Below are 144,179 nucleotides of genomic sequence, written 5' to 3' on the forward strand. Positions count from 1 at the left end.
TGGGAAAAAGGGAAATAATCAAGAATGGCCTTTCCAGGATGGAATTCCCACAGCAGCTTCTGTTTGGGGCAAATATTGGAATATTGACTCTTGAATTTGTCATTTATCCTGCCAATTAATGATAAGCACAGACTCACTGATTTGAGGAGCAATTAGTTCATCTAATTGGTGGGAAATTGGAAGGCATGTTTCTTAAAGCTATAGAAGAGACTGTCTCATATCTGGATTTGTTTTGATTATTATATAAACTAAGTCATAGTGAGATTTCTTGGACTTTATAACTATGGATTAAAAATTAACAACCAGTCTCTGGCCCATATCTTCCCTCTAACCTGTGTTTTGCATCTTGTTCCAAGAGCCATGTCCCTGCCAAGCATACCAGACACGGCATCTGCAGCAAGGATTGGAGAGGAGCGTTTTGCCCTGAATTTGAAGGTGTTATTTTTCCCATGGTTTGATTTGCCTGGCATTCTTTACCGGGCATTTTTTTTTTTCCTTTTCCTTTGCAAGGAAAGGGCGAAATGAGGAGCGTTGGTTGCTGACGAAGTTGAGAGGGCGCTGAGGCTGGCTGGCTTTATTACTTTTGGCAGATGCATGGTGTGATGTGGTTTTATTTCCTATTTGCAGAGCCCTTCAAGAAATCTGGGCTCGGTTCTCCAGTGAGTCCTCCTTGTCAGCTTATATATATCCAAAAAAGAGAGAATGCAAGTCCCAAAGAAGGAAAAGAATTTTAAGAAGCAGTTTCTTAAAGAGAACGGAGGACCCCATGGAAAAACAGTGGAATCAGAAGGGATAGAGCAGAAGATGATTGCTGGCACGTAAAAATGTCCTTTCTTTCCAGTTTAGAAATTATAGAATTTGCATGCATCATGCCTCTCTCACAGGCCAATGTGTGGATGATAGTGATAACAACAGCATCAAATACAAATGGCCTGTGTGTGGTATGTCCTGGTTTATAAATGGATGTTTGCACATGCTGTTTCAGAAGGAATGAAGGAATGAAACCCAAAGGCAACTTTTTGAGGATTCGTATTAAAACCCCTGGAGCTAGGGCTGCAGGATGATGGGCCAGTGTAGCATAGAGGCGGCGACACTGGACCTGGCATTGGGTGACTGCCTTTGGCTCAGCTCAGGCATTAAAGCCTGGAATAAGGCATAGGCCCCACCCAGGCCTGTTGTCCTCATCCTATATAATAAAAGGCTAATATGCAAATTGTCCCCTCGGGAGTTCGACTGACTGGGTGTTTGACCACTTGCTATGACATGCACTGACCACCAGGGGATGGTGCGGAACGAAGGAAGGCCCTGGCCAGCAGCCGGCAGTTGGGGGAAGGAAGGCCCCGATTGGCCCTGATCACCAGTCAGGCCTAGGGACCCTACCCGTGCATGAATTTTGTGCACTGGGCCTCTAGTCTTTAATAAGATAAAATGATACTAGATGATATCTAAGCATGCTCCAGGCACTAATATTCTAGTTCTATGACTCATTCCCCTGGATGGGGAGAAAGGTCCATCCTAAATAAGTGCCCTCTGGATGGCAGAAGGTGACTCTGCTCTTTGAGGACATCCCTCACGGTGGCAGCAGTTTATTGGGGGAGTCTACAAAGCCATTATCTTGTCAAGTATGCAGCTAGCTGAAAAAATACTGCTTTCATCACCACCATTTTGATTTTGAGATGGGAAATCCTCCCTGATGAGATTTATACAGGAGCATGTAGGGCACATGTTGTGTAACTGCACAGCAGTGTAACTAACAAAACAGGAGTTGCTTATGGCTGCCGTAAGGCACGTCTTCCTGAACAGCTTCCACCTGCACATAAATATCTGTTATGTTACTTAAAGAGAAGTTTCTGCATGGGCAGGCGAGTGCAGGAAAATGAAGGGCGTGTGTGCAGACAGCAAAGGACAAGCTAGCTGTGCTTCAGTAGTGATTTGGGGTGTGAGAGTGTATGTGTGAGTGTGAAAGAGAGAGAGTGTGTGAGAGTATATGTGAGTGTTTGTTAGTGTGTGAGTGTGTGAGAGCATGTGTGAATGTGTGAGAGTATATATGAGTATGTGTGTTAGTGTGAGTATATCTGAGAATGTGAGTGTGTGTGAATTAGGGATGGAAAGAACAAGTGTTGTACATTCAGAGTTAAAAAATAAAAAGATTAGAATGTTGATTCTTTAACTCAGGATATAGGATTCTTCCACACATTTGTGCCTTTTACACACACCTTTAAAGGATTTCTTAAAACCAATGAGAGCAACTGAAAGTAGCATGAGAAAAAGAGGGAAATATACAGTGAGAATATTTCTTTAGTAGAGTGATTTTCAACTGGTGTGCCACAAGAATGTTTAAAACATGCCATACCTGACTATTCAGTCAGGGGCACGGACCTCTCCTTCCTTAGAGTGCCAAATAAAAAAAATGACAACAGCCAACACAGCCATCTTATGTGAATGAGTCAAAATTATAGCAATGTTTTTGTCAGATTGGCAAAAAAATGTATTTTTTGGCATGCCACAGAATATTAGTAATTAGTTTATGTGTCCATGAGATGAGAAAGGTTGAAAATTGCTGCTTTAGTAAAATATCAGCTCCTGGGTTTTGGTTTCTACATATAGTATTTCTCCTTAGTTTCAAGAACAAAATTGTAGCATGTCATTGGGAGCTGTATCTTTCCCCCTATGTCTACTATGTGCTTTTCTAAAAGTAGCTTTTTATTATTCATTTTAAGGATTCTGTTCCAGAAGCAAACATTTTAAAAATAAACTTTTATTTTGGAGTAGTTTTAGAATGAAAGAAAAGTTGTCAACAGAGCGTGCCTACATATCCTCCTCCCTTTCCCTTGTGTTACTACCCACGTTGCCACGGCACCGTGGGCAAAACTAGAAATCGATCTTGCTAGATTTCTGTGAACTAAACTCCAGACGTGTATAGATTTCACCTGGTTTTCCACGCACGTCCTTTTCCTGTTTCAGAACGCCACATTGTACTTAGCCTGCCATGTTTCACAGAGGCAAACAGAAGGGTCTGGGGAAATGCCTGTAAGAGGAGTGGCCTTTTACCTGGATTTCCACACTGTCCTAGAGGCAGCGTTGCAGAGTGATCAGCGGGGCTTCGCTTTTCTGACCGGGCACTAGGTGACCCCAGGCTGGCTTTGGCTGCTCCTCCTTGATAATGCCATTTACTGATCCCTATCAAGGCGTCCATCAAGCTGTGTGCAGTCTCACTTACACATAATGGGAGTCATTCAGCATCAGAGCGACATCGGGGCAGAGGAGAAAGGCTGCCCATTCAGCCAAGGTAGTCCTTTCATAAGGGTTTGGTGGTATTGGGTGAGAGTCTTGGGGCCTTTATTTATAAGTAGACCTAAAACGGTAAGCCACGTGAAGCAGGGGATTGTTTCTGTTTGGGCCACTACGGTCTTCCTAGGTCCCCCTGGTGCCCGCCCCAAAGTGGGCTCTCCATAGACATTGGTTGAATGAACCAATGCGTGAGGAGGTGAGAAGCTGCAGGGCTGCAGGACACCGGCGGACACAGAGCACACCAGATTTGGCGGAGGAAGGGCCTTTGGCCCTCTCCGTCCCCACCCAGGTGGCCTTGGCCGTGAAGAGGAAGGAATCCTCCCCAGTGGGGGGCAGTTGGGAGCTCTTCAGCTGTTCTCAGCTGGAAGGCTCACTTCACTACATCACACCTGGCTATATTTCAAAGATTAATGAACGGCGTCTTGTCAGGTTTAATATATTGCGCTTGGGGAGTTTACTTTGACGATGTAATCATAAATTCCCTGAGCTGCGAATTACACCTTAAGGACCTAAATGAAGTTCTAGTGAGAACCGAAGAAACAGGAATCACCGTAAAATGTAAAAAGTGCCAGTTTTGAGAGAAAACTGTAAATTTTCTAGGACATTAGGTTTCAAAAGAAGGATTACACACAGACTAAACAAAGTAGAAGTCATAAAAATTTAAAGACACCACAAAACATAACAAAAATAAGATCCTTTTTAGTTATGACAGAATTCTAAAAGGAAACTTATACCAAATTATGCCACCCAAGCAGAGCCATTAATTAACCTAATGAGAAAATATGTTCCATTTCCATGGCCAGAGCATGTCAGGAAGCCTTTGACATTTTAAAATCGGAAAGAAAAAAAGGAAGGCCATTGCACCATTCTAAAAAAGTTTTAAATATTAACTTATCAGTGAAGGAAATCTGAGGTACTTTTGATAGTATCCTCCGCGGCCCCCTTAGGGAGATTTTTGCAACTGTTGCATAAATAAAATGTGGATTACAAAAGCAGGATTGAGAAAAAGAAGTTGGAATCAGGGAACAGTCAGGAAACTAAGGCTCAGAATCTTAAGTGGAAGCTTAGCCACTGGCCTTTGGGCAGAACATCACAAGATGAACTTGAGCAATGCAGGGAGATAAAGCAATGACCTCCCTTCAACCCTGTCCCCCCAAACCTACGCTGACCTGAATAAAGACTAAAGCAAAGCCTGGGGATATAAAAGTATGTATTCTCAAACAAAACAATAGCAACAAGCATTCCAAAAGCCAACCCTCTTTCTGGTTTTCAGTAATTCTATTGGTTCCACGATGAGTGTTGCTTACATGAAAACCACAGTTGTTTCCTGTCTGGATGGGCGATCTTCTATCCTCCTTCTTCCTGAGCCCCTTCAATGCCCCACTTTATGAGTGCAGGTGAGACCTGGGCAGTGCCCAGATGCTCTTTTTTCCATCTGAGAAATGGAGACAATAATATTTCCCATATATTTCCCAGAAGCGGTTTCAAGGATTTGTGAGGTCATCTGAGCAGAGTGCTTTGAGGTCTTCATATGAAAAGGGCTGTAGGAGTCTAACATATTATTAGTCAGCGTTATTCCATTGCTGCGCAGTCTCGTGCTCACATAGTTACAGTCAAGAAGGTATTAGTCAGGGGTTTATGTATTTCTCCCCAAGATTACTCTTAAAACTGAAATTGCAAAGTGGTCCCAGTTGTGAAAGTGGAAACCAGAGTAGGTACGAAGCCTGTAGGCCTGAATCACAGGCGTCCCGGTGGTGTGTTGTGGCCTGGAGAGGCTCCAGGTCCCACCTTCTCTGGTGACCTGTGGGGTAACATGCCCTTTTGCACTTTCAGAGGTGATAGACAGTTAACAGGGGCCTGGCAGCCCTGGAAATTTTGCCTCAAGGTCTGAGGTCAGAGATGTTTTTCCAGCCTGTGCTGGGAAGGCAGTCTAATTATTACTCGCCTGTTGGTCCTGCTGGTCACGTTAGGAGGTTATCCATTTGGTTCACTCTGTGTGAGTAGAAGGACTGACTCTTGAGACCACTGTTTGTCAATCTGAGATATCACTGAGCTGTCTCTTTGCCTCCCTTCACGGGTAACCATAAGGCCACTGGAAATGTTCAAAGATATACCTAGACTCCAAGAACTCAGGGCTTCTTGACCTGGAGTCCATACCGGAGCATTAAGAGCCTGGCTTTCAGAATTTTTGACTTGTCCAAAAATCATATTATTGAACAAGAAAATTGTTAAATGAGGGCTGAAGGGATTAATCTTTTTAAATGTGAAAAAATGCTGAGGATTTTTATGTGGAAGTTGCGTCTTGATGATGAGGATGAAACATTTTTAAATGAATTTAAATCCTAAACTTTTTTTTCCAATTTTTTTATTAAGGTATTATATGTGTACATATCTTACCATTGCCCCCCCCCACCCCACTCCCATATATGCCCTCACCCCCCAGAGTTTTGCGTCCATTGGTTATGCTTATATGCATGCATACAAGTCCTTTGGTTGATCTCTTATCTTCCCCACCTCTCCCTAACCTTCCTGCTGTAATTTGACAGACTGTTTGATGCTTTACTGCCTCTGTATCTATCTTTTTGTTCAACAGTTTATAATTCTAAACTTTAGATTTGTGTTAAATACATCAAACTTATTGACTCTAGAGTTGTTGATTATTAGATCTAAGTTTAGAGACAGTGGCTAAAATTCTTTAGTTCATCTGACTGAATCTTAATGCTCAAACTTCAGGGTAAACAAGAATTCCCCGAGGGCCCATGAAAACACTGAATGCTGAGCCTCATCGCTGGCATTTCTGGTCTGGGTGGGGCCTGAGGATTTTCATTTTTAACAAGTTCCCAGGTGATGTTAATGCTGCTGGTCTGGGGATTGTGCTAGAAACATGGGCTGTAAAATCTGGGTTCTAAACTAGACTTTTACCACCCTAAATATGGTCCCAGACCAGGGCATCAACATCATGTGAAAGCCTATTGGAAATGCAGAGTCTGGGGCCCCGCTCCAGACCCATTGTATCTAAATCTTCCTTGGATAAAGTGCCCAGGTAATTAGTGTGGACATTAATGTCTGAGAAGCACTGTGCTCGAGGCCCCTGTATGTTTGTGTTTGTCCAGTAGCCTGCGATTGCTCTGGATTCTTGGGATGGGAAGCTCTGAGTCATGTGACCTTCACTTTGAATACAGCTCTGATTGAACATGACCAAACTTTTCTTGAGAATCAGCTTTAACACAAGATAGCCTAGGATTCTACTCAACTCTCACTCATGTCTCAGCAAAGAGTGGATTGAGACCTATACAAATTGCCAATGAACAAAATCAAGAGGCTTAGGCACATGGACTTGCTTTTTACCCACAGGAGCCAACGTTACAAGGAGGGTCTCTGGTACTTCTGTCATTATGGATAGGGTGACTCCTTTTGAGCCAGAATGCTATGAGCCAGACAGAAGCTTGTGGGTGTCCACCTTCTAGCCCCATTGTCCAATTCTATAGAGCGAACACGTCCATGCTGCTCTTGGCAGGGCTGGCTGCCGCGCTCCCTGTGTGAAGGCAGGTGTTCCACATCAAATAACACTGACCTGGACCTGAGCAACACAGAGAAAAATGTAAATGAAACTAAACAGTTATGATAAGAACCAGTTGGCCACCCAGTCCACCCTGCCCCAACTCATCCCACCCCCCTCCACCTCCCTTCTTTGCTCACTGAGCTGAAATGCCTGGGAGTATCTTTAGAATTTCAAATGCCCTTTACAAAACCAGACTCCACAAACTTGGGAAACAAGGGCAGATTTATTGAAGGCCTGGGCACAAAGGACTTTGCCCAGAACAACCTATCAGGATATACAGTTAAGGACAGGTTTACAGATTACAATTTACTAAATGTGCAAGATTTGGCTACAAAATCAAACATTTGGTGCATCTTTCATGGTTTTTTGCGTTGTTCTAGCAAGTCATTCATTCAACAAGTGTATCCACAGTGGTAGGATCTGTGGGGAAATTAAAAAATGAAATTTCTTATAGGGGACATAACTGTGAAGATTAAAAAAAGGAGTACAAAGTTGAGAGAGTTCAGGACCAGACGTCTTAGTCAGCAGGAAACTCTGTAAAGAATAGAGTGTCAATCTGTGAGCTGGAGAAGTCATGGTCTACAACAGTATGAGCAGAAACTGGTGATTGGGATTGTTGGCATGCTTTCACTTGATGTCACTCAATTTCACTCATTCGTGGGATTAATGATCATACACCAACGCCTGGAGGGAGAACCTCGAAACCAAGGTAGCTGGAGAAATGAGGATGGACTGGTGGTAGTGGCTATAAAGCACACAAGGCCTTTCCAATGCACCTAAAATGAACCCCCCAACTCTTTATCAGTGCACACAAGGCCTTACATAATTGTCTTCTGCCTACATCTCCAACCTCATTCTTCCCTTTGCTTCCAATACTCCCGCTAGTCTGGCCTCCATGACCATGACCAGTCATTACTGCCCTCCAGGTCTTGGTTTTTGCTTCTGTTTGGGATGCCTCTTTCCAAACTCTCCCCCTCCTCCTCCTGAGAGGGGAGTTCTGTGGTCTCTCTGTTTAAAGGAACTCTCACTCCCAGTTTCTCTCTATGCCATCATTCTGTTCATTTCCCTCTTAACTGTTCGATTTATCAATTACTATGCAATGAACCACTCTAAAAATTAGTGGTTAAAAGCAATTATTTTATTATATCTCTAAGTTTCTTTTGGACAGAAATTGAGGAAAGGCTCAGTTGGGTGGTTTCTGCTTGGAGTCTCTCAGGCGACTACAGTCAGGAGGTGACTGAAGCTAGAACAGCATGGGGCCAGAGCAGTGGACCTGGCTAGACACCAGTGTCTTTCATGTAGACTCATGGTCTCTTCAGGAAGACCAGTTTTAGCTTCTTCTCAGCATAGTGACCTTGGGGGAGTCCAACTGCTTGTATGGTAGCTGAAGCCATAAATTCCTGTGAGCAAAGTGGAAGTTTCATAACCTTCTATGACAGTGACCTTGAAAGTCACTCAGCATCATTTCGAGTTTTTAATGGCTCTGATTCAAGGGTGGGGGAAGAAGACCCTACATCTTGATGGAGGATGACTCTAGGAAAGCATGTGGGAGGGGAGATCTTGTTGCACGCAACCTTGAAAAATACAGTCTGCCATAATACCATTTATTACCGTGTGTAATTATAGTGTTTATTGTTAATGTCTCAATTATATCTCTCTCCTTAGAATGTATGTTCTCTGAGGGCTGGAGCCTTGCCTGTCTTGATTATTCCTGTACCACTAGCCTAAAGGGATGTGTAATCGTTGTTTAACTGAGTGTTGAATGAATGCCCAAATACCAGGACAAGTTGATTCTTCAACTCAATTCTTTCATGAAACTAAAACACATCATTTGTGTAATGGTCTTTCCCCTTTGACCCACCTGCTTTCTAAAGGATGCACCAATAACTACACAGCAGCAGTAAGAAGTCTCCCCTACTTGTTCCTTTTAAGTTGACACTTCTCCAATGCTGTTTAGTTCTTGTTTGAAACAGACATCCTGAGGCTCTGCCTGTGTTCCTTGGCCTTCTTGTCCCAGGAGCCCATGACCCAGACCTAATTCTTATAGATGCAACCTTTGCTCGTTGGGTACCTTCCTTCCTCTAGACTTTTTCTGCTCTATCTAGTTTTACTAGCACTCTAAGTCCTCTAGTATAGGGCAGTCGGTACTCAAGGGCATTTTCTCTACAGATAACTAATTGAATGATTATTGGATCACATTTTACTTGATCATATAGTGAGACATTTGGCCACTGATTACCTTTCCATATAATTTTCCACATCTCAATAAGGAACTATTTGCTGGTCATTTTTTTGGCTCCCTTTAAGTTTTTTTCTTTAAGGAGCTCAACTCTCTATTACCTATACCTCAAGTGTTTTGTTAAATTGCTTAGAAAGTCATTTGGGGACAAATGGAATTGAGGTTGAATAGGTCCAAAGTTTTTCAAGTAGATTTTTTTGTGGGATCTCATGAGCGCATTTTAGAGATGCTGTATGTGAAATGCACTTAGAGAGTCTCTAGAGGAAGTGTAATGAGTGTCTTCACATGGTGGTTTTCAGATGAGGGTTCCTTACAAATATTAGCATTGGTGTTTTTCTTTTATAACAAAGATATAAGCAAATTGGACTATAAAGTAAGATTAGCAGTGTGAAGTTATAACCTTGAAAAGCACCATATTCCTGTTTTGCTTCTGTAGCAACATTCAGGTGGTATTTTTTTCATTAGGGAATTCAACTTTATAGAACATTAACCAGAGACATTATGTTTGGAGCGGTTATGACAAGGCCATACCGTCACAAGCCCAGGTTATCTGCCTGCTAATAACCTTTTCTGAATCTGGTTTTGAATTTCGTTGCAGCTGCTTCTACCTCTAGTGAAGTAGTTCCTAAACACAATAACAAAAAGAAGAGCAGGAATCTTGAACTGCAGTTGAATAGCAGGCCGACCAAAGAGGTTGAAATCAGGAGCTAGTGACACGAGGTGGTGGTGGAAGATACTGTTTGCTGGCCCAGTGCTCCAGTAGGCCTGGAGATGAGATATGGGAATAACAGGGATCTTAATAGTGCTCAGGTGACAAGTAATGATGCATTTATTTAAGGGACTAAGTCAAAGTCTCACCTGGAACCTTTATTTTAACACAAGATCTCACCCTTTCCTCTTGGCCCAGGCCCCAAGCACAGGTCTTAAGTAAATAACCAAAGTGGATTGGATGGAACAAAAAAATTTGCTTGCCTGATAAGTACTTTTAAACACCAGCAGTGTTATCTTTAATATCTGCACATTGTTTCTCCTCCCACGTTCTCAGCATTTGGAGAATGAAGAACCTGCTCTATATACACCCCACAGGGTACAGACTAGTCTTCAGTAACGACTTAATAATTGATTGGTGGATTATTGTAAGTGTTCTTTCTTAACGTGATCGTGTGATGAAATCAGTGTTTCCTGCTCCCAATATCAGGTTTATTGTATAAATAAAAAGAGAGAATGTATACAGGAAGAAAACCTCCAAACTTCCTCTTCTTTCCCTCCTTCCTCCTCTTTCTTCTCTTTTTTTCTCTCTCTCTTCTCCTCTTTCTTTCTCACTCTCTCTTTCTCCATTTTCCCTCCCTCCTCCTACCTTCCTTCTTTGATTTTTCTCTCATTATGGAGGTGAAGGGTTGGGTTTATTTTATTTTTGTTTTTTTCTCTAACTCTGGTAGTCAAACTTTCTCCCTTTACATTTGTGGTAAGTATAGCACATTGATATGAATGCTTTTTGGAAATCTAATACTGTAGAGGAAATCAATTAGGGGAAGCACATTAATATGAGATCCCAGGTCAAAACAAATGGAAGTGAAATACTTTAAAACAAGCTCCTAAGAAACCAACAGAAACAATTAAAGTTATTTCTTACAATGAAACAAGGAAGTATAGCGGCCAGTCTTCACATAAATCCATGGTGGAAGGGGAGTTGAAAGTAGGAAAAAGTGTGAGTTCAGGCCCTGAATGATAGCACAGTGCCTTATGAGATGAATGCAATAGACCCTCTACATGACTGTTGTGCTTGAGATGCAGCTCGCCTCGAAAAGCCCTGTGGACTCGGTTTTTACCAAAGTTGGTAACAAAGCAAGTCCAGCTAGATAATGAGCAAACTTACCAACAAAGCATGACTGCATTGTGAATTAAACTCATCATCAGAAATAAATGTTTGAAAACAAGATGAGGATAAATATTATCATGAACTTGGCAGTCTCATTGTGGGAGGCAACACAAATACCTAGAAATTTGAAGTAATTAAGTCATTTTAATTTGTATTTTTTTAAAAACGAATAGACAAATTTAAATAAACTCCAAGTCCCCCTTCTCCTTTTCTTCTTACCAGAAATAACCAATGTTATCTATTTTGCCAAAGAGATTCTGGGACAGTTTGGACCATCAGACTTCTAATACATTGTATTCATATCCATGAAACACTATTTTTTAAAATATATTTTTTTATTGATTTTAGAAAGGAAGGGAGAGGGAGAGATAGAAACATCAATGATGACAGAGAATCATTGATCGTCTGCCTCCTGCATACCCCCTACTGGGGACGGAGCCCGGAACCTGGGCATGTGCCCTCACCTCCTGGTTCATAGATCGACATTCAACCATTGAGCCATACCAGCTGGGCCATGAAACACTATTTTGAAAGCACTTTACTGTGGTATCTCCTCTGATGTTGGCAAAAAATGTGGCAGTTATCCTTATATCCAGTTTACCAAATATGAAATAAGCTTAGATGACAATTTCAAATGTTAGCCTTCTAATTGACTTTCAAATATGACATTGGAAAGACTACTGATCAGTGACCATAAGATTCTGACTCAGTTTCCATTGTTGGTCTGGCAATCCCATCCCCATGCCATTATCTAGTCCAAATTGTCTAGGGGAATGACCTATGAACACAGATTAATTTAGATGGTTATCATTAATCTATAGATATTCTATATTGTTCGAATAGCACATGACCTTAAATTACAGTCTGAAGTCAAGTGAATATGAGAATGCCCATACTGACCCTTTTACCGTCTCATTCTCTTGCTCTCTTTGAAGCCATCCTTAACGTTCAGGTGTATTTCAGCTTCAGTCTGCATTTAGGGCATTCCTCTTGCACATGTCCATAGAAGAAAGAAGACAACATTTAGTTTAATCCTGCAATTCCTTACTCTAATAATTTATAGGTTAACTTTTGAAAGAGTTGGAATAATAGGTCAAATTTCCTAAAATTTTGCTACTCAAAGTGGGTCTGTGGGGCAGGAAGATTGAAATGACCTGGGAACTGATTAGAAATGCAGACACTTAGGCTCTGCTTCATATCTGTGGATCATACACTGCTTTCCACAGGACCCCCAGGTAACTGTTAAAGTGCCAGAGGGACTGGATCAAAAGACGTGCTAGTGACCAGTGCTAGTGACTAGGGCTGGGGGTTGGGGACCTGGCTCAGACATAGCATCGGAGGTTAACAAATGAGCACAGCCCTGGTTGGTGTTGCTCAATGGTTAGAGCACCTGCCCAAGTCCTGAAGGTTGCAGATTCGATTCCCAATCAAGGGCAAGTACTTGGATTGCAGGTTTGATCCCTGGCCCTGGTCAGGCACTTGTGGGAGGCAACCAATTGATGTGTCTCTTTCACATCGATGTCTCTCTCTCTCTCTCTCTCTCTCTCTCTCTCCTCTCTCCTCTCTCTCTCTCTCTCCCTTTCCATCTCCCTCTCTCCCTTCTACTTCTCTGAAAAACAATGGAAGAAATATCCTCACATGAGGATTAAAAAAAGAAGAAATGAGCACAGTCTTTTAGAGGTTTGGTGGGTGATGCCTGCTGTTCAAGGTTTGGGGCACTAGAGGGGGGCATTGGGCTGCACAGCTAAGTGAGCCAAGCCTCTCTCCAGGAAGCAAATGGACATCTTAAAATGGTGCATTATTAAACTTTGTTTGGATCTCTCATGCTAGATTGACTCTAGTTACCAAGTAATGACTGATATTTATTTAGCAAGAACTGTGTGCCAAGCACTGTGCCAGACCCTTTACATGAATGGCCGCATTGAATCCTCAGAGCTGCTATTATTGCCTTCTGTTACAGATGGAGAAACTGGGCTCTGGGAGGTCAGGAAATATGTTTATGGCCACACAGCTGAGTAGTGACTGGAAGTGATGGAGGATGGATGGTTGGGGGCTCTGGCTGAGCCTGTGCTCTGCACCTCCACACGACACAGCCTTCTCTCAGCTTCCCTCCGGGGCAGGCCCAGTGAAATAAACAGCTGTGACTGTTAAACAATTAACATGGGAGAACAAAGAAGGAAGGTGACATGCTGCACATTCCTAACGCACATTCTCTGGGAGGTGGGAGAGCAGAGCGGGCACGTGCATGGGCTGGAGAGTTATCCTGTCCAGTGCGGGAGCCATTCGCCAGGTGTGGCTACAGGGCACCTGCAGTGTGGCTGCTGTGACTTCGAACTGAATGCTTAATACACTAATTCTAATGAGTTTCTCTTTAAAACTGATACTTGAGTCAGTTCTTGGAGGCTTTTAAGAATGTCTGGAACGCCTTGGGTATGTGAATCTACTTTTTCAACTGTCAAGTGTTTTGGTAACAAATTTCCTGGCTGCATTAAGATATGCTGTAAGTGTAGAATATACACTGGGTTTCAAAGACTTAGTATTAAAAAAGAACATAAAGTATTTCGTTAATGATTTATATATTGATTACATGTTGAAATGATCATATTCTGGGTACCTGGAGTCATATAAAATATATTATTAAAATTACCTCCACCTGTTTCTTTTTACTCTTTCAATGTGGCTACTAGAAAATTAAAAATGATACATGTGGCTCACGTAATATTTCAGTGGGACTGTGCTGTTCCAGAGCCAGGTTGTCGGCTTCAAGTCCCCACTCTACCACTTAGCAGCTGTGGGAACTCTGTGTCCCCCGCCCTCCCCCGCATTTCTTCCTTTGTAAAATGGTACAGTAGTACCTGCCTCACATGGTCGTTGAGAAGGTTAAATGAGTTAGTGTTTGTAAAGTGCTCATTGGATGGCAATTCTCCGCTGGTCTTTTGTGTTTCTGCACATCTTGTAAGCAGAATGCCTTTCTGCTGAACTGTTTTTTCAAGGATGCTTGTATAGCAAACAGCCTTTGAAGACAGAGGTAGCGTCTCCCTCTAATACAAAGGTCAGGCAGGTCTGCCTACTGTCCATTATAAAAGATTGGGTATCCTAACCTCAAAGTTCCTCTTTTGTAACTCACCCACTGCATGTGCAAGTATCACCTGGTCCTTTCTTTGGGAATTGGGGCTCAGAGAACTAGTTACTGGTTATGGCTATTGCTGTGAGGAATAAAATCCTCTGACCCAGGGTCTTGTGTCCTCTGCCAGCATCCTTGAGCTCATGGCAGGCTAACTTGTTAGCTAATAATTACAGTGAAATCTTAGACCCGTCACAGTTTTTTCCAGCACTTAGAAGAGGTGCCTAGCACAAAGCCCCCTATGAGTGTTAGGTTATATTACTGTGACCCCCACTTATTTCCACTGGGTTTAGCTGAATCACTACTGTCTTATGCCTTTTGTGTCCACTTCTCTTTAGGAAGAGATCTTTTCCTCACTCTGTCTTTAGCCCTCTGACATCCCCCTTAGCTGTACCTTCTTGCTTATGATTACTTCAGGTGGCATGTGGTAAAATGGTTCGGCAGCCAAATGGACTTCATTTTCTCTCTTTAAATGGTATTTGTGATTGCTCCAAAGTCTTCTCTTCCAGGAGAACGTTGTAGCACGACATAGAAAGGCACATAGTGGCACTCTCCTGCCCCTGGTTCCTTGTCTGTACTTTCTCCAAGACAGAGGAGGGTTTGGCACATGGTGAGTGCCAGCCACCATCACTTCTGTCCACCAGCACCTCCCTCTGTGCGGTGGTTCTGCTGCACTTGTTCACACTCAGAGTTGTGTGCACACGTGATCACAGTGCAGTTTCCACACATGCGTGGTCGATTTCAACTGTCCTATAAAACTATACCTGGGGTTAGGCACTTTATTGGTTTTGGTGAAAGGCCAATGTGAAAAATTTCAGAGCAAAGAGTATGTTTAGTATACTATTTGGAATAAGCTACAGGATCAAAGCAAAGTTAGAGGGCATGGGAAGCATTTCACTGTGAGTTATCTATGAGGGATTGTCAGGCACACACATCACCGAAACATCTTAACTGGACTCTCTGAATTGCCTTTAGCGCTGATTTATGAAGAAGCCAATATAAAAAGATACCCTTGTTTTTATGTAAACAACTTATATAAAAAAGCGTTCAGTTCCTCAGACACACCAGCCACCTCTCAAGTGCTCCATGGCCTTGTGTGGCCAGTGGCTACCGTGCTGGGCAGTGCAAAGACAGGGTGTTTCCATCATCGCAGACAGGTCTATGGGCAGCCCTGTTCGAAAACAATATGTAAATGTTTGAACCAGATAGGCAGTATTGTTCTGTGGTGAATAGCACTCAAAGTTGCTTCCAAGGCATTTTGATATAATTCTCAATGCATTTACAACTTTAAGTTACGTGACTATATCTTGGTGTTAAGATAAAGGTATAAAATTTTATTTCTGAAAGTTCAGTATAGCACAGAAGTTCATTTTCTTTTTTTTCAAGGTTTATATCTTTTAAAAATATATTTATTCATAGTGATATTTTTCTTTTAAACTTATTTTCTCTTGGTAGAGAAACTGAACAACTCAGTTTCTGTTATTACTACACACAATTTTGGCAGAATTTACACAGCCTAAAACAAACATATATTTTATTTTATGGTACATATTGCTTTAGCAACCCAGTTTATTTTGAACAGATAGATGGATTCCAACATCCATGAAAATATTGTCCTTGTTTGGTGATTATGATGCTGTTGCTGAAAATAAAAACAGCAGCTGTAGTAACAGCAGCAAGTAGCCTCATGACGATGACGGAGCACCATGCACAAGGAGTTACTCTGTGTTGTGTACATTCCACTCAACTGAGCACAAGCCTGGAATGAGGATATAGGACACATCACTGTTTGCTTTGGGGGCTGAAAGTCATGTGTCCATCAAGTCTTTTCCATGTTCCTATTCTGCCCTTGAAGTTAGCACGGTCTATAAACCATGCTCTAGATCCTGTTCTTTAACAATTGGTCCAGGTACCAGCAGCATGAGCCTCACCTGGGAGTGTATCAGCGACATGGAACCTCAGCCCCGCTCCAGACCTACGGAATCAGGGTCTGTATGTTAGCAGAGTCTCCAGGTGACAGATGACAGGAGGCACACCGAAGTTGGAGAAGCACCACTTTAGACAATAAAAATGAGGCCTCTTTGGTTTCTGGGCATGGCATTATGGGTTGAATTGTGTCTCCCTCCCTCCCCAAATTCATATTTTGGGGTCCTAAGCCCCAGCACCTCAGAAGGTTCCTTATTTTGAGATGAGGTCTTTACAGAGGTATCAAATTAAAATGAGGTCATTAGGGTGAGCCCAAATCTAGCATGACTGGTGTCCTTATAAAAAGGGATATTTTAAAGAGACTGTGTGAAGTCACGGAAAAGACAGATATCTATAGGTCAAGAAGAGAGGCCTGGAACAGGTCCTTCCCTTATCACCTTCAGAAGGAACCAACTCTGTGGACGCCTGGATGTCAGCCTTCTAGCCTCCAGCGTTAGGAGACAATCAAGTTCTGTTGTTTAAGCCACCCAGCTGGTGGTGGTACTGTTAGGGCTGCCACAGCAGACGCATGCTTACACTTTCTTCTCTATCATGAATTGTCTGCCTTTTAGATAATGTTTCCCAGGAGCTTATGCCCTGTATCTGCCCAGAATATGGTATCTATCTGTCAGGGTGCCTACAATAGTGGTCTTGGGAACACAGATCATGGAAGGGATAATTATGTTTCTGACTGTTGCAAAACTAGGCACTAAGGACCCTGAAGGGAGTGGTGGCCTTCTTGCAACAGTGCACTTCTCCAGCACAAAGGAAACCCACGATAGATCAGAAAGTGTTTCAGAAATGTAGAATGAGAGCTTTAGGAGACATTAAAGGGTTCAAAAACTGCCGTATGACCCAGCGATTCCACTTCTGGGTATACTCGTATATCTGGAGAAATCCAAAATGCTAAATCAAAAAAATATATATGCACCCTTATGTTCATTGCAGCGTTATTTGCACTAGCCAAGATATGGAAGCAACCCAAGTGCCCATCAATAGATAAGTGAGTAAAAGGTGGTGGTACATTTAATTTATACAATTAAGTATTACACAGCCATAAAAAAGAATGAAATCTCACCATTTGCACCAGCATGGACAGACCTAGAGGATATTATGCTAAGTGAAATAAGCCAGACAGATAAAGACACTTATATGTGCAATCTAAAAAACAAAATAAAAGAAAAAACAAACAGAACAAAATAGAAACAGACTCATAGATACAGAGAATAGACTGATGCTTGCCAGAGGGGTGTTGAGGGACTGGGTGAAAGAGGTGAAGGGATTAAGAAGTTCAACTTGGTAATTACAAATAGTCAGAGGGATGTAAAATAGAGCATAGGGAATATGGTCAATAATATTGTTAATAACTATGTATGGTGCCAGATGAGTACTTGAAATATGGGGAGATCACTTTGTAGAGTATATGATTGTCTAACACCTGAAACTAATAGAAAATAATATTAAATGTCAACTGCAATTGAAAAAAAAAAAGAATGATAGTATGTGGATGGGAGGATCAGAAAAAGACCCAAAGAACAAACACATCAGAGAAAGTAACAAAGAACCACAGAGGGTGGAGGAGAAGAGGCTGGGAGACTAGAGAAAAATGACTAAGACTGTCTTTTCTCATTGTTTAGCCACCACACATTAATGCAAAGGGGTAGTTAACGGGCTCCTGTCTGAGATTTGCAATTTCAGATTTGCAATACAGATGTATCCTGGGATTAGGAGTATCTAATAACAATACCTGTTAGAGCGGGCAGGAACCTCAGTCTCAATTTATATATAAGGAAACTGAGTACCAGTGCAGTGAAGACTTACCCAATGTCACCTGGTTAATTACTTGGAGACACAAGGCCAGGAGCCACATCTGACAGTCCTGGCCCAGGATTCTGCAAGTACACCTGGCCCACGTGGCTTTGGTAACTGCAGATCACAGAACAGGGTATCTATGATCATCTAAATTGCTTTACATGAAGCACATGGATTTTGCATCAAGTAGTTTTAATTATAAGGCTATAAATATATGAAAGGGATCTGACGACATCTTATTAAATTGCAAGAGTGAGCTCACGTAGTTTCTGCTGTGGGCACAGTCCCAAGAAGAATGAATTTTATAGTCAGGAGCCATCCGGGCTTCTCCCTCCCTCTTCCTGCCTTCTCCTGTCCCCCTCTTAAATTCTGTTTGTTTGTTTTAACCATAAAAAATATTGTATAGAAATCAAACATACATTAAGTTATGAAAATGCAGAAGAAATATTTCATCCAAGTTGTTTTTCTTCCTTTTATTCTGTCATTTATTTGAATGATGGTAGGATTTAATCTCCAGAGAAAACTCTTTGGAACTCCAGTAGAAAAACAACTATTTTTTTCTGATCAGATACTAAGTGTGGCTGCTACTTTAAGTTGTATTTCCATAAGAAACAGTACATTATTCTAAAAAATTCCTTTTAAAAAGTGCGTGTAAAGAAGCAAGTTCATTGAACTCTCCCACATTAGCTATCAGACTCCTGGACAAACTGGAAGCTGATAGTTTTAATAACACAAATGTGAGTATGAAAATTCTTAGGGACAACTGTGGGAATAATGGCCTCTTCCACAGGGAGCCACTTAAGCAATTTAAGGGTTACATATCAGGTTCAGAGGTGGGGTCCTTCTGACTACATCTTGCTGTGATCATGTTGGCATTCAAGGCAATGGTTTTCTCTCCTGTTCTCCTGGAGACGATCTCCATGTCCCTTTGTAATTCTACCATGTTATCTCCCTTTTCATCTGTGTCTTATTATATATATGTAGCTGAATCAATCTAAAGGAGGAAAACAGAAACCGCTTTAAATGTTTGCAATGCAGGGAATGTAATGCAGGGAACTGATGACACTGGTGAGGGCAGAGCTAAGTCCATCAAGGGACACTGAAGAAACCCAGGTCAGCAGCAGCCAGAGACTACTTCTGTCCCTAAGCTGTGACATACACCTTGTCATTATTTTCTTTTTCTTTTTAAATATCCTCGGGTGAGGATTTTTTTTGAAAATATATTTTATTGATTTTTTACAGAGAGGAAGGGAGAGGGATAGAGAGTTAGAAACATCGATGAGAGAGAAACATCGATCAGCTGCCTCCTGCACACTCCCCACTGGGGATGTGCCCGCAACCAAGGTACATGCCCTTGACCGGAATCGAACCTGGGCCCTTTCAGTCCGCAGGCCGACGCTCTATCCACTGAGCCAAACCGGTTTTGGCTTGTCATTATTTTCTTTATGGCAAGTATGCAGGAGCTGCTCTGAGTCTGCCAGGGATTCTAAAAGCAGGAGATATGCCCTCTGGAGATTTATAATCTGGTTGGAGAGGCCAGATATGCACAGGAAACTGAGAGCGTGGTTAAGGGCTAACTGGCTGGGACAGATTCTAAGACCTGGGAGGGCAGAGCCTCAGGGAGGTCTCTGGTGTTTCCTGAGCCACTGTGGAGTGAATTAAAGGACGCTTCTCATGGTGTCACATCGCCTAACTTAAAGCTTCTGGAGTCACTTGAGCGAAGGGACTCTGTGAATAAGCTTGTAACACATTTTATTCTCTTAGAAATAGTCATCTATTGTAGAAAAATAGCTTCTCCTCTTGGCGAGTCAGAGCTGTTTTTATTCAGGGAGAAAGGAGACCTAGATGAAAGTATTTGGCTCTCCTAAAGAATATTAGCAGAATTAATATTCATGTTCAAAAGAGCATATCTGAGCTTATAGAAATACTCTTGGTGGGGCTAACTGGAAGCTAAGTGGCAAGGTCAACAACATTTTGGGGTATCTGCCATCCCCCTTTTTTGTGCTCCTCCCCTTCCTACATGCTTCTTCCCTTCAGGTTGGGCAGTCAGGGCTCTCAACTGCTCTTCTACACTCTTCACTTATTAATTTTTTCTTACTTCAAGATCAGATTGAAGTCCCTTACAACTTAGAGTAAAATGAAGTCAATATAATATCCATGGCTGCCTAATCTATCCATACAGTGAAACTGACCCTTAACATTAACATATATTTGGGGGAGTAACATTTTAAAATTAGAATATGAAAAATGACAAAAGGCAAGAATATTCTGAAGAAGTAGTTTGGGTATAGAATATAAAAAATGATGTTCATATAGTCAGTATGAATATTTAGGAAAACTTTTAAATACTAAAATAAAAAAGAATTTTAAAATAGCACATGTATATCAGGTCATAAGATAAAGTTTAATACATTTGATCACGTTAAAGGGCACAAAACACAGTCAGTCTAACCAAATTTCAGGCATGCATTTACATAAATATATTAAATTAAGAAAAGAAATTATACACTTAAACATCCTTTTCACCTAAAAAAAATCATTAAATCCACAGATCAACAATAAAAACCAATTCTCTGCATTTACCACTTCAAGATACAATTGTTCTATTTTAAAGATAACACAAATACACTTGTTAGAATTTATATGCATTATACATATATTATATATTACATAGATAGTGTGTATACATATGTAGTGTTTGTACAGATAGATAAATATATATACATGGGTGTGTGCACATGTACAGATACACACAGATGTACTTTAGGCCATCTGTACTATTATTGCTTGATTCTAGTGCTGAGCTGAATTGGAGTTGGTTGGGTGTGATTAGTGTCTTTTGCTTCAAACATGTTCATTATTCCCATTGGGCTCACAATCCCCCACTATCGATGTCCTTGTCTTTCTGTATCACATAATCACACTAGGCACTTCAATAAATATTTGCTGAATTAATGAATGGCTGGTTGACTGAATAATAGGTTAGTTAAAAAATCAAATTAATTCAAATTTCGAGGGATTATCTGAGCCAATGACTTTGCATGTTACTTTTCAGAAGAACATTTATAGAAATCGCAACTACTACATATATTAACTCTGCTGCCTCAAACCTGTACCTGCTTTTATACTTGTTCACACAGCCTTCTGCCTCTTATTAACAGAAATTCCAGCAAGGATTGGTTCTGGTAGCTTCTGTGTGTGAGATTACAGACGAATTGTTGCTCTAATTGTCAACAACCTGAAGGAAAATAAACAACTAGGAAAACTAAAATGTATTAGAAGGATGATAAAGTTCTTTAAAATTCTTTAAAACTGCACAAAATCAATCACAGATAAAGCCCCGAAAGACAAGGGAGTTTCTTTTCAAATTTGTCTTATGCTTAGTAAGGATAATAATTCAGTATTTTTTTTTCATTTTAATTAGATGGGTTTCTTTTAAATAAGTAGTCTTCTTTCACATATCCTAGGCAATCAAGCTCCAAAAATTCCAATATACCTCAGTGTCATGTATCCTATTACTACATAGTTCTTGGTGAAATGCATGTCCAAAAATGTCCTATAAGTGTGATGAGATATGGGAAATATCTGATACCTGATAAGGTAATCAACTTGATTTCTCAATAATAATATTACAAAGAGACTGTATTAATGTGTTAAATCATATTAGACTCTACTGTAAATGAAATCTTACTTTATTCTAGAAAAGTCATGCCTCAGATTTTAAGAATATGAGGTAAAGAAATATCCGACATATCTTTTGGGCATAGACTATACCAAACCTGATTATACATTGTTCATCTGAATGGAAACTATTGGCTAGCTATTTCTTAGTTCAAAAGGAAATGTACAAGAATAAGTTTTTAACTGTGAAGACAAAGTTTATTTTATAACTTGGTCTTCACAATTAAAAACTAGCTATTATGAATTTCCCATCACCGTTAATGTTCTGTTCTATCTTATGTGCTAAAATAAAATGTCTTTTGAACTTCAAAGATTATAGCCAATTGAGATAACTCACCAAACTTTTAAGTGAATTTGCTTATATATGGATATATGTATTTTGATTTTAAGTAAATACTTCATCTACATATGCAAAAACATCCTGACTGAAACATGTCTGACTTTGAGATGTATGTGAGATATAACTTTAGAATTCATATTGATATTTTTGGGGAGTTTTTGGTAAGCCACTATGTAGTCTGGCAAAAAAAAAAAAAAAAAAAAAAGCAATAACAGGTTTTAAGCCTACTTTTGTGTTGATACAAAGGATCCATTGCTTATTTTTTATTTTCCAACCAATTTATATATGAGCTATATAAAAAAAAGCGAAGTGAATGATGGATCTATCTTGGGTTTGTATTTAATGAAGAATTTAAGAAAAGTGCTAATCTTATAACTGAAGAAATCTCCTCATGGCAGCTGGAGAAACTGCCACTGTGATTGACAGGAAACCGGCACTCCACCACTCCCTCCCGCTTTCATGAACACATCTTACTGCCCTGGACACCTATTTTAAGGCAACTTCCAAAACTTATGAGGAGATATTTAAGAGAAAGGAGTGTTGAAGTTGGCTAGGACTAGTGTTTGACAGGTTCTATGATCATGTTTTCAATATTTTTAATATTGAAATGCTTCTATTATTAGGTTTCCCTCCTTCTTTGACATCCTATGAAGTATTGGAGGTCTGACTAATTCGTGTTGGTGTGATGAAGAGAAAGAAGGTAAGAAAACAAACATATATTTCCCTTGGCTATTCTAAAGAGGAACTTTGCAGCTATTGCCAGCGTTCCCGATAATAGGCTCACTGACTTCCTGGGGGTAGTATAGAAAAACACACGTTTTCTGGGCATGGGACTGTCAGAGTTCTCTGTAAATTCAGGTCTTAACTGGGGTGGGAAAAGGAGACTGCCAGAGTTGGCGCCCGCTGCTCCAAAGTTTTCTTTAAACCAGTGGTCGCCAGCCTTTCAGACCTCAAGGTCCATCGATTGGCGACCCGCTGGATAGACGTTATTGGTTGTTGCCTGAATAGGAAATGGCTGCTGACTTTCCTTACTGTCAGCTGAAGCTCCCTCCTGGGAATATTTTTGTGTCTTTCCTGCAGCTGTGATGGAACACCAGCTGAACTGGAGCATCTGGGCTGGTAGTCATTTCTGCTTTTGGTCACTTCTTTCAATGATTGTAATAGGTCAGTCTTATATGTTTATATTTATCTGTTGTTCTTTATGGTACAGAGTCTGAGCAAATGTGACATCAGGAGACAGTATTTCTCAGAAAAATAAATAAATAAAAGATAATAACCAGCAAAATGAGTAGCAGCCTATCCCAGGACAACTTCATTATGGGTGTATTGGGGACGTCTGTTGAGAGAGAGAGAGAGAGAGAGAGAGAGAGAGAGAGAGAGAGAGAGAGAGCACGAGAGAGAGAAGGGAGAGGTTAAAAGTTAGAAAGCTATATGGGGAAGGGACAAAAGGAAAGAGAGGAGAGAGAGGAGAGAGAAATAATTATCATAGGTAACATTCTGTAGAGATGCTCAGAAACTTTATTAATCAGCCAACTACAGCGGCCTGTGGTATACCATATTTTTCCTCTTACAAGTTTGGACTTGGTTTTTCTTTTATGTTTTAAAGCTAAGAAAGTTAGACTAATAAAAGTTTAAATTAATGTATACTTTAGAAGACTCTAGTTGTAGCATCTAATCTCATAACTTACACCTAGCAGGCTTTGTTGTATAGTACATGATTCAGGGATAAAAACAATATTAAAAAGAAATACAGGGTGTCCCCCCAAAATGTATACATATTTTAGCAGCTGATAGCTCAATTTTGAAAATTTTAATAAATAATGCCTTCATAATTATTCAGAGTGTGGGGATACATTTCTTTGGGACACCCTATATATTAAAAATTGTTAGTACATTATTATGTAATTACTTTCAAAGAAATAAATACAGAAGAAGTGCCTGTTCTGAAGTATGTAAACGAAAAAGAGTTTTCTATTTAGGTTGTGGGCATATATTGTATGTGTAGGTTTCTTTGTTCTTTCTTTACAAGATAGTCCATTAATCTGAGAAAATATCTGAGTATTCTTTGTGATAAAATAAAAAATATATTTTACAAAAGCCACACTGAAAATTCAAAGAAAAGTGCTTTTTATCATCACTCAGATTTCTGAAATTATCCCTTCTTTTTCACTTTAATAATATGCCAATTTCATCTTCTCATTACATTATATAACTGGCAAGAAAACAAAATTCTATTAACTAGGACAAGAGTGTGGTAGAAGCAGTGGCAGGAAGTTTCTTTCCAATTCTTTCTCGTCTACCATAGCAGCGTTTCATATTAAACTGACACCCACATATTACGCTCCAGAACAGATAAAGGCATAACAATATATATTTTTCTATTTCACTATTTCATCTTGATCTCACACACCTGCATTCACAAGGACATTTCTTCCATTCTGACTGTGCTTTATGAACCGAGTTGGTGGAGATGCTGCCATTTGTGGGAAGAAACAATAACTTTTCCTTAGCTCCCACTTTTTAAACAATTCCTATTTGTCTCTCATTATGAATCATTTAAGACAATTCTCCAGTCACATATTTTAAAAATCTACTTGAAATAATACTTCAAAAAATGTTTGAAATGACCACTGAGTTTAAAATATGTAGCCATCCTTGTCCAGCTCATGTTGCTTAGTGGTTGAGCATCTACCCATGAACCAAGAGGTCCCTGATTCGATTCCTGGTCAGGGCACATGTCCGGGTTGCGGGCTCAGTCCCCAGTGAGGGGCAAGTAGGAGACAGCTGATCTATGCCTCTCATCTATGTTTCTATCTATCTATCTCCTCCATTCCTCTCAAAAATCAACAAAAAATACTTAAAAAATAAAATCAAACCTGTAGGCATCCATTACCATTGCTATTTATGTCTCTCCTAAGAACAGAAAGAAATGACTCCAATGAGTTTCCTTTCTTTGCTTGGGTATGATGTCCACAGATCTTGTTACCTTCTTTTTAGAAGATTGTGGTCTTTCATTCTAATGACTCACAATAGAAAAAGCAATGACACCTGGGGTCTATATGTTTTACTAAGTCATCTTCCACTTAGGAAAGGATTGTATAAAAAACTGGGGTCTGCTCAATTTAATATAGATATTTTTAAATAGGAGAACTAATGACAATATAACACCTTATCTATGGGAAATATTATTTTGGAAGAGATGGAAAGATTCAGGATGTGAGAAGAAACACTGGATTTTCCACATTTTACTGAATATATAGCAGTATTCTTATTGTTTTCAGTGAAACTATGACCGGGAGAATGTGTAATAAAACTGCACAATCTGACAGATTTAGACAGCTGGCTCCCTCACAAAAAGTTCACATTTTGTTAATGTCACCACATTGAATAAGGGACGATTAGATGGTAAGGTCCATTTACAAAAAATGGTTGTCAGGACATTTTTTTTTTTAATTGTAAAACTTTCTGTGATGGAATTCAGTAAAAGGGCTATGAAGAGAAAGCAATGGAGACAAAAGACTGCTATTAACCTACAGATGCAGGCTACTGCAGGGTTCATTGCAAGATTTGTCACACTGTTGGGCCAATGAAGTCTTAGTGTGACTAGAAGGGACCACCCCTTTTCTGGGGTAAGAGGGCAATTTGGTCTCCATGCTCATTTAATTCTGAGACTTCTTTGAATAGACTGTCAATTGAATCTAAATTGTGCAAAATTATGCATGCACTTTTTAATGCAGGCCATTGTTCCCTAAGCACTGAACCAAGATTTCTCAACCCATTTCCATTTGGCATGAGGTCACTTGAAACTTAAGTAATCATATATGGAAGACAAGAGCAGTGTGCTTAACCAATCTTTCCACGTTGTGGTTTCTGTATACATGCTCACTGTGCTTCCATTGCAACTCTTCCCGCTTTAAATCAATAGAGAAAAATACTAGTTACAAGATTTTATTCTTTTTCATTGAGGTTCCTATTCCTGAAAGGAAGGAGCAGGTTTGGAAAGTCAGCCTGCGCTGCATAATCTATACTACTATCCAATTTAGATTCTGCAGGAACAGCTGTTTGCTGGAGGGCAGCCTATCGTGGGTGTGCGTGTGTCACGGGTAGGTGTTTTTTTCAGTAGTGCAAAGAGGCCTTATAATTTTGTTATAATCCAGACATGGAGAGCTGGCCTTGAAACCATTAAGAAAAATGTCTATCAGACTTTTTGCAGTTGTGAGTGAGAACATAGCATTTCTTTGAAAACCTGAATAGAACATTTACAGAAATTTATTCATACATTAACCAAAGAGGAATTTCATTGAGATCTGGAGGAACATATACATGAAAAGTCATATTTGGCAAGAATTATTATATGAAAAATTTGTACAAGTGACAGCTTACATAGCCAGGATTTGTTTAAAAGCAAGTGAGCTCTTCTCCAGTGAGGTTTGGTTGATGTGCAATCTGTTACGCTCTAATCACATACACTGACAGTCTTGCTACGGTGAAAAGCACTTTACAAATGTTTAATGCTGGCATTTTATAAGGATTGGCTGTTTTCTTGCTTTTTCATCCGTCGTTAAGGATTACATGTTGGCACAGGGATACATTGCTAGATTAGATCCACAGCACATTTAAGACTGTTTGCTTTCTGACTCCCCTTCTTTCCAATTAAGATGGTGAAAAATGTAACTTTAGTATTTTACAGGACAGGGTAAAGGTGTTTCATCTAGGTGATGTCTATATTATAAAAATAAGATAAAAAATATAAATATGTAACACAAACCCAGTGCCTATTGTTAAATAAAATATACAATAAAAGCAGGCCTTTTAGGAAGATTGGTTTTAGAATATGCTGTTATGATTTAATTATAAAACACTTGAGAACAATCTTGATATTAAGCTAGAGTAACCAGATTTCTCTGCCAATAAAAAGGTAAGTGCATAACATTCTGTAATTGGATACAATGATAGAAATGAAGATTACAATTTTAAATCAAGTTGCCCATTTAGAAATTCATCAGGGAGTTCTGAAACATTCTCACATTATAGTCCTTTAATATAAAAATATTGCCTTTTTTATTAGATCCATCAGATTGCACAGTAATGGTTCAAAACTCCATTATAGTTGACTTTAGTTATTACAGACAGAAAATTCCGGGGAAGTCAAATAATCTCTTCTGGTAATATAAAAATCCCGTTATCAATTTACAATGGAATTTCTGTGTAAATTACTCCACACAAGGAAATATATATTTTTAAAACCCATCTGTTATGCAACCACACATATAGGGGTTGTGAGTGTGTGTGTGTGTGTACGTGCGTATGTGAACAAACGTGCCAACATACACACACAGAATCTGCACATTTCTGGAAACTATTTTTAAATTAATAAAAGAAAATGAAATCACAGGAGTGTGTAGCAGGATAGCAGTCTTTCTTTTTAATGACAGGATGAAAAATAAATGCCCATTGGAAAGGAATAGTCAAACAGTCCCAGAAACTATACAATGTAACTTGTTAGATCCAGCAAATAAGATGTCATGTCAATGATCTGATCAAGAATACCTGCCCTGGTCACTCTGCGGATGTTTCTGTCCACTTGTTCACACTGAGGACCAAGGTATCCTTTTTTACAGAGGCACTTGTTGGGTCTAACACAGACACCTCCATGACGACAGGCTGGCTCACATTTCGCTGGGAGGAAAAGAAAAGAGCAATACAATCACACTCACGTCGTGTATGTCAGACACAGCACAAAGAGTCAATGAGTAAGGGAAGGGAGGGAGAGGAGGCGGAAGCGAGTCACAAAATAATCCAAAAGATAATAAAGACAAGAAGGGAAGAATGCTTTCAAACACACAGTTATCTGGGGACCAGACCTCGGCAGAGAATGGGAGACATCGCCAGAGAAGCATAGATCATGGGAAACAATTTTAATCCCTTGCAAAATGGACTCTTTAAAACAAGGATTTCAGTTCTTTGCAAGTCTCGGCCCCACTAGGGCATTTCCATGTAATGCTATGTTCCTACTCCCCCAGGGAGGACCTCAATGTGGGAAGGGCCTGGCCCACGAGAGAGGCCATGGCTTGAGTATCTCCAAACAGCATGAAGGGATGGTCAGGTATCAGTCCTGGTTTTGATGGAGCAGTGAGCACTTGGACTTCCTAGGACCCCTCCTCATTGCTCCTTCGAGGTACCCAGCATATGCTGCCTCCCAGCACACATGGAAGGCCCTTCCCGGGTCAGTGCAGTTGGCCAGTGAAAGATGTTCTTAGCAATCCTTTTCAGGGCTACTCTACAGCACAGAATCTCTCCATAAAAGGACTGTTAGCACTACAGTATTGGTGGGAATGTAAAGATTTACTGCTAAAATGAGATGGAGAGAGAAAACTGGGTATATAACTTCATTGCCTTTTGCTGATAGGATAAATCTGGGAGGTACAGCCCTGTTGGCAGAATCAAATTCCTTGAATACATTTCCTTATACTTTCAGGGGTCAGGGTCATTTTAACCTTTGCAATGCATTAATAAAAAAGGGGTCTGTGGTTGACACATGGAAAAGGGAGAACAAAAAGGAAATAGACTGTTCTCTCTTTTAAATTTGTGGGAGATGAGTAAACTATGTGAGTATAGGAATAAAATTCTTGCTTGGGTCACAAATATCACAAATGGTTTAATTTTATGAAATGGTTCTGGTTTACCTTATATGTTTAAATTATTTAAATTGATTTACTGGAAAGATTAAAGTACTTTATTGAAATAAAACTTAATGTTAGCTCAAAGAATATCTATTTTCATTTATATCACATATTATTATTATTAATACCTATTATGGTATATGTTTAATGTCACCCATATTCAAAATAATTTGTTTGCCGTCAGTTTAAACATACTGTTGCTAGAAGGCACTCAATAAATACTTGTGATCTAATAGTTTGAGAAGTTAGGCAAAATGCAAAGTAAGGTATAAAACAGAATGGACACAATATAGAAGAGGCAGATAGAATATATATTGTCAGGAATCAGAGGGAGCAGAGGGGAGATATAGTTTCAGAAATTAGAATATTCGTGCATTTGAACACTGATAGTATAGTAACCATAGTATTAATCAATCATGAAATGTTATTAGTGCTGAAACAATTTAAGCTTAAAATGTAGGCTATATATGTAACTTTAAGTATTGGCTACTTTTTGTCATATAATATACAAAGTAGACAAGTTATAGTTGTGATTTTTCTGAAAAAATACATGTTTAGGGTAAAGAAAAGAATTAACATTTATGAATTAAGAATGGGGCTTTTAATTTTCATTGGCAAGAGATATTTTAATACTTAAAATAGCAGAGGTTAAAACTTCTATTGGATGTAATATATATATATATATATGCTGGTTGTTGAAAATGCATTTTTTATCCTTATGCCAATCTTTCCCCCAGTTTTATTGAGAAATAATTGACAGACACCACTGTATAAGTTTAAAGTGTACAGCATGATGCTTTGATTTGCATAGATTGTGAAATGACTACCACACTAGGTTTAGTTATCACCAATCATCTGATGTAGACACAAAGAAAAGAAAGGGAAAAAATATTTATCCTGAAAATGCATTTTCAACATAATATATCTTAAACTCAGTATCTAAAGTTACGTAATCTTACTTCACACCAAGTAGGATTTGAACATCCTGGCATGTAACTGAGGAAATCCCTAGTTAAAGGATAGAGGAACCCTGGAATAAACCTCCTTTGCTCGCTCTCTCTCTCTGAGCATCTGCATACCTAGTTGATGGTTCACAAGGGAGTGGCCAAAAGGATTTAAAAATCTCATATATGCCTCTAGGTAATTGCGTTTCCCCCTTTTATTTAATAATGCCCACAGAAGAACCCTGTTTTTAGTGCACCATAGCCAGAAAGCAAGCAGTTAAGCTCGAGAGGCATTTATGGGGCGTCTGGAAAATGCTGACCCTGGGAGAGGGGCTCTGCAAACGCGCAGTCCTTGGCTGGTGGGAAGTCTCAAACCCAGGACTGGGAGCCTACAGAGATGATCTGTTTTTAATCTTTACTTTTGGAAAGGATGCAATTATTTAAAAGCCTTTTATGTTTATGACTGACTTATATATGGGAAATGTTTACATTGGGAAAACGGGAAAGCCTTCATTTGCTAGTTCAGGAGCAGAGTGAGCATTAATATTATTGGAAATGACTGAACGTTGAACACTCCATAATTCAAGAAGAAACAACCTGGTGTTAAGTTCTTGAGTTCCTGAGGACTGTCCCCTGCCCAGTCTTCCACTGGGACAATGGCAGTACTGACCGATTCTGCAGAAGTCGCCCTCCCATCCTGGGGTGCAGCAGCACGCCCCCGTGGGGGTGCAGTAGCCGTTCCGACAGAGCCGGGAGCATTCGGAAGTCAGCATCTGGGCTGGTTGGACCACTGCTCGGCACTCCTCGGGCACTAGAGGTCTGAAACAAAAGACCGAAATTGGTTGAAAATCAATACTGGAATGAAATCTAGTGATTTTGTAGCTCACAAAGTGTATCTCTTGCTTTCTAAGCAGACCCTTCTTTTAAGTGACTCTGAAAGATTGACAACTTTTTTTTTTTTTTTGACAACTTTCTAGGAATAGAAAATATACACCAGAGAGGAAACAAACTAGCCAGTTTGAACTAAAGAGGACATTAGCAAACACTGTAAGAAACTTCATCATGATCAAAATTCATTGATTAAAATATAATTATGCTACAGCAATATTTTACATTTGCTGGCCAAGACTTCCTAGCAATTACAACTTTAACAACATAGATGTACAGACATCAAAAAATCTTTTTTCCAGATCTACAAAAATTTTTTGTAGTATCTGAGATATGTTTCACTTGTTATTGGAATATTTAGCATTATCACAAGGCTGAGGGTATTCAGCAAAATAAATGCTTGTAACCTAAAAAGCTTGGGAATCCATTTTTGTTTCAATTTTACATTTATTTTGAGATACATTTTTAGGCTGACTTTTTTGGAAAGGATATTGCACTGTGTATGTGTAGGAGTGTGTGTCCTACTGACTCAAATTTCAAGTCTTTATGCAAAGAATTATATATATGTGTATTATATATACTATATATTTATGAATGTGTAGATATACATTTTAAAATGTTTAATTTTATCCTGCTATGAAGGAAACAAATGCTATTGGTAGCAAAGAGAAACATCTTATCTGCTGAGTAAAAAGTCATAGATTTTCTTTTAATTGCTCTATAACTGCCATCGTTTAGAGAGGGATCAAGATGCCTTCTGAAGATTTTTATGGTTCTCGCTGCTTTTGAAAGAAGAGGCTTTCAAGCTGAGTCAGGCTGGAACCATGATCACAATTAACTACTCACTGTCTAATAATCTTTGGGGAAAGACATGTGGTGGTACACTTCTCATCAGGAACTGTTACCTGTGCCCCAGTGTGATGAGAAAGCTCTTTTTGGTTAAGGAATGTAAATAAACACGCCATCACCAGTCAAATGGCCATCATCAGGACAGCCAAAGCGGTGGGACTCCTTCAGTAGCATATCAAAGAAAGTGATAATTATAGGTCACAACCACCACAAGAGGTAATGAGGTAGCTTTCTGAGAGAAGCAAATAATTAGACCCTTTAGATTCCCCATTCGTTCCTGAGATAGGTTGTCTTGTTATGCCCCTGTGGGCACTGTGAACAGCAATAATAATTTGGAGGCTGACCTCAGGCTGTTTATACAATGACTCAAAATCATATTAAAAATATATAGTGACTTCTTTAGCTCTTCTCTCCACTAAAAGTCCCAATCTGAGTTGAAACTACTGTGCTTTACAACTAACATGACAATTCAGAAAAACCCCTTAGTTCTATTCAACCGCTTATTTAAATCTAGAAATGGTCAATTTCTAGAAAGGTCCCTAAGGCATTCCGTGGACTGAGCATATTTTTACTCAGAAAACATTAACGGATATTGTCCATGTGTTTCCCAAGGGTGTCTTTTGGGGACTAAGGGCAGGGCTGGATAAGGTGGAGAAAATATGAAAGGATTATGCCAAGGAAAGTGAGAGCATGATCTCTGACTTTTTCTTACTGTGGTTGACTCGTTCAAATCTGCTCTCTGTCTTCCTCAACTAAAATTCTTACTCTGTGAGACAATGGCGGTGTCTTTGACCATCAGTAGAGCCATTTGTTTAGTAGCCAGGAAGTTCTTCTGAGCCATAGGCCACGATCATTTACCAGGTGGCACTCAGTAAGCAGTGTTGTTCAAATTTTACTGGTAACTAGAATTCTGTTATCCAGTTCCACTTGTTATTCACTTGTTCACCCTTTTTCTGATGCATTCAAAAACAGAGACCCAGAAGTAGAATGTATCAAAAATATATTATATGTTATATGTCATGCAAAACATGGAGGCACACAGCTCATGTACTACTCGACAGTAGGGCTTATGCCTGAGCAGCTGAGTCTAAAGAGAAGACACCATTTAGATCAAGAATGTAAGTGGCTCTGGTTAAAGGACAACAATCAGAAGATGCTGCCTGTTTGAGGCAGGGTGCAGGGGAATTGATTCCCATGGGAATTTGCCGAGGAAAGGAAGGCAGACAGGAGAATAGGGGTCCAGTTCTGAAGTGCAGTTTTTCAGGGTGGGCATCTGACCCTTGTTTCCACACTGACCCTCCAATTAGATGCTTTGACTATTTTTCACCATATATGCATACATGTGGATATAGAGCTTATGGGCAGAATTCTAAGTTGTTTTTCTGCCTAAGATTTAGTAAATACTTCTCTACCTATGGATGAAAATATTTCATATTTGGGCTTGCTTACTTTAGCTTATATAAGATGGTGTGGTTGTCATATATATAAATATTATGATTCCCTTTTTTTATTTAAATACCTGGGAAAATCATCTTTTTCTTCTTTTATAAAGTTGACAACTAACATTCCTCACTTGGCATGTCCAATAAATCTTCTCTTTTAAACTGTTAGTCCATTGGGAATACCTTAACTCAAAATTACATAAAACATACCCGTTTCTTACAGAACTTCACTTCTCTTAAGGAATAGATTATCCTCTCCTTTTCCCTTCCCAATTGGAATAAAGCTTTGAGGACAAAAACTACATATTCAAACCACTTCAAGTCCAGTCATTACTCGGGCAAATATTGTGCTCTTCCTGGGGATAAGATATAAACAAAACAGAATCCTGATCCTCATGGACAAACCATGGGGAAGACAGACATGCAAACACAGACTAAATCAGTGTGATCTTTGTTGCGATATAGACATAAATGAATTAACACAGGAATACAGAGGAGACAGTAATTAGCTTAGGATTGAGGGATGTTATAGAAAGATGACATTTAAGCCACCAAAGTATTTTATCTCCTTCAACTACTTATATTCATAGGTGCTAGGAAAATACCATATAGGCATTCAAAGAATGTTTGTTAAATTGAACTGAATGCATATAGTAGAAACTTTCTCAAATACTTTTTCTGATATGTAAACTCCATGAAGATAAATTCCCAAATTTCGATGTTACACTTTTTGATTCATTTGTTAATATCGATAAAAACAAGTCATTTAAGCAACAGATTTTTAAAACCCAACTAAAATAGATTAGTGAAAAAATGATGATAATATGCAGTTTTTTCTTTAAAAATTACACCTTCCTCTAGAAAACATCTTTTTACAAATGTATGTGGCTGTTTTATGCAAGATTAAATCTGCCTTTATCTCAAGTACTACAATGTCTGGTGATACATTGCCTTGCAATAGAAGTATAAGGTATTCAGAAGGTTTAGTCATCTACCACCATTCCAGGCAAGGGAGAAATGTGGGAATTCCAAGAAATGCTTTTACGAGTTTTGACTCTTAACAAATGAGTGTCATCTTGAAGAATAAGTTCTTCTCTGTTCATATTCTCCATTTTATGTCCTTTTAACAAATGCCATTTATAAGTGGTAATTCAATCAAGTTTTCATAGCAATCTATATAATTACTCTAGGAACTGGTATTCTAACATTTAAATTTGGTAATTTAAGAAAGACTATACTACACAGTACAAAGCAGAAAATTCCTTTGAATGCTGTGGTCATGGATCATGTCTCCAGGAAATAAGATATACATATAAGAAGAATTATATAACCATTTAAAAATAACATGGTCATTTAGATATTTCTTTCCATAAATTATCATATAATGTTTTCTATTTATTTTGAAATTTGTGATGGCTCCACATAGCATTGTATGGATTCCATAAGTATAGTTTATTCAAAAACATAAGCAAATCTTGGTAAAGTATGAATAAAATTCCAGTTATGCTTAGGCTCTTACCATAGATTATGTATGCAGGCTTATCCATTCAATAGAAATTTTGACTTTGCTCTCACCCCATTTTTTGGTACTATATCTTTAAAATTTCAGATGCTGTCTTACAGCTTAGAAAGGATTTGTTGGTTAAAAATATATTGTGCATCACAACATAAAATGTAGTACATTTAAGAGTGAACTATACCCTGGCAGATATATCCATTTTTTAGTTATTGGATATGTAAAAAAAAAATAGCGATAGCCAAACTGTGGGACATACTTCCTTGTCTTTTAGGTTTCAAATCCGCCATGCTGAATGGATTTTTATAGGGCATATACTTGTTCATGACCTCTAGTGTTAAGAAATTCTGTCATGTTTGAAAACTAGTCCCTAGCGGAGCCTGTGTCCCTGTTAATAGCTGAAAGGTCAATGGAGCTGCTAAACAGTTTGTATTACTGTCAGGGTGGCCATGAAAACACCGCCTGCAGCAAGAGACTTGGCAGCTGGGTCAACAGGCACTGTGGGGATTTATCAACCTAGGGGGGCCACTTGCATAAAACTTTGACTGATGAATTGGGACTAGACTGGCTTATTGGGCTAAAGCCTCTCTATTATGCATGCCTTTCTTTGGGATGGCAGAGCGGCCGGCCGGCTCCCTGAGACATATGCAGAGGATAAACAGAACCGATTTCCTCTTATGAAGTGATTTTTTTTTTTTTTAAAAAGCACTCTTGAGCATCCAGTATAATAAGGAGTAGGATGAAGATATTTTAAGAAAATAAACAAAGGGCAGTAAGTGGGGCCGTGGAGGGGAGCGGTAGGGAGGCGGCAAGAGGAACAGGTTTCGATATTGGTCACACAGGAGTCTGAGGTACAGCATTTCTGTAAAATGACCTCTCAAGCCTGGAATTTGCATTGTTCATTTATAGACCCCTTAAGGGAACGGTCTGCGGGACTTGGTTGAGTAACAGATAAGCAGTATGTTAAAATACAGCACGACTGGGTACATGGTCATTAAATCAACATTAAGAATGATTTTGTTATATAAATTCCTGGAGAAAGAACCCCAGAAATGTTTCAAAATTAAAAAAAAAAAAGTCATTTGCTCTTAGTTCATCTGAAACAAAAATGAAAGAACCTTTGTCAAAAGTGCAAAAAAACCCCACCACCACACAACAACAAAACACACACATAATAAAGCTTGGAAAATGCATAACTCCTTTTGGAATTCTCTAGTTTCTATCCCCCAGGAGCACTGTTTGACCCTGAAAAGATTTCATTAAGAGCAAAGCATCCAAGGCATGTCTTGGATATTTGAAAACTAGGTATGAAGAGCTCTTTACAGCTCCATGGACACCTTTACCCTAACTTTGGAACTAACACAAGCTTAAATGTTCAGAGATTACCTGAAAATAATCCTTCAGTGCACGGAATGAATACCAGTAATACTCAGAGTTTAATATTTTAAATCTAGCATTTAATGACCTCCATAGCACTCTGCAGAAAGGGTGGAGGGCAGCGTGAACTCAGGACCATATCAAAGGTGAAGGGACACACCATGGGATCCCACTTAGCCCAGGGCCCACACGAAGGAAGCGTCAGAGACAAGACCAGTGGACTCCCTGTCCTATCAGGCTAGGCCTGCTGACACTCTCAGCCAGTCCCAGGGGGCACTACTGTGTGAAACTCGAATTGTGGCTCAGGTCTTGTGCTCACTGGGTTGGGATCTTTTCTGGAACTGCTGGCTGAAAGAGCTCCCAGATAGGGCATGCAGAACCCATACTACAGACTTTGGGGGACCCAGTGCGTGGGCCCAGCAAGCTGGGTGATTGGTGTGGACTTGATCCTAATGCAACCCCACCACGAGATGTAATGCTCCACTCGGAGGATACTAACACAGAGGCAAAATGTTCTGCTTTTTCCTTAAATGACTCCAGAGTTCTAGCGAAGCCTTAGAGAAACCTGGTTGTGTTCTCACTAAAGTTTCTTTCATGATAAATAATGGCATTTGATATATTTTTTTAATCCTCACCCAAGGATATTTTCCCATTGATTTTTAGAGAGAGTGGAAGGAAGGGGGAGAGACAGAGAGAGAGAAACATTTATGTGAGAGACACATCAATTGCTTGCCTCCTGCACATGCCCTGACCAGGGCCGGGGATTGAGCCTGCAACAAAGGGCTGTGTCCTTGACTGGAATCGAACCCGGGACCCTTCAGTCCGTAGGCTGACACTCTATCCACTGAGCCAAACCAGCTAGGGCAGCATTTGATTTTTAAAAGAGGTTATCTTACCATCCTCTTCTGAGAAGGCCGCCCACTGTAAATGATTTTGCACTTATGTAAATGTCTGTGTAACATACAGCCTCAGACCACATTGTCCTTAGGGAAGTTTGCCTTAAGAATATTACAAATGGTTTGTAAACTCCCTCATCTTTCTTGAATGTGAGTGAGTGTGTGTGTGTGTGTCTGTGTGTGTAGGGAAAAATAGAAACAAACAAATCCTATGGTAAGAAAGTAACTTCTGTGACATCTAATATAGAATATAAAATTTTTATAATTTGTTATTCCTCTCTTCCAGGGCCAGAAGTCAATTCATGTTTGAAAGATATTCTGAAAACATTACAAATCTGGGACTCCTCCACAAGAATAGAGTTAACCTAAGATTTTAATTTGAGATGGATTTTGGATATGACAAAAAATGTCTATATATTGTTTTTTCAGTTGATGAGGTTCTTTCTTTCTCCCTCAAAAGTTTTAGAAAAACACTTTTGCTTTGAAGCAGATACTCTGAACACTGCAAGGCCAGTAATTAGCTTGTGTTTGCAAAATAATCCCGCTCACATACACGAAAGTGTCTACTTATATAGAAATTCAATTCATCTAGGCCGAAATACTGTAATAATAAACGTTGGCATCCAAATCAAAACAGAATGAGGCTCCCAACAAATGTTTATGAAAACATTTGTTTTCTTACAGTCAGTTTGATTTTGAAATGTATGCCTCTGCCTGTGTACAAGGACCGTGTCTTTGGGGCTCTGTTACTCCCCCAACCTTCTGAAAACCAAACACACATCTTAACCCTGGCCCCACACATGACACGACTCACCAGAAACAGGCACCATAATGAGAAGTCAGGCCTTTCAGGTATGTCACTCGGAGACCACCCTATGAGAGGGGGCCCTCAGATCACAAAGCCAAGGTCCCTCATGGCAACCCTGGTAATTAGACACTAATAATGGGTTGAAGGTGTAAAATTCACCTCCGTGCACCACCAACAGACTAAACAATCCAGATGAAGAGAGAAAGATTTTCCGGAGGAGGAGGAGGAGGAGGGAGAATTCATTATACCACTACCAGGAAGCTTGCAAAAGCAGACCAACTTTGACAAACGTAATGGAATAACAATGGCTATTTTGAAACGCATGGTGAGTGTTAGATCTGAGTGAAACCCCCAGGCCTCATTATGAATCATTAGAATGCTGGTATTTTATGAATTAACATGAGTTTGAATTCCGTTCTTCATAGTGCCAACTTCAACAGTTACCGTGTGTGGTGTCTGACATTTTTTTCATTCATTACTTTGCTTTTCACAAAGAGAACATTGGCTTCCCACTCAAGGAGGAAAAGACCCCCCGCAGGGCACAGCCGGTCCTTGTCTTCCTGTGAAAGCACACGTGTTCCTTACGTAGCGAAGGGATGCTGTGGCTGTGGGACCGATGCCTAGATGTGATACTTCGGACAGACAGTTTAGAAGTGAGTGTTCTTCTTTTTGTTCTGAAGTACCTCAGGAAAGACAGTGTTTTGTGGTAAACGGGCAAGAATCTGCATTTTTGTTAGTGACTTTTTCAGAAAAACATACACAATTTACAACTTGGGAAATATTTTTAAAATAGAGCTAAATTACTGCTTTTAGTAAACTTTTCAGGTGATTAGAACTTATTCTTCTAAGAGACTTGAAGCCCAGGAATTTAAGTTTGTAAATGGGCTTATGGAGATAAGTTAGTAGAGAACTAATCTGAAGCTCATCACATGGGCGAGCGGGGCTCCCATGACTACTGGTGTCCAACAATGGTCGTGTTTGTGAGGATACTTAGGTTCTGCAATAGTTGTTTCCGAACTTGTGACTAATTTCTATTTGACAGTATATAATTTTAGCAGCTTCTGATAGTCCAACTTTATCCATGAAGTTAACGACTGACTAATTATGATTCAAGATAATTTGAACGCCGTGTGTGTGTGTGTGTGTGTGTGTGTGTGTGTGTGTGTGTGTTGTGATGGGTGGGTGGAGAGTAGCAGGGCAGGAATAAATATACTCTTCAAAGGATTAAAACATTCAAGTCTCCTTTTTGCTGAGGTAAATAACAAAACACGTTTTTAGTTTTCGTTTGTTTAGTCACAGAAGCCTGCGTGCAAGCTGTGAACTTCCAGGGAGTTTTGAAACGAGGCTCAGATGTTGAACTGCCAAAATAGCTTACCCTGATTACCTATCAGAAATCACAGTGAGCAGCTGCAACGTCTGCCAGCACGTTTCTAGTTTTCTCAAGAGACAAGGCGGGTTCATTGTTTTTCCCAGGAGAGCCGAAGCCACTTCCTCATACATCTGGGTCTTCCTCACGTTTAACTGAGGACTCATTCCACAAACATAATGCTGCCCCCATGCAACAAGAACGACCTGAATGTGTGATAGCAATAGGCTTTTGAGTTTCAGCATAGTCCAGCCTAGCTCTCACAGACTGGGGCCGAGGGTCCTCTCAGGACAACCGTGGCACGGGGACAGGGCAGACGCAGTCATCTTTCTCAGTTGTTCATTGTAATTTGTCTGTCACTAACTTGAATGCACTAAAATAATGTGGAGAAGAGTATTTCTTGACTCAAAGGAATACAAAAAGAAATCTCACCTTTTGGGATCTATAATTTTGTAGAGTTTTCCATTGTGAGTCTGGGTCATACTTTTGCTACTTGATAGAATGTAAATTTCCCCTATGTAGAGAGAAATACAATAAATTATTTCACAGTACATGTATTTATACATGTGTATGTGTGTGTGCTCCCGTGCATGCCCACACACCCACCCTTACACACACACACACACACACCCTCAGGAAGATCACCTGCCTAAAATCTATGAGAGTCTCACACGTCTGCCTTCACATCGCACCCAGATTCCGCCCACTTCTCTCTGCATTCCATTGTTACTTCCGTGCAAGCAGGTATTAATTTCTCACCCTGATTATGGCAACAGCCTCCTAACTGATCACCCTGCTTCTATCCTTGTCCTTCCGTGTCTTCTCTCAACATACCAGCCACAGTGATTCTTGTAAGGTAAGTTAGATCCCATGAGTTGGATCACACTCTTGTTTCGATAGCCTCCAATGGCTTCTGATCTCTCTCAGAGCAAAGCCAAGTTCTGACAGTGGCCTGTGCTGTCTCCCTTCGCCCCTTATTGTTCTGCCTCATTTGCAATGCTTTGCCCCTTATTCACTCCTTCCTAGCTTCACTGGCCTCTGGGCTTTGACCACACAAGGCAGGTTCCTGTCCCAGGCTCCTGCCTCAGGTTCCTGCCTTTCAGTAGATCCTCAGTGGGTTCACTCCCCCTCCCTCCTTTAAGTCTGTGCTTAAACATCATCTTTCTTGACTATACTATTTAAAATTGCACTTGTCCCAACCCCCAGCAATCTGTATCCATCTTCACAACTAGATTTTTCTCCTAAGCACTTATTACCCATTGACATACAGTATATACTTTTAAAATTTACTTTTATTGTCCTCCTTTGGAATATGAATTTCATGACAACAGTTTAGATTTTTTAAATCTGCTGCTGTATCCACAACACCTAGAACAGAGCTTTGCACAGAATATATTTTTAGAATGAGTGCTGAATGGCAAGTTTTATGTTGATTTATTCTGCCCAAGACTGAAAGGTTTGATTACCCTGTTGTCACTGTTAATTGATAATTTGAGGCTAGATGGAATTGGGGTACTTGCATCTTTTTAATGTTTAGCTTTTTAAACAATATAAATAAAAATTTGGAAAGACAGAAGGAGAGAGACCCTGAAGCTCAATCCCAACTCTGCCTCCCTAACTTGTGATGCTAGGCTATGTTCATGATGGTGAAATAAACAGACAGCAAACCCTGTCAGGAGAGAACCACTCTTGTTTATTACCAGTACATCCATGTAATTCAGTGTTCATTCAGAGTGGATAACACAAATAGGGCGTTAGAAGCTATACTTATGATTACATGTTTATAAGGCTTTAACACTTATATTTGGTTCTCATTCATGAAATAGTTCTTGATTTACTCTATACTTCTCTATTCCCCTCTATTTATTGCGTATTAAGAAAACCCTACTGCTTTCTTACTTCTGAAATGGATGTGACATGGTTTACGCTTAAAATTTACATACAACAGAAAAACTAAAAATGAAGTTAAAAAGCAAAGGAATGTAAGTAAAAAAATTAACATTTATCTTTCAAGTTCTTTAGATAGTTTACCTCATTTGATTCTTCCTACAAACCCATCCTGATTTTATAGTTTAAAAAACCCGCACATAGGCCTGGCCGGTGTGGCTCAGTGTTTGAGCATCTACCTATGAACCAGGAGGTCAAGGTTTGATTCCTTGTCAGGGCACATGCCTAAGTTGTGGGTTGATCCCCAGTGTGGGGCATGCAGGAGGCAGCCAATCAATTATTCTCTCTCATCATTGATGTTTCTATCTCTCTCTCCCTCTCCCTTACTCTCTGAAATCAACAAATATTATTTAAAAAAACTACATAGGAAAAACAAACTTTTAATACTTTTTCCCCCCCAAATATTCCAAAACTTACTCATTTCCTTAAATGGTTCTTAATTAAGTCCAGTTTCACATTAAATCAATATTCAGTGAAAGTATATTTTTAATTATAGAATATACATGACATTATAGCTTTGGAGAAGGAAGGATTGTGTATGTTTTATTTGTTGGTTCTGCTCCCAACATAGTATTAAGTGTAGACAGACACTTGGATATTTTAACCAGTGATGCTGCTGCTAATAGGATGACTGAGGGTGAATCATTTGTAGCAAGGTCTGGGGAAATCTAAATGATTCAGTCATAGCATCTAAATATTCATCTCTAACTCTGGCACAAGCAAGTTAATCCTAATTTGTATTTTCAAATAAGAGTTGGCCAATGAAATGTAAATTACATTACAGATAATTTAAGAGAAAAAGGGTATCTTTCTGGGTCCTATAAGTGGGGAAGGAGAATATTAAGGGAAAATTAATTGTAAAATGCTTCCAATGCTGGAACAAGAAAAGGACAGATTAGATTTCTCTTCTTTGAATCATTATATTCCTGTGGCTCTGAAATATGTGTTATGTGTTTGAGGAATCTTGTCTGAGTTCCTTGTTAACCTACTGTAAGTAAATGGCGTGGAATGATTTCTGACTAATCCTTCATTTGATGCAGGAAAACCAAATCTGTACTTTTAGAGAAAATATTCTGATTTCGATGGGAAACACAACTCTTTCTTAACACTGAGAAATTCATCTCTGATGTTAAAGGGGCATAGTTGTCATTTTTCTTTAAAGGGAAGTATTATGAAAGTGACATTTATCTCTAAAATTTAAAATTAGTGGCATTTCCACTTTTTGATCACATTCCAACTTTAACTTCTTTTTGCAGACATAATGAAAATACTAGAGGCCCGGTGCATGAAATACATGCACTGGGGGGCGGGGGGTCCCCTCAGCCCAGCCTGTACCCTCTTGCAGTCTGGGACCCCTCTGGGGATGTCTGCCCTGCCGGTGGACATCCCTCTCACGGTCTGGGACCCCTCGCTCTTTACTGCCTGCTTGCTCACTGCTGCTTACCATTCGGCTCGCTGCTCCTTCCTTAGCGCTGCCGTGGAGGCGGGAGAGGCTCCCACCACCACCACTGCGCTCACCAGCCATGAGCCAGGCTTCTGGCTGAGTGGCGCTCCCCCTGTGGGAGCACACTGACCACCAGGGGGCAGCTCCTGCATTGAGCACCTGCTCCCTGGTGGTCAGCGCACATCATAGCGACCTGTCGTTCTGGTCGTTCCACCAAAACTGTTGCTTAGGCTTTTATTATAGATACCAACAAATAAATTGTATGTTATTCCATAGATCATCAACAAGAAGATAATTTCTATTCTGTTGCAAAGCAGATCTATAAACTCAGATTATTTTGCACAAATTTTACGTCCCAGTGGACACAAAATAAAAATTAGGAAATAGAGGATAAGTGAAATTTGGATTGCAACAAATATTTAAATTATTCCAAGAGGCATGGATAAATGGGAAGGTTTTCAGATAGAGAATCTAAGCAAATGACTCAGATGCATCAAAAATATCAGTAGACATTTAAAATTACCCTCTCTTTGGGACTCAAAAGTTCTCCTTTTGTTCCTGCCTCCCATTTTCCTGCTTTGGTGACTTTCTTATTTCTGGGGTGGAAATAAGATGTAAAGGCCCCCCACAGAAAGGTTATTGAAGGAACCCAACAAATAACTGGACCCTCTGAAATCTCTCCAGGAGGTCATCTTTGCTCTAGGTTACATTTCCAACCCAGGAGGATGAGAGGGTGGTGTTTATTCTCCCGAGCAGAACAAAACCTCCAGGCAAAGGAATGAGAAGGGAACTTAATAGAAAAGTTTGTGCGGTACCTAATTCATCTTCTCCAAATCCCAATATGTGACCTGAGAAGTAGCCTCGACAGGAACCGCCATTGCCGAGACAGAGCGGTTTTTCTTGCCATTGCTTGGTCACGGGGCTTTGCTGAAGAGTTAAGAAATTCCTGCAACACAAACATACCACAAACCTACAGTAAAAACACATCATTGCTTAAAAAAAACACAAGCATTTGTCTAAACTAAAACTCAATAAATAATTGTTGTGCCATAGGCCTGGCTTCTAAAGGGAACAATATTATAGCCCATAATGTGTGTGAATGCTATGAAATTCCCAGGTGGGGAGAAAGTACTTAAAGTTAGGATTTTGTTCCCCCAGGGCACTAAATGTACCTGAGTCTGAGAAAAGCCCGCCCCTTCATCCAGAGAATGATACTTCCTCTCCAGGACTAGACTCCATGCTGAGCTATCAATCAGAGAGAGGGGCAGGGGGAGATAAGGTGGTCAGTACACTTTTCTAGTCCTGTAGTGACCAAGCATATCAGCTCTGCCATGTGCCTGAATGCCAGGGGCCTGGGAAACAAGATTCTGAATTTGGGTTTCATCACAGAATTTCTTATAATTATCCACAATGTGACCTTAACTTTAGACCAAAATTTAATTTTGGAGTATTCCTACCACTTGAGACTAATTAACTTGCCCAAAGTCCTGAAAATCAAAAGCAAAAGCAAAAATTCTCGGCCTTCCAAGATTATCTTTAAAATATTTATAAACTCATATAAAACCATAGTTTTCAAATTACTCATTATCATGGCAAATTTATGGTAAGGATGAAGGGAAGAGCCTACATAATCTCAAAAGTCCTGAGGACTTCTCTGCACTAAAGAAAATTACTATTATTTTTTATAATTGATGAAGATACAACATCAAGATATGGTTTATTTTAAACCTGTTGCTACAATCATTTTATTATATTATTCCAAGATTTAATGTTTGTGGTGTTGTACACAAAGAAAATTATTTTATGAACTTGATCAAGTCTGTTTAAAAAGCATCTCTTAGGTAGTTCTTCAAACCACCATACAATAGTGGGACTAAACATAAATAATATCTGTGTGTGTCCCAGAGCTGACCCCCAAAGGGAGACACGCACTTGAATACTTTATGGCAGTCTGCCCCCTAATCAATGTATATGTCATTCAATATGTCAAATTGTGGGATCAGGACGCCTACCCATCACGGTCTCCAAACACGTAGCTTCCATACAGCCTTTCCGACTGGCAGCCTCGGTAAACAAACCCGCCAACCAAAGGACCACTGCTAAATAGCTTGAATTCTAAAAGTGATGGCTCACTTTCTGGAAAGAAATGTACACAGCATTAGATCAGATGAAACATATTTTCATAAAGCAAAAGTGATGTAGGCCCAGCCACGATTATTCCAGTCATTTACTAGAACCCTGAAGTGTGTGCCATCATGCACGAGGTGGAGCCTTGCTCTAGATATTTAGTGAAAATAGTTACTCCTGCTGCTTAACTGGTGTACATTTTAAGGGCTTCCACGTCCAGCTTAATGAAATGGGAATGCTCCGACGTGCTTGCTGTTGTTATAACTGCCAAGACTTAGAAAGTCTGTAATGCAATTAGAATCTGGATATTTTGGAAATCACAGTTACTTACTTTAGAACCAAAATACTTAAAAATAATACTGAATTTTTTAATATTGAATTTTTTGTAGAAATGCTTCAGCATATATTTAGTAAATGGAGCTAGACGTTATATAAGCTGTTTGAAAGTTCACACTTTAATGAAAATAAAAGTATAGTGCATAAAATGTCTTTAAAACCACATTTGCACATTTCAAATATTGTCACTTAGTCAAGTAATATCTTCATTTAAAATATTTTAATAGTTTTGTTGATGGAGTTGTGTGGTTAACAAAGCCAAACGCAGTCATTCCTTTTGAATCATGTGTATGGACATGACCTCACTCTTTTCACACATGTCACTATACACTGGAATACACATATGCTAATTGCAGTGGAAAAGATCTGAAGTCAGTTACAAATCAATCTGAAAATTACTTATTACTCATTAAGTACATTAGGTGCTTAATATAAATAAGTCACTATCAGCAGGCAGTATTTTAGGCACAAACTTTTGTGGAAAGACAGTAATTTTAAAGTCCTCCCTCCTCCCCATGTGATTATGATGAATATGATATTATAAGACGTAGAAAAGATAGATTTTAAATAACCAGTACTCTGAGATGTAGACTATTTGGAAGGCAGCTATGCTCACCACTATACCACCAACACCTTGATGTAGACTATTTGAATGACTGAGGACATAAACTCTGGAGTCAGGCTGCTGAACTCTGGGGTTCAAATCCAGGCCCTGCCACTTTATGTTGTGTGATATTTAATCTTTCTGTGTCTCACTTTCCTCATCTGTACAATGTGGCCTAGTGCCTATCACATAGGGTTGTTCTGTGAATGAAATGAGTAAAGTTTATGAAGTGCTTACTACCAGGGCTGGCATGTAGTAAGCACTGTGGCTGTGGTTACTTGTTGTTGTTTTCAGTTTTATTGAGGAATAATTGACAAATAAAATTGTAAGATATTTATTTATTTTTGTTTTGTTAATCCTCACCTCAGGATATTTTTCCATTTATTTTCAGAGAGAGTGGGAGGGAGAGAGACAGAGAGATCGAAACATAGATGTGAGAGAGACACATCGATTGGTTGCCTTCGCACATGTCCCGACCAGGGCCGGGCATCGAGTTACATGCCCTGGACTGGAATTGAACCCGGGGCCCTTCAGTTTGCAGGCCGACGCTCTTTCCACTGAACCAAACTGGCTAGGTCATAAATTGTAAGATATTTAAAGTGTACATCGTGGTGATTTGATATATGTATACATTGGGAAAAGATTCAGTGGATGTGTTTTTAATACATAAACGTAGGGCTGCCAATATTGTAACCATTTTCAGCTGAACCCCAAATAATGTGCTTGTAGAATTTAGCTTAATCTACAAATATAGCTGGAATTCCATCAAGCTAGTGACTCATTAGGTTTTTTTTTCCCAAACCACATTAGTCTTTGGTTTGGCTTTTGTAAGATGCACACACACACACATACATGAATACCTGGAAAAAAAATAAAGTAAAATAACTGAATACCACATGAACTAACACAGCTGCTTCATTCTTGGTACTGAATAAATATCTGTATTTAATGAGTAAATAGAAGAAGCAATCAATTTAATAATCTACTGTGTTTCTTAAATCATAATATTTGATATGTTGCTTCCTCCAAAAGGAATAAATACTAAAACATTGAAAGATGTTAAGTATCTTTGACTTCATATTATACAATTTTATATTTTATATGTATCTCTAAATAACTCTAGTAGTCACGTTATTAAAAATAATGTCTAAACATCCCATTTCCATGACATGTCTTTGCAAGGCTATTACCTTGTTTTCCCTAAAATAAACACATTTAAAAAATTACATTCTTATTTGAAACACTTATAATTTTCCTAATTGCTAAGACTAGCATGCTGGTTATTGAAAAATTCCTTACACTTAACACTTGTTTTTTGCTCTGTATATAAGATGTTAAGACAAGTTCCCCTTGTATATTACATAAATAGAAGTTATTCATCTTGATTCTCAGATGAGCAAAATATAAACTGCTAACTTTTGAAGGTCCATTACATTTTTTTGGATTTACCCAGCACCATTTAATCTGTGGGAAAGGTAATTACCCCAATGGAACCCTGGGGGCTTATAAGAGTTCCTGGACCTTTAAAAAGTGAGCAATTTACTCCTTCGCCACTGTTAGGCCAGTGTTTTCATGCTTTCCCAGTGCTCATTCTGCAGAAATCCTTTTCTCTTCAATTAATATACTAAAATAAGATAAAACCAAACTAAACCAAAACCAACAAATGATGTTGTACTCACCATAATCTTTCCCCTTTATTATCTGTAAGATTCTGGCTGATGACCTGTTCTTTCCATTGGAGTCTGAACACAGTATTGTTAAATTGATGTTGATGTCAGTGGGATGTCGATCCACGGCACATCTGTGTAACAAAAGGGGACACCCATGAATTCCTACCTGTGTCTTCCAAGCTCAGACTGGAGAGTTCTGACACAGAGGTATTTGTGGGCTGGCAGACCCTTTGGACTATTTGGTTTGGATCCGCTAGAAGAGGCTGAAGGAAACATCCTGATGTGTGTGTGTATCTGCTGAAGCTTAATGATCTCTAGAGAAGAGTTTTTAATTTCTCTGGGTATCTCCCTACACTGTGAATGTGCACACTGACTTCAAACACTTGCTAGTCTGTTATTAAGGAACTAGAGGCCCAGTGCATGAAATTTGTGCACAGGGGCGGGGTGTGTGTGTGTGTTCCTCAGCCCAGCCTGCACCCTCTCCAATCTGGGGCCCCTTGAGGGATGTCCAACGGGTGGTCGGACATCCCTCTCACAATCCAGGACTGCTGGCTCCCAACTGCTCGCCTGCCTCTGCCTGATTGCCCCTAACTGTCCTCCCCTGCAGGCCTGGTCACCCCCAACTGCCCTCCCCTGCTGGCCCGGTCACCCCTAACTGCCCTCCCGTGCTGGCCTGGTCACCCCTAACTGCCCTCCCCTGCAGGCCTGCCCCCCCTCAATTGCCCTCCCCTGCAGGCCTGGTTACCCCCCCCCCAACTGCCCTCCCCTGCAGGCCTGGGTTCCCAACTGCCCTCCCTTGCTGGCCTGGTCTCCCCCAACTGCCCTCCTCTGCCAGCCTGGTCACCCCCAACTGCCCTCCTCTGCTGGCCTGGTCACCCCTAATAGCCCACAACTGCCCTCCCCTATAGGCCATCTTGTGGCGGCCATCTTGTGTCCACATGGGGGCAGCCATCTTTGACCACATGGGTCAAAGCCATCTTTGACACATCTTGTGTCTTGGAGTGACAGTCAATTTGCATATTACTCTTTTATTAGATAGGATATCACATGTACAATAAACTGGTAAAGTATAAGAATCAGCAACAGCCCACTTTGGCGACACACAATGTAAAATTAGTTGTTGTGTTAGTTTTGTGTGTCTTCCATGGAACCCCTACATTCTAAAACTCAGGCTGCTCTAACAAAGGAAAGTGTGCACTCCAATTTAGGGAACACAATAAAACTGGTCCCACAACCATTGAGGTCTTTTAATGGACTGTAGTCTTCATGTTCTGGGCCAGAATTTTTCTGTGACTTAAGTCACTGACTATAAATGCCACGAGGACAGGAGCCACTTCCACCTTCATCTCTGTATTACCTAGTTCCAACCTGGGGATATTTGTTCAATGGTTAAGTCAATGAGGAATTAGGCATGAGGAGTTTGGGTTGAGGGAAGAATAAAGTTGAATACTATAATTTTGAAGTTCCTACAAATGTGGAAGATGGTGTTGCATTGTTTTTAGGTTTCCCAAACTTTGTCATTATTGACACTTTGGTGGGTGGTGGTAATGGTGGTGGTGGTGGGCGGGGTGCTGTCCTGAGTATTGTAGGACCTTTAGCAGCATCTCTGGCCTCTACCTGCTACATGTCAGTAGCATGATCCCTTCCTCCCAAGTTGTGAAAACCCAAAATGTTTCTAGACATTGCCAAATCATCCTCTAAAAATCACTGTTTTAGGCAAAAATATATAGGTATACACATTAATGACTTAAAAACAAAACCCTTTGGGAAATTAATAAATTAATAAATAAAACAATCTGAGAGTAGGCTCTGGGTCTTGGGCAACATGTTGCAATTATTTGAACAACAGCAAAACAAAAACTGTTGCCTCCAAATGCTCCCATCCATATTAGGGAAACTATAAGCCTGACCTGCCAGAGATGGGTTAGCTGTTCTGTGGCAACAGTCTCTTAATTGTCCTCTTTAATTCAAGGACTCACAGAATACAATGCCTGGCAGGGATCATGACATCCACATGCTGTGACGGAAGGTGGAACTAAATCCACACAGGGTGAGAAAATTTTCCTATATTGCTTTTCTTTTTCAGATGAAACTATGACATAACAACAAAAAGGTTTGCCCTGTTTCTGGTAAGAAAGAGCAAATCTGGAAGAAAAGGCCAGGGGTCCCAATAGTTTCGTTGCTGGGGGCCATGAGGCTTTTACTCTGGCTGAATACTACCTCCACTGAGAACCACTTGACCCTTCGAACCTTTAGTTTCTTATGTAAAAAAGAGTCTGAGAGTGAAGCTTCTCTGTCTGATACTGTAAAGGCAGATACATGTTGTTATACATTTGTCCAAACCCATACAAGGTGCGACACCGAGTGAACCCTAATGTAAACTGTGGACTTGGAGTGATCATGATGAGTCGATGCAGGCTCCTTCGCTGTCACCAATGGATCACTCTGGTGGGGTCAGCAATAGCGGGGAGGCTCTGCATGTGTAGAAGCAGGGGTATATGGGAGATCTCTCTACATTCCAATCAATTTTGTTGTGAACTTACTAGTAAAACTGCTCAAAAAAAAAAGTTTAAAGTCTTCAAAAAAGGGGGAGAGGGGCTTGATGCCAGCTACCTCGGAGCACCCCTGAGAGGCATAAGGAGATAAGGAGCATAAGATACTTAGCTCAGTATTCTGCACCCAGGTGCTTCATAAAAGTCAGCTTAATGTCTAGCCAATAATAATTATTTAGTTTCCTTTCTGCTTTATTAAATGTTCCAACATAACCTTGGAGGGAGGCATGAGTGTGTCTCCAGCCCTCTGCCGCGGGGGGTGGGGGCTCCACAGCACAGGCGTCCTGCCCTACGTCAGGCCTGTAAAGTGCCTCCCACTGTGTTTTTACACTGAGGGTCCAGGACCCCCGGGAAGGTTGCACGAAAGCGCCGGCGGGACTGCGGTGACTCAGGCTGCTGGACTTCAAAGTGCTGCTCTGTGGTGGTATCTGCGAGAGCTGAGCTACAGGAATGGAATGTGACAGTTTCCTCCACATCCTGAACCCACCTTAAGTATTCCCTGTCGCCCAGATTTTAAGATCTGCTGAGATGCCAAAAAGGAAATGAACTGTAGACGTGGACTTTGATGGAGGGGAGATGAAGGGCATGAGGGATTATAAAACTAAAAAGTTCGAAAACTGCTCACCTTGCACACAGTGAACACTCAATAAACATTAAATAGCAATAATACTTTAGCCAATAAAGGAGTCAACGTGGCCCGATAGCCCTTGGTATGACCAGCAGATCACGGATTGGGTGAAGCTTTCATCACAGAATTACTTTAGGAGACTTCATAGCTTTTTAAAAGTGTGCCCCAAGCTTCTCACTCTACATTCTTCTTAGGGTTCCTTTCTTTACGGTTCATTCTAGTAAGTGGTCAGTATTTCATTTAGCATTCCTTTAGTATTTGTAATTTTTTTCAAGGAAAAGAATGCTAATGTTTAGTCCATTCCTTATAAGTTGGTACTGTATTAAGTGAAGCTATGAAAATAAGAACTATAATTTATTTAACATCTACCATGTGTGTCAGACCCTGTTTCATGACTTACTTGTAGCTGCATGCTTTTAATCATTGCAGCATCCTTGCAAGGTAGCGCTTACCACCCCCATTTAATATGTAAGGAAAGCATCGTTTAGACGGATTTCAGGAGACAAAAGGTTTATTATCTCTCTGATTATTCAGGTGGAGTTTGAATCATGACACTGGCCCACCGTGCTTCTCTAATAATAGCCCTCCAAAACTTGAAGGCGATTTTTCTGCATGAAATTGTCCTTTTTCATGTCTAATCTGCCTCCTAAACCTGCTTCGTGCATTAATAGAGGAGAGTGCTAACGACTGGCTCGGAGAGTGAGCCTGTGTGATTTCGGCGGCACAGCCCTGAGCACCACTCCTGCTGCTCTGGGTCTGGACCCATCTGTCTGTCTGTCTTTTCTCCGTTCCCGAGTCCCAGCCTGGCGTTCACGCAGGCCAGCAGCCGGCGGGTGCTCTCACCTGCCTGGATCGTGGAGGCCGTGGGCAAACACTTCGGGGGGCTGGTTGGTGCTGTTGAAGTGCGGGTTGCTCCTGGGGATGGAATAAGGCACGTTGCACATGTCTGTGTCCACGTCCAGCCGGAGGACAGAACCTGTGAAGTCACTGGGAAGTAGGAGGACGACATGAGTGCTTTCGTTTTTATTACATGTTTCACCAAAACCAAATGCAGAGAGGTTGCTCTACAGATCATGCCCCTGTCTGAGACCAAATCATTCCAGTTCCCAATTCCATACGGCGGGAAATAAGGCGAGGGGCCGTCTGCTTTCAGACAAGAGGCCACAGACTGCACCCTCAGGCGGGGGCTGCTGTTTGCGTCTGTCCTCTTATGTTTTTGCTGACCCATCTATCTTGTGTTCTGCAGGAAACTCCACGGAGTATGTGGGTCCATTCTGCGGAGTGGTGGGAGCAGTGTGGACAGGCAGAGGGGAGGCGCTGTTTGCGTCTCCGGGCTGCGAGCGATATTAGTTCTCTGCCTTCTCACTCTGCTTCGTGCATTGATAGAAGAGAATGCTAAATACTGGCTTGGGGAAGGATGTCAACAGAGCCTTAAGTTGTGTTAGGTCATCAAAGTGCAGCGACTTTCAGAAATATCACATCCACATGCTACTGAATGCCTCTGCACATCCCCAATGCAGGCATGCAAACCAAGTTAAACGTTCAACCCGGGGGGTACAGCTCACAGACTGCTTGTCACTCCCTGGGCCCGAGCCTTTCTCCTGGCACTTTCACATCAAGTGGGAACCTGCCTTTTTTTTTTTTTTTTTTTTTTTACCTTAACCCATCCATTTCTTCCATATCATCCAGCGTGATCATCCCATCCCCGAGAATGATGTACAGCAAGCCGTGGGGGCCGAAGAGCAGCTGTCCCCCCAGGTGCTTCCTGTGCAGCTCTGCAACTTCGAGAAAGACCCTGGCGGTCCTCAGGTCAACCTGATGGGGGTTTTTCCTACATTGTGGGGCAGAAACAAGACCACGACTGTGAGAGCTGGAAGGCGAAGCCACTGGAAAGTAACGAGTACACACCTAGGGAAGCAAACACCTGGCCTGTAAATAAGGAAGCACATACTTGAAACGGGGCCAATAAAAACCACCAAAAAATTACGTTATTTTCCAACGTTCAGAAGTAGCATTTAGATTGCAAGGTAATTGAGGAAAAGTGCCCAAGCTATCGTTTTTGTGCGTGTTTTTTTTTTTTTTTTCCAGTTTTCCTTAAAGACACGCATGGGGGTTTAAGCAAGATGGAGATTGTGGGTTTAATTATTGCCACTCTATGGCTATCTATTTGTAACTTCTAAACAAAAAAGGATGAAGAGATACAGGGAAAATAAGATGGAAAAATATGTATGCCTCCGTGCATTTCAGCGATACCTGGACACCGTGTATTCCACAACTCGAAGAATGTGGTCATGCGGCCCCATAGCCCAGCGTTCTTGGTTGGTGGTGTAAGACACATACAGCTTTCCGTTTTTCTTGTAATTGGGGTGGAATGCAAGGCTTAGCAGCCCTCTTTCATCTCCTCCCTGCAGTCAAATGAAAAACACAAAGAATCGCAAAGTTAATTATGTTCTTTATTGTGTTTCAGCTGGAACCCCCGAAAGAGTCTCTTTCTTTCTTTTGGATAATCTTTGCCCAAACTCTTTTCTTTTCTTCCTTGCCTACTGCACAAAAAGGGATTATAAAACATTTCACTTTGCGGAACTCTTTAAGGGTTAGAACAAGCCAGTTGTCTCGCGTGGTTATCTATGCACAAGGCCCTCGCATTACTTTTGTCGAGTGATTTGTGCCTGTGATCTTGGGAAGCTAGGAAGACAAGGTGAAGTGCTGGGAAGAATTCTCTGCTGGGTTACCATGTTGCTTGTCGTCCACGGAAGACAAATTAAAAAGGTTCATAATCAGCAGTCACTTCTAATCCAAGTCTCCAAAACCTAAAACACAGTGTGGGCTGCCAACTCCCACTGTCTTGGCAATATGTTTAGAAAACAGTTAAATTGCTTGTGTAATGTGTAAACCTTTGTTTTACCCCGGAGGCATCTGCATCGGTTGTCACAACGCTGGTGGTCTGCTCATCATCGCTAGGTAATAAGCAGCCTCGGTCTCTCTACGTAGAACGAGGTATTTTCACATGCATCCCCTCCACGCTCAGAGTTTTTCTTCATAGAAGGGTGGGGAAACGGGAGGAGAGCGGGAAGCCAGGGCTGGGGCGGGGGCGGGAGAAATACGAGAGGGGAAAGGGGACACTAGGAAATAAAAATCCCAAACAACTTTCTTTTGTTATTATATGAATGTCAAGGACTGTGTACATTAGGCATGCCAAATGCTGTAACAATTAAAACATCATCATGTTCTTAAATAGAAAGGCATTTTATCTTTTCTGCTAATTCAGCTTGAAACTCAATATGGTCTTAACATTTGTTTTATCCCACAAGTAGTCTAGGAATTTCTATAATGAAATCAAAGTATCTAAAATTATCTAGATCAGAGACTCAAGTCCCTATTCTAGTACGGCAGCAAGCGTCTGCTCCGGAGTCTGCTGAGTCATCCACAGAGGTGAAGGCAGTGACTACACACATGGACAGCTGCTAGTGCATCACCTTCTCCGCACCGTTTCCTTAAAAGCTCGTCCTAGGGCAGAAAGCTACACGTTGCTCCTTAGAAGTAAGTGGTCAGGGAGGGAAAAACACCTCTACCACTGCAGTGACTTCACAAGGGGATAGTGGAGGCACTCTAGTGCTTTTTTTTGTCTCTAGAATAGCATGTGCTCCTTGCAAAGCATAAAACTACGTAGTTTGTATTCTACATGGATTTGAGTATTTTAATTTTTAGGCATAAAAGCTCAGTTTTAGTAAACATTGTTGATTGATTTCCTGGAATAGAGAAAAAAATGCTCTCAGATATGTGCCATCCAAAGTGGAAACATCCACACTTTAAGATGGTATAAGTAAGAAAGCTGATGCAAATATCCCAGAACTACCAAATCGTCGTTCAAATGTCAAAAAAGTCACCCTCCTCATTTGCATATCACAATATGCTTCATATTAATTTAAATTAAAAGAACAATCTCACTGAAGGGTAAGGATCTAATGACTGTGATTTTATGTGTGAGCCTCTATTGCAGGGACTATCTTGTTAAGATGATTTTAATATGGAGTTGATGTTGCTGTTTTTCTGTTTACATCTTCGTTAAACAAATATCTCTGCCCTTTCTTATGAGACTTTGAAAGCTGGGATGTGTAACTAAGATTCGGTTATAAGAAAGTCACTGCACATTTAAACCTCCTTGGCAGATGCATAAGGAGGCCTGGGGGTGGGATTCAGTGTGTGGCTACTTCCTCTTCTGTACAGATTTCCCTCTGAAGCTATGAGTGCAGAGAAAGGGCTGCATGCCCACTTCACAATGTTTGTGTTCCACTCTAAGAAGCTTTTGTTGAAAGTAGTTCTTTTGTAGTCTCTAATCAAATCATCTGAAATACAATTGGAGTTGGATAGCAACATGGTTTAAAACTGCTGGTTGCTTTTCAGGAATTAGGAATGTAGAATTCATGTACTGTGGGAAGACTGATGGGAAAAGAGATTTATGCAAATCCCCAGTGTCACCTATCACAAGCAGGCAGCAAGTAATTTACAAACACATTAGGGTTGCCTCACCGGAGTATCCAAAGCTACCATGAGACCCTGGTTCTCCTCTGCTTGGCCCTCCCAATACTGCATCTACTTCTAGACAGCCCCACACCAAGCACAAGTGACTCCTCAAAATCAGGTGTTTGAATGATTTGAAAATAATGTCCCTATGCACTGTGGAACTTTGAGATTTACGCATGTTTCAGAGTAAATCATAACCACTCCACCGCTCTCACGCTTAGGGACTCTTAATAAGTAAACTGCCATTCCAATGACCATTCAGCTCTCAGGAGAAATTTCACAGGGTCAACAGAAGAGAGGCAAACCCCCCCAAAGAGTATTGGTGACTTTGGTATAAATACAAGATTAGATCTAGTCTTATAGTTTGAGGATACTCTATCCTGGTAGACAGGTCCAAGTTCCAACCAATTGGCTGAGAATATTCCTGGTCTCTGAAGAAAACAAAGTATGTAGCATTTGAAAAAGAGAAGTATTCACAAACTGATTATACCAGAAAATATTTTTTCTTTTTAAGAGAAATTGTGGAGCATGGTCTTTCACTGTGACATTATATGTTTTTAAAATATATTTTTAGTGATTTCAGAGAGGAAGGGAGAGGGAGAGAGAGATAGAAACATCAATGATGAGAGAGTGATTGATTGGCTGCCTCCTGCACACCCTGCACGGGGGATGGAGCCCGAAATCCAGGCATCAAACCGGGGACTAAAACTGTGACTTCCTGGTTCATAGGTCAATACTCAACCACTGAGTCATGCTGGCAGGGCTGTGATATTATTTTGAAGAAAACATTCCCTTCATACTTTCAGCAGGGATCAAGTTAATTTTTCCTGATTGCTGGCCTCTTTAAAAATTTGCCTTAATCTCTTTCAAGGAATGTATATTTTAGGAAACAGGGCTGGGCAGCACTGAATCGGAAGCAGCATTTCCCATTTTTGCATAGTTTTTCTTAGTCACCTTTTGGCAAGTGACTGGCTTCAAGTTCAGTAGTCTACAAAACAGCGCTATGGCATTGAGAAAAAAAAAAGAAACATCCATTAAAGTAAACAATGCAGTGCTAAGTTCAAGATATTCCTTGTTACTGCCTTGTCCAAAAAAAGTTGGTATTTGACGTTCGGTCAACAAATATTTATTGAATACCTTACTATGTGTTAGGCATTGTGCTTGGTGCTAGGGCTAAGACAATCAATAAAAACCAACCCCTGGCCCTGGCCTATGTGGCTCAGTTGGTTGAACGTCATACAGTGCACTAAAAGGCCACCAGTTCAATTCCCAGTCAGGGCACATGCCAGATTGCAGGTTCTGTCCTCAGTTGGGGTGCATATGAGAAGCAACTAATCGATGTTTCTGTCTCATTGATGTTTCTCTCTCTCTCTCTCTCTCTCTCTCTCTCTCTCTCTCTCTCTCTCTCTCTCTCTCTCTCCCCTTCCTCCCTCTCCCTTCTTCTTTCTAAAATCAATTAAAAAAAACTCTGTTATTAAAACAACACACCAACCCCTGCCCTTAAGGAGCTTATACATGGAAGCAGATAACAAAGTACCATTCTCAGTTGTTTTATTCCCACCATACTTTCTTATGATGCTGATTTTGGGAGGAGGCTAAGCATGCACATTTCTCAATGCTACACTATGAGAAATGTGCATGACCCAAAGACAAGTATTAAAGAGAATAAATAAAGAATCTGGGTAACTTTGACACAAAGGCTGATTAGTATATTAACACCTGAGGTTTCTGCACTCAAAACTTGGTAAGAAAAAGAAAAAAGCTTGGCTGTACGAAAGCTAAATCACATGAAGAATTAGGCAGTTTCTGCAAAAAGTAAGACCATCTTCTAATTTATTTTATGTACATGACACAGGTGCGCAGGTATGGATGAAGACCTCCAGTAGAATTGTTGTCCTCTTAATAACGAAGGAGCTTCTAAGAATTGCTGTAAGAACAGAGTGGCGGTAACTTTAATTCTCTATGAAACATATACTGTATTGTAAGCAAGTCATCACATTCCCTTTATTGCTGGCCACTCCCATGTCTACGGTTTGCTGGCACACCTCAGGAAAGGGACACGAGGACTTGCAGACTACACGGGCCCTCCTTGTGCAAACCTTGGCTTCTCTGAGGCAGGAACTTTTTGCTGTTCAAAAAATGTGAAATAGGTTTGTTTTAGAATTGTTAGTTCAAACACAATACCAGGTTGTATTCGTTTTTCTATTGCTGCTGTAAAAAAACAACAACCACCACACACTTAGTAGTTTGGAATTCAACTTGGGTCTCATTCTGGCTACCATAAATGTGTGGGCAGGGCTGTGTTCCTTTCTGAAGGCTCTAGAGCAATGGTTCTCAACCTTCCTAATACCGCGACCCTTTAATACGGTTCCTCATGTTGTGGTGACCCCCAACCATAAAATTATTTTCGTTGCTACTTCATAACTGTAATTTTGCTACTGTTAATGAATTGTAATGTAAATATCTGTGTTTTCCGATGGTTTTAGGCGACCCTGCTAGCGGTTCTCAACCTGTGGGTCACAACACGGTTAGAGAGAACTGCTGCTATAGAGCCTAAGACCACCGGAAAACACAGATATTTACATTACGATTCATTAACAGTTATGAAGTAGCAATGAAAATAATTTTATGGTTGGGGGTCACCATAACATGAAGAACTGTATTAAAGGGTCGTGGCATTAGAAAGGTTGAGAACCACTGCTCTAGGGGATAATCCATTTCCTTTTCCAGTGTTTAGAAGCCAGCAGCATTTCTTTTTTGTGTCCTCTGTACTCCCTCTTCAAAGCCAGCAACAGTGGACTGAGTCCTCATCACATGGCACATCTCATGCCTCTGACCTCCTCTTCTCTCCCACTTTTCAGAATTAGTGATGCCATGGAGCATCTGCTAACATGGGCATGTGACATTTTCATATAAGAACTCTGTCAAGAGCAAGGCTCCTGTGTTAATCAAGAAGGTTAAGTTCAATGTTAGTTCTACTAACTGGCAGATTTTAAGCTCACTGAAATGGTATTATTTTGCTTTGTTCCTAAGTTTTGAAACACTGTAGAGTATTAATTTCTTCACAACTCCTAGAAACGATGAGAAGTGTTGCTTTTCACTGGTTCCAAGTCTAATTTGGTCTCAGAAGAGGAGTCAATCCACTGACGATCCCCAGTTAGCTTGGGGAGATATTGCATGATTTGTTTCTGTGATAGAATGAAAAAATATATTTGCTCTTGATCCCCAGTTCCTGAGTGAAGGGACGGTTTTTGTTACTCATAACGAACCCGTTAGCTTTATTGGAGTTTATGATAATGAGGTAACTCTTGGTGGGTCCCTAGAAATCTACAGGATGGGCTGGTAGCCAGAGGAACCAAGAAATGTGATTGCAGGATTGGAACTTTCAATCCCCCAACCTGCCGGGAGGGGCAGCACAGGAGACTGACCCCACTCACCAATGGCCAATAATTTAATCAATCATCCCTCCGTAAAGACCTCAAACAATGGGGTATGAAGCTCTGGGCTGTTCAACACATTGAGGTGCGGGGTGGGGGTGGGGGTGGGGGTGGCACACCCGAAGAGGATTTGGAGGCTCTTCTCCCCCCACCCCCATGCATTGTTTTCATTTGGCTGTTCCTGAGTCCTAGCCTTTAAAATAAATCAGTAATAATAAGTAAGACACTTTCTATTATTCTAGTGAATTACTGAGCCCAATATGGGAAACCCTGAATTTGTAGTCAGCTGGGCAGAAATGGGGGTAGCTGGGGCACCCCATTTGTGGTTGTTGCTTGAAGTACAAATTATTTTCCTTTCTTTAAAATTTCCTCTATTTTTCCAGATTTGGCTTTTCTTTCTTTTTTATTATTTATTTATTATTTGTTTATTTGTTTGTTTTTTTATTGTCTAAAGTTTTACATATGTCTCCTTTTCCCCCAGTTGACCCCCCAACCCCCAGCCATTCCCACCCTGGGCAAGCCCCCACTGCCCCAGTGTCTGTGTCCATTGGTTATGCTAATATGCATGCATACAAGTCCTTTGGTTGCTCTCTAACGCCACCCCCACAGCCCCCGCCATTTGTCTCTGGATCCATTCTTGTTCATCAAATTATGTTGATCATTATATCCCACACATGAGTTAGATCATGTGATATTTATCTTTCTCCGATTGGCTTATTTCACTTAGCATAATGCTCTCCAGTTCCATCCATGATGTTGCAAATGGTAAAAGTTCCTTCCTTTTTGGAGCGGCATAGTATTCCATTGTGTAGATGTACCATAGTTTTCTAATCCACTCATCTGCTGATGGGCACTTAGCCTGTTTCCAAATCTTAGCTATTGTAAATTGTGCTGCTATGAACATAGGGGTTCATATATCCTTTCTGATTGGTGTTTCTTGGGATACATAGTCCTAGAAGTGGGATTACTGGGTCAAATGGGATTCCATTTTTAACTTTTTGAGGAAACTCCATACTGTTCTCTACAGTGGCTGCACCAGTCTGCATTCCCACCAGCAGTGCACAAGGGTTCCTTTTTCTCCACATCCTCACCAGCACTTGTCATTTGTTGATTTGTTGATGATAGCCATTCTGACAGGTGTGAGATGGTATCTCATTGTTGTTTTGATTTGCACCTCTTAGGTGATTAGTGACTTTGACATGTTTCATATGTCTCTGGACCTTCTGTATGTTCTCTTTCGAAAAGTGTCTATTTAGATCCTTTGCCCATTTTTTGATTGGATCATTTATCTTCCTTTTGTTAAGTTGTATCAGTTCTCTGTAAATGTTGGAGATTAAACCCTTATCTGAAATAGCATTGGCAAATATGTTCTCCCATGCAGTGGGCTTTCTTGTTGTTTTGTTGATGGTTTCTTTTGCTGTGTAGAAGCTTTTTATTTTGATGTAGTCCCATTTGTTTATTTTCTCCTTAGTCTCCATTGCCCTAGGAGCTGTGTCTATAAAGATATTGCTATGACATATATCTGCTATTTTGCTGCCTCTGGAGTCTTGTAGGATTTTTATGGTTTCCCATCTTATATTTAAGTCCTTTAGCCATTTTGAGTTTGTTTCTGTGTATGGTGTAAGTTGGTGATCTAGTTTCTTTTTTTTGCATGTATCTGACCAAATTTCCCAGCACCATTTATTGAAGAGACTGTCTTGACTCCATTGTATGCTCTTGCCTCCTTTGTCAAATATTAATTGAGCATAATAGCTTGGGTCGATTTCTGGGTTCTCTGTTCTGTTCCATTGGTCTATATGTCTGTTCTGTGCCAGTACCAGGCAGTTTTGAGAACCGTGGCTTGGTAATATAGCTTGATATCTGGTAATTTGGCTTTTCTTTCAGATAAGTCTTTCACTTATTCCAGTTATTGTCTGGTTTCCTGATAACCAAATGTTAAGGATCAGCTCATCTCTTCAAGGCCTCTTTCTGATTAATTGTCTTTACTCATCACTCTAGGTGCTCTGAGAAAGTATATATGATTCTCAACTGCTGGCAGGACCCATGCTTACCTCCACCACACTCCCCTGACAAAGACCATGGCCTTCTTCAAATGGAGAGCTGCTAGAAGATACCCAGAAAGTCAGTGTTTTTAGGAAGCATCTCATGGGGTATGAAATTTCTGGTCGGTAGCAATCAGTCCGTATCAAGTGTATGTTTAGGATCACACATTCTATCTTCTACAGGTAGCAAATGCAAACACAGATTAGCAAAGTGCAAGTGGGAGGATGAAATATATTCTAGATAGAGACCAACTACCTGAAAGCCACACTAACTTTCTTCACTGACTCTTGCCCACTCTTCTCAAACATAAACAAAATAAATCTGTCACCCTGCGTTTAAGTTACAACCTACACAGAGGGAAGACTCGAGAAGTAGTTATTTTCTAGAATGTCCAACTTCCCAGCTGCTGCTTATTCCCTACACTAATGCTCTTTTGACATCTCATGCCTATAGGGGAAGATGTATATACATACTCAGTTATATACTTTAAAATAATTATGGTCACAATAGTTGATGTATGTATGTACATGATTTATTTTATATAAGCTTTATCTTTGTCAAATGGAATTGAATTTCATAACTGTATTTTTCCCTAGGTTCTTTACCTGTTTGAACTATGATATTTGATACAGTATGGTATATTACTTAATGGATTGCCGTGTATCTTTTACCTTGTCTAGGTGGTGGTTAGCTGTGTTAGAGCCTTCACTATCTGCTGCCCAAGGAATCCAATATGATATCAGGGAATGGCTTGAACACTAGGGACTATTGTCCCAATATGTGTGAAATATTAATAATATTAGTGGTTTTCCAAAATTCAGTTCTCTAAAACAGCTTTTCCAAAAGATAAAATGCTTCAATAAAATTAAACTGTGAAACAGCTATTTGCAATAATAAAGTAGCAAAATAATAAAATGACAAAAAGTCTAAACTTTTCTCAGAAACAAAATCCTAGCACTGAACACTTTTTTGAAGAAGGAAAATTTATAGAAAAATTGGCAACACAGAGAGAAAGCAAAGCTCTTACGCTTGTGTATATATGAAAATAAATAAAAGGTTTAGCAAAAACTACAAGAATATATATGGGAATTAAAAATGAATACAAATGACAATTTGAAAAGCTCTGTAACTACACTAACCTCATCTATTACAACCTACAGGTTGAATACTTCTTAGACCTCAGATTTTTAAAAGTATACATTTCAAGACTGAATTGTAAAAGGGTAAAATATCGTGCAGTTGTATTGTTAGACATGGCAAAATCTCAGGTGTGTAAACTAACAACTAGATCAATTCTCCTCTATACTGTAAGCTTCCTGAAGGCAGGGACCTCATCTTGATATTTCTGGTGTCTTACAAAGGATCTCATCTATACTAGAAGCCATGTCATAAAAGGTAACATGTATTGAGCACCTACTATATGCCAGAGAGGATGCTAAGTAATTGGCAAACATTATCTTCTTAAACTTTGTAACAACTCTAGAGTTTAATGCTATTTTATATTATCCTTTATTTTATGGGTAAAGTATTTGAGTAACTTTCTCAAAATGCACAACCAGAAGTGCCAGAGATTGTGATTGAAGGACAAATACTATAAACCATTGTTACATCACCCCACCAAATAGATCCTAAATGAAGAAATGAACTAACAAAGAATGAATTGTATTTCCCCATCAGTGCCCATTGTTCACCCACTGGGGCAGGACTGATATAGTCTCATTTGGGTTTCCAAAGCTCCACAGGGGAACACGGTGAAGCTTACACCTCAGTTATTTTAACTTGTGTGAGATATCATGAAGCTTATATCTATTATTTTAACACAAATGTTAATTTAGGTTTAGGGCAAGGTGCTGATAAACCGACAATCTGGAAAAGAATTGACTTGTGTGCTTTTCCGTGATGTAAATACCCTCCCCACGGCCAATTTCAGATGGACGACTTGATGTTACTGACTGGTGTGTGCAGAGCCAAGCACAGTCAGCTCTCGCAAGCCTGTGGCCACCAGTGTAGAACTTCCATTCTCCTTCAATCCTCTTTGATGCTTTCCCTCTGTGGTTATTCTGTTATTTTCTTTTTTCCTCCTCTTTTAACATGTTTGTCACACCTGTTGCTTTTCACGTGAAGCACTCAAGTCTTATTGTGTATTAACCCAGGATTTAAAGAATTAAATAGATCATTAATTAAACAGGAAGGAAAAGGTATCTCTTATTGGATTTTTAGATGAAACATTCAGAAAAACTAGCATATCACCAAAAAATAGAGCAGAACACTCAGCAACCCTGTCAAGGAGTTCACCTGGTTGTTTGATGGGGGAGAGAGGCAAGTGAAAACTCCTCAGTAAGATACTTTCTTCCCTCCCAGAAGTTCACACAGATAATTACAGGAGGCAATGAAATGAAAGTCGCTGGGTAAATTCCAATGTGATATTTGAATTGAAGATACAGTTATTACAACAGAGATGTAAGAGCCATCCTTAAATTCAATTGATACATCTAATAAGATTTTGGACGGGAATGTGATAGGGAGGGAGAGAACATGTAGCCCTACATTTTAATCCGATGAGGAATGCATTTAAATTATGTAGAAGTATTATTATCTTGCTGCCCACCACCCAAAGAACTTTTGGACTTCAGAAAATTGCAGGCATGGAAAGGCACATTTATACTTATTTTTAGCATCAGCCTCACCACATAGTTTTGATAAAGATCTGCCTCTATCTCTTTGGGAGATTTAGAGGGTATATGTTACCAGTGGTTTATTAATGAATGATTTGCAAGACTTGAGGTAATCTGAATTTTTATTTTAGAGTTGAAACATACATACCTGGCCACTGTAGGAATGTTACCTTTTTTCAGTTAACAAATATGGAGATTATATACTCTAAACATAAAGTAATGTCTTTATAAACAAAGAAAGGGGACAGTGGAAACAAAATCAACCCCAACATTTGTGTGTTCTCTAATAATACTGATGACAAATCGCAATATATTTCTCCCCACCAAAAACAAACTCTATACAAAAATGCACTTCCAAGGTTTATATATGCATTCTTAATATTGGCAAAGTTGTGAAAATTATCTCAGAGAAATATTTTCACATATTTATAAGTAAGATAGTGAATCCAGATTCAGCTTTGGATATCCAATTAAAAACTAATAAAGAATATAAGACTGCTCAAAGAGTATGTTAAAATATGTACATCCATTAAAAAATATGCACATCCATTAAAAATATGCATATCCCCCAAATTAGATAATGCTACAGAATAAAGAAAATATTGGTTTATGTTTGGGGAATTTCAATTTTTCTTTTTCTCACTCTCTTAAGGATTTCCTTCTTAGGATCATTCTTAAAGTATGAATATTTCTAAAAACTACTATATTGACAAATATGGGGCATATCTTTTTGAAAAGCAAATAATTCCTTTGGAACAAGGAAGACAATTTAGAAAATGCATTAACTTCTTCAAACCTCCAAATTGATTTTACTTGATGGGTAAGAAGAAGAAGTTGTCCTTTGATTGTCTTACAGCTTGGAAGTACCTTTCTTAGGATGATTGAGTCTATAATAAAAATAATTGTCCCAATTTATGAATAAAAGTCTTTTGAACTCAAGAACTATTGACTTATATAAGAATAAAAGCAAAATTTTAATGTAATTATTTGTAATATTAAATTTTTATATTAAAATTAATAAAATAAAATGAACTCATATGATTTCATTTACCATCTTGATAGCTAAAATCTCTGAGGTATAAAGTATGACCATTTTGTTTTAAGCCTCAAACCCCCAAACATAAAGCATTTCCTTGACAGTTTCACCTGATTTATACCTTTGTAGTTTGAAAAATATTTTTTTCTCCTATCAGAAAATGGAACACCCAGGGTCCTTTCAATGAAAGAAAGATTACAATATTAAAGATAAACCCTTAACTATAGCAAAGGGAACAAAATTGTTTTTAATGAATTTGACCTCTTGCTTTTATAAAGTTTGTTTTTTATGATGTGTAGCTAATATGGTGGTCATGCAGCTAAAAGCATTATCTTCACATCATTATACAGAAATACAACACTGGTAGACTTGAGTTTCCTAGTCGTGTTTCACTGCTCTTTGTTATTGCGTATTTCCTATTGTTACTCTAAAGAAGAACTCAAATTGACTTATATGAGAACAAACATTAATCAATTAAGTAAGATTATTGCTTTGAAAAGGAAACCTTGAAGAAAAGAAAAAAAAAACCTCTTACAGTTTAGACCACCAAGAAGCACTAATAAATTTAAGAAAATATGAGGTTTCCTCTATGTGACTTCTCTTGAGAAGTTATGCAATAGATTGCTGGAACTTCAAGGACAAATAAAAATTATGGTACTTTTAAAATTATTTTCTGAGTAGAGTTTGTATTTACGTGATTTATATGTCAATTAAACTTGTAATTTACCAAAATAGCAAAATCAAGTTCTTTGACTCTCTGGTATTTTCATTAAGTCACAAATTTACAAAATGATCAAATGCAGAGTTCTAGCAACACTAAAGGACTAAAAAAATGATCAACCTAAACATCCATTTTTATACTAAAATTATCTTACATTAAATACCAAAATATCATTAGTTACAAATCAACACTTAGAAATTAAACATTTGCTATGCCTCAGATATCCAACTTAAGCAACTCTGTTTGATGTATTACATATTTATACTAATTCTGAATGAAATAAATTAATACATACTTCTGAAAATGCATCTTTAACATTAAATTATGTAAAATTTAAAATAGAAAGTTTTGCGGTTCCATGTTTTTTATAATCAGGAAAGTATGATATTATTCTGCTAAGATGAACTAAGTGTGGGAACTACATAGTACAGGTACCTGAAAAATCTAAAGTCCATATTAAAGATAGGAAAGTAATTATAAAATCAGAGAAGGATTTATGGAGAAAGTCTAAAAGGGGGGCACTTGGATTTTTTATGTTTAAAAAACAAATCTGAGTACCTTTAACTTGCCTTAACCTCATGAAGATTTATTTTAAGGAGGACAGTGTCTGGCTGTTCACCCTTTCCATGGATGTTTCGCCAGTAGGTATTTTCAAAGCAAAGGAAGTATGTTCCCTATACTTCTGACCATAATGGAAAAATATACGTTAAGTAGCTAGACATAATATAATTTTGGATCTAAAGGAAGAATTTGGGGGAATTTCTGATATTCAAATTGCATGAGATTGTGTTCTTAGTTAACTGAGGGAGGAGCCAAACAGTGACAGATCAGTTTTGTAATATACTCATAATTGAACATATATAGCAGTTTGGACAAAACTGATGGCACATTCAAGCTTCCTATCTTAATTCACAGGATCGCCAAGCAGAGACAAGTTCCTGGTTCTATATCCCAGGGCAAATGAAGTGTTCCACTCTCCTGACCACCGGCACCCACTCTCTGCAGCATCTACAGTGTCATGACCATCTGTCCTCGCTTGCTGCACAGCTCCTGCTCTCAGATCCCAGCTCTCCACTCAGTCATCAAGGGCAAATACGGTAAGCCAATTGCTTCCGTGACATTGTGCATCAAATTCCTATTCATTGTGTTCAAGGGTATGGACTCGGAGACTTACTAGTATATTGCCTGGGGTTGCAACTTAGCTCCTCTACTTGTTAGCTCTCTGCGTCTCAGTTTTATCATCTTTAAAATGGGGGACATTTCTTATCTCATAGATTAATGGGCTAGACACACTCTTGGTGCTGAATAGAAGTTAGCCATTACAGTATTACTATATGCCATGGCTGGGCTATTGTATTCCAGTTGGAGAAAGAGTACGGAAGTCCATATTCGCTCCCATTCTTGCTCTCTGACTGTGAAGAGTTCTATCTGAGGGCACATGTCAACCGAGTGGAACAAATGTGGGCTCTGTGATACCAGAGCTGGATACAGTGTTTGAATCCTTGCTTTTTGACTTACAGACTTGACTTTAGGGAGGTGATTTAGCACTTTTGAGCTTCAGGGCAAATGAAGTGGTCAGAAAGGTTCCACTCTCCTGACTTTTTCTATTGTAAATGAATTAGAACTTCAACACCATAAAGTTTCCTTTTAAATGAAAAATACACTAACTAAAAATTTTAAATCACTAGCACTCAGCTGGCAGCATTAGCTGTTTACTTCTCAGCCCTTTTATTCCTCATGGTGGAGGGTGGGGGGAGGGCATGTGGTTCATGGACATGACAGTGGACAGGAGGAGTGCTATCCTTAAATGTCAGGAAGGGTGGGGAGTTTAAGATTATATTCAGGGACCAATAATCATTTTTTTCATTTATTTTTCTGTCTATAACCCCAAACCAAAATGCCACCCTTGAAATGTATAAAGTTGGCTCTAAAAGAAATGATAATTCAATTTTTCCTCCTAAGCACTTATAACTTTTTCATTGTGATAGGAAAAACTGTGTTTTTTGCATTTTGATGGCATCAAGTGGTACACCATAGTTGGATACAGTGTTTGATTTTTCCCCTCATCTGATGGCACATGTGGCAAAATGACTTTAGGAGTGACACTCTCAGTGGGGCCATTGCTGATGACACTTAGTCTCCTTGGATATGACATTTGTAGTAAAGCTGCTTGTTTTACTGTACATTTTTAATATTTGAAATAAAAAAACAATTTAAAGAGGCCTTTTTATATATACAATCTAGATTCACATAGACTTATTTAATTGTGTAAATAAACAAAGATACTTATGTTCATGAATATAAAAAATTTAAACACAAATACATTAGCAAAAGCTACATAAATATTTCAAGAATCATCATATGGCCAACAAAGTGAATTTCTAAAAGTAGTAATTCATCAGCCCAATTATGAACACAAATTTATCAGCAATATAAAAAAAACTGCCTCATTCTACTCTTTCTTAAATATTTTTAGATGCAAAAATATATTGTCTTTTATGTTACACCTATATGCCTGGTTAACGGGAATCAGGAAATGTAAAATTACCTATCAAAATTAATAAGCATGATATAAAACTTTTAAACGATTTTTTTCTTACACTTATAACCAAAATGTAAGGCGATATTGATGTGACTGTTAAAAACTCAGGTTTCTGGGAACCCATATTTTATTATTGTAAAAATGATTTTAAAAGTTATCTTTTTAAATTGGAAAATTGGCAATCTTTCTACCGTGTGATAAACAGCAGACCATCATGTATACAGAGATATTATTTTGTATACTACCATACATCATTCCAGAACAATCTAGAGCAGGAAAGGGCCTGAGATACGACGGCCCTGCTTGCTGCCGGGGTGACTTTGGCATCCATGGCTGTTGAGCTGGTTACAGCACGGACACTGCTAAGTTTTCTTTGACTCAATGAATTTCCTGATGTAAATCTAAATGGACAAGATAAAGGACAGCTTGTCTTTCTTCTTTGGCTACAAGTCTTTTGTTTCTACTGGCTGCGTCCAATGATAAAGAGCCTTACTCCACTACCTTCACACAGGTTTGTAAAAGACAAACCCCATCATTTTACCTTCCCTCCTGAAAGCAATAACAAGACAAAACTTTCTGACTCTCATCACCTAAAGCATACGACCAAGTGATTTCACAGGGAACACGAAACCCTTTCCCAAGACAGCCCCCGCCTCTCTTTCCAACCTCAATGCTGCCATCCTATCTCATGTTCTCCCGCCAGTCAACTTGCTCCCTGGCCTTTCACATCCCGATGCCTTTACATGCGGTTTTTCCCTTTGTTTGGATCCCCACCTGGTTGCTCTGCAAGAACTCTTCTGCAGTCTTTTCTGACCCGAGTTCAGCATGTCCCTCTCTTTTCTTCCTAACGCCTTCTGCTAGGACACCAGACTAGTCTTCCTACCCCATAAAGGAGAAATCTTGACTGGAAGTCATGTCTTATTAGTCTTTGATTATATCCCAGCACTTATCATAATGGCTGCACCTACTAGGCAAATATTTGTTGAGTGTATGACTAAAAGACTGTAAGACTTATAGCTCCATCTCATGTATTACATACATATCTTTATTCCACAGTCTTCTAAGGCTCAATTGTATCAATGAAGTCATTTGAAAGAATTAATTTAGAAAAAGTGCTAGCATAAAGCTTCCGAAGTAATAGGATGTTAATGACTTTCATTTGGTATTAGTAGAACAAAGAAGCATATTGCTAAAATACACAATTTAAAAAAGGCCTTCCTCTGATAGCAACGAGTAATGGTCTATAAAATGATCACCTAAAATTATTTTTTGAATTATAGACTAATCCAAGCAATAGTTCAGAAAAAGGTAATTATTTCCTATTATGAGTTTTAAGAAAATTCATGCTTACCTACCATGCTGTTTTTCATGATAGAGGTGTAAAAGAAAACTAAAGGTAATATAGTAATCTTAGAATTACTTCCTAGGATTAATGTCACTAGAAAACATCAGGTAAGGTATTAAGGGATAGCTAGACAATTTTTTTTCTTCATAACTATTTGTCTAGAGCTTCAGAGCAAAAACACTAATAAAAGTCAGTCATCATTATGATGTCATTCTCATAATTTCCTTAGAAATAAACTAGCAAGTACAAAAAATATTTATAATGTATGACATCATCAATGTGCCTTTCCATTGCTTAACCTTTGGGTTATATTTAGTGAGGCTTCCTGTTTATTATAAGGAACACTTTCTGGGTAAAGTAAAATACATTCATAAAAGCCCTCTGAAGTAAAATTATCTTTGTAAATCACAAGTGTACAGATGTGGCTTAAACACTATAGACTGAGACAACTGTGTGACCTAATCCAACAACCTATGAAAAGCTTTTTTTCATTTTTATAACCCAAATTCTTTGGAAGGTATTTATCTGTTACTGAAATGGTTGTATACAAATGATATTTGCCTACAGGTATGGCATGGGCCCTGAGTGACACTTATAACACACCAAACTTGTTGGAGAAATTAGTGCTCCGATGACATTTATAGTTATAGTTGTTGGTGCTCCCACTTTAAATCTATAAAACATTTATAGCAATTATTCACATTCAATTTATAAGTAATTACAACTTATGCAGAATAGGAGACAGGAGAATTAAGTTTTGTGTAATGAGACTGCATTCTCAACCCTTCCATTCTTGCATATAGCTTCTTAGATGATGCACTTCCTCATTTATCCCATTCTGCAACTGTTTCATCTGGCAGAGTTAATGAACGGCTACCAGTTCACAGTTTCTCCGACATTTTACACGCTCCCCGTGGCGTGTGTTTTTTGGAGTATGACATGGACTTGGGAAAACAAAAGAACGAAGTTTCTTCAAGTACATTACAAGGACGTAATCCTTCTCCATAAATTCTAATATTTAGACTCCCAATTTATTTCGGTAGAAAAATCCAACTGCCTACCCATCCAAGGGATTATCTCACCACAGGTGAGACTTTCTACCAAAACTTTTATGAATAATGTATTTTCACCTGTTGACTGCCTAGGACTTAAAAAAAGAAATGTCCAGTTAATTCTATAGCAGGACATTCCATCAACCAGCATCAAACTGGGGCTCCTAGCAAGCCACACTTAACTTCCTTTACAATTCACAGTGCTCGAGGCCAAACCAAGCGTAGCTTCTTTTCTGCTTCAACAAGCTGTCCCAAGGTTGACCCCATTTGGGAACAGAGGCTGACGGGAGCAGGAACATGATCCGAGTCTAACTTTGTGTGACTTTACTGTGTAATGCTGGTAGAAGACAGCAGAGTTGGGAATCAGTGCTGACTCTGGAACAAAATGTCTTCAGATGTTCACAGGTTGGATTTTGGATGGTTGTTGGATGGATTTGCACGGTTACCAGTCAGACAGACATGAGGTTGAATCCCAGTTTCTACATGTAGATTATTAGGGAGATTACTTAAATGTTCTCATCTATAAAATAATAATACCCAGATTATAGGGCTATTGCAAGGATTAAGTAGGGAGTGTCTTGTGAAGTCTTTGAAACTAGTAGAACTTCAAAAAGGAATATGGCCTTCCTTATCAAGTAAAATGTGTATGCAAATAGTGTAAAATTTAGCTTTAGCTTTGATAATGCTGAAATGGCCTATGGGCCAACAGCAAAAACATTCCATAAGTTATCAGGCACCTGGACACCTAAAGCACGCACTAGACCCAATAACTTATATGGCTTTGTGGTGGAAGGAAGGAAGACACTGAAGCACCAGCTTAATCTAGGGCAGCTCCACATAGAACCAAAGAACGGAAAGGGGCTGGATTCTCCTTTCTCATGTAAAGCACACTGATTTTTGAGCATATCTAATAAACTGTCTTAGTTCCTACTTGTAGGAGGCTAACATATCCTCCATGGAGTTGGGAGAAATTAAGCAGGACTGCAGCACTAAGTCTTATACTAATATACAATTAATGCATTGTCTAAACTGAAGGTATATAGAAGACTGGCTGTGTGAGATTTGGATCTGCCAAATACTACATTCAGTCCCTTGATCTGTTTGACCAGCACCATTGTAGGGTCATACTTCATACTGAGTAACAATCCCCTATCTCAAAGCACTCTACTTATATGAAAGCAATGCTTATGGCACTGTAGCCTTCCTGATACGTGAAGAGAATATTACTAGGATATCGAAGGAGTTACTGCATGGATGGCTGATGCCTAGACAAATACACTTAAGTAGGATTACCTGGTTATTCAGCAATAATCAATGAATGGTATGAGGACTAGCTGAATATAACCATTAGGTAAAGTGACAAAGCTGGGTATATTACCAAAGAATAAATCACCCTTGTCCTTGATTATAAAATAAACCTTGATCGTTCATTTTAAGCCAATCTGTCAGGGAGCCTAAGAGATAAGAGCAATGCCTTGAACAGCAATGAAGGAAACCCAGTCTAAGCATCTTTCTTTTTGGTGTTTATGCTTTCATACGTATTTTGAGAAACTCTGTCTCTGTGACTGTGGAGGCCAGACTAAAGCCTTACGGGGGAGCTCTGACAGCTGCACAGGTGGCTTTGCTGAGAACACTGTGGCCTTATGGTGAGCCAGAGTTCTCTCTACAATTTCATTCCTTTGTTCCCTTCTTTCCACTTAGTCATTTACGCCTTTAATAACTTTTTAATAGTCTATACCAAGTCTATAATTTAATAGTCCAAGTTGTTATTAGAAACTTTACTTTAAAGTACAATTTAACTTGGATAAGCAGAGAAATAATTTCTTACCAATAATTCCTTTTAGGAACATTTTCTATCTTTTCTTTGTTTTCAGTATTTCAAGTGCATCTTGAACCCCCATTTGTTCCCCATCCTAAATCTTTAATCCCTAGACAATCTACTCTTTTGAAAGATATTGACTTAACATACTCAGTATCACAGAAAACAAAATATTGTATTTTAAACAGCTTTTTTCTTGAGCAACTTTTACTGATTTTTTTTTCCTAACTTTGCAACATTTCCCCAAAGACTGCTTCTCACTAATTTCCTGGCTCTTAAAAAATCCCTTTTCCTTAAGTTTGGTGTCATAATAATACTTCTTAGGGCCTCCAGGGAGGATGCTGAACTTAATTATATTATGGCCACTGTAATTTGGTGGGTCAGCCACACTTACTTCCTCAATCAATTTATATGCTACTCAAGGCGAAACCAAGAGTAACCTCTCTTTATGCTTAAGCAACAAGCTGTTCCAAGAAAGCCGTTGTTTATAGTATTGAGAAACTGTTCCTCCAAGCCACATCCCAGTGTAATGTTCAGTTGGCAGAAAGAAGGTTGTATGTTGTTCAACAGGGAAATCTGTCTCATTCGACCACCCAAGAGGGCAGCAAAAATAAGTCACCTAGTGAAGGTGGTCTTTTATACAAAGGTCAAACAGAACTTTACTGGAAACTTTGGGTGGACTGGAAAGTCCTGGCTTAATATAGTGAACTGCATAATTTAACACGTGTTCAAGTTTGACTGTATAAGTAAAGCTTATTGAAAGATCAATGTATGCTCAATTATGCTTTTTAAATTTTATTTAAAAAGCAGTGGTTAAAAGGAAGAAAAATAAAACAGGATGGCTTGTGCAAGATATTGCTTCCTAATCCTGACACAACCCTACATCAGCCCCCTTCTTACTCCTGCTTCCCTCCCCCCTCTACTTTCATGGCACTTGTCTGTCATACAGCCACCTGCTTCTCCTGATGATTGAAAGGAGAAGGAATGGAGAAGGTATGGAAGTAGGAAGCAAAAGGAGGAGGCTTGGTCTTCATGTTGCTTGTAGCAGACACAAAGTGCTACGTGCAAGTTAACTGACATTCCCTCAATTTTTAACATATTTTTGCTTTTAGTCATTTTGTTGCCATCATCAAAGTCATTTTTGTGTCTATTTTTTGATAAATAGTTAATGATCAGATGTGATATAGTTAAGGATACTTTATAATTTCAAAATTTATGAAACTTAGGCTGACCACATATCCCAGTTTGCCTGGACACAGTTCTGGTCTACATTCTAGTAAGATGATTAAGAGACTCTTTACTCTCACAAGTATCTCAGTTTGGGTGGTAAATTCAGTGGTCACCTTTACTTAATACATGTTTCAGCTACTGAGCGTGGGCAAAGGAGGAAAATTCTAAAAGTACACTTTTAGATGAAAATAACGGCTTTCTATAGTAAATGTTGCCAAAGGCTGGCATGTGGGTTAATGACATTAGTATGGTCCCTGTCCTCTAGGGACATATGGCAGATGATGGCAGTGAATGTTAGCGCCACAGTAAAGGTTTTAACTTATAAAGAGCATCCCTGAGCTATTTCATATATTGCAGAAGGATGCGGTTACATAGTCGTCAGTTCATGGTAGAGAATAGCAGTGTATTCAGGGGCTCAAGACAACAGGATTGAGATGTGAGATGTGTATGCAAAAGCCCAGGCATGCCAATGACTGATGGAAATCTCACACAAGTAATTTATAGGAGAAAGTTGCAGAATGCTATCAAAAGCACCTATACCACTTGCTTTTAACTACCCTCATAAATGGGATGCTCAAAAAATAGTTCTTTGTGCCCTGACTGTTATTGATCAGTGGTTAGAGCATTAGCCTACTTACTGAAGGGTCTCAGGTTCGATTCCCAGTCAAAGGCATGTAGCTGGGTTGCAGATTCCCTTCCACTCTCTCTAAAAATCAATGGGAAAAATATCCTTGGGTGAGGAGTAACAACAACAAAAAAATAGTTCTTTGTAATGATGTTCTAAAAAATTCGAAGCCCTAGGAAATATAAACCATAAAAAAGGATTTTTTTGATAGAACTAAAATGTTCATTTAGAGAACTATGCTAACTTTTCAAGATATCCCTAATGTATTCAAATATTGCTGTATAAATAATAGTCTAGTGTCTTCAAAGATTTAAAGCAACATAACTTCTTAGAGAGGAGTATATTGAGAATAACTGATTGGCCATATAAATCTGAGGTCAGCCAACTTTTTCTTAAGGTTGTGAATATTTAAGGCGTTGCAGGCTATATAGTCTCTGAATGGCAACTCCTCAACTCCACTGTTGTAGCTTAAAAATAGCCATAGATAATATGTAAACAAATGGCATGGCTGTATTCTAAAAAAACTTTATTTATAAAAATAGGCAATGGGCCAGATTCTGTCTGTAGTTTGCCAATCCTTAATCTAAGTCATTACTACATAGTATGTCCTAAGTATACTTTACTCTGGCCCACAAGTTATATAATATCCATATATGTGGTATAATTTATTGCAAGGTTTAAATTATTTCACTATAATCTTAAATTTAATTTCCCCAAATCCACCATTGTAACCACAATGATCTTTGTTAATTCTCTAACATTACTAAACAAAAAGAAAATTATTAGCTCCATTATTTTAACCATGGGTCAACTTTTATATTCAGAAATTCTTCATAAATATATTGCACTTATTCTTTATTTCTTCTATAAAAATGAAGACTAAAGTAAATAGCATTGGCTCTGATCATTTATCCCAAGTGAGGATCAAGACTTGAGAAAATATTTTATCTCTGTTCAATCTGATTGAAGAGTCCTTATCTTAAAAAGAAAACGAGGAACATCCATCAGATTGCATATTAACAGTCTAAGCAAATTAATAAAGTTTGAGAATTCTTAACCAAGAACATAAAATTCCATAATCCCTCAATGGAGCTTGATTCTGGAAGTTACTATTTTCATGTGGGCCAGATTACAAAACCAGAGATTTGTTTTCAGTGCCCAAACTCTCTCAGGTTTTGCCTTTCTTTCTCTGCTGAAAGCTATTTTTACCTTTCTAAACCCAAACATCCTCCAGCTTTCTCCCCATCAAAATCCGCACTTGAGAAAAGAGCTGAAATTTGTTCTCACTACACTAAAAAGTCCGATAAAGGTATGGTCTGCTTTCTCAGCGGTATTTGCATTTTAACACAGACTAAGCTATAAAAATCAGACTGATGATCTTTAATGAAAAGAATATTTCATACCTCCTTATTTTTATAAATACAATTTTAACTTTTTCTTTATGTCTTAGTATCCTCCTTTAAAAAAGCAATCTTGTCTGTATTTTGCTTCGCACATATTTTATCCTGCAAACAACACTAGTTCCTATTTCATATCGCTCTCCCTTAAGAAATCTCATCTAATTGAAATATCATTGAGCAGTGGAGACTGCTCTTCTTTTTGATACTTGAGGGCGTCTTGAAAGAAGGAAGTTTCACCCGGGGTGAATAGCTTGGCAACAAGCAGTGCCACGTAGACCTTCCCTTTATGTTCATGGAAAAACACTGGGTCTCCTTTGATTAAGAGCATCTGAACAACCGACAGGTACTGTCACCCTGCCGCGAATCCATTAGTCGCGCTGTCTAGCCCTCGGGTAGGTTACGGCATGAAGTTTGTTCTCCATGCAAATCTGCTGCTTCTCACCCTGCTATCAGTTTCCACTTCTCAGAAAAGCAGCCTTGAGAGTCCTTTCTATCTCTTCCCATGTTTCAAGCCACTGTTCACTGTCGCTCAGAAACATGAACATGCTGGGAGAACCTATAGCAAAACATCAGGCGTGTTAAATAAGGAAGATGAATTTTACATAGCATTCCATGTCAGTATGGCTCTCTCTGTGAGGCTGAACCCCCTCAGATGATCTTGCCTCTGCCGGCTTTAGTTTCCTTGACTGTAGGTAGAATGACTCCAGAGGTCCCTTCGACTTCTAAAAGTTGTATGATTTTGTGCCGAAACCACTTTGGCTCAGTGGATAGAGCAACGGCCTGCGGACTCAAGGGTCCCAGGTTCGATTCCGGTCAAGGGCATGTACCTTGGTTGCGGGCACATCCCCAGTAGGGGGTGTGCAAGAGGCAGCTGATCGATGTTTCTCTCTCATTGTGTTTCTAACTCTCTATCCCTCTCTCTTCCTCTCTATAAAAAATCAATAAAATATATTTTAAAGAAATAATAAAAGTTGTATGATTTTTTGACTAAAGCACTTAGTGACAGCTATTTTCTTTGAAGCTCAGGAGCTGTTTTTGTTTAATTTTGCCTTCCCAGCTCTGTCCCTAAAAGTTGAAATTGAACTGATGGCCAGACAAGTGAGTTGCTGAAGCACGGCGCTGGGATCTGAGCAGTCCACAATCTCTCCTACGCAATTCTGAGCCCCAAAAGCTTTGAAAGGCTGTTTAAAAATAAGTTTAGTGCAAATTTTTTTGCCAGAAAAACTAGACCTGAACTGTTGTGAAGCAGTTTAAGGTCTTTATTTATTCTACTCAGTTTGACTATTCAGATGTTTTTCCGCAGATATATTAATATTAATAATAATATTATGATGTGCTATCACAGACCCCACCAGGGTTGTCAGGTAATACATCCTATGTGAACCATATTGACTTAGTATAAACCTGAAAATCCCCAAATTCTAAAACTTACCTAGTCTTAAGGGTTTTCATGTAAAGGATGGTGAGGGATGGCAAACTCAAAATATTTCTAATGATGACCTGCATACTACAGTATCTCAAAAGTTGGCATCTAAGGATAAATAGTGTTTGGTACTGTTTTCATGAAAATTTCAAGTACATTCTTTGAAAATTGGTATTTTTCACGGTGTATCTTTTCGATTATTAATAAAAATATTCAGTTAATAAAAGCTTCCCATTCCCTGTATGGATAAATGGTAAGTTTATTCACTTTAGTATTTTGTAGGTCAACACTGGGAACAATGAGATGGCCTCATGCCAAATAAGGAAACAAGTAAATGGGGAAGTATTTGAACCTGCCTAGAAAGTAACCCTGAGACACTAACCCAAATGCCCTAATTCCCTCCATCTTTCTAATACTGTAAATCTCTATCTGTTTACAGTTTAATTCGCTGTAACCCATCAACACAATAGAGACAGAATTTCTGGACTTTTCCCAGTTCCTCTGGCTCAGTTAGAAGTCCTATTAAACATTAGCTTGATGAACAAATCCACCAATGAATGAATGACACACCTACAGCATCTCCCCCATGTGGGGCTGAGCCATATTATTCTCGCAGATCTACAAAGCACAAGGCAGTCAGTGTGCTACTACACAGAAACCTTTGGAAAACAGATTGTTTCTGAGCTGGATTCCACAGCTCTGTAGGCTTTCTGATCCAACAGTCTGAAGCTTTATTACTGTCTTCTGGTTTGCAAACCTCTGGCTGGATCCCTACCTAGATCTTTTATGAGTGAAAAGCCACTTTCAAAGGAAAATGCTTCCCATCAATGGACATAATCAGGTGGCAGAGAAAATACTCTGACAAGGGGCCAGTGTGGTGACAAAAAGCAGAAGGGTCAAATCATTTCAACTTTCTACACGAATACATTACACATTGCTTTTAGAAGGAATGGCTGTGACAGACAATGGTGTAATATATGCTAAGGAAAACAAGGACTTTGTTTAGTGAGGGATCGTGAGTACATAGGCACGCTTTCAAGCAGAGAGGACTAAGGGGGAAGTCTGTCATATATTAGGTAACATCATTCCTACTTAAAACTCAGACATAAGACATAAGCTAACTTTTTTTCCATTAAAAGGAAATTGTTTTTTTTTTATTTTTGACTGCTTATTGCATATAGTTAGCATTAATTCAAAGAATATGTTTAAATGTGACAAAAGCTTTAATGAGAAAATAATTGACTAAAGATTTTCCTAACTGAGATAAAAGTACACACATTCTTGGATAGAGGCAGAATTTGTGCTTTTTAGACTTTTGCTTTCATTTAAGGGAATAAATAAGAACAGATTTTAATATGCATATTAAATACTTAGCAATGGCATACTAAAAGGCTTATGTGAATGAGTATTTGAAGTGTAAAACATGGCAATATTACTCTTTAGTCTACAGCACATTAATCACACTAGTATGATAAAAGACAAGTTAAAAACATATCATACTCATTTACCAAAGTTAGTTAGATTATACATAATGGAACTCAACATCATTGGAAAGAAACTGTGAACTATAGAAACATAGGTTGTAAAATATTCCAAAATTATATGTTTCAAAAATACAAAACTTTATCATTAAATGCTTTCTATTCTCTATTTAAGCATTTGCAGGCAGACCCCTATATACTTCCGGTGTTCTTACAGGTTTGGATACAAACTTGACAGAACTCACTAATTAATATGATTAATGGATGTGATTGAAATAGAAACTTTACAAAAGCCTTTCAAAGTAAAGAGAGGACTGGGGTTGTATAGATGTGTTTTTTTTCAGGGCCTCACCTACTTTTTTGGGGGGTGGGGTGAGTTGAGTCATTTTCTGCAACTTAGAAGTTATTAAGTCAGTCTTTTTGATCCCATTGCTTCTGGTGATTCAGCAATGCTTCCTAGTGCATATTTTATTGGTACATCAAATATAGGTATATTGGTCTACAAGTATTAAAAATGAAAGTAGACATAAGCAAGAAACTAGTATTATGTGGACATTAAGAAAGTACCATCCGATCAGGTATATTGTACCAGCAGAAAACTTTGGTTGGGTTGCTTTATGACCCTGAATGTTCCTAAAGTATGTCACAAAGTAAAGTCCAGTAGTAAGAAGCATGGGGAGGCAGGAAGGCAGGATTGAATAGTAAGAGCCTGGACTCCAATTTAAAGGAATCTTATTTGTCCAAGGAGTAGTGAAAGTCTGCTGGTAACAGCATGCTGATTTTCCTTTCAAACTTCTGTGCTTTATACCAGCGATTTTCAACGTTTTCCTCTCATGGCATACATAAACTAATGACTAAAATTCTGCAGCACACCAAAAAATATTTTATATTTTTTGCTGACCTGCCCCCCAAAAAAGTATAATTTTGATTCATTCATACCAGCTGGACATTATTGTGTTGGCTGTTGTCAATTTTTTTTTTTTAATTCATATGGCACACCAGTTGAAAATTGCTTAGACTATGCTGATCACTGCCTGTGGCTGCCGAGAAGGGCACATACCCAGGCTAATCATGGTAGCACACGTTCTGAAACCCACGAGTGGCATTGGTTCTGTGACCTCTGTTGGGACTCACAGGGAAAAACAGCTCTTGCTCCTCTGGGTTTGCTAAATTGGTAGGATGTGAGCTGGAGCTGCTACGGTTTGTGCCACAGGAAGAAAGCCTGCCCCAGAATGAAGCCAACACGGGAAAGTGAAGCCAGGACAGGGAAAGCAAGCCAAGAGTTGTTTTGTTTTGTCTTTTGATGAAGCCCATTTGAATTGAGTTTCTGTTTTTCTGAGGATCTTCTCTCTCCTTGCACTCACTTTTCAATTCTTTCTAGATTCAGTTCTTAAGCTGCCTTGCCCTCCAGACCAGGAGAAGCTCCCAAAACCCCTCACAGGAGAAGTAGGGCAGTCACAATAGCCTGAAGAAACCACTGGTACCACAGGAGCCTCACACATTGCAGGAGCGCTGGCCATAAGTGTCCTCACTGTCTCCTGTAGAGGGAGACCCAGAGTCCCTAGCTGAGTGTGTAAGACCCTTTCTGGGTACTTAGTGTCTTAATGTCTCATCTATTTTATTCTAACTACTGTCTCTTGACTCAGGTTACATGTCTAGCCTGATCTCAATCCCTTCATGATGTTTCCTACAAGAAAGGTTCTTCCCTCTTTTCTGCCCATCCCCTTTAGCAGTCATTCCCTATGTGAGGTGCCCCATCCTCAGGTGGATGGAGTTACCTGCTCTTCCCATTGGGCTCTCGCAGTCTTTGCTTATACTTAGCTTTGATTATAGCATGTACTAGGTCACTTATTCTGGTTTCTCTCCCTGTTGCTTATCCTGCCCACTGTGCATTCCTGGGGAACCACCTTCCACAGTCCAGGTCCTGTGTTTTGAGTTGGGTTCCAGAGATGGGCCCTGTTCAGTACCTAACACATATGATGAATGTGTCTCCTAGTCTTTGTTTAATGGTAACTGAACAGCAAGTCTCTAAACAATGATGCCGTGGAACAGGCTATAGTAGTTAAAACCATCAGAATTTTTGACAAAACAAACACACAAACAAAAATCACAGAGTCATATCTCAGCAGTGTCAGGCATGAGGACAAAGAAATGCTTTTGGTAGGATTAAAATAAGCAAACATCATAGGACAGTTTGAATATTAGTGTCTTACTGTCTCATCTATTTTATTCTAACTATTGTTTTCAAATGTGTTTCAAAATAGTGAGTTTGACTGCCATTTTTTTATAGTAAAATCTTTTAGGGTTATCGATGAGTTATGGCTACATTCTGTGTTACTATGACGTCTTCCAGATCCAAAGATAAACAACTGGGGGTGGGGTCGGGGGAAGAGGACATTCTGGGCTGATGCCTGTGTACTCCTCACATTAGTGTCATCAGTTTAATATTTCCCCCATCATTTAAAACCTGTTCTCTGTCTGTTGACAACTCTTCTACCATTGAGTTTCACTCCTGGGTGGCATTTAAGCTATATTTAAAACTTACATCTTGTTTATATACACTCTTGAGCCAGATCCTTTGGTTTACAGGAAAGAATGTGCTGATCTCTTTCCTTCCCCACTAAAAAATTACTGAAGTTAACATTAATTGTGTCTATGACTGCTTATTGCTGATCTCCTCAAAGGGTTGATATCAAATGCAAAGCTCTCGCCGCTTGACTTTGCTTATGCTACAATATGAAATATAAATCAAAGAGATTATGGAAATATTCCACATTTAGTCTATGCACTTATATACCTAAACATTGTCTGATTAAAAATTAGGTGTGTAATTTTTTTTGAAAAGTTTATCTTTAGTAATATTTCATTCAACCACCCAGTGTTCTATTATGTATATGTGAATATGTAAATATATATATACATATTGAAAAATCATATAATACCACTTATAGACAATAAAACTGAGCAATGAAATACTTTTCTTTAGGGAAGAATTAAAAATACTGGCCCATTAAATGTTATCCAAAACCGATGGTAAAAGAAGAAAAATTAGACATTCATGGAACTAAAACATAGACATCTAGGTCTACCTAAATTGGGCCCTGGCCATTAATGAAAAATTAATGATCACTTTGTTGTTTTTTTGTATTTTTTTAAAGAATAGTTTATTGATTTTTAGAGAGAGAGGAAGGGAGAAGAGAGAAACATTGATCTGAGAGCATAAGATCGATCAGCTGCCTCCTGCATGCTCCCTACCAGGGATGGAGCCTGAAACCTGGCCATGTGCCTTGACTGGGTTTTGTGTTCCAGCAACCTTTAGGTTCCTGGGAGAACACCCAACCAACTGAGCCACACCAGCCAGGGCGATCACTTTGTATTTTATATCCTGTAAAAAGCATTACCTCCCAATGTTTTCAGTCTAATATAACCAAATAAAGGTGTATCTTTTTCACCCAAAACTAATCAATTTTGATGTACATTACTATCCCCAAATAGCACAATAAAACCTTTCTCATAATGACACAACATAAGAATTGACAAAATCTTTTTTCAATAACTAAGTATTTTGTGAAAAAATAAATTTACTCTGATGTAATATCATTATTCATCTTTAATGTCTCTTATAAATGTTCAAGTGCCACAATGAATTCAAATTAGCAAAATGACTGGCATTATGTTTTCTACTATGCTTTCCAAATGGCATTCAAGACAGTCGTAATTTGACTATGAATCCATTTTGAACTCATTTCTATTTCAACTCGTTAAATGTTTGGTATTTAAAATTAAATTGTGGAAATAATAAGCTTACTGGCATGCTTCATCTGGGAGTTTTCACGACAAAGGTGTGGTTAGCACTATCTTGTGGGCACAGGAGAGGTCTCTCTTTTAATATGATATCCAACCATGTGACTAAGTGCCTCCCAGAGATGTAGCATTAGAAATGCAAAGGTTAGATAAAGTCAAAGGTCATCCCCCTACAGGCAAAAGGGGGCCAGCTTCCTACCAAGTTTCTAGCAGGCCTGCTTCCCTAGGGCACATCATAAAAGTAATTTACTGACAACTCACCTTATCAGGGGTCATTTGGAGCCTCAAGTCTTCTGGAATTCACTTTTAAGAAGCATGATTAAGTGGGGACAACTATTGGCCCTAAGAGTATTTATGCTGAGAACAAATGTCTGTCAGAATTAAATTCTTTGTGTGTGGTGGTTTCAGACTTAAAAAAAAGATGCGTGACCCGATGAAAAGCACATATATTCTATTCACCAAATTAAATCTCAAATGAACATCGGTTAATTGATTTATTTGTTTTTGTGTGTGTTTTTTAAAAAAAATACTATAGAAATCCAAATAGCCAAATCAGCCTAATAAAATGGAGAATGTATTTATTACCAAGTCAGTTAAATCCTTTTCAATCTCTCCTAGTCCAGTTTGCGCTCACACTGGAGGGAAAATGCATTCACAGTATTTCAAAGAAAAAGGAAGATGCCACTGAAGCCAAGAAAGTTAACATACTTTAAACATTTTGCAAGAAAAGCTATTTCCTGATTAAAACAAATCTCCTGCTTTTTAGTGTTTTTGATAATTTTGACATGAAATATTTGGCTTTAATATTAGGTAGAGATGGTTTTTCCACATTTAAAAAAAAATTACTAAAGGTTAAAATATGTGTGCCCTGAACAAAATTAAAATAGATTACCTGCCACTGTGTGTGGGATACAGCTTGAATCTACGCAGCGCGTGGAAACGAAGCTGGGATGTTCAATTGCAAAGCACACATCTCAGTAATAACAGGGGAGGAGGCATACAATTTCCAGGAACACCCACAATGAAAATTATTCTTTCCAAACAGAGAATTGTTTTGGAATAAGTTAGGTTAATTGGCACCACGAGATTTCTCCCTAGGAAACAACACTGAAATCCTTACATGTGCAAGTGAGATGATCAAGCATTCCCCTCCCGCCCTTTTCAGTTGTTCACATCTAGTTTACTCTGTCCACAACCACATCAGCTTTTGTAGATTCACAAGCAGGTAGAAAAGCAGACAGCTCCTTCCCTGCCACCTCCCCCCTCTCCCCTCTCCCCATCCCCCCCCCCCCAGCTCAATTTACAGCCTGGAAGATTGACTAGCTACATGAGGTTCAATGGCCAACAATAAAGGAGAAAGAAACTCACTGAGGGTATGTATCTGGGAATTTCTACTCTTGAGAGTGAATTATGGGTACTTTATAACTCAGGTCATTATTTTATAATTTAAAGAGTTAGAAATTCCCTACAGCATTTGCTTGTCCTCCTTATCAAAGGTCCCTAGTTTTGTATTCCATCGTCAATTTTAGTCCTCTCTGACTTCAAGATACCTGATTTGGCCTCTTCTATGCTAAATCCAAGTAAAATTATCCTCTTAAAAATAAACATCTGACCTCCTTTTGCTATTTAAATGTGCATTTCCCCAAGGAGGAACGTGTGTGTACACACTGTCTTTAGTTGTGGTTACCCTTTTCACGAGTTACCATTTACCACTGGCACAGAGCGAGCCCTCTTCTTTACATTACCACAGTTGCTATTTTCCTGTAATTAAAAACTTTCCACCAGAACCCATTAAATGTCCCGTGTTGCTAATGTACTGTTTCAGAATCTGTATTTTAAAACTATGGGAAAGAAGTATAAATTCAGTAAACACCATGTGTATACAATGCTTACGCTTAATAGGGTCAATTTCTAAGTATTCCTCCAATTAGTGACCCACTGAACACTGGAATAGAAAGGAGCCCCAGCTATTATAAATCCTCTCATTTGACGATGAAGCACTGAGGCTCCGGTGGGCAGTGACTGGCCCAGGGGCACAGTGCATCCGGGCAGCACTAGTGTCAGGAGTCAGTATTCTCCCCTCCATTTGCTCCTACTCCTGCCCCTCCTAGTCTACTCTCAACACGGCTGCCATTCCCTCGTTTAAAAGTTTGTCAGATCATGTCACTCTATTCAGAATCCGCCCAGGATTCCTCATTTCACTCAGAGGAAAAGCCAAAGACCCTCCACTATCTGACGCCCACCTCCCCCACCCACCCGGCAAACCGGTGCTCAACTCCGTGCTCTCACCTCCTACCACTCCTGTCCTCTCCCCTCACTCAGCTTCACACTGGCTTCCTCCCCAGCGTGCCAAGCACTGCCCACTTCAAGGTCATGGTATATCTTCACCTTCAAACTTGGTTTGAAAACTTACAGCCCTGTAATCCCTGCACATTAAAGACATTCTCCTGCTGTTAACTGAAAACCTGAAGTCTTGCTTATGCTGAGTTACCCTGCTTTTAGAAGTGTAATTGGAGAGATGGTGACCATACAGGGAGGTGGGGTGCCCAGTGGGCTCTGCATTGGGAGACGCTGATTGGGTTTCTGGATCTGAACCTAGGTGGGGGGGGGGGGGGGGGGCAGGAGGGGGGGAAGGGGGGGGGGGGGGGCGCGGTTGTCAGCATAAAGCAGAGTAAGCAACAACCTGAGCCTGGGCAAGCATGGACTTCCCACACCAGAGCCACACTGGCCACTTGCACTCCTCTCTCTCGCACAGAATTTTAGAGCTAGAAAGGACCTAAGGTGTCCTTTAGCCTAGACTTCAAAGATGAGGCTCCAGAGATCCCAGAAAGTTAAGCGAATTGCTCCAAGTCACTCAACGAAGGACAGAACTGGTGTCCCGGTGCAGGCATGGATGCGTGCGATGGCCAGGCAGTGGCTAGTTCTCCAACTGAGGTGATATTTCAGGAATGTGACACTCTAGGATCAAAGGTGTTGACAGCTGATGCTGTCACCAAAAGTTTTACTCGGTGGTACCTCTAGTTAATTATTTACAAGGGAAGAAGCTCACCTCAGCAGTTTTTTGTTTTTTGTTTATCTGTGTGCAGAGGTGTTATATGTATTGATATTTAATCAAAGCCAAATCTTAACACACACACCCCGCCACACACACACACACACACACACACACACACACAAAGACACATTGTCTCTAGGTTGCAATTAAGAAACTCGTGCAATTAAGGAACTATGCTAACTATTAGGTAAATGTTTTTGGAGCTAGTCACATTACTGCAAGTCACAGAATCCGTGCTAAGATCAGCCCCCGGGTAATGTTCATAGCAACCCCGGGCGTAAATACATTATTGATGTCATGGGGTCAATCTGATCTTCAGACCCCTGGAGATTTAAACAGAAGCTTGAATGGTGGTACAGGGAAAAACCACAGGCTGCGTAGGAGAGAGAATGAGCTATGTGGCTTTTTCAACCTCAGGTCACAGACTTGAGTCCAGTCGAGGCTAGTAATTGATAACTTATGACAGATGTTTGGTGACCTGTGTGTGGCGGGAAGTCAGTTCAGGTTTTGTTTCACTTTTCCTGAACAGGTGTGTTCACATCCATCCACAGAGACGTTTTCACTGTGGGAGCCTCATCACTAAACCTTTCAGAGCAAGGCTAACCATTTAATGGGAATTAAACTTGCTTATCTTTTTATCCTCTTAACACTAGTGCTTTCCTAATTTTTTTCCCCAACCTCAAGCATCCTCCCTTCACACTGTGTACTCAATTTTTTTCCTTTTTTCTTTTTTTAAAGGAATTCTTCTGAATAGTTTCAAACTGTTGGCTAAGGGTTCTTAGAGCAGATGTGTTTTCCCTATCTAGAAATAGCCTGGGGACAGATGTCACTTTATTTAAGATTGTGATCCATTTGGATCAAAGGTGCTTTAGGATAAGAGGCTGGTTTAGAAACAACTTATTAGAATTTTTTTTTAAAGGCAAACTATTTAGCTGCTCTTAAAGAGAGAGCCAGAATATTTGATCTTTGAATAGTTGAAACGAATGTTCCTTTCTCAAAAATTTTGTGGCAGTATACAAACCTTTAAGATCCTTTGTCATAGTGTTTTATTTCTGTATTAGCTTCCATTTATTGATTCTTTGATTGAATTAAATAATTTCACCTGCTAGCGATGACGGAATTAATTTAGACCAAATTCATTAATGTTCTCCTTTTCTGTTCTTGTCCTACCACATATATGTATGGTAGAATAATGAATATATATTTTATCTTAAACACATAATGATATCTTTTTACAGATTTTCCGTGATTTGGAGTTCAGGCTTGTGGAATTACACAATATTTTAAAATGTAAATTGAAATTGTATATGGCATGCCTGGATAGAATAAAAAGGAAATTTACTTGCAGGGGTGGGAACCTTTTTCTGCCAAGGGCCATTTGGATATTTATAACATCATTTGCAGGCCATACAAAATTATCAACTTAAAATTTAGCCCGCTAGAACTGGTCAAACATTTCATTAACTCACCCCTAGTGCCTTGGCAGGGCCAGGCCAAATCGTTTTGCAGACCTTATAGGGCCCACAGGCCAGATGTTCCCTACCCCCCGCTCTAATTGATTCAAATTTTACCTCCCTTTTGGTGGTAATTCTTGAGAGCCACTGTGACCATATGCATTGTCACCTGGTATCACAAAGTCACACTAGGATAGAAAATTAGGTGATTTAGAAAAAGATTTTCTCAAGCTTTTCTCATTAAAACATATTACAGAACGGTCTCGATAAATTGCACCTTATTTTCCAAAGCACAGTTTGACTGAAGAGTCCAAAGTTGATTTTAATTTCTAGGCAGTGATCCAGTTTTAAAAAACACTTTAGATATGTCCCTAGTTCTGGCCCCCTTGCCATTAGGATAGTTCAACATAATCACAGACTTTATAGACTTTAACTAAATGTCAATGGATGAATACTACCAACACATATATTAAAATACATTGTAGTAATTGACATATTTATAATAGATAAATATTATTTATTGTATAAGTAAATCTATGTATTTATTATATAAATATAAAAATGAAAGAAGCCCGGTAAAAGCAAAATGCTACGTGAGCTCCCAAAATCGCTCATAGAAAGGTAGAGACAAACCAAAGGGCAGACATGCTTGCAGATTTAGGAAATTTTCTATAAAATACTGAGCTAATGTGACAGGAAAAGTGTCTGTTGTAGGCTGGGCTCTGGGAAGGAGGTAGCTGAGGTCATTCCATGTATACATCGTTATACCTGATCTTCCGCACATTCCACAGACACATTAAGTGATGTTTGTTGTCACTTTTGTTTAACTGAGAAACCTTTCTTTAAAGTTTTCCCTTCCCTGACTTCCTGGAACATTCTGCTGATCTGCTTTTTTTAAAAAAAAATTGTTTGTTGTTTGAGTAGTACACTCTCCATATCATGACATTACATGTTAATTTTACAGCAGCTTGCCCAACTGCCCCCTCCCCAGACCCCGAGGCTCTAAATCTGGGCTTTGAGCAGTCATTGCTAGCGGGCAAAAATACGTGCCTTCTTAGTTTTCAGTCCCAGTATATTTCCTTTGCAAATCCCACAATTTATTAACTCTAGGGCAGATCAACACAAACCGTGTTCCAAAATAAACACACAAAAAGACATACATTATTATAATATCCAGGTTTAGAAAAACTACTCTGAAAGCAAGGAAGTTCTGATGAAAGGTTGCTGCCAGACTCCTGGGTCAGCTGGTGTGTGCTTCATCATCGTTAGGCATGCGCTCTGACAAACTCCAGGATGGGGGCTTTGGCTGAATGAGGCAGACTGCAATGCCCTACACTTCCTGTGGAAAGGTGATGCTGGCAAAACAGAGGTGTTGCCTTTCTCTAGTGATGCATTCAAATACAAACCTATTCTAGATTTATCTGTTTGGATTAAAGAAAACCCACACCCATCCATCAATTTAACTTTGTTTCCGTGGGATTGCCATAGAGTTTTGGTGCAAATGGTAACATCGTCACAGAAATTCCATACGTTATTATTCAATCCCATATTGTTGCTACCGGCAGGGTGTCGTTCACAGCGGCCACTGGAACTTGTGAGTGGGTCATTCATGGAGCTGACTCATTCTCCTTTCCTTGCCCTCCTTTTCATGTTAGTAAGATGGATGATAACAGTTAATGTTTATAGACTCGTGTGAGGTCTTGCATGTAAAGTGTTAGGTGAAACCTTTTATTATCTCCATTCTACACAATGAAGAAACTAAGCCTAGAGAGGTTAAATAACTTGCCTAGAACCCCCCCCCCCCGCAAAACAAACAAACAAACACACACACACACACACACACACACACACACACACACACACACGCAGCCCCTCGTGTTGATGCAGTGCCTGGAACCGAGTCTGGAACCCATGCCCTCAGCCTCCTCATTGTCCTGCGCATGCTAACACCAACAGTCCAATCTCTGCTTCTGAAACGTGCTCCTGAATCTGCCCTATGCAGTGCTGCTGCTGGAAGGCTGGTAGCAGCAGAGTCTGTAGTGTGAGCATGGCCTCAGACAGCTGCCTTGGAAATCAGCCTTGGTAACTTACTAGCTGTGTTATCTTGGGGAGTTGACTTAACTTCTGGGCCTCAGGCTCTTCATCTGTGAAATGGGCTATTTATACCTGCCTCACATGTTTACTGTAAGGATTACAGAAATGATCTATGTAACAGCTTAGCAAAGTAAATGCTCAAGAAATGGTTATGATGAGTAAGAAGGAAGACAAGGGTGTCTTGCTAACAAGATGCCTTGCTTGGAGACTGTAGCATTGGGGAAGAAAAGCTATTGAATGTTTCTGAAAGGGAGGGCTGTGCTGCCTTCTATAGTTTAGAGACAGTTTTGTGATGCCTGCTATTTCCTTTTCATTAAATGAAATAGTTACTGGAAAGGAAAACAACTCATATCATCAACAGGTCTCTTTCTCTTTGTGGTCACATACAGTGAGATGGTGGCTGCCAGCTTCAATCAGATGTTTGTTTGTTTGTTTGTTGCTGTTTTTTAAGGTGGCAGAGACCATCTCAGGGTCCAGATTTCTTGGTTTTTCACTTGTTTTAAATGATTGCCACAGGGCTTGTCAGATTTATAGACTATTTCCTCTGTCCTTCAAGTCTTAGATAAATGTGAAGACTTGAATGTAAAAACTTTCCTCGCCTCAGCTGTGACTTAGGTGGCTTATGTGGGAGAAGGCAGGCCTTTCTTTACTCAACTGGAGGGACATTGTGTACATTGCTTCGGTAAAAGAGGATGCACGTTGGAAAATAAATTATAGATTAAGCTGGCTTATTACACTGGCATACACCACATATATGCACAATCATAGTTATAAAACTGTTTTATCACTAGAATTGCCAAGGCCACACAATAAAGAAATAAGAAAACCAGAAATGAAAACTGACATAACTAAACAGAAGATTACACTGAGATTATTTCACATCACAAAGAGAATTTTTGCTTTTCTCTGTGGACATTCATAGTAGATTTAAAATAAAAACTGATTTAAAATTGAAAACATTTTTCACAGAGTACAGGACATTTTTATGTAGAGTGTCAGCAATATTCAATAACATATACCTGAGTTTAATACCATATCATTACTACCTTGATATAAAAAATAGGTGTATTAAAAATTTTTACTTGTAGATCTATATTTTGTCTACATTTTAATTTAATGGTTTGGAACCAGAATTTTAAGCTGCAAAAAAAAAGAGAAGACATTGAAAAATTTTTATTTGGGGGAAGACTATTCAATGAAAAGTGGTAGACCACTTTTGGAATGGATTTACCTAATGGTTATTTCTAGCACTATAGCAATTCTCTTTCAGATGAGGTTTAACAACTTCAAATGCAGTAATTTGATAGGTCAAAAACTTTTCACGTTCCCAAATGGTGATTCTTCTCTTGTAACGTTTACCACATAGGCCTTGCTGCTTTCTGTTAACGGAGCACACCCAGACCTGTAACCATTTTCCCAAGGAAGCACTTGATACCTGGCCCAGTATCGCCTTATGTATAGGTGAGTGTGCTGTGTGCTCAATACCACTTGAGAAAGTAAATTGCTTCTACCTTGGGCTCTGATTCATTTCACTTTCGCAAAAATACACTAACATCTCACCAGATCGCAAGCTGAAGACAGAGGCAAATGTGAACGGTTAGGTCTCTGACTAACTTCAGAAAAGCAGGACACCAACCCCGCTTTCCTGCTTGTGATTATGTGAGTGATTTACAAGCATGTGAAATCAGAGGCCGCCCCGTCGGGCTTGCCCCGGCGCACCCTGCGTCCTCCCCACATGCTCCTGGGCTCGGCTGCTGTCTCTCAAGAGCCGCACCTCAATGGGCTCAGTCACCCGGACAATCAGCAGCTTTCAGCCTCACGTCCTCTCCTCCCCCCATAAAAGGGCCGCTTCCAAAAGCCTCTTTTGAAATGAGGATCCAAGTAGATAGAGAGGGACAGGAGTCCAGTCACACTTGTCCTAGTGACAGACAAGTCTTTCAGCTTTGTCTGCCGTGGGCTGCAAGCCGAAGGGCCATGGCTGTGAGCCTCACCGTCCCCCACCACTCAGGAGAGCTCAGGGGCGGAGAGAAGGCCTGCTGGTTTCCAAGGGCCGCCTGTAGGTGACAGGTGAAGGCTGGTCTTGGCCGCTGAGCACACACAAAGCCAAGTCTTTGGTGGTCAGGAGAAGTTTGGTGAAATCACACTAGAGAAATGTCTGGTGTCCTTGTCATTTTTTACAAGGGGTTTTCAGGTATTTTTAGCAAACTACATATTTAAGGGATGATAATAGTTTTGTCAACTAGATAAATACCAGATTCCAAAAAGGAACAAAACCGGGGAAATTTTAATGAGTAAAACCACCGTCCAATTAGAATTAATTGCTGAGATTTTTAAATACCAGTTTTCAAAAATTTATATCAAGAATCTTACATGCTGCCCAAGTTAGCTCATCTCCTCAATCAAAGTGAACAAGCAGTGTGTGGAGGCCAAGTAAATGACCAACGGTACAGGACAAATGACAAGTGGTGTCCAACTATTGGACCCTAGTGTTCATTTCAGTATTCGGGTTTGCGCATAGGCTGGGCAGATAAAGTGCATCTCAAATCAATGTGTGTCTGAGCCAGAGTTTGGCCTAGTCTAGACCCGTGGTCGGCAAACTGCGGCTCACGAGCCACACACGGCTCTTTGGCCCCTTGAGTGTGGCTCTTCCACAAAATACCACGGCCTGGGCGAGTCTATTTTGAAGAAGTGGCGTTAGAAGAAGTTTAAAAAATTTGGCTCTCGAAAGAAATTTCAATCATTGTACTGTTGATATTTAGCTCTGTTGACTAATGAGTTTGCCGACCACTGGTCTAGACCATTGGTTGGCAAACCGCGGCTCGCGAGCCACATGCGGTTCGCCGCTCTGTTGACTAATGAGTTTGCTCTGTTGACTAATGAGTTTGCCGACCACTAGACCCAGGGTTTTCAAATTGGCTACATATCGAAATCACCTGGAAAATCTTTAAAAACATACCGATGCCTATATGTTTAACCCCAGATAGTGGGCAGTGGAATTTTTTAAAGTTCCCAGGCAATTTAACTATGTAGTCATTCTTGAGAAAACACTGGTCTATCTTTCCCAAGGACTTGGGATAAAGCTGGTTTTAGTACCTGTCCGAAGTTCTGACTCGGGATTCAGACATAAGCTCAACTTAAAGATTTCAAAACACCAATGTCTGGGAATTTCCCCTTTGGGGATAAAACAATAATAAACAATGCATATGCCTCCCCCCTCCACACACACACACACACACACACACACACACACACGCACAAACACAGAAAACTTTTAAGTTTCCTCACCAGTTGGGCACTTGAGCCATTCTTCACCATGTCCCTACTGGTGGTTAGCGTGTACAATGCACTGTCACCAAAGATCTGTCTAACCACTGCATATTTTAAAAACATATTTCTGATTCACTCTTTACTTGGCAATTTCACAAACTTCAGTGTTGCAGGAGTTGAGCTGATGTGAATGACATGATCTCTTCCTAAATGAAATGGCAGTTTAAATTCATATGGCATAGAATTTATTCCATTAATCCAATGCCACAATTTATTTTCTAGAGCAAAAGGAAGTCAATTCTTTCGCCTGTGCTCTGCATTTCTGCACAGAACTTTTGCTCCGGGCAACTAGACAGTGACACTCCCAGGTACTGAAATCTCCCACAACGCAGGCAGCACAGCCTGGGTGTTTAAAAGAAGACATCACTTTTAGCCTCAAACAGGACCCGCTTAGGGAGGAGCTGTCCGAGTTCCCTGAAGGACTGGCTCTTTGCTGGCTAGAATCAGGGCTAGAATAAGGAGATAACCAAGTCCAGCTCCTGGCCACGAAAAGATCAGTCCTTTTCCATGTGCCAGGAGTCACTTTCAATTCTTAATTGACAATTAGCAGAAAAGGAACTCCAGATTCCCTTACAGCCAGCACTAGCTTTGGAAAGCCTTATAATCAGGAATTCCGCTTTAAGTCTGATTGAATACACTCATGCTGGTCATTAATTAACATCATGGGGGATCCCACTGTGTTTTGTCTTGTTTTCGTTTCAAACATAGGAAGGTCAGGCTTAGTATACATTATTAATTCTGTGATCTGAGTATTGCCATCAATACTGTGCTCCATTAAAACAGCTTTATTTTCTCTCTTGGGATTTTAAAACGGAAAGAATAGTAAAGAAGTGATATGCATAATAATTTATGAAAATTCTGATTTGCATTACTTATGCAAAGTGATTATTGACAAACAGAATATTGCCATGAACACACTAACAATTCATATAACAAGAAGCCTGAAACAATACTGTGAAATAGCTGTGAAACTACCTTCTCTTCAGAAGTCTCTGAAGGACACACCACGAAAATCAATGGTAGGGTCACCTCACGAATGTATTGGCACCTGCTCCATCATAGCTATCTATAGTTGCCTCTTCTAATGCTTCCAATCCATGACTTGTGACAGGAGTTCCAAGGAGACTAAGATACAGGCCAGTTGTCATATAACCTCCTTGAGGTGATAAGGACGTGGTCTCATTCTCAACACTCACTGTCCAGTATACATTTAAATATCCATGTGATAGATTGGTATCTTATTGATGTCACAAGTGTCAAAGATAAACAGAATTTAAAATATTGCCCTTTAAAATATGTCATATTATGTAATAATTCATCCTACATAGGATAATGGATTTTGAAGTTTATTTCAAGCCCTGGAGCTCTCCTGAGGCCTGCAAATCATGCCTAGAGCAGAACCATAGCACTGCTGCAGCCTGGCTTGTGCAGTTTTATGGCACGATGCGATGTCTCAATAGCAGAGAAGATAAACTTTCATGGAATATCCCAGTGAATGGGCATACATTTAAAAAGAGAGACTCTGAAGAAACTCTATAAAAGGAAGACAGTTAAAGTAGAAATAAGAACACCAGTTTTTTGTTGTTGTTTCTTACAACAAAAATTTCAAGTATTCTTAGCTCATTTCTTTCATTTACATTTTATCATATGTATCTTTTCTTTCTTTTTTTAAAAATATTTTTATTGACTTCATAGAGGAAGGGAGAGAGAGAGAGAAATAGAAACATCAATGATGAGAGAGAATCACTGATTGGCTGCCTCCTGCATGCCCCCTACTGGGGATTGAGCCCACAACCCGGGCATATAACCTTGACTGGAATTGAACCCGAGACCCTTCGGTCCACAGGCTGACGCTCTATCCACTGAGCCAAACCAGCTAGGGCTCATACGTATCCTTTCAACACCAACATTTTTACTAAAATAATACTAGAAAACTATATATTAACCTTTCAAATACTTGAAAACATTATATTTCAGAGCAAATTGTTAATGTGCATGTATATGGTAGATGCCCTTCGACTCAGTAATGCCCTTTTTATGAATTCTAAGAAAGTCATCCATAAGAATGATAAATTACAATGATAAAATAGAAAAGACTAGAGTCATCCCAAATGTCTCATAAAAAGGAAATGGACTTATTGAGAAAAATTTCCAAATCTGGTAACATACTCATGACATATTATTAGGTGAAGAAAGAAGGCTAAAAAGATGTTTATATGGTTTGATTTCAATTTTATTTTAAAGCTTTTTAGCATAAAAACTATAAGAAAGCATCTTCTTTTGAATGTTTCTGCATTTATTAATATGGACCTGTATTAGCTTTGTACTCAGGAAAAATTCATTCAATGTTAATATAAAAACTGGAAGGAAGTATGTCAAGATGTTACTAGTGACATTCTTTAATTGATGGGATGACAATTTCTCTTTTCTGGAGAGCCTGCTCAGCTTGCACAGTAGGAAAAATACAGTGCTGTTGAATGATGCACTTGTGGCTGCATCTTCATTCTACCCTCACTAGGGACACTGGCAGTGACTGATCAGAACACATTTCAGAATGTATTGATTGAACTCTGATGTGCAAAGTGCTAATGCATCATTTTAAGAGACTTTTGATTATTTGCAGTGAATTTTAAAGAAAAAAATTATTGGGAGACAAATGAAACTACTGGGCTAAACAGATTGTCCAAATGATCTGTGTCTTGGTGCCAAAGTCCTTTTCCGTAAGGGACTGGAAGTACCATAAGGCACCTCTCTTAGGCAGTATGCCTCAGTGATGCTGTCACACATGAGGTTGAGGTGGGTGGTCCCAACAATATGGCATTTCCTATAGTCTAATTAAGTCATTCTAATTGTTTTACATGGTAGGTACCAAATATATAGATCTGAGGAATATATTTTTTCCAACTTGTTTGTTCTTGTTTTGATGTTCTTACCTGTGAGTAGAGCTCAACAAAGCAAGGAGGAGTTTATTCCTATAGGAGTAGAAGAGTATAAATCCTCCTTTAATGTTTTTTCCGGTTAAAAATTGAAAAAGATAACTAGTTCTTCTCAAATCATATACAGCTCTTCCCCAATTGCATACAGTTAATTGTTTCATTCTAAAATAGTCATTAGTTGTTCCACTGCCTCAATTTTAGAATGCCACAATTTGCTTTACAGCTTAGTACTGCTAATACTATACTGCATTACTCTCTTTTGAAACAAATTTGGTAATTTTATTTACATACCTACTAGATTACTTAACTCAAATTGGAGAAGTGGGAAAGAAGGCAAAAGATGTGCTAATATATTACAAGATGGCTTGTTATACCATAGATAAAAATATTTAACTTACCTGTAAAAACATTATTCAGGGAAGTCACAGTATAAGTAGCATCTTTTATGACACAGGCTCAAACACAGATGTGATAAAGAATGATTTGCAGTTGCCAAAATAACCAAAAGACCTCTTTGTTTGTACTAGCAAATGCTGATATACAAATCTACAATTGCAAGGATTATGCCTATTAAATAACATTTCAACAAATACTTTATAAAACCAAGACTGATTTTAAATGTGTAAATTACATAGGGAAAGCATGTCCAAGTACCAATCTGCTTGCACCGCTTACTAGTCACCAAACATCATTAAAGGGGAGGGACGCGGGGGTGGGTGGGGGGGGGAGACGACAACTGTAATAGTGTCAACAATAAAAATAAAGTTAGAAAAATTGTCATTGTGCCGATTCAGTTGCCATAGTTATTGTTCCCTTATGGTGTTTCCTTATTGTCTCCTTAAACATTCTTTTATTATAAAGAAATACCTTTAGTGAGGATACCACTAAAATAAAATTAACATAGCCAGAGCAAAGATAAATAAAATTTAAAAAGCCAACCTTTATTCCACTTTGAACAAGTTTGTGAATGTCCAAATAAGGCTCCTTGAAAATGTCTCCTTCGGGGGTGAGTATCTTCACGTAACCTTCCTTTTCCAGGATGAAGAGCCGGTGTGAGCCGTCCCCGCTGTGGAGGGCGCTGACGGGCTGGCGCAGCCCACTCACAACCTCCTGAATGCAGAAGCAGTTGTGCTTGTGCTTTCTAGACAAAGGAAAGAAACCGGTAAGCGGTGCTTAAGGTGAAGGATGGACGGGATGCACTTAGCATCCTTTCAAAATACATTTCCTCTAGGGAGCAATGGTTTGGATGGTCCTGAAGGGCTGCTAACCCAAGGGCACAATATGATTCTTTGAAATTCTTTTCAGTTGGGGAGAAATAAAACCAAACAGCCCCCTATCAGAAAGTAAAAGAGAATTTAAAAACATGTATTGGAAATATTGAGGGGAACACTTTGTCAAGTATATGGTTGTCTAACCACTATGCTGTATACCTGAAACTAACACAAAATAATATTGAGTATAAACTGTAATTGAACAAATTTAAAAAAAGTTTTTTAAAGAACTACCATTAACACACCACCTCGCTTCAAAAATACATATATTTTAAAATTTCATAAGCTCATTATCTCATCTTTCAGTGACTATAATTAAAATGAGCTTTACTCACAATAATTAAACCTTATAGAAGGGCGCTCGAGAGAAAGTTCTAAGATCTATTTATAAAACTCTGATTGGCTAATAATAATGTGCATCATAACCTAACAGCAAGCACACATTTCAAGTTAAAACTATACTCATAAAATTCACATGAATCATAGAGAAGCCAAGCTCATAACAAGATTAGTAATCTAAGCATTAAAAGCATTTACGCTAATATGACGTTAGAGAAGCAAACTACTAAAGAGGAAAGAAAAAAGCATGTGGAGGGTATAGCTGCTGGACATAAGCAAAGAAAGATGAGTCACTTTCAAAACCACAAGATTTGTTAGTTGTTTTTTTTTTTTAAAAAAAAAGGTTAAAGAGCATTATCTTTATGAACCTGCTGATCTCCTCCACTTTGTCATATTCTTCCATCTGGTCCAAGTAGTTAGACGCTGGTCCTCTGATTTGTTTTCTTGGAAAATCTGGAAAGCACAACCCACCATCTTTTTTTGCATAGTAAAAGCAAAACTCCTCAGCAGTAGTTTGAAGGAAACCTTTAAAAAATGTAAAAAGCCTCATTAGAAATAGTGGCATGTAAAAACATCCTATTGGAAAGATAAAAACACAAGGGAAGAATTTTTTAGGAACTATACGAATAATCTAGGAAAATATATAGACAAAAAAGGAAGAAAAACTTTTTTTTGTTTGTTTGGGATTTTCATTTTTTAATCAAAACTTGAGATGTTCAGTAAAAGTGAAATTATGTCATATTGGACATTTTAAAAGGCTCATATGAAATACACATTATATGAAACCCAGCATTTCTTGTTATTGCATTGATTTATTTTCAAGCTTCCCCAGTGATCACATGTTGCACTGGTGAGCTTATCCAATCACTATTCAGCATTTTTTGCCCTAGAGTACTAATAATTTCCTAAGAAGAGCAAATTAGAATCAAGAAAGAGATAAACCATCAGGTGCTAGTTTGGGCCATTTTATAATTCTTACTATATTGTCACTTACATATGATTAAAAATAAATCTAATAACTATCACAAGGTCATTCATTATACACTATAATGAATGATTGAATAATGAATTGATGTTGATAACAGAGCCATCATTTTCAAATATGTAGGTGCTGTTTCCTACACTTCACTCATAGGAGAAAATGATTATTTTGCAAGACAAAAATTATATTTAAAATATCCTTTCAATTTTCTCAAGCACAATAGCTGACATATCACCCTTCACTGAAAAATAATTATAACAAGCCAAAACAAAAAATGCAATATAGGCATCTGAAAGACAAATAATTTTGCTTACATAGTAACAATTTTTATGAAATAAAAAGAGCTATATTTGAATAAGATGAGGACTTTATGATCAAATATAATTTTGACATTACTTTTAACATTTGAGTTAATAAGGTGTTGGTTTTTTTGGGAGGAGGGCATATTAATTAATGATTCACTTCCATATTCTGATGATTTCTGCTATCAAAATAGTTTGTTGCTACTAGAGTTGACTTTATATGAAATTTATGAAGTTCTAAATTCCTGCTTTTGGTCTCATACCTTTCATCATGTTTAATGTTTTGATTTTTACCTAACAAATCAGATTATCATGCCCCATCAATGTTGTGATAAAGGCATGTGGTAACTTAGTTGACATTCAGAAGTTGTGTAATACATTCTAGTTTGCATGGATTTCTAAGAACAAGAATTTGGGGACAACCAAGTGAGGGTTATCAATGGATTATGTAAGACATATTTCTTTCCTGTGAGCTTGACCAAAGTCCCTTCAAACCTAAAACTATTCTTGGGAACTGAGGGTCCCAAATGTTAAAACTTGATATAGATTTTTGACTTAACTTTTGGGTAAAATGTATCACCCCTAAATTTCTGAGGCAGATTCTTCAAGGCCAGTATCTGATTAGGCTATTGAGAAACATCTTATCTTTGGGAACCAGGCAAGAAAGAGCAGATGTCCTTGAGAGTGTATGTGTGTATGTGTGTGGGGGTGGGGGTTGGGTGGGAGGTGTGGACAGAAAAAGGAGGCAGGGCAGCTGGGAAGGGTGCTCCTTGCAGGGGAGAGCAAGGCAGCTGGAAGAAGTTATCTTTGTTTAATAAAAAATCAGGGATTAGACATTGAAGAGAGAGGTGAATGCTGCAGCAACATTTACTCATCTGCAGCAATTCACTGTTTGCAAAAGGTCACTTTTCTCCTCCAGTCTTTAATGGCTAAGCAGACAGAGGAAAGCTGCCTAGGGGTGTCCAACAAATTTGCCAGAGGAAAAAGAAGGAGCACTGAGCTGCTAAATCAAACTTTTTGAACAGTTTTGGGCTAGATCTTTTTTTTTTTTTCAGAGATATATATATCTCCAAAAATATATACATATACTAGAGGCCAGGTGCACGAACTCGTGCACAGGTGAGGTCCCTCAGCCTGGCCAGTAATTGGGGTGATCGGGGCTGTCTCCCACCCTGATCAGGGCCCGGGGCTGATCAGGGCAGGCTGGGCAGCAGGTGGGACCGCAGGAGGGACTGCGGGAGGTTGGTAGGCCAGCCCGCCCCAATCGGGACTGATTGGGGCCAGACAGATGGGGGTAAGGGGGGCGCGATGGTTGCCTGTGGGAGCGCACTGATCACCAGGGGGCAGCTTCTACATTGACTGTCTGCCCCCTGGTGGTCAGTGCGCATCATAGTGACTGGTCAACTGGTCGTTTGGTTGTTCAGTCTCTATGTATATATGTATATATATTATATCTTATATACCTACATATTTATATTACATATACTATATATGTTTATACCATATATATTATGTGTACTATATCTATATATTTACATTACATATAAGATATACAGTATATGTTTATTATATATAAATTGACCATCAAGCAGGAAGAACTCCATGCATTCAGGAAGACTGTCAGACTATGGATATATTTACAACTGAATGTATGAAGGAGAAATTTGGTGTTAATGTGATGTTTGCCTCCAGGGTCATAGAAAAATTTCAAAGCACAATTCAGAAGAAATTTCGATTTTGGTTGTTTGCTGTTGCTGTTTTTTTTTAAGTCTGCATTCCAGCCTTACAGTCTGCAAACCAATAACATCTTAAGGGGAAATGAAGGAACAATGCTGGTGACTGATTCCATTTTATAAGGAATTATTAGCTGGGGACAAACGAGGAAATGAAAAATCATTTTCAAATGGGACATCAGAAGATTAATGGTGCCGGTTCATAAACTCTGTGGTTCCTGGGGGTACCACACTCTTTTAGCAAATTAAAAACAAAGCAAAAACAGAAGGTTCACAATTAATTACGCTGAGCTTTTTACAAATTCTAGACTCACTGAGTCATCTAAGTGTGAAGGAGGAAGCCGACTCAGAAGACTCAGAAGACTTTTACATAAAAAAGGCCATGTTTGAGATGTTCAGGACATTGGGCTACCATTTACTGCCAGGGAAGATTAATTCACCAAATGGTACCCTTCTTTAGAAAACTGAAGCACATCCTATTCAAAGTGAGTGTCTAGCTCACCTTGGATCATCATATTATCATCAAGTCCACTCATAATGGATGTCCACTGATTATTCCAGCAGCCATATTTTTTGTTTAAACTCCTGATAACTTATCAACTATCTTGGACCTGGAACTTTTCTCTCCTGGATCATGAACCCAGTCCTACTACACCATGAAGCACCCCATAAAACACTAACATGTGAATAAATATTCTCAGTGGAGAAGTCCCAGCTCTAGCTTTTCTCTCAGCATGTGTGCTGGAGAAAAGTTATTTTTCCTCATTGCATGTGGTGTTCATCATGATAAGGAAAAAATGACCTTGGCCTCATTAGCAACGGGATTAAACCAATTGAACTAATTGTGTACAGACATTTCACACTGCAGTAACCTACAGATGACGCCTTAGAGGGATAAAAATCATTTTGATAGCGATGAATGGAAGAAACAAGGCTGTCGAGTGTGGTGTGCCATCACTTAGTGAACAGCCAAGCACCCACTCTGTTCGTCATGATTCAGGCAGAAGAGAAGACCTGTGGTGTTCAGAAAGCAGCTCCCGTGGTGTTTTGTTTTGTAATTTTGGTACTTTTTAGAAGTTTTAAGAATTTACCTCCCAAAGTAAATTCACAACTATGATTAAGAAAACTCTGGTGTATCCTCACTTTTGTGATTTTTAACTTAAATTCTTTTCTCACTTTGAGGGGGGCGGGGAAGATAAGCAGGTCATGAATATTTCTACATTAAAGTTTCTAGAAAGTAGCTATCTTTCAGGTGTCAGAGTATTCCAAAGTGACTGGTGTGTTATTAAAACCATGAAGGTGAAGCAAAGGGACAGGTCATTTACATATTTATTCTTTTACTAGAGGCATGGTACATGAAATTTGTGCACGGGGCAGGGGTGGGGGGGAGGGAGTCCCCTCAGCCCAGCCTGCACCCTCTCCAATCTGGGACATCCCTCTCACAATCCGGGACCTCTGGCTCTTAATTGCTCACCTACCTGCCTGCCTGGTCACCCCTAACTGCTCCCCCCCATGCTGGCCTGGTTGCCCCCAACTGCCCCCATCTGCTGGCCTGGTCACCCCCAACTGCCCCACCCCCTGCCGGCCTGGTTGCCCCTCACAGCCCCCCCACTGGCCTGGTCGCCCTACACAGCCTGCTGTTCAGTCGTTTGGTCGTCTCTCACTAACCCCCTGCTGGCCTGGTCGCCCCACGGAGCCTGTTCGTTCAGTCATTTGGTCGTCCCTCACTAGCCCCCTGCCGGCCTGGTCGTAGGCAGCCATCCTGGTCATAGGCAGCCATCTTGTGAGGGTGTAACAGTGAATTTGCATATTACCTCTTTATTATATAGGATGTATTGGGCAAGGGAGGAAGACATGAAGATGTCTCTGGAATTATTTTCAACCACTTTCAGCATTTGCTTTAGCAAAATACATACCTTTGGATACCTTCCTCTTCATGTTTTTGATTTACAGAAAGATGAGGTATTAATAAGCATAGTCAAAATATGTTAACTAGTTTCTTATAAAAAAAAATCACAAAGTAGCTGGTTTGTTTTTTTTTTGTTTTTACCATTTTGAACTTCAGTTAAAAGTAAACCATGTCACTAAATAGACTTACGGTGAAAATATTGCAAACTTGCTTTTTGAGCAATTTCTGAAAAATCAGTGTTCTAGAATTCTAGAGTCTTCTGGGTTTGGGGGAAGGGCAGAGGGCAGATTACCATCCTATTCATCATACTTTAGGAAATGATAACCTACGTGCCAAGGATCAGTCTGGCTAACAAACTGATCAACATAAGGAACACAAATAGTGTTATTACAGCTTACTCTGGGGACCTGTATTCAGAGCGATTATTTGCATTTGATGGGTCCAGAGGAAGGCCCCCTCTGCGAGTGCCTGCAGCCTGCTAGCCTGTCCCTGGGAAGCGCCCTGGCTGCTCCGTCCACCACTGGAGTGGAGCTTTCATCTGGTTATCTTTCAAGGCAGCCTGGGTGGCCACCAAAAGCACTTGACATCTTGATGCACTTCAGCAGTTTTACATATATACAAACTCTGTAGAAAAATAAATTTGTCATTCGTCACCACATATGTTGATCTGGGGAGTGAGGTGCTTGCCGCTCTGGCTCCTGAGCTGTTTGCTGTGCTCCCTCTTACAGTGGGTATCGCTTTCTGTTGTTTGTTTTGGAAGCTAAAATAACTTCAGATACAGGAAGACCCCCACAGATGAGTTCCCAAATCCAGCCTGGTTGTCTTGAACTCAAGTAGATAGAGGCAGATGAAAATGCTAAGTGTTCATATCACTTTCAGCTTACGGTGGTCAAGGCGAACCTTTAAGACTTGAAATTTGCAGCAGGCCTTTATGGGACCTAATCTGTTATCGCTTCTCGACAGGCCATCTAGGCAACCGTGACCCATTCTACTTTGCTTTGGGGAATGTGATAAAGAGGGAGGAACAGCTGGCTTAAAAAAAGCCTTCGAAACATGACTGTAGTTTATAAAGACAATAATAATATTTTCACATTGAATGGGTTTAGAACCATGTTATGCTATACCAAAGGAAGCAAGTAACCCTAGTCAAAATGTTTTCTTAGGTTATTAAGAGCTCTATAAAAAAAATGCAAAAAAAAAAAAAAGGAAATCTATACTTTTTGTGGGTCAGAGAAAAAAGTGAAATGTGCATAGCAATGAAAAAAAAATTATCTAAGTGCATCCCAGAGTTCTTAAAGCTTGCCTTTTCCTCCAGTGCCATGGAGTTTTCTACACTGTTAGCTCCAGATTTGTTTGTGTGTGACTTTGCCTAACTAAACAAAAGCTGTCTCCTTAAATTCTTTTCTACCTCTATGTTGATTCTTCCAACTAAACCAACAACCAAAGTTTACAAACAGTTGATGGTAAAATTAATCAATGCCCAAGAATGTACATGTTTATTAGGGTCCAAAACATGATAGTGACCAGGTAGACTTGGATGACTGTCAGCATGAGAACTTCTCTGTGCACCCTATCACTTTCTCACTGCACAACTTAGGGCGAGGCATTTCACGCCTCCGGAGCCTCAGGTGTCCTATCAATCAAGTGGACAATTCCTACCTATCTCCCAGGGTTTTTGAAGTGCAAATTAGTCATTATATGTCAAAGTGCTTTGTACGGCTTTACTTTTTTTTTTTTTTAATTGTATCTTATTTAAGGGAATACCTTAAAAGTCAGTGGACAATCTGCATTTATGTGTCCACTGTGTAGAGGGGGAGGCTGTCTTGATATATTGATGTAGGTGGGTAAAGGAGAAACCAGTAAGAAATTTGTACTGATAATCTAACATGTGTAAAAATCACCGGCTGTATTACCGATTTAACAACAACAAAAAGCAGAACATTTCAACAAAACCAACGTACTCCTTGTGGACCGAAATGACAGTAATCCCATTTAGCAGCAATAAAAGTTTACAAATTTGGAAAGGTTAGTTATGAGGAAAGAATAGGCTTGTTGAAAGATGAGATACAATTTAGACTCCTGGATGCAAGCATTTAAGGACAGGTATCTTGGAAGGATATTCTGCAGTTTACGTAATGCATGCATCTTTACCTGGAATGTGGCCTCGGCACGTATAAAAGAATTCTTTGCAATAGTCTTTGCAGAGCAGGGGGAGGACCAGGTCTCTGTCCAAGGCTTCCCTCTCAGGTGAGTGGAACAGGTTCTGAGAATATGGAGAGCAAAGCGCACACCTGATTTCCTCCAGTAACTTCCCACATTCGGTGTTGTTGTTCACAGAAAATATCTGAAAGCCGTAAATCAGAAATAAACTCCTTTTTAGTGATGCGAAGTTAGGTTTCGTTGCTTTTTATTTTGTAATCATGTAACTAGAAAAGTATGATTTAGCCAATATAGTTGTCTGAAAAGAATTGCCATGTGACCACAGAGAATGCCTTTATGAGGATATACAAGTCCTCTCTTGTGTGGGATGGGAGAGCCAAGGGTAGGGGTTGGACAAAAGTCTTCTTACTCTTGCAAATCAAAGTGGTTTACCTGCCTTTCAGGTGTAAAAAATTTTAAATGACAATTATAGTGAGACCCTTTATCTCTTTATCACTTTACTCTGCTTCAAAGTGTATAGTGACCGATACTTAACTTTAAAATTCCAAATACCTTTATCCACTAACAGGGTGTCCCCCCAAAAAATGTACACACCTTGAATGATTATAAAGTCAGTGTTTATTAACATACAGTTCATTTTCAAAATTTAAAAGAATCTACAGAAATGAGTGTATATACACTTTTTGGGGGACACCCTGTATATGTAAAGCAGAATTTAAAAAAATATGTATGGTTTATTTGTGTCTTGGGTAAACATCTATTTCACTCCTGAAATTCCTAATTTGATATTCTCAAAGATGTTAACTTGAATTACATTTTTCTAATTTTAATTAATATTCAATCTAAAATTGCATAGGGAAAGTTTTCTAAAGTGGGGGGGAAATTTCTGCCTTTCATGTTCTATAAAAATAATACCTGGAGCTGAATCAAACTGGCTTAAGACCAATTTTTATTTTTCATTATATCTTAGCCAGGAAAAACTTTCTAACTAGCTCCTCAGGTATGTTATATGCATGAATAAACTCAAGAGTCTAATAAAAGTGCTTTTGTATAGTATTTAGTAAGTCTTGATGGGAAAAGGCATGCTTTTATCTTTATTTATACAGTAGTATGTCTTTTATTTCAGTAAGACCAATTTGGGTGTCATTGATTCACTGAGGTTAGGTCTCAGTGCCTTAGTCCTAACTTTAAAAAACTGATTTCAGGAGTCCCTCTAATTAATATAGAGGAACAGTACCAGCACAATACTCGAGATGTGAAATGTAGTGCTGTCTAAACCAATAACTGATTTTTCATATTGAAAAAAACCCTAATGGGATTGAATTTTCAACCTTTTCCCAATTTATGTAACTATATCTGTACCTAATCATTTCTTTAGAACTATGAACTGGAGTTAATATTTTAATATATAGATCATTGTTTAAAGCAAATATTTCACTCACAAACTGAGGTTCTAATTTGAGTACATAGTATGGCTTCTATTTTTTTTTAGAATAAATATATTCTAGGTGATCACAAAATTTGGATCTTCAAGAGCAAAGCAACTTAAATTCCATAGAAGTTACCCAGTTTCAGAAAAAAATTTACAATATGTTGTAACTATCTACAATATTCAGAAGTCACTTCTAATCACAATTATATGTACCCTTTAATTTTTATCAACTTATTTAAATGACAATTGCTTAAATGGTTAAAGTTTTCTAAAAGGAAATATACACCAGACACTTAGAATTTGCATTCCAAGAATGTTTTAAATGTCTTTTATTGTCCATACTCTGGCAGACCTCACCAGATCCATTCAATATTAATACTGTTCAACTTGGTTCTGTTTGTTTATCGTACAGCAGTCCTCTAAGAACAAAACAACTGCAGGATGCTGAAACCACCTCCTTTGCTGGCGGAAAAACTGCAATGTAATTACCTTTGGTTTTATGGAGAATATGCACGCTTCCATTTTTTTTTTTTTTTTTTTTATAGCTGAAACAAAATGATCCCCATATACTCTCCCAGCTGCTGTCCAGGAAGAGCTTGAAGTTAGTGCCTAAAGAATTTTCTCTTTTACAATTTTTGGAATGTGTCCTGGCCACAAGATCTCTCATCAAAAGTTTCAGAAATAGGATTCAATAAATTATCTGAAATCAAGTATAATATTATTCTTTGTAAAGTTTCATGCTGTTCTGGCCCAGCAGGATGGTAACATTTTGCTCTGTGTGAGGTCTGCAGTGTAAATACCCATTTGAAGATAGATAGAGCCATCATTCTGGCTTTGGTTTCAATGAACCAATAGTCTTACTGAAGTCAATTAAACTGACTCAGCCCAAGCTGCAACACTGTTTTAGACAGATGTGTACTGCTGTGTGTATGTGTGTAGGGAATTTTTTTTTTTTCTTGTCAGCCTATGTGTCTGTGTCTATACAGGTCCTTAACTTTATATCTGACAATGTCATCAATCTTAAGAAGAAATTTAAGCTAATTTCCTGTTTCGATTTTTAAAAGCCATATACGAAACCATCAAATTATAGTGGTTTAAACTAAATATACTTTGGAAATCATGTAAAACTTCGAAACATTATTACAGCATGCCTAGTAATGACTGTGGCTGTTGCTGACTAATTTATAACATCTGGCAGGTCATCCTTTAATCTTGAGCCACATGAAAGTAAAACCCATAGAAGAAAGGTAAGATAAATCCTGGAATACACAGTGAAGCGTGGCCTACAACTATAGCTTATCAACAAGTAGTAAAATGGGTGACAGAGACCTTCTGTATTTCTCTTTATTTATCAAGTAACTAAACAATGAGGATAGAAAGGCCCCCACATGGGTTTGATGAGCAGACAAAAGGAGAAAATACATGACAGTATATTAAGATGTCACCTTAAGATCACTTGGTACCTAAAAAGTTATTTCTAAAAATCATATGCCTACAATGTTCTTCAGCTGTTGGGTAGAACACATGGGTCTCTGGACTATAGTGCTGGATTATGTCATTAAAGAGTTCAGTTTCAATTTTAGGCTAATATGTAAATAGATCATTGTACTAAGGCAGCTGTTAAAGGGATCCCAGGATGAGTTATTTGTTTAGTTGGATGTGTTCAACAATAGGCTTTGTCCCTGAAAGAGCCAGAGCAAACAAATGATTGTAAAAGGGCACACTTGAAAACAATTACTTTTCACCCATTCCTTGACAGCTTTGGCTGTGAAACCACCCAAGGTAGGGAGATCTTCTATGCTTCTGTGGCTACAAGTTAAGTTTTAGAAATGGGGGTGTTTCAGTTGGTAGCGGTTTCAATTTGGCTAATGGGAATTAGATCCTTTTAGCAGGTTGTATTTAGGAGCTGCAAAAATATTAAGACAATATAACTTCCTAAATTTTGGCAGTAGTTATTTATAACAGTAGTTAGCCATCTCATTACAATACTCAAAATGATTAAAATGAACAAAACATTAAAGTATATTTAAATAAAAAACATAATACCATGGCTACAGAATTGAACTCAATGCTAGTTCATTACATGAAAGAATATGTGTGAGTCCGGAAACTAGACTTACTGGCACAGCTGAGCATGCTCAATACTCCTCCATAGTTTGCTACTATCTGTCTATGAAGTTTCTTCCCATAGGAAAAAGCTACTCCTATAGTTTCTTGAAAAGTTGCAGAAATCTTTCTGGGGGAAATCATTTTTTTCCCCCACAAAAAAGGATCCTTTCAAAAAGCCATCATCTCTCCTGTCCACATATGATGAAATAAGACCATAACATATATTATAAACCAGGAAAGCTTAGGGAAAGAAGGGAAACAGTGATGTTTATTATAAAATAACATGTTTTTAAAATTATTAAAACTTGAGAGCTAACATAGGTCAAGAATGCATAGGCATAGTGATATCAAATATCTGATTTGCACAATTTGAGTATTGTTGGTTTATAAACCATTTGTAATGAAACCAGCAAAGTCTAGTGTACCAAATTTAATTCACACACATTTCCCAAATGAGTCGGGGTTTGTTGGAGATTGAGAGCACGTAAAACGGAAAAAGGAATGTGGATAGCTAACGTGGCAGATTGCTTCCTAAAGAATGATTTCTTAAAAAAAAAAAAAAGCTTTATATAACTTCTCTTAAGGATTATAATTCCCATCAGCCCCTTTCCCCCCCAACTCCAATCTCCACTACATTTAGTTAAGAACAAAGTTTTCATTCTTCATGTTCATGTTTAGTATGGCAGGGGTCTGCAGATCATGGGGGTACTCACAGTATACACTTGCACACAGGGAGACTTAATGGCAAATATTTCTAAACCCTCCTTTAAATTTCCTGCTTCTTTTGAGATCCTGGTAAAACCCTGCAGATGATGTGAATGTAGCTCTTCTGTCATTTAATTCAATTACAACACAGGAGCTTAATGACATTGTTTTTGAATAAAATGCTGGAATATCTGTTCCCTGAATCTCAGACCACTGCTGCATATGGTAAGAATAAAGAGCGAGATGCAGCTGAAAACCTGCAGCAAGACAGTTCTCACTCATCTGGGAATAGAGGGAGTTGGACAAATGCTCCCTCAAAAGGCATGAACATTTGGACAGAGCTGGGGACTGAAAGAGAATGATGTTCTCTAGTTTCACCCATTAGTGAACCAACTAACAAACACAATGGTGTTGTTGTTATTCTTTTGCCATAAGCAACAGGGCTCTGTGTGTGGGCAGCAGTTTAGTGGGGAGGAGGATAAGTCGACCCCTTTTTGTCCTATTGATTTTTTCCTATTTGCATGACTTGAGCAAATTAAATGATGCAATATGGCTTTTTGTTACAAAACAAAGTGAGAGATACCACCCAGACACATATGTTGATTCGTAGGAGCTGTTTACATGAGAATAGAGTGAAATCTACCGTGAACTGAGCATAAAAATTAGATTCAGCCTGGGTATTTTTTTTTAAATTATTATTATGCCTGGGCCAGCAAGACTGGAGCAGAAGTTTTCCAAGAGTCTCTCAGACCTTGACAACTGCAGTGTTGTAACAGAGGAATTCTTAATTAAACCTCAAATGGGGAAAGGGAGGGGGGGGGCAAAGACACCTGATTGTTTATTTCACGCGCAGTGATGGTTAAAGACGTGGTCCCCCAGGCTTTCTCCGGAGGAGGACAGCAGACCGCACACATTACTGCATCCCATGGCACGCGAGATGTTGCACACTCAAAAATAAGCCTGTGTTTCCAATCAACCAGCAACCCTTTTCATATCTGTTTAAACTTCTTAACACGAGGAAAATATAAATGCCCTTACTCCTGACACAAGTTTCTGGAGGAGATCTTCCCAGGCAGCTCAATACCAGGGCAAAGCCTGAACTGACAACATTACAAAGCATTACCACCAGGAAGGGAGAACTGTCTCCGTTTTATGTGACAACTGCGACCCAGCAAACTCTCTCTCGCCAGTTTTTCGGGTTCTCCACGGGAGATCCCAGGACTTCCCCCTCTTCGCTATTTAACGACTGTAACGTTAGACACCCCCCTCTGACGGGGCTGGGGATCCTAAACCAACCGTGCTTCAACATCCTTCACGATTCAGCCCTCTCCCTTAACCGAGCACGTGGAGAAAGCTGCACACATCTCTTCACTCCAGAAAAAATAAACCGGAAACCACAGCCACCTTAATTTACAGTTTCACCGCAGCCAGTGCCCTATTCGATCCAAAACACACTGTTAATCGCGATTCTTTCTAAAATGTTTGCCCGGCCCCGGAGGAGGGTACCACAGAAGCTCTTCCTTTCCCGAGGCAGGCAGTGGTGCACAGCATCCCGACCGCGGACTCCCGGGGGCGGCGGGCGAGGGATCTGCGCACCCCGGAGCAACACACAACGCCGTCACGCCAGCGCTTTAGAAAAGTTACCGAAAAGAACCCCCCCCCCCCCAAACAAAGGTCGCCCTTCTTCCAGCCACCAGCATTGCCGGAGCCGCCGGGAAGCCCACCCGGCCCGTGTGCCAACCTCCCCGGCGGCGAGGCGGGGGTGCGTGCCTACCTTGTGATCCAGGCGCCCCAGCCCCGGGCTGTCACTCCTCAGGCAGCAGGAGAGCCGCGGGTAGAAGCCCCCGCACAGCATCTCTCCCCCACTCAGCAGCTCCTGCTGGGACATCATCCGCCTGTCTCTCCTTTTCAGGCGTCTCGGGGGGTTCCCGTTCAGGCACCGTCTCCTCCTCACTCCGCTCGCTTCGCTCCTTTCCCCAAACTTAGCATCTCCTTCGAAGAAGCCCAGCGCCACGGCCAGCAGCAGCAGCTTAAATGAGAGCATCTTCAGCATTCGTCTGCCCGGAGCGGCCGGGGCTGGGCGCGGGCGAGTGGGGGGAACGCCACTGCCCGGCAGGGGCACTAGGGCGCAGCAGCTCCGGGAGGAGGCTGCGGGGCGGCGGGACACTCTCGAGGCAGAGGGAGGTGGCGGGGTGGGGGCGATGCAACTTTGCAAAAAATGGAAGGCGAGGCGACGGGTCCAATGCCTCGGGGGAGCCCGAGGAGCGAGAGAAAGTTGTGCGGATGACACCGTGTACAGCTGTGCCAGTGTCAGTGGGGTTAGGGGCTCCCTGCTGCGGCTGGGCAGGGGGAGGAGGAGGAGAAGGAGCTGGAAGAAGAGGAGGAGAAGCCGGCCACAGAGGTTCACTTGTCCGTGTAACGGGAGTGGTGTAGGTGAGACAGTGGCGGCAACAGCAACGGCGGCGGCGGGGCAGGCGAACGCAGGGCCGGCGCTGGGCTCCGGAGGATGCTGAGGTCTCCTCTGCCGGCGGCTGCAGCTTCTCACACAGCCTCTCATGTTTCGTTCCCTCTTTTCTTCTTCTTTTTAACTAGCGCGCGGGGAGGTGCTGCCACCGCGCGCCCCTTGACGTCACCGCTCCTCGCGCGCCTCCGCCCGGGCGGGGGGAGGGGAGGGGGCGGCCCCGGCGCGAGCGCGTCCCCCGGGCCCCGCGGCCTCCGGGATGCGCGGGGAGGGGTTGCGGGCCGCGGCGGCGGCGGGCGGAGGTGGGGGGCCCGGCAGAGCTCCGGGGAGCCAGCCTCCAGGGCGCGGAACCCAGCGCACCCGCCTACGCCGGAGCTCAAGGTGGGGGCGTCCCCGGCCCAGCCCGATCCTCCGGTCTGGGGGCCCGGTCGCGGCCCCGAGAGTCCCCGCCGGCTCCTTTCTCCTGACCGCGGCCCCACTGCGCGACCCCGGGCTCAGGCGGCCGAGCCGAGGCTCCGAGAGAAAGTGAGTAGGAGAGCGGGCCGCGGGAGGTGAGAAGGGAGGGCCCCTTTCTGAGCCTCCCCACCCGGGCCCCGGCCCGGCCCGCCCCTCGCCCCGGGAGGAGGATGAGCTGAGTAGCTGGAGGTGGTGGTGGGAGGGAGCCTCCCGGCCCCTTTCCTCTCCTGGCTCGCGCGGACACCCCTGTCCCCGGGTCATTTTCAATGTGAAGCTCCTGTCGGGAAAGATCTTCCTTGGGGTCTGATTGAGAGGCGGTGCAACCCAGGTGCTGCGAGCCGCCCGGCTGAGCGGGTTTGAAGGCTGTCCCGGGAAGGGTGCCCAGCCTCCTCGCCAAGGTCCCGCGCGCTCCTGACCAGGAACGAGCGCGCGCGCGAGGTGGGGTGGGCTGGGGTGCACGGCGGAGGCCGCCCGCCGGAGGGCTGCCCCACCTGGGCGGGCCGGCCCGGGACGGCCCCGGTAGGGCCCCACCTGTGCCCTGGAACTCTGCCAGGCCCCGCTGGCGATCCCCGGGAACGCAGGCAGGCACGCAGGTCCCCCAGCCCCGTGTGAAGGAGAGGCGGAAGAAACTGGCCGTGAATCAGCTTCATTTTCAATGAAAAATAAATAAATAATAATAATAAAATAAAACTCCTGGGGAGAGTTCCCCGGGGGTGTCAGTGCCGAGGCATTAGTTCTGAAGGACGAATTCCTAGCAGGTTCGCTGATGTCCAGCAGTGGGACGCCCTATATGTCCCGTGTATCTAAATAAATGAAACTTTGCCCAGTTAAGAGTCTGCCTAAAGAACGAGTTTCTAAAAAAGATCTGTATGCTATCAAGAGTGGTGACATTTTCAGGATCCCTGCAAGTTGGCATTATGGGCATTGCACACCAAAAGTGTGCTTTCTGCCGCTTGAGTGTTTAAGAGGGGAGACGATTTTCCCCGGTAGATGGATCTTGAAGAGGAGATAAAGCCGTTTTCCCATTTTGGCAATGGAGGAAATGTTCGCCATATTTGGATTTGCTTCACTTCGGGGACTTAGATTTCATCAAACTAACATGAAAGTTGGTGATGGTGGAGATGGATAACCCATGGAACTAATTACTGTTAGTTAAAGTGGGTGCTGGGACTAGATAAGGCTTCTCTGCCCCTTTCACTTCCTGGGTCCAGATTTAGGAGTGGAGCTGCCCCCCCCCCCCCCCCCCCCCCCCCCCACCACACACACACACAAAAGAAGCAACCGATTGGAATCTCTGAAAAGAACCTGTTGGAATATTTGGTCCAGTCCTGAGCTCAGTGTAGGGCTCCCCAAAACAAACTGACCCTGTCTCCCAGGGGCTGTTGGACAGCATGACTCTAGTATACCTGTGATCCCAAACGTGTCTTCTGATCCACAGAGGCTTTATCTGACATTTTTCCTGCTTTGGGGATGTCTAATATAAAATAAAGCATAAAGTTATAAAGACTTTAAACTGTTATTTAACAAATAGATCTGGAGATGAATCCCATCAAGATTGAATCACACAATCTCATCTGATTAGGTTGTTTAAAAACCAGAACCCAGGGGCCTAATCTAGGTTGCATTCCACTATCCAAGGCTCTATACCCAAATATCAGCTTAGTGGGTTTTCTTTCTTTCTTTTTTCAAAATAAAATCTTTCTAAAATTCTATTTCAGTGGTTTGAGCTCTTGCTCTAAGGTATGAATCCATCTTAGTAGTTTCAAAACAGGCCTTCCTTATGGTTGTACTTAGAGACTAAGGACACTTAAAGGTAAATTAATTTTGGCTTTAAAAAAAATTATGAAGCTGTTATAACCCATGACCCTAAGTTCCAAGAGAGAGTTTGGAAAGGATTACAGAAATGGGACCATCACGACAGTCATCGGGCCAATGATGAGTAGCGGAGCTTATTCTCAGCGCCACCGGTAAAATTTCCATATAGTCACTAAGCAGCGGTATACGCACGAACTAACTTCTAATTCTTGATTTTGCAGAGGGAAATTGCAAAGTTCATCTATAGTCAGATTGACAGCATAATTGTCTAGGAATCAAGAATCAACATTGATTATTTCCTAAGATTAAACCTTGAAAGCCCACTTGGAGGGCCATCACAGTTGCAGGGGCTGTGATGGCCGCTATCACCAGCCCCTTTGTGCAGCCAGACTTGCATCTCATATAGTGTGCTTGAGTCTCCAAGACTGTGGATGTGCCATTGAACATCCCTCGCTCAGTACATTGATTCCCACATCAGACACTTGAACATGAAGAATGGCCTTCAGCTAAATCATCAGAAGTGGTGAGAAGAAGAAGGGACCCCTACCCGGCCAGACTCCTCCAGACAAATTAAATCGGTCTTTTTTAAAAGCAAGCTGCACGAGGATGGCCAGATCACCATCTCTTCTGCTCACACCAGCACTGAGTAGCCCCATCCAGGACTGCCTGCCACCTATATGCACGCGGTGCCGTGAACAAGGGCACCTGGCTGAGGCAGCCAATGGGAGCTGACATCCTGCTGAGCTCCACTCACCAAGCAGACTGGACTGGTGCATGGCCGTGTCTACCCAGACAATGTGGCTCCTTCTGATTTGTACCAAGGCACCCTGTACGGGATAGGAGCAACTAGGACCATCCCACCCCATACACCCGTCCTCGCCAGGATTATATTCCTTACTTCAGATAGCTTAAAGGTTCTCATGAACATTTTAGGATTATTGTAAAAGATGAAATATTTGACACAATTGAATAGGTAAAGCTCCAAATATTACCATGTATATGAATTATGTATGTAATTTCTGTGTATCAGAAGTTAGCACAACTTAAATTTGGTAAATGTTTAAAATAAAATTATTTGGGTTATTGCAATCAGTTTTGTATATGGATTTCTGGACTTCACAGAAACATACAGTATTTCATTCCATTTCTACAAATATATATTAAGTGTCAGAGACTGTGCTAAGCAATCTATAAACAGTAGTGAAAAAAAACCAAAACGCCCTGCCTCAAGGTAGTTAATAATCTAGTAAGGAAGTCAGATGATAAGGTCATAAACTTATGATTATGACTTGTGGTAAGGGTTATGAAAAAATGCCAAGATGGAGAATATCAAGGCACACTTATTTCAGATTAAGTGACTGGAAAAAGCCTCTCTGTGAAAATGAAATTTCAGCAGAGACCTGGGAAGAGTCAGAAGAAGTTTATGAAGTGACTCCACCCTGCCGTGTAGAGTACCGAAGCATTAGAATTCAAAATAGAATGTGATGCATTAAAGGGAAAGCACAGAATACAGTCGATAACTAAGAAAGGAGAGGCTACAGGCCAAGTTCATAGTGTGGATTATAGACTAGGTAACTAATAAAGTTATACTCATGTATTTGTCATTTCCTTTTACAAGTACCCTTTCTTCTTTCCTACCTTATCCTCATAGATTTTTAAGTTCTGGCTTTTTACTCAATTTTTAGGAGTTATTCAAGTTCAAATAGCATTTTAGCCATTGCATCTCATCTACACAGCACTTATGTTCTATATTTTCATTTGTGCATTGTTGATGACTCAGATTTTTTTCATACATGGGAGTCGAATACCCATGAGATGGTAAGCTCCACCAAAACAGGAATGACATTGCCTTCTTCTTTGGTGAACCCAGAAAAGAGTCTAGTTCAGTCTCATCCTACAGTGCCAGCCTCCCAATAAATGCTGCTGACTGGCCAATCTTGTTTGACTTAACACTTTTTAAAGATTTAAAATGGAGGAAATATTTGCATTATGACATTTTAAATTGTTAAACAGGAAGGGAGACACACCATACATTATCACTAAGGAATTTCAGGAGACATTGCTATCAAGCATGATAATGCAGAGGAAGGGCAGCAAACAAAACCAAAGAATAAATATACATCTTTTAAAAATTAGAGACTGGTTGTAATTCAAACACAGTGACACAACATTAGGGCTGCTGGTAGGGTTGTTTTTTTTTTTCTTCCCCTAGTTATTCATTGTCTTTCAAAAGTTGGTACCTGCTGTGTGCCAGACCCTGCTCTGGGCACTGGGGACAAAGCAGTGAACAAAACTTGTCTCGGGGAACTCACATGCTATTGGGGAAGAAAAGTCACAGACAGTCTGCCAGAGATGAGTGCTACGAAGAAAAGAGGTCATGGGGAAGGAGAGTGCGGGGGTTGGGAGAAAACATTTTATATATAGTTATTACAGTTACACACTGGTTAACACTGGGGATATGTCCTGGGAAATGTGTTGTGTGCACGTACATAGAGTGCATGTGTGCAAACCCAGAAGGGATAGCCTACTGCACACCGAGGCTAAACGGTCTGGCCTGCTGCTCCTAGGCGACAAGCCTCTGCAGCATGTCACTGTACAAAACAACACGAGCTTAAATCAAGCACGAGAGAAAATGACGCAATCAAGAGACGCGATAAACACCGGATGAATAAAGTTGTTGCCACCATCACACAAGAAACATCTTTTTTATAAGTAGAAAGAGTACACTCTAAAATAACAACCAATTGGATATCATAGGAAACACATAAAGCTGTAGCACAGTCGTTGATCATTATCAAGTACCATGGGCTGCACATGACTGTACGTGCTCTACTCTTAAAGAACTGGCCGCCAGTAGGTTGTGTACACCAGTGTCACCACAGACACGTGGCTAATACCTTGCGCCGTGACAGACATTATGGCATTACCAGGGCTAGGATGTGCCTAGGTGGTAGGAATTTTTCAGCTCTGTTATAATCTTACTGGACCGCCGTTGTATGTGCGGTCAGTCATTAACTGAACCCTCGTCATGCCGTACGTGACCGCACATTGTCAGGAAAGGTGTTGACAGAGGTATGGGCACGGACTAGGGCATGGGAATTAGGGCGGACACTGGAAGCAGCAGGCCACGTGCCTTCGGATACGGGCAAGCACAGGGACGAGCAAGTCAAAGACCACGCAGCAAGCGTGCTTGGCATGTTGACGGGTTAGTAAAGAGACCCACGTGGCTGGAGCAGAGTGGGTGACAGGGGAAATGACGAGAAACGAGGGCAAAGAAGGAGCCAGGGGCGTGGCTAGCATAGAATCTTGTAAGCTATATTGTGGACTTCGGCTTTTTACTATGAATGAAATGATGATCACTCAGGGGTCTTGTCAGAGACAAAGAGACTCTGCTATTCCCTATTTCCACAGAGCAAATTAATTAAGCAGAGGAATTGGCTAAATGGGTATCGGGAAACTGAAAAAGCAAAAAGAGAACGCTGAAGTACAACGGTAACCGCAGGGAGCAGCCCCCACCCCTGGGCACTGAGGAACAAGGGCGAATTGAAGCTGATAGGAGAGCCCGCGTGGGTCTGAAGAGATGGGGCTGCTGCCCCACTGATGCAAATACCCCCAAGTTGACGGAACACGTTGATTCTGGGAGTGTTGGGAGAAAACTCGAGACTGGAAACAACTGCCACTGTCGGGATGTGTGTGTCCTCAGTGGCCATAAACTAGGTGGCTTAAAGCCACAGGGATGTATTCTCTCACAGCACTGGAGGCCAGAGCCTGAAATCAAAACGTGGGCAGGGTTGTGTTCTTCGGAGGAATACGAGGGAGAATCTGTTCCGGGCCTCCCTGCTCACACTGGTCGCGTCAGGGGCTCCTCTCCTTGTTTTGTAGATGGGGTGTTCTCACTACCTTCACTTCACATTCCCTCTGTGCAGGCCTGTCTCTGCGCCTATACTTCCTCTTGTTGATGAGGACATCAGTCACAGTGGATTAAGATCCACTGCATTATAACTTCATCATCTGCCAAGACCTTATTTTCAAATGAGGTCACATTCATAGGCAATGGGAGTTAGAACTTTGACACCTTTTTGCGGGGGAGGGACACAATTTAATTCCTAACAAAAATAAGGCCTCCTTGCCAGGTGGTGAGGGCAGAAGAGCAGGTAAAAAGGAAGAAGCAGTTCCCTCGCTCATCCTTGCCTCCCAGCCTCCCTCTTGCTCCCTGACTTAGGTCAGGCTGTCAATAAGCAGAGCCCAGGACAGGGAACCTTAGCAAGCAATTTATGGAAGGAGTGCTCTTGGGAGCAGCGGAAGGAAGCTACTACGTGAGGGTGAAGCTAAAGATGTAAGCGGAGCCTGGCTTCAGCCTGATCCCATGGGACCTCCAGAACATGGATTGCACCATAAAATAGGTCCTAACAGGCTCAGTCACCAAGTCAGTGGGGATACATAACTTCATATAATCTTCACCCTCACAAAGTAGTCGGGCAGGAGTTTCTTTCAGCCATTTTTCATGTTTGCCCTTCGTTATGAGTAGTGATCCTAATTACATGTCCCCTTCTTACACCAAGCCCATAGAGCTCTGTCCACCATCTTTTTTTTTTTTTCCCAGAGCCAGGCCCAGGTCTTCTTCCCAGCTCTGCCATTCCCCTGGGGAACGCCAGCTCTCAGAATGTTTTTTAACTTGTGCTCCAACAGCAACAGTTCCTTCTTTTGTTTATGCTAGGCAGTGTGTTAAACTTATTTAGAAAACACACAAGAAATCCCTTCTTCTACTTTTTTGCCTAGAGGGTAACACCTGGCTGCTGTGTATTCTGAATGTAAGGATGGGGAAATCGGCAGCAGGCTTTTCAATAAACGCTTCTGTTTTCAGCCCTGTGCTGTGCGCCGCTGCCCATCACACCTGGCATCGCTGAGCCTATAACCCCTTCCAACTTCTGAAGGGTAGAATGGCGCCCTCCTCAGCGGCAGCCTCTTCATGTTTATTCTGGGTTTTGTCTTTTCCTATCCTGCTTCACTCCTCCACTCACCTTCCATCTTCTAGAACTGCGTTGAAATAGTTTACCTATTGGTAAACTCCCTCATGTTTTTCTCACTGTTCTCTACTTACCCCTCCCCTTTTAACTGGTAGGTTCCTATTTTAATGGGGTCTGAGGAATGAGAGAAGATAAATTTATGTGCTCAGTTTATAACCTTGAACTGGCACCAACCTGGTTGGAAAATAATGATCTTGTTTTTATTCATCTTTTTTAAATGTACGTATAGCTCACATTTATTTCACTGTTTAATATTAGAAGTGTTTTGGGTCTTTATTTACAAGTTTGGTGATGCTTTGTGATAAAAAATATGCTGTAGGAACCTAACTCTTGTTTATATCTCGTTAGTCTATGGGAAAATTGATTTGTTTATACATTGTTTCACTTAAAGTCATAGTTTCCAAGAACCCATTAATGATGTTAAGTGAGGACTTAATGTATATTGTGAAATGATTACCACAATCACACATCCATCATCTCACATAGTTACCTTTTTGTTTTGATGTCATGAGCAAAGTTATATTTTAAAATGTATTGATTATGAATTTTTCAGAAAATATATATAGTTTGGTTAGGTTGTGTTGCCTTTTCAAGCTTCCTTCCATGATATTTACTCTTAAAGTTACTATGTTGATGTAAATAACTTTTTTAACTCATTAAATCATATGAAATAGAATTGTAATTCTGTAATTAATTTTATTCTGTTTATATTTAATTCCTTCATAATTCATTATGATTATTTTGCTACATATAATTCATTATAAAATAACTTTTAGAGACTACATATTAATTATGCCTTATTTCTGATACTTTACATATTATATTTACTTATTGAACTGCATACAATGTTATTGCTAGATATAAATTCCCTAAGCGCAGCAGCACCAATTAGCAGATGGCATTTACCTGGTTTCCTGACTAATAGCTGGCCTTTACTGAGTATCTACAATTGGTCCTTAATCATGTCTGAATCACGATGGAATGATGGAATCATTTCTGAATTAGATGGAATCTATCTGCAACATTCACTGTCTCTGGCCACAGTTGCAGGGGCTGTGATGGCCGCTATCACCAGCCCCTTTGTGCAGCCAGACTTGCATCTCATATAGTGTGTTTGAGTCTCCAAGACTGTGGATGTGCCATTGAACATCCCTCGCTCAGTACATTGACTAGAGCTGGTGTCAGTGAGAGAAAGTGAATTGGGATGGAGACCTCTGGGCACTTGCATCAGGAGTCTCTTGTAAAGATTTCTTGTGATGGCTGGGAATTGTGTCTCTTGGAATTGAATCTTGTCAATTAAATTTTTTTTTAAATAGTCTCATTTAATGGTAGTGACTTAAACTGTTATTTTTATAGTATGTGCTAGAGTTTTTCCTTAGTAAATGTCAATTTCTTATAATACCTGAATCAGCTGCAGTGTGTAACTTGCTAATACGTTTTCCTCCGATGGAATTGGAAGGGTGAGTTAATGGGACCAGAGGGTGTGCAGAAATGGGACTTAATTATAAAATAATGGAAAACAGTGGCATCATGAAATTACCTCATAAACAGAGCAATCACAACTGAGATGATTCAGTATTTAATGATTACATCAATTAAATTAACTCATTTGTATCTCAACCCTACGTAAATGATGTAAGAAAGTATAGTACCTTAGCTATGTAAACAATTAATAAAATGTGGAAGACATTATAAATTCACAGAATTGAAAGCCCACACAGCTATAGAATTAATTACTTTTGTGTGCATTAGGTGTTTTGGAAACTAAGCATTAATTTTCTGGCTTTGACTCATATCAAGACCACCCTGTAGGAAAGTTTAATTCCTCAATGAGTATCTATGTATCATTTAACTACATGTTTGGCAACTAATCCACGAAAACAACCTATGCAAATGAATGTTTACTAATGATTGAATGAAACCATGCTCTATTTCTAGATGTTTTTAATTTAATGGTAATGTAAAAATGCTAAGACTTATTTATTCAATTCAGGCTACCTTAATCAAGATATAGAACTAATCCTTAAGATACTAAGCTGTGTACAATTGCAGCAATTTAACAATCTGGCAAACATTTCTTTAAAATATAAAAGAGAAATTCAATATGAAAACAGTTACATCAAAATATATGCTCATTTAAACATTTCCAAATAAACATTTAGAATATTATTTATCTTATAAATAATTGCCCTGGAAAAATGGTATGTTATGAAAACCTTTATCTGGTAGTTAAAAATGTGGATTTGCAATAGTCTTGTGGTTACATGGTCTGGAAGGGGACAGATATATTTGTGAAAGAATGTTCTCACAGACTAAAACAAAAATTTAGCCATTAAATTTTAGGACCAAAGAAACCATTACATGTAAGGCAACCATATATCTGATTTGATAGAATTTGATATAATTAAAAAATTATTTGTGTGGTGTGGTTTGAGACCACAGATTCTGCCTTATTTTAAAATTCATGAATAGCATGTATCCACTTATTTTCAAAATGAGTGGCTTACTTATAAAGAAGTTCTTCAGTTCTTTGTTGGAAATATGTCTAAATTTTATGTCCTACCCGGGCCTGAAGTTCTGCAAACATTTTCATTTATTAAATGTTGTAAACACCTGGGCATTTTGTAGACATTACATATATTTTTACATGCATAAATTTAGAATAAATGTTGGATATAAGAGGAAGCTTTCTAACTTTAAAATCTACTTCTGTGTCATAAAACCATAGGTTCCTCAAGATTCAACTTTTGGTGTTTTGGTTTGTTTACCTTACATAAAATGTGTTTTTTTTCCTACTTAAAATATCTGAAATATATATTCTCAAGTATTAACCAGTTCTTGAAATATATTTGGATAGTTATAAATGTAAATTAGCCAAAAATGTTAGGATTCCATATTCTTTAAAACAGATGATTATTTTTTCCTTTTTGGTAAAGGAATGAAGAATTGTGGGTTTATTTTTGGGAGAATGAATCCAAAACATATGGAGTCAGACTTTATTTTCCTATGAAAAATAATTCTTTTCTAATCACCATATGTGCATTGTTTATTGCTTTTAAAGAATAGCTTAACATGATTAATATGCACCTGAGTAAGAATGGTTTTATTTTCATCCTAAAAGGTGAGAGGCTCTGCATGTGGGACCAACCCAAAAGCCAGCACTACACATGGAGATAGTACTAAAATTAAGTCTTCACTCACAGGAGAAGAAACTTTTAACAATGTGTTGATCTTGTGAGGTATGGATATTTACTTAGTATCTTCCTCAGGGGGAAAATGAGATCACATTTCTGAAACTCAGTGTTGCATTCTATGTTTATAATCTAGCCTTATTTCTTCTAAAACTAGCATTTTCCTCTTTCTTCATGCCTTCTGGGATGTAATGCATCTCTCATTTCCTTTTGTGCTATTCTATTTGTATAAATGAATGGCTATTTTTTTCATATAGGTTCTTCTCAGAGCTTTCTCTCTTCAACACCTGTGTAACATTTCCCTCTAGTCTTTGAATTCATTTGCTCAATTATTTTTGTGACATGACGTTTCTTGTGTGAAAAGCCAGTAGAAAGAGTGTATCTGATGCCCTGGTAATTGTGGCTCAGTTCTTTGGGCATTGCCCCATGCACTGCCCAAAAGGTTGCTGGTTCGATTCCTGCTCAGGGCACATGTGGGCTCCAGTAGCAGGCGTGCAGGAAACAGCGGCAGCCAATCTCTCTCTCTCTCTCTCTCTCTCTCTCTCTCTCTCATCTTTAATGTCTCCCTCTCCCTCTCCCTATCCCTCTCCTTCTCCCTCTCCCTCTCCCTCTCCCTCTCCCTCTTCCTCTCCCTCTCCCTCTCCCTCTCCTTCTCCCTCTCCCTCTCCCTCTCCCTCTCCTTCTTCTCTCTCTCTCCCTCTCCCTTCCTCTATCTCGAAAAATCTTAGTACGAAGTGTCTTCTCAAAGGAAAGAGATATTTTGAGCCCTTACTTTATGCCAGGTGCATATATCATCTCATTTAATCATTGTGGCAACCCTACAAGGAAATAAATACATTTTACATAAGAAACAAAACCTCAGTGAGCTGTCGAAACTTTCCCTGGCCACAGAGCTTGGTGCAAACAGACATGTCGAAAGACTAAGCTCAGTCAGTTCACTATGATGATTCCAAAAGGTATGTTATAGTTTTACCCTAAACACAGATGTCCCTGCATTGTGCTCATCTTCTGATTGCCAATCTGAGACCACACCTTTCAGTATAGGCACTGCTGAGCGTCCTCAGCACCTGCTGTTATCATACGTCTTTAAGCCTGAAGTTCATTGCGTATATAACTTCTTGGTCTTTGCGGAACAGACAACTCAGCCTGTTTTTCCATATTGTCCTCATTTCCACTGGCCCCTTCCTTCCCCCCACCTCCCCCACCTCCTTCTGAGATAACACCCTGTGCTTTGTGGTCACCTCTGGTTTGACATTCCTCTCATTGACCACATCCTCTCTATTAATTATATATGCTTCATAACAACACCATCAAAATCTTAGCAGCCTAAAACCCCCCACCTTTGTATCTCATAGTTCCTATGAGTTAGGAGTACAGGCTCAGCTTCAGGGACCCTCGATGCTGCTATGAAGGTGGTGGCTGGGGCTCCGGTCTCAACTAAGGCAAGACTGGGGCAAGGGTGTGCTTTCAGGCTGCTGTGGTCATTGGCAGCTTTCAGTTTCTTATAGGCTGTCGGACTGAAAGCCTCCATTTCTTCTTGACTGTTGGCCAGAAGCCCTCTTCAGTTGCTAATAACATGGCCCTGGATATGGGTCATCTTACCACATAGCAGCTACTTATTTAAAACCAGCAAGGGAGAGAGGGTGTCTTCTCAAGGTGGCCATTATAATCTTGCCATGTGATGTAATCACGTAGATGTCATCATGTACATCCCGTCACCTTGGCTATATTCTATTGCTTAGAAGCAAGTCAGAGGTCCCACCCACTCTCAAGGGAAGAGTATCTCACAGAGTTGTGAAAGATGCCCTGACCTGCTAATACTTTCTTTCACTCATGCTGTTTAGATGGAGGTGAGGCCTATGCACACAAAAAAAAATAAAATAAAACAGAGATAAGTGGCCTTTAAAAAATATGGACAAGTAATTGTCTAATCTAAAACCACATGGGAATTTTTTGTTTTATCTTTGCTTCATTCCTAAATTAAAATCCACTGGCCCTAGCTGGTTTGGCTCAGTGTTAAAGCGTCGGCCTTCAGACTAAAGGGTTCCGGGTTCAATTCTGGTCAAGGGCATGTGCTTGATTCCCAGTGCGGGGAGGGGGGAGGTGTGCAGAAGGCAGATGATCAATAATTCTCTCTCTTCATTGATGTTTCTATCTCTCCTTCTCCCTTCTCTCTGAAATCAATAAAAACATATTTTTTTAAATCCACTGACAAAATCAGATTTTCATGTCTAGTGTCATGCTGATAATGTTAAAGGGCAAATATTGAAACATATATTTAGAGAAGTAGTGCTTGTTATTTGCTAATAATATTTCCTTTGGGAGCTGGGGGTAAACTATGAAAACTAGAAGATCCTAACTTTTAACTTTTACTCATCAATATGTAACTGTTAAATTGGGTTTTATACTATTCCCTGTATTAGCAGAGCTAACACGAATAAAGAAGAAAGTCGTTAAGGCAGTGAAAAAAGCTGGGATTTTTTCTACAAACAGGTAGAATAATTCTTTAGTGGCTACCCATTTAAAAAGAACCTTAAAAAAATAGAGGCCTGTCCCAAGTTGAATAAGCAACATTACTCTGATTGAAAGAAGCAAATGAATGTGTAAAACCTTTCCATTTTCTCAAAGGTTGTGTGTTATGAAAACCTCCTGCATGCTTTTTCTCTAAAGAAGTTTTCTTTAAAAAATCCACACGCATTTTAAGGAAAACTTCATAAACAAATGCTTTCCTGGCCAAAAGGAACCCTGCGCTATAAAACCATGAAGAGAACCAGGGCAGGCGATGCTGACCGCCCGCGAGGCCAGGCCTCAGTGCCTCTCCCTGGATGGCTCCTCCACGCGCAGAACTCCCTGGAAGTCCGCGAAAGGAAATTAATGCACCACCCAGAGAAGAGAAAATTGAAATGTGTTGAATTAATATTTTGGATCATGAAAGTCACTCAAAGAAAATTCTTTCAATCAGGGTGCCAACCAGAGTCTGGTTATATAATTTTTGTATAAACCTTATTTTTTCCCCCTTGAAAGGAAATTTTTGGTTTTCTCAGAAAGAATAATGAATGGTGCTGCTTAACATCCCCAGGGTACAAAGTGAATAAGCTAACTTTACAAATAATTTTTTCTGATTATAAAATAAATACATTCTCAATGTGGAAAATACAGAAAACTGCAAAAGAAACAAAAATCATCATAATCCCTTTCTATCCCCCACCCCAAGATAAAAACTGATAACATTTTGGTAAATTTTAAAAAATTGTATTATTTTGAAGGCAAAATTGATACCTATTATTATTGAAAATTTTGAGTATATTTTATCTGAATGATGGGTATGTATAATTTTTCAGTATAAAAGTCCTTTTTTTGTTTTTGTTTTTAAAAGACACTTCAAAACCTGTACAGGCAAGCTGACATTGTACCCTTGAAAATAGTCACCTTGGAAAGAAAACTAGATGCTTACTCTACCGATGCTTGCTTCACTCACAGAATTTCACATCACTCTCTTGGAATTGCTTTCAAAACCATTTTATAAGCCACAAGACAAACACCTCTTGTAATTTTATAATCTAAATGCTCTTTAAAACATTTCTTTTTTTTTTTTTTAAGTTTCTCAGGTTATCTAAATCCAGAGAAACAGAGTTACTTGTAGATCATTTGTGGGAAACAAATGTCTTTGAGTAAATTACTATGGTTTTTATAAGTGTGTTTAAGGTAAGTTGAACCTCAGATATTTCTGTTAATGTGAAGTGACATCTTGCGTAAATAGTCCATAATTTTATATTAGTCATTGGTTTCAAACTGTGCAATATGTCTGTTCCTGTGACATTTGCTAAAGAGCAGCTCAGCAGTTACAACACTGACAAATCTGAAATTCAGTTCTCAGTGAAATGCTGATGGAGGCAAACCCAACCTCCTTTAGAGGTTAGTCATTTCAAGCACAGAAGTTACAATTGTTCGTGAAAAGATTAAGGACACAGGGGACTGCATTAACATGTCTTAGCTAACAACCACGAATGGCATATAGCTGTGGCTGTGAGGTAAAAAAAAACTTGATGCATAAGGGTGAATGCTAGAATGCCTCTAACATCACACTGTGTAGCAAGTGGCCAGTGGATGTGGTGGTTGGATGGTAAAGAGTTTTAAACTCCAAGGTCTACTGTTAATGGAGAAGATGGAATCATGAGACACAAAAGAGATGCGCACTTTGAGCAAAGGAGCCATGACTAAATTCAGCATTGAACACTATGATGACTGCCATCTTGAAACTCACCTGCTTAGGTGTCTGTGGGGTCAGGGCATTCTAATTATTTTCTTACCTCTCTGATTACATTCAAGCAGACTATAGTCTGTGGATCAAGAATTCTCTCCAGGTCCTAGTCAGTTTGGCTCAGTGGATAGAGTGTTGGCCTGAGGACTGAAGGGTCCCAGGTTCAATTCTGGTCAAGGGCACATGCCCGGGTTACGGGCTCCATCCCCAGTAGGGGGCGTGCAGGAGGCAGCCAATCAATGATTCTCATCATTGATGTTTCTGTCTCTCTCTTCTTCTCCCTTCCTTTCTGAAATCAATAAAAATATATGTTTAAAAAAATTCTCTCCAGGAGCATTAACTAATTCCTATGGAATGTTAACTAATTAGTCATGTCCCTACCTCATGAAAAGCGTGGTTACATGCTGTTCCTGGTCTGTGTTCAGGGGGTGTGGTGGTAGAAAGAACAGTCTGGTAAAGGGCAGAGGACTGAAGATTGAGATTTCCAATGTGTTATTTGCTAGCCTATGTGTCTATGGCTTGTCTTTGGATCTGGTTTGCCAATTTCTTGAAGACCGGAAGGTATTTTGTATCCACAGACATCCCACACAATAAACACGTGATATATCACTGTCTATTGATTTTCTGTTTAACTTTGCCATTGCCTAGGAAAGGCCCTGCACTTATAATTTATATCCTCTGCTGCTTTACCTCTGCCGTGGCATCTGGAGAAGTGATGATCGGCTGTGGCAGCTTTTCTTTCCCTTTGCCTGTATGACTCAGGCTGTGTTGTCATCATTCCCATTAGTAGCCATTCCACATGACTCAAAGGGAAAGATGGAAAGGAGTCTCACCCAAGACAACATAAAAGCAAAGATAATATCATAAATTACACATTCGCTGCAACTCCACAGGCAAAGTGGTGATTCTGAGAAACATAGATGTTCTGCTTTTCACAATTTATTCCAACTACTCCCTCAGCCCCATCATTCTTTCTTTCTTTTTCTTTTTTTTTTCCTTCCAGAAACTATTTTCTGAATGAAAGGGTAGAGGGACCAGGATGGTCTTGGTGAATGATGCCTGTGAGGCCTGTTATGATAAAGTCCCTACTATGTGTGTGTTTTCTGGAATATCCTTTGAAAATTCTGATGCTATTAGCCAAGAATCTCCTAATTAATGCAAGAATATCATGTGCAGGGCCCATTGCCTTGTTTAAATTAGCAGCACCCTGACCAAACTAAATTATTCTATAAATGACATTATTACCAAGGACAAGTATTTCTGGTTAATTTACACTTAAGTCATTCAAAAGATGCATTATTTAACTTATTTATTAAGTGAACAAGAAAAATCATCTATCAATTTAAACTTGGAAAGGATACTAACACTCACGGGCGTTCCCAAGGCTGAGTCTTAATTGTTTTCTTTTCCATAGGGTTCTGCAAAAAGAACATTTAATCTTGCAGTCACATTCTAGAGAAGCCATTTATATTTAATTATATTTAATTCTGCTTGCTTGAATGCTTAAATATTTTACTCACACAATATCCACAACTGCTGCTTTCCCTTTGCTGCTTTCTAAGGATAATGGCTTTTTAGAAATAAAAATATTGGCATGATCTGATGATCCTGACCTTTGTGCCTTTGTGATGTCACTTCTCTTACCATGATCGTGCTTCTTACGTTGTTTAGCAACTTTTGTTCTTTTTCTCTCCCTTTCTACTAATAAAGGGGAGTGACCATCTCACACTCTCTCTCATATATATATTCAGTGGCTGGTGTCATCCCTGTCACTTTTTACCTGAAATTTCCTTTAAAATAGAGGTAAAGGAAATAGTACCAGCTTCCTTCAATGCCTGAACTTGAGGCAACGGGTTTGGGGTATGAATAAGGCCCTGCCAGCCTGGGCAGCAAGGCTCAGTGGTTGAGCATCTACCTATGAACCAGGAGGTCACAGTTTGATTCCCAGTCAGGGCACCTGCCCAGGTTGCAGGCTTGATCCCCAGTGTGGGGTATGCAGGAGGCAGCCGATCAATGATTCTCTCTCATCATTGATGTTTCTATCTCTCCTTCCTTCTACCTTCCTCTCGGAAATCAATAAAAACCTATATTTTTAAAAAGACCCTACTATAATATAGCTAAGAATTTGGAAGTAGAAGTTGTGGAAATCTTGACTCAGGACCCGAAAACTGTCATCCTTCCACCATATGAACTCTGTTCTCAAGTAATCTTAAAAATGTTATATCACCAATCCTCTGCTTTATAACAGCTTTACATATTGAGACTATAGTAAGTTTAAAGTGCAAGAAAGATTCTTCATAGCAGACAAAAGGTAGCTAGCTACTCATTAAATATTTGAGTGCTTCTTTTCTCTACGGATTATCAAGCCACGCTTCTCCGCGGGTCTCTTGTATGTCTGCAGGTGCTGAGAGCAGACACTGAGTGCCTATTTCAGAGTCTACCTTGTCAAGGATAGACTGGTAGTGAACAGCCTTGGAAGATGCAGTGTCCCCCTCTGGGTGCAATAAATGAAGCCCATGTCTGATGCTCATGAAATGAACTAAGGTTTATGTTGTGATTTTTATGGCAAATCAATGTTAAGAGATGTGAAAGGTCTGAGCATTTACCCTGCTTGCAAACTAACAAGTTATCCTGCCAAAGAGACATGACACTTCTGGATCAAAAACAAAGGACAGTTTGTTACATCACTGGCAGTACAGTCACGTGCACTGAATGGTGGGGACGTGTTCTAATAAAAGCACAGTTAGGAGATTTTGTAGTTCTGTGAATAGTAGTTTGCAAATCTCCATTGTTACATAGCATTCCAATATATGAACTTACCATAATTTCAGGATTTATTCTACTGTTGGTAGACATTTACATTCTTTGTAGTTTTAGTTACTCTAAATCATGCTGCTATGACTATTCTCGTAAATGTCCTTTTGTACTCATGTATACGCTCCCCTGTTGGGTATACATCTAAAAATTAAACTCCCCGGTCAAATAATATGCCCAACTTTAGTAAATATTGCTAAACAGTTTTCTAAAGTGATTTTTATCAGTTCATGCACACAGGGTACAGAGAGTTTAAGTTGCTCTTTGTCCTTACTGACATTTGGTTTTGTTATGAGGCTTTAATTTGCTCCTAATGACAAATGAAACTGAGTACTTTTTCATGCTTATTAACCATTTGGAAATTTTTTGTGTGAATTTCCTGTTTAAAATTATTTCCAAATTTTCTACTGAATTACCTATCATTTTCAAACTGATTTGGAGTTCTTTATATATTCTTGATATGAGCCATTTGTGTGTTGTAAACTTCTTTTTCCACTACCATGTGGTTGATCTTTGCACTCTCTTAATTATGCCTTTTGATGAAGAAGAATTCTTAATGTCAATTTTTAAAAAATAATGAAGCATGAAAAGTCTTACTGAAGGTAGAGTTTGTGACCTAACTGATGAGGCCTTGGAAGGAATTAGCATGATATTGCTGTAAACAATAGCAAACCTTTTAAGATGTTGAAGATTGCATTGAGTGATGATATGTACAATGGGTTGAAAGACCAGAGAAGAAACTCTAGTCTTGGATACCAGTCAGAAGCTCTTAAAGTAGTGATGGGAGAACAATAATGTCCTGAACTAGGTTGACTGCAGGAGAAATAGGAGTGCATGAGTGTAGGACATATTTCAAATGAGCAACAGAAGCTACCTATCAATGATGCCAGTTGCATGGGCAGAACATGGAGTTGTCCTTGATACTCCCATTTCTCTCACCTGTTACATCGATCTCTCATGATATCCTATGACTTCTACATGCCTGGTAGCTTTTGAATCCCTCTTCCTCTCCCTCCCCACTCATTATCTTTGGCCAAGACTATTGCAGTAACATCTATATTGGCCTCCTCTCTCCTTTCAGACCATCCTGAACACTACCAACTGGCTTGTCTTTCTAAAATGCAAATTGAATTATCCCATTCCTCTGCTTAAATAGCTTTTCATCATGAAAAACAAAGTTAATACTTTTTATATGACTTAAAGACCCTTTAGATCTTTGCTGCAGACCATTTTTTGTACTCATTGTCCATCCCTACACAATAGGTTTTCTAGTCAGACAAGAGATATGAAGTTTTCCAAATACACTATGTACTTCTACCTTGCCTACCTGACCAATACCTGTTCACCTTAAAGTCTGAATTCAAGTCTCTCAAGCATTCCCAGAAATGCCTGAAAATTTCAGCATTTTTTTCTCTGCATTATGTACATTGGCCAATTAAAGTGGTTACATTATTATATCCTGGTAGCTTACATGGACTGGAACATTGGTGGTACCATTTCAAAAAATAAAGAAGTCAGGAAAATCTGCTTTGATTTTTGTTGTGTTGGGTTTGAGATTCTGGAAGGACATCTAGTCAGGAAGGTATAACAGGTAGCTGGAAGTAGGTGAGATGCTGAGTTCAAGCATGCTATTTTTGCATTTGGAGCCCTTTAAAATTATAAGGATGTGAAAGCTTTTCAGAGGAAGAATAGAAAAAAAGAAGAGGTTGGAAGGCATATATTCCCTTGTTACTTTGAATAGAACTTGTATGTAATCTGCAAAAATCTCTATAATTTCAAACACCTTTAAACGATATTTATTGTTCTGATGATAATAGCACATAAAATATTTGTAAAACATTTAAAAAATATAAAAAGCAAATTATTCAGACATAGCTGTTCTTAACATTTTTTCTTTCCTGTCCCTTTTAAGCAAATAGATTTTTATTTCAAAGTTAGGGGACCATTATGCTCCAAAATTTTTTGGTCCTGACTTCTGTTTTGACCAGTCTGCTAAAAGGCCATTGCTCTGGGCATCCCAGCACTGGGACTCTGATACCAGCTCAGCTCTGGGCTCAATTTGGAATAAAGTTTAAGCCACTTCATGTCTCTAAGCCATATTTTTATTACTTGTCAAGTGAGAACTAGATGGCTTTTGTGGTCCCTTTTAGGTTAAGGGTTTGGTAATTCCATGTCTGACCCCTTCCTCCCCAGTTAATTCTGGCTACTCCTGGGGTTGGACTCTGGTTCTCTTTCTCCTAAACGGTTTCCTTCTACACTCTTTGTCAGGCCTTGAAATGACTCATCAATGGCTCCTTCCTGAGTTTGCCATGCCTGCCTGCATTCTGGTAGGCAGCAGCGATACCATCAATGAAGGGAGATTAATGAAGGAACTGTATGTTCTACAGTGTCAATCATTGGGAGGGACTTTTAAAAACGCCCTAAGAATGATCAAGGTTGGGGAAGATTGTCTACCTGGCTCCAACCCTCTCTTTTGTCTGGATGATTTAAGGATGATTCTCCATCCCTTTGGCTGGAGGCCATTCTCAGGTGCTTTCCATGTAGCTCCCACAAGCAGTTCATATGATGTTTGCTTTCTTCCCATCCGTAAAATGGAATAATCCTCCTCCTCATCCTCACAAATACATTGTGAGGCATAATTAAGGCTATAAGCTTTGAGGATTTGATGAGCAACACATAGAAGTATAGCATGTCATTATAACTAATTACAGAGTATCTCTGTGTAAAATACATTCAAAATGGCAATATCCTTACCTGGAGACAGAGAAAGGAGTTTGGAGATGGATAGAGAAAAAACAATTAAGGAGACATAAAGAAAAGAAGAAACAAAGAAATGTAATAGAATGGAGTAAGGCAAAAGGAAGGCAATTTTAAAAAGTCAAGTAGAGAAAAGAGATGAACTTAATATCTCTGGAAATTAACTAAAGGGACAAATTGTTCAGGATTTATTAGGAATTTATTATAGCTATGATAATTATTATAAACAATGGTAGATAAGATATAATAGCATGTATGGCAGGCAGAATTCTAAGATGGCCCCATGATCTCAGCCTCCTGGTGTATTCCTGTGATTATGTTACCTATGTGGCAAAGGGATTTGGGAGATGTAATTAAGGTTACTGATCAGTTGATGTTAAGATCATGAGATTATTTGGGTAGGCCTAACCTAATCCCAGGAGTTCTTTAAAAGCAAAGGATTTTCTCTGGCTGCTAGTAAAAGAGAAAGTCCTAGAGTTGCTCACTGGCTGGCCTGGAAGAAAACAAACATCATACGAACTGCTTGTGGGTGCCACATGGAAAGCACCTGAGAATGGCCTCTAGCCAATAACCAGTGAGAAAGTGGGGGCTTCAGTCCTACAACTGCCAGGAACTGAATTCTACCAACAACAAATAAAAAGTGGATTTATCCTGGACCTCTCAAATCCAGATGGCTGACAACTTGATTTCAGCCTTGTGTTATTTTAAGTGGAGAACACAGTCATGCCAAGCTAGATTTATGACTTATAGAACTGTGAACCAATAAATGGGCATTGTTTTAAGCTGCTAATGTAAAACCAATATAAGGGGGTGGCAGGAGATAGAAGACAATTAAGGGGGAATAAATGGTGATGGAAGGAGACTTGACTATGGGTGGTGAACACACAATATAATATACAGATGACGTATTATAGAATTGTACACCTGAAACCTATATAATTTTATTAGCCACTGTCACCCCAATAAATTCAATTTAAAAAAAGAAAACTAACATAGCATGCATGGTAATACAAGTAGAAATAACTATATTATAACATTGCTTAATCAGGTAAAACTCTTATGATTTACTTCTGAGTCTCAGGTATGATTAAAATTTAAGAGTCACAGTAAAGTTGTGGGTGTCCTAACACTGATCATGACAGTCAAGGAGAACAAGGATACATGAATCTTAACATAAACACAACTGTGATCTTATTTGGTGCAGTTTTAACATACAAGTTAAGAATCCTATTGCTCTACTTTTATAGGTAACATTTTTGAATGTATATTTATAAATTAAACCATGATGGAGGGAATATTCAAAAGGGCTTTTCTGGGACATTTTGAAAGGAGGAAATCTATTTGCTTATCCTATGACCTTCATCATTTTATTTTTGTGAATTTCAATATTCTTTAATTAGGTTTCTTTATGGCAAATTCCTCTTGTAGTCAAAACTTTGTTTGACGAGTAGCAGAATGGGCTTATTTGAATTATGTTGTATCTGTATGTTTTATTCCACCCACTAATGGAGCAATTGCCAAACAAACAAAGGGGTTTCGGAAAGCAAATCAAAGACAGATTTGGCAAGGTGAAAAAAACGTAACTAATTAGTGTATTTCTTTTTTGGGAGTGTCCAGCACTGATATTTCCTGTTTCATTGTCTCAACTAGTGCTAAAATTATCAGGGTTCTAGTCAATAATAGTTTTGTGAAGTTAGTAGTAAGCCTTGCCTTTTCTCCCACAACTCTTCTTGATGTCCCTTCTAATGTGAATATTGCCACCATTCATCCAGTTTCCAAGACTTCAAAGCTCTGAGTCATCTTCTACCTCACCCTCTCCCTAAACCCTCATAGCCTTAATATGGGCCTCTGATAGCTTTTAAACATTTTTTTGTGTTTTTTTAAAATATATACTTTTATTTATTTCAGAGAGGAATGGAGAATGAGATATAGAAACATCAATGATGAGAGAGATCAAGCCTGTAACTCGGGCATGTGCCCTGTCTGGGAATTGAACTGTAACCTCCCGGTTCATAGATTGACGCTCAACCACTGAGCCACACCGGGTGGGTAGCATCTGATAACTTTTAATGTTATTGGATCTAAGCAAAGACTGTGTCGTGGTCTTCATGGGATGAGAAGTAAGTCTCCCGTCACTGTCAATAACTTGAGTTATTAGGAAAGATCAGAGGATTTCTGCTTATAGGACTTAATATAGGTAATAGCTTCTCCCCTTCTACAGATCGTTTAAATGTATCTGAAGCTTTAACTCAAATTGTCTCTCAATATCTCTTTCAGCCTCTGATTTTGTGATCATGTATCTTTCACACCACAGGGTTCCAGAGAGACTTGAAGGGATTCTAGTCTGAAGGAAGTGAAGGGAAGCTCTGAGGGGCTCTAGGGAGGGGCTTTACTTATGGAGACTATTTCAATGTTAAGGTTTGGCACATAACATTATGCTCTGAGCGAGGATGGCAGTGTCTTCTCACTGCTGGGCAGGCTGGGTAGTTCAGGGTGCTGGGCCCAAAGGGAGGGCCCATCAGGCTGGGAGAGTGAGCCTGAGTAGGGGGAGGGTGCATTCTAACTAACTGGGCATGACCGTTAGTTATGACGGCATCTCAGCATCTGCTTTGCTCTTTAGAAAACGCTTCTTACTGTCCCACTGGCAAGTGTCCCAGAGTGAGGTCTTTCTTTGCTCAGTGTCTGCTGGTGATCCCTGTGTGCAACTCATGGCTCCCAAATTTAGTGGACAAGGCAGAATGGTAGAAGTTGGAGATCACTGCGTGTCGATTTTACTAGCTTCCCTCTGTGGTTCTTTAAGATCTTGATAGTCTTATGTTACAGAGTGGTCATCCCTCACTCAACACTTTAATAATTAGCTACTTCCTTTTATTTTATTAATGGATTACTTTTATTACTTCAACAAATGTTTTTGGAGCATCTACTCAGTGCCAAGCACTGGTGTTCACACGGGGCCACAGTGGGCCACAAAACATGATCTCCACCGTGAGTGAGTTTTTCATCTAGAGGAGGAGGCAGGTCATGAGAGAATCATTAAAATGCAGCTTCAGCCTGTGGGTTACTGCTTGAGAAGCTTGTCTGGGTTGGCGTGCTCTGCCCCAGACTTTTACATGTCAGGCTTCTATGTACCTTTCCCATCTCAGATCCAACATCCCCTCCCATGAGAGGCATTCTTGGATCACCCAATATCTACCTCCCCTCCTCATAAGCCTCTCTCTATCCTATTATCCACATCAACAGTTCTTAACTCCAAACATCTCTTAAAAATAAAGGATTTTTCCTCATGATCTGAGTGCAAACTAATTATTCCTAAAAACTTTATCCAATTTATCATGAATATTTGTATATGTTACTGAGTACTGATTAGCTAACTTATTTTCTTGTTTGTCCATCTAGCATGGTAGCAGAGACCATGCCCCTCTTATGCCCTCTATCCGGAACCCAGAGCAGTCCCTGGGTGCCTAATAAATATTTGTTAAGTGAGCAAGTGATTGATTTTGTATATAAAGTACCTAGTGTTCTGGTGCAGGTCTGATGGTGAGGGGAGAGGTGATGTCAGATCTAAGACTTAAATAATTACCTAAGCTAAGTAGTTAGGGATGGGGAGGTGGGAAGAAGAACAGTGCGTGCAAACGGGAGTGGTATGTGTAAGGAAGGAAAGACATTCAGTGTGGCTGATGCCTGAGCTTTAAGGGGAATGGCAAAGGATGAGACTGGAGAGCAGATTGAAGGCTTCTTAAATCATGTGAAGGGAATTGGACTTCATCCTTTGGGTAAAGGCCAGTGACAATGCTATAAAGGTACCAACTCATTTAATCTGGCCGACAAACCGTAAAGCAGGTGCTTCGAGAGTCACGGAGGTTTAAGTGATGGCATGCTTAATTTGTGGCAGGGCAATGACTAACCCAGGTTGTCGGGCTCTGGCCTCCATGCTTCCTTTTAGAAGAATAGTGAAATCTCTGTACGGGAAGTGTTGAAATCACATGAAATCACACCTCCAAGTGTGTTGATTGGCTGGAACACTTAAGCTGTTCTAACCACTGCTGGGCTAATTAGGTTTCATCAGTGCCACAGATAAAATGTGCTTCTACCTCTCTCAACATTCTTACCGATGCTCACAAATGCATGAGCAGCACAGGGGACGGCTGGGGGAGAGAGAGCAGATGAACATAAAAAGCAGCCCTAGAAGCCCAGCATATTGTGTGTCAGTAGCACCGTTCACACACTATCAGCTACTATGCTTAGATATATGGAAAGGGATGGGGCACTTGTTGGTCATCCCTGGAGGTGGTAGGTAACTAGAAAGTAGAAAAGAAATGAATCCTGTTAGAAAAGTTTAAAAATATTAACCAGACCTCTGTATTCCTTTTTCTTCTTCTACTTTTAAAAATATATTTTATTGATTTCAGAGAGGAAGAAAGAGGGAGAGAGAGATAGAAACATCAATGTTGAGAGAGAATAATTAATCAGCTCTTCCTGCATGCCCCCTACTGGGGATGGAACCCACAACCTGGGCATGTGCCTTGACCGGGAATCGCACCGTGACCTCCGGGTTCAGAGGAGGACGCTCAACCACTGAGCCATGCTGGCCAGGCTCCTTCTTCTTCTTTACCATAATCTATGGGCCTTTTCTTTCTGTCTTTCAAGCTTTAAGAATTCATCCTGAAGCACAGCACATTGTTTAAAACCTGCCTCATGGAACTGTGGAACTGAGCACAGAATTGTGTTATTCCAAAATGCAAAATGACTAGGGCATACATATTTATCATAATTTAAGATGTCTATTATTGCTAGCAACCTAGATTTTTCAAACCAGCTTCTATGAATAAGCATATTTCATGGACTATTAGTTCCAATATTTCAAACTTGAACTTTATAAGTGACTGGGTCAGCAAAATAAAAAGAAAAACAACCTAATAAATTGATAATGGCTCATCTCTGCAATGTTTTCTAAGACATTTGGTATGACTTTAAGTTTTTCTTTGTCTCGTTTTGTTTCCCCTGGGAGTCCTTCCTTCAGGGAAAAGCAAAAGGACATATTTTGACTTGTGTTATAGGTCCCTATAAAGCTTTAGAAAGGAAGTATCTGCGCATTTGGCATCAGGATAGTGGCATTGGCTTTGGAGTCAATGCCCCAGCGTTAATTGCCAACTCTACCACTCCCTGGCTATGAACTCTTGGCAGGTTATGCAATCTCTCGGAGTCTCGGTTTTCCCACCTGTAAAATGAGATCTGCCTCATGTTGTGAGGATGAAGTGAAATTATACATGTGAAATATGCATTGAAATAATTGTACAAATGTCTACTATTAATATTAATCATTGATGCTGATGGGAGTAGAAAAACTCTAAAAGCCGTTTGCACGTCAGGGTAAATTCAGATTTCTTTTGGATGGCTTACGTGTGGAAGTTGACTAACGTGGGTTGTCTGGAATGAGAGGGTAGTCTCACTTGTACAGTGTATGCAAATTGTGTTGTAAGAATGAATGATGTTGGGATTAATGAGAAATTTGAGCACATGCTGAAACATCTTAGGAAAAAAACCTGAGAGCAACATCCTATTTAACTCTCCACATGTCAGGCCAGGGACATGTCTGAAGTGTTTCAGTGATGTCTTTGAGAGAGCTTTGCAACGGTCAGGCTGTCAGTCTGAAATAAGGGGAGAGGTTGTGACATCGACACATGACAGGCCACAGGAGTCCACAGATGACCCGAATTCAGGAGGGGCAAACGCATATCCAGTGTCCTGGGGATCTGTGGTCCAGATTTTTTTAAAAATGTAGATAGAGAATCCAGGAACAACAATAACAAAATGCTGGCAGCTATGGTGCCTTAAACTCTAAGTGACCATTATGAGAGTTTGGCCAACCCAAACACTTGTTTGTCAGCAAGAGGGCTTTTGGCAGGGTACCTAGTAGCACAGGTTTTGGATTCAATAAAATCTATACCCATAATTCGGCTTTGATATTTTCTTGTTTGAAACCATTTTATGGACTAAAGAGTCTGGGCCTATTTATGCATCCATAAAATGGAGATAGTAACGAGACCCCCAAAGATGACTGAATCCATTAAATAAAGCAGTGTCTATAAGACTATAGTCCAGTCCTTGGAGGAAGCAATCAACAAATGGCTGCTGTACTTACAGATTATTTCAAACCTTTAAAAAAACCTATCTCTCCGTCTATTTCTACAACACCCTTTCTGCAAAGAAAAGACTTAACCAACCAGTAGTAAAATCTGATGCTATAATTCTGATTCCGTGTAATTCCTTTCCTAATGAAAGGGTAGATAAATGAAAAGGACTTAGATACCCAATCTCTGAATAACCGAGTCCACAGCCTGGTGAGAACCCAGGCTTAGGCAGGTGAGCGAGGTTTTCCAAGTGCTTGTAGTCAAAATGAAAATTTAAAAAATAGCCTGACAGTGCATGCCATCCAATAGCACTTGTGGCGTAGCACTTTTTGGAAAGAACTCCTAAGTGGGGCAGAGAAATTTTTAAAGCAGTGGAGTTTTACCAAACCTATGAGTGCACAGAGGAAATCCTTTATTTGCTGAAGAAACGACGCTCTTACTTTTGCAGAAATGGGCAGGGGCCAGAGGGGGAGAAAAAAAACCCACACAAGTAAGATACGCTGTTGATAATAAGCAGAGCCTCATGGGAACCACACACAGGAACCTGCTTGCCACCTGCAGCAAGAAGCAACAGCAACAACGGGGACCTTTTTGTCATAATTGACCTATTTACGGCCCAGAGGGCCCAGCCAGAGACAACTGCCATGTTGACTGAGCAGAGAGAGGTCGGGGGGGGGGGGGGGGCGGGAAGAGGGAGGCCTGTAAAGGGAAAAAATCCAAAATGACTTTGGGGCAGAGGAGGGCGGGGGGTTGTCCTTAGAAAGACAGTGAAACACTTATATTCGGAGGTGGATCAACTATAGTTCTAGGCTCTGTTTCCTGGGGAGGCCGGGAGGGGAGACCACAGGCTTAGTTGCTGTGGAGAGCGGTACTCACTGCCTTGCTTGGCTCCAGACACGGAGCATGGTTTATGGGTGAGCAGAAGGAGAACACTGTTTTGTACTTCCTGGCTCTGCTCTGCAGTGCCCAGTGGTCCAAAAGAGACACACGCTCCCTCTCAAGATGAATGGATATGAAACTGTGAAGGTAAATACGACTTGCCGTACCCCTCTCTATTTCAAATACTCAATTGAAAACTAATTTTATAAAGAGAGCTTTATTGTATAATAACACTGAAAAAAAAAAAGTGGAGAGCTCCTGGGAGCAAGAATGCAAAGACTTGATAGACCTGTAAGCCATGCTGTTATTAAGCCCCTAGAGGGTAAGTAAATAGCTTTGCTCTGAGTTTGGTTAATTGAATGGATCGAAGCACCATGGCAATGAAGAGGTGGGTTAAAAAGATATGGCATTTGGATCTTTAGGCATTTGAGGCAGGCTAAAAATCTTTTCTGAAATGGGCAAAAATGCACAGTGGTGTTGAGGATCTTGGTTTTGAAATGATGGAGTCTACCGTAGTGTTGAGGAAGCCACTGACAGCAGCAAAGGTGGCTGGGAAGTTTGGTGGGAAGGATGGATGAAGGAGGCAGGTGTGTGAGGTGTGAAGAAGCCGATTGGTTGTCTTTCTTGCCTTCCACCTTCCTCCATGGTTTAGAAGGGATCCCTGCCTTTAGATCTGCTGTATAGTGGCTTCTCAAGAAAAGGCCGAAAGGATACAAGGGAATGGGGAAATGAAGGTCAGGTAGAGGAAAGATAAGAAGTAATGGATGACACTTTGAAATCTTTCCAAATGCCTTTGCAACATTCAAGGAACTGAGACGTTATTCTTCCTCTCTTTACCCTCTTCAAACTTTGATATTGCTGTTCTGTGTTGCAACTTCAAGTCATATGGCAGCTTTGCGTGTGAATGATTGACAACACTGGATTGTACCCAACCATCACCTACAGCCAAAAGCAGTAATCTCAGGCAATGGCTGCCCTAATGCAATTCCAGCTCTTTCTACAGGGACAATTTGTTTGTTTTCTTTATTGTTGAGATTATTATAGATGTCCCTCTTTTCTCCCCCCATAGCTCCCCTCCACCCAGTTCCTGCCCCATCCCAGGCCTTTGCCACCCTATTGTCTGTGTCCATAGCTAATGCATACATGCATATAAGATCTTTGTTTAATCTCTTCCCACCCCCAACCCCCTTCTCTCTAAGAATCATCAGTCTGTCTAATTTCCGTGCCTCTGATTCTATTTTATTTACCAGTTTATTCTGTTCATTAGATTTCTTATTCGTTTGATTTTTACATTCAATTATTGATGGATATGTATTTGTTGCTATTTTGTTGTTCATATTTTTTATCTTTTTACTTTTCTTCCTCTTCCTCTTCTTAAAGAATACCCTTCAGCATTTCATATAATACTGGTTTGGTGGCAATGAACTCCTTTAGCTTTTTCTTGTCTGTGAAGCTCTTTATCTGTCTGTCAATTCCAAATGATAGCTTTGCTGGGTAGAGTAATCTTGGTTGTAGATTCTTGCTATTCATCACTTTGAATATTTCTTGCCACTCCCTTCTGGCCTGCTTAGTTTCTGTTGAAAAATCAACTGGCAGTTGTATGGGCACTCCCTTATAGGTAACTAACTGCTTTTCTCTTTTTGCTTTTAAGATTCTCTGTCTTTAGCTCTTGGCATTTTAATTATGATGTGTCTTGGTATGGTTCTCTTTGGGTTCCTCTTGTCTAAGGTTCTCTGTGCTTCCTGGACTTGTAAGTCTATTTCTTTCACTAGGTAGGGGATGTTTTCTTCATTATTTCTTCAAATAGGTTTTCAGTATCTTGCTCTCTCTCTTCTTCTGGCACCCCCATAATTCAGATGTTGGTATGCTTGAAGTTGTCCCAGAGGCTCCTTACACTATCTTCATATTTTGGATCCTTTTTTCTTTTTGCTCTTCTGGTTGAGTGTTTTTTGTTTCCTCATGTTTCAAATCATTGATTTGATTCTCAGGATCCTCTAGTCTACTGTTGAATCCCTGTATATTATTCTTTATTTCAGTCAGTGTATACTTAATTTCTGATTGGTCCTTTTCCTTTTTTTTTTACATTCTCACTAAGATCCTTGAATGTCTCACTAAGTCCCTTGGAGGTTTCTAGAAGATTCTTGAGTAACCTTATAACTGTGGTTTTGAACTCTATATCCAGTAGTTTGCTTCTTCCATTTCTTTCATTTGAGACATGTTTCTTTGTCTCCACATTTTGGCTGCTTCACTGTGTTTGTTTCTATGTACTGGGTAGAGCTGCTAAGTCTCCTTGAGTTGATAGAGTGGCCTTATGTAGTAGGTGTCCTTTAGGGCCCAGTGGCTCAGCCTCCCCAATCACCTGAGGTGGACACTCTAGATGCACCCCTTTGTGGGCTGTGTGCATAGTCTTGTTGTAATTAAGCCTTGATTGTTGTTGGTATCACTGGGAGGAATTGACCTCCAGACCAATTGGCTGTGGGGACCAGTTGCGACTACAGTGGGAGAGCTGCAGTGCAGGAGACACCCTTATGGAGCAGGACTTGCTTCAGTGGAACTTTGGTGTTCACTGAGTCTGCCCCTTGAGTGTGTTGCTTATAGATGTGTAGAGTTGTAATCTGATATGATCTGACACTGACCACTGGGTATACTGGCTCTTGGATCTCCAGGGAGTTGTAAAGTTAGCCACTGCCTAGGGCCACCCAGCAGGAGCTACAGAGAGATATGCAGATTCCTCCTCTTTGTATCAGGTTTGGAAGTGCCCAGACGAGGCCCAGCTGTGAAGCAAGGCAGGCTGGTGCTGGTGCTGGGTCTTGGGCCTTTTATTGATAGGTTTGGGGATTCCTGACCCAGCTGCAGCTTGTTTGAGAGATTTTACCTTGAGCAAAGACAGGCTATTCATATGCAAAAGCTGCTGCAAGCAGCTTGGGTGGGGTTATAAATTGGATTAGGTGGGGTCTCAGGGAATCACCAGGGTGGAACAAACAGAAATGGCTGCCAGTCAGCCCTGCGACCAGGAAAGTCCCAGCATAAGAACAATGATTGCTGCAAGCACCTCCATCTGGGAGAAAACCACTCCCAAGTTCCTGCCCTGATGCCAGACAGTCCAGTTTCTCCTCATATGTATCTCTTCGCCTGGCATTGGAGCTCAGAGGAAGCAGGAGCTTGTAAGTTCAGTCTGTATACCGGACTTTTAAGAGAAGCAGCTGGGTCTCCAGCAACCTCTGTGTCATTGAGCCCTAATCCGCACTGGTTTTTACAGCCTGTAGTTCTTACTGCCTGTCGAGACTTCTTTTCCCAGCTCTGGGACCCTGGGCTCGGTGTCTGGTGTGGGGCTGGGACCCCTTGCTCCTCCAGGCAGCCTCCACAGAGCTGATCTTCTTCCGGATTAAAAAAGTGGCACACGTGGGTGCTGGACCAGCCTGTTCTGGGCCTCCACACCTCCTACCAGTCTCAGTGTGCTTTCTTTTTTACCTCTCTACTACTACTTGTAGTACTTCCATTAAGCCAGCTTTCTGGAGATTCTGGATGATGGTTGCTCTGTATTTTAGTTGTAATTTTGATGTGGTTGTGGGAGGCAGCGAGTATGGGTGTTTGCCTATGCTGCCACCTTGGTTCTGTCGACAATTTTTCTCTTTCTTCTCTTCCCTTCCTCTTCCTCTCCTCTCTTCTTCTCTTCTCTCTCTTTTGTTAGTGCTGATTTTGTGATTATGTTTACTTTCTTTTTTAAAAAATAATATATTTTATTGATTTTTTACAGAGGAAGAGAGAGTGATAGAGAGTTAGAAACATCGATGAGAGAGAAATATCGATCAGTTGCCTCCTGCACACCCCCTACTGGTGATGTGCCTGCAACCAAGGTACATGCCCTTGACCGGAATCGAACCTGGGACCCTTGAGTCCGCAGGCCGATGCTCTATCCACTGAGCCAAACCGGTTTCAGCTGATTATGTTTACTGTCAATCCCACCATGCAGGATGGCAGTCATTTATGTTCAAAATTGTTACGTAAGAGAGGAGCAATGGGGGTTCCAGCTTCTGGAGAACGGAGCAACAAGTCACAGTCAAGGAACTGGCCTGAGCTAACTCCCCAGGCCACAGTCTGTCCTGCCGCTTGCCCCTTAATCTCAAATGAAAGTAAAGGCATCGTTTGACACATAGTTATGAGAAACATGAGGCCAAATATTAGACTCTGGGCATAGGCTGTACTCAGAAACAATGCAAATTTTCTTCATTTACCGCCACGACAGCTGGAGAAAGGCCCACAGAGTGCTTGAATAGTGTGGCATTGGGGAAATGAAGACTATTAAGCAAATATTAGTCCATAAGTGGAGATCCTCTCCTTTGCGTACACTTCTAATTAAACAGCCTCTTGGTAGAGTGGCTCAAGTGAAAGTGTTCTAACAAACATTAGAGAAAAGGACATTAGAAACAGCAGTCAGCTTCTGTGCTATACGAAGTATCCCAAAGGTTCTGTAGGATGAAGTTAATGTACTCTTAAGGTGTCTACTTCTTGAATAAAGTAGAGTATAATTAGTTATTAGGTGACATTGGAATTCTGAAGGTGATAAAGAAAAAAGAAACATTCTGGAGTTGGAGTGCCCTGTTTGACTACTGCCAGGGAGTTAATATATTAACAAGGAAATATTGGACTTAAAATGGACTAAATTTATTATTTTTTCTGCTGCTAAAATTTTGTTTGGATAACTGAAAAAGATGAAATGGAAAAAGGAGACATTCATGTCTCATATGGAAGGAAAGGCCCGGTTGTGTCTGATATTGGAGAACAAATTTTTCTGGGACTATTCATTCTAGTCAAAATATTACCTTTGTGTCTCTGCCAATGGGAGTGTTCTCATTTGTGATTCGGGATTGTTTGTCTTGTTGTGGTTGTTTTATTCTCCTTTAAAATTCTTCCCTTTTCTGCATTACTTGTTTTGCTTTCAAACTCCAGCTGATGTCCGTGGCTGACTAGTTTTCCGGAAGATGAATGAAGCTAAAATCTCTGTTGGCCCTCAGCTATGGGACCATGGAAGTTGTTCCACGGTCACACACTGCCTCCCATTTGGAAATAAATTTGTGCATTTCTTACTTGCAGTTAGGCAGTGAGTAAGGCCTCTTCCTTGGAATGGAGCCATAATTTAATACCTTTTGTTGTACATCAAACTGAGTCATGAAGAGGGCACCTAGCAATGTAGAAAGGACATTTTGCTTCTGAGTTAATCAGCAGGACTGCCTCAGGACCTGAGGGTCAGAGACTGGACCACTGGGGCCTAATTGCCCAGCTCCGTGACACCCAAGGAATCTCCGGAAAACATTGGGATCATGCTGAGTCCTTGGGGGCTCCAAAGATGCACAGCTGCTTTGGGGGCTTTGTTTTTACCTTGGCCTTCTTTTCCTCCAAAGGCACATCTACTCCAGGTGTTTTGACAGGCACAGAAGAAAATACAGGATCCGGAGGATAGTAGTCATTCAAGAAGTCCCACAGGACACTGATGAAAATTTAGTTTTATGCAATTCTGTAAGGGATCACCCTGCTCAAGTAGGTTCCTCTACATTAGGAATTCTTCCCTCTGCAGTGGTTCCAAATACATTTCTGGAATCTTCTCTGATCCAAAGTTACATCCTTCAGAGATCCCCCCAAGTTCCCAGAGCCTCAGCTCACCTGGGAATGAAGAAACTGAGTATTAATTTGGTTCACACCCATCTGCGTCTGTCTTTTGGCCCATACTCAAGGGTCCTCGGTAGCTTTCAGTTTCTCCACCTGCTCTAGAATCTGAACTTGAAGGCTGTAATGATTCAGAAAGCTAAAGGTGATTTATATTTGAGAAGAAAAGGGTATATCACCGAATTCCTTTCACCTGAAAATAATAAACCACTCCCTTTTTATTCTCAGAAGGTAGCATGGCTCAGTGGATTATTAGTTTCACTCTCCTTGACACTGGCCTTGACAATGATTTATTGGCTATGACGCCAAAAGTACAGGCAACAAAAGCTAAAACAGACAAGTGGGACCAGATCAAACTAAAAAGCTTCTGCACAGCAAAGGAAACAACACAGTTTTGAGTTGGCCACCTATATTAATGAACCTAAATCATACTTTGTCTTTTGAAAATTACAATCTTGTGTTCCACTTCCTCAAACAAACCTGAATATATTTATACAGAAAGTAGAAGCTTCCTCTACTAGGACACAAAGACTCTTCAAAGTCTGACCCCTATAATCTTTTGTGTCATCATCCGCCCACTTTCCCCATCCAGCCTGTTCTTTGACCACTTTCTTTCTCTATGCTCCTCAGATTGCTGCCTTATGCCCTTTCTACATCATACCTCCCTCACACCCATTTGTTTCTGATTTATTTATTTTCATACAATCTCTCCTTTGGTTATTGAAATAATTGTTTCTCTTATATCTCTAACCAGGCTGTAATCTCCTTGGGAGTGGGCCAGGGTTCATGATTTAGATTCTAAATAAGTGCTTGTTGAATAAATGCATAAATTTAATGAGGCCCAAGAAACTTAGAATAGTAGAAGGTCAAAATTGCTTTAAAAAATTCTTGTACTGGATATTTATTGGTTATCTGCATAACATTCATTTTTTTCCTCCTCTTCCCTTTAACAAATGCCAGAGCTTCAGGGGGCAGGCAGCCTTCACCCACATAGCCAAGGTGCTTCTGGGGTAACAGTCCCCATTAGTCTAATCAGAGTAAAAATACAAGTATATTGTTTTAAATGTGAGGCAGACACATTGTCTCTGACTGTGTATCCTCAGATGTTGGCAGCTACCTGGTGCTGGTGAGTGTGGACAGGCCGAGAATGATGCTGACACCAGGCTGGAGAGCTGGAGACTAAGGTTCCGAGTGATACTACTGATGTGGGGTGTGAGTCCAGCCCTAAATCCTGCCCTGGACTCTCACATTCCCTAAATAAAAAAAATCCCTTATCCTTTAGGCTAATTTGAGCTGGGTTTTTCTGTCCTTCCAACATGAATCATTCTAATATAGGACATTATGAATCGCCCCCTCCAGCAATGACCTGAGAACAGGAAACTGAGGGCTTGGATCATGCAGCATCTTTAAGACTAAGTAGAAACTAGAGCTCAGGTCTCTGTACTCTAGTCTAGACCCCTTTTTATTAAATCATACTTTATCTCATACTTCCAATGCTGCTGCTTTTAATCAGATATGTGATCATTTAAAAAAACTTCTTAGCAGTTCAGGGGTTTACCACTCAGTAATGAATTTGAGTATATAGGCAATATGGCCCAACAATTATTTAAATTTATACAGATGAGCCTCATGAAGATAATAGGCAAATTTATGCAACATAATTTCAAATGAGGTATTTGAGACTTGGCTTTTTTAATTTTAATTTTAGCAGAACTGTAACTGCATCCCTGGCCTTATTTCCCCCCAAAATTGCTGAGACTGATTATAGAAATATTGTAGTAAGTCCAC

The 144,179-nt window shown here is 40.0% G+C and overlaps 1 protein-coding gene across 1 annotated transcript; it reads right to left on the minus strand.

Annotated features, from left to right (window-relative positions):
* Positions 1–27,300: 27,300 nt before the first annotated feature.
* HHIP (hedgehog interacting protein) lies at positions 27,301–108,988 on the minus strand. Its single transcript, XM_008143845.3, has 13 exons — positions 108,710–108,988; positions 102,681–102,873; positions 95,972–96,128; positions 94,933–95,134; positions 52,224–52,375; positions 51,628–51,801; positions 50,814–50,957; positions 46,800–46,921; positions 44,066–44,189; positions 42,869–42,999; positions 39,095–39,176; positions 30,191–30,339; positions 27,301–27,572 (listed from the first exon to the last, which is right to left on the minus strand). Exons 1-13 carry the CDS (start codon positions 108,986–108,988, stop codon positions 27,379–27,381), a joined length of 2,103 nt encoding a protein of 700 aa, XP_008142067.1. The 3' UTR covers positions 27,301–27,378.
* Positions 108,989–144,179: the final 35,191 nt, after the last annotated feature.

This window comes from Eptesicus fuscus, chromosome 6, assembly GCF_027574615.1.
Source record: "Eptesicus fuscus isolate TK198812 chromosome 6, DD_ASM_mEF_20220401, whole genome shotgun sequence".
In the NCBI taxonomy this organism is placed as follows: domain Eukaryota; kingdom Metazoa; phylum Chordata; class Mammalia; order Chiroptera; family Vespertilionidae; genus Eptesicus; species Eptesicus fuscus.

Bases quoted from the DNA above. Each gene is read 5' to 3' on its own strand.
- HHIP (XM_008143845.3), bottom strand. From the start codon at position 108,988: ATGCTGAAGATGCTCTCATTTAAGCTGCTGCTGCTGGCCGTGGCGCTG. The intron at 102,874-108,709 runs GTAGGCACGCAC...TACGGCTTTCAG, and splicing joins TGGGGCGCCTGGATCACAAG to ATATTTTCTGTGAACAACAA. The intron at 44,190-46,799 runs GTGAGTACAACA...ATTTCTTTCCAG, and splicing joins AATAAAGGGGAAAGATTATG to AAAGTGAGCCATCACTTTTA.